This window comes from Mustelus asterias, chromosome 6 (genome assembly GCF_964213995.1).
Source record: "Mustelus asterias chromosome 6, sMusAst1.hap1.1, whole genome shotgun sequence".
Taxonomy (NCBI): Eukaryota; Metazoa; Chordata; class Chondrichthyes; order Carcharhiniformes; family Triakidae; genus Mustelus; species Mustelus asterias.
The window spans coordinates 90,975,020-91,119,198 of NC_135806.1; the positions used below are offsets into that span (position 1 = coordinate 90,975,020).

At 44.5% G+C, this 144,179-nt stretch overlaps 1 protein-coding gene across 1 annotated transcript; it reads left to right on the forward strand.

The window, feature by feature from the left end:
- Positions 1 to 19,562: 19,562 nt before the first annotated feature.
- On the forward strand, positions 19,563 to 87,697 carry st8sia4 (ST8 alpha-N-acetyl-neuraminide alpha-2,8-sialyltransferase 4). Its single transcript, XM_078214723.1, has 5 exons — positions 19,563 to 19,832; positions 21,299 to 21,430; positions 32,311 to 32,568; positions 53,579 to 53,872; positions 86,402 to 87,697. Exons 1-5 carry the CDS (start codon positions 19,726 to 19,728, stop codon positions 86,676 to 86,678), a joined length of 1,068 nt encoding a protein of 355 aa, XP_078070849.1. The 5' UTR covers positions 19,563 to 19,725; the 3' UTR covers positions 86,679 to 87,697.
- Positions 87,698 to 144,179: the final 56,482 nt, after the last annotated feature.

Consider the following 144,179-nt stretch of genomic DNA (forward strand, 5'->3'; position numbering starts at 1 on the left):
CCAGGTTGACACTGCCAAAGGGGAGGGCCAAGGGATGGAACCAAGGAGCCAGGCGATGATGGGGGTTGGAAAGATTGCCGGCAATAATAGATGAGGGGGGGGGGGGGCTCCTGATTTCTGTGGAGCCGACCTTGCTGATGTCTTTAGGCTCTGCCCCTCAAGAATGACAGCGCTAAACATGCCCCCAAACTATTATTTGACAAAATCTCAGAAGATCTGGAGAGAAATCACCCATCTGTTTCTCTGGGGAGAAACACGCCAGGTTTCCGTCAGAACCTGACACCGCCATTTTTTAGGAAAATTCTGCCCTTTGCTTATCTATCGAATCCTCCGTCCTGCCCGTGACGATCCTTGTGACTGGACAGGAAGCTTGATCTGTGTGAGGGAGGGAAAAATTAGATGTGGGGGAAGAATGAGATGTGGGAGTGACGGTGGGTGGGAATAAGTTCACTATGACAAAACAATTTAACAACCAAAATTACCACAAATTCACACCCACAATAACTTGTAACTTCTCTGTAAGATATTGATGAAACGGTATTTATCTTTCAGCACGTACACTTGTTGAAGTTGTTATTGCTATTGTTGTTGTCTTCACTCTGGTAGCTTTTGTTCTTTGAAAATGTTGAGTGTTTCAGAAAAATACTGTGGCCTGTTTCACTATGATTTTGACACATCCTGAGAGTTTTGACATATTATACTTCATTTTTCCTACATTTGACAGAGAAGGCTGTGTGTCACACTTGTAGAACTTGAAACAAAATTTGCAACAACTTTTAGGATTGTGATCAATTCTACAAGAGATATCAAATATTTTTCTGTATCATTTTTCAAGTAGAAAATTAATTGGCCATTGCGTTTTCTGTCTTTGTATTATTGTTTCTTTTAAGTGCAAGTCTAACCCATTGAAGAAGCATTTTGTACAGTCAGTTGAATGCTCATTGGTCCTCAAGCATTTAGTGGTATGAAAGTCTTTAACACATCTTTTTTGTCTTGTTGGGCTGGCTTTTGATGCTGCTCGCCTCTGATTTCAAAGAAAGCCTCCTTTAAAGATCAGTGATCTTTGTGGCAAAGCCGGAAAATGCTGGAAAACCTCAGCATCTGTGGAGAGAGAACAGAGCTAATGTTTTGAGTCTGGATGACCCTTTGTCAGATTGCAGCATCCGCAGTAATTTGCTTTTATCTTAATGATCTCTGTGGCCTGGTTATCCTCTCTCCTGAGACATTAGTTTAAACTTAGTATGTTGTTAAGGGGATCTCCAGACATGCAGCAGCAAAGATATCAGCAAACAGGTAAACAACTAATCACTTTGAAGTGGTCATAGACACCAAACCAGGAGGCTAAAAGCTCATTATACCCATCAGTTTTACCTTAAGTTTTCAGATAGTGAAATAAATAATTATAAGCGGAATTTTCCATTCCAGGACTAAGTCCCACGGCAGAGGCGGGAACCAGGAGAGTTCATGCCGTGGAGGCCAGTGGGAATTGGCACTGTATCATGTGATGTCAGCCTCATTAATTATGCAGTCGGGAATTTCCAGACATTTTTTGTGGTGGGGCAGGTTGGATGTCGCACGGCCCGCCAATATATCTGGATGCCATATTTAACAAATGCCTGGACATCACAATTACACACCATTGAAGAAGGAGATGGCCCACCAATCGCAGGGAGCTCCGGCCTCCAGATTCAGCGATGCCTCCCTGGAGGTTCTTCTGCAGTGGAGACTTGAAGGGTTATCCTCTACCCAAAGCATGGAAGGAGAAGGCCAAGACATCACACTAACCCAGAATGAGAGGAAGTCTCCAGGGAGGTCCACCGGAGGACTGCCCCACAATGCTATGACCTCATCCACTCTGCCAGAGTAAGCAAACCTTCAACTACGAAAGCTCACCTCCCTGAATGATAGAGGGGCCGTAGGCCTCAGCAGCAAGGACACCATCCATGTGGTTGATTCCTTAAAGAGCTACTTAACATGATAAGGAGATGTCTCAAAGCCCATCTACAGTCCACCTAGTCTAGGCCACATTGGGTCTCTGATCCTTCCACACACACAGTTCAGGTGCTGTCTGGGTGCGGGTCAGAGGGGAGAGGGTTAGACATTGAGGACATCAGCAAGCTCTGTTAATGGGATACCTTGTGTGCCTTATCCTTCCATCTGCATGGACTCACTTCAATGGACGGTGCTGCCCCAAAAAAATGCAGTGCATTAATCACATGACTCACAATCAAGTCGCTATTTGTAAGACTAGCAGATGAGAAAGATACCTGAAACCAATAGCTCTCAGCCCCGATCTTCTCCCTCTGCACAGGAAATGTGACAGCACAACAAGAGAGAGAACGAGGACAGGAGGGGGACAGACCCTGACTGAATTTGAGGAGGGGGCAGCCCAGCTGGCAGGGGAGGAACCTGATCTAGCCTGTGGAGATGGAGAGGATGGTGGGCGCCCTGATATTCCCCCGCTTCTTGCAGCTTGCCCAACTGGAAGACCCATCCCAAAGTCTCGTCATCAGACTTGGATAGTGCAGATGCCTCTTCCCCGGCAATCCTCTGAGTGCCGGTGAGCTTAGCTGACCCTGCCTCCTCCTGCTGTTGACCCATGTCTGACCTGCTTCCTCCTGCTGTTGACTCTGACCTGCCTCTTCCTGCTGCTGACCCATGTCTGACCTTGCTTCCTCCTGCTGTTGACTCATATCTGACCTGCCTCTTCCTGCTGCTGACCCGTGTCTGATCTGCCTCCTCCTGTTGCTGACCTGTGCCTGACCCTTCCTCCTCCTATTGCTGACCCGTGTCTGTGCAGTGATCAGCAGAATGTGAGAGCCAGCCTGAACTAGATCTAAGTGGGAGAGGAGCCAGTAAGGATCCATGCATATTGCATAGAAACCTAAGGGTCACCCGTACCTCGATGTTGGAGGCAGCTCATGTAGTTACTTGCTCACTCCTGTCTCTCACTTACAGGTGTTAGTATGAAGAACGGTGGGGAACACCGGAGGGAGGGATTTGACAGGGGTTGACGTCGAATTCAGTGAGAGTCTGTCCAGCAGTTCATGCAGCCAACAGGTAACCAAGGACATTGGGAAAGTGCAGCTGTTCAGGCATCACAGCAGTCACCAGCACCCTGCATCAATGCAGAGACACCCACCAAGGGTGCTGGATGGTCACATCATGGACACGGGTCAGCAGCAGGAGGAGGCAGGGTCAGCCAACTCACCGACTCTCTGTGGACTGCTGGGAATGAGGCATTTGCACCATCCAAGCTGGATGATGAGATTCTGGAATGCGTCTTCCCCAAGATGTTAGGGAAGCTGCAAGAAGCGGGGGAACATCAGGCAGATGTGTCGGAGACCCTCAACAGAGTGGCATATGAGGATTCCGATGACCTGTGCACACATCGAAGTCTCCATGCGGAGGCTGGTGGACTCCAGGGAGAACCTGGTCCAGCAGATTCTGCAGGAGATGCACGCAAACCTGAACTCTATCTCTGTAGCCATGGTGAGGTTTTGCTGTGGCTATACAAGAGGGCAACCTCGACCTCCCTCCAGGTACCTGTTCCCCTCATGGAGTCAGCCAGGGGCCCTTGGGCACCCAAAGGGAGGAGGGGAAGCAATGGCTCCCATTGCCCCCTTTAACTTTACCATCCCTTCCAATCACCAGTTCCCTGAATATGTCCTCCAGGACTCATGAATTAACACGTCAAACCCCTCCCTCTGACCTCTGTTCCCTTCACCCCGCCCCCCCGATGCCTGTTCACACAACCCCCCCCCCATTCATGCTCCAGCACAACCATCATCCCCCAGCATCTCTCTTTCCCCTGGCACCCCCAACCTCCCCTGCCCATCTCTAAGCCTCCACACCCACCCTACCTTTTCATTCTTTTCCTTCCCGTCTAATCCTGTTCCCAGCTCAGACTATCACCTCCGAACAAACCTCCTGCAGCTCTTCACCTGTTGCTTGAGGATTCATCTTTTGGAAGAAGCAACTATGTCGAGAAGATCCACATGGTTTGTGCTGCACCCACCCACTGCTGTCCATGGAGTTCCAGGGTCTGGTCACTGGAGTTTCCCCGGGCCTTCTTACAGGTAAGTGAGAAGGAAAATTGGAAAAGATGGAAAATTCCACTCTATGATTACATTGAAACATGAATTAAAATAGAGGAAAAGAAATTTTATTTTTTTCAGTGGATTTTTCACATCGTGGAAAATATTACATCCCACAAATGAGTTTCTCAGGACCAGTGAAGGTCTGTAGCATTAATTATGAGCTTGTACACTTATAAAAACCAAGTTACACTGTACTATAAGGTTCTGGCACATATATGGCTAGTGTGGGATTGAGTACAGTACCGCCCACACGGTGATGTTAGAGGCACAGGATCCACACCTCGGAATCAGTCGCATGTTGAGCAGGGCCCTGTGTACTAGCAGCATGGAGATAGCTCCTAGCTTGTACCCTTTCCTCTTTATTTGTAAATAGTTCTAAGAGTTACTGAAGATTACAGTTAACCTGTATGACCATGAAGACTTCTTCAGACCTACGAAACTATAACCAACACACTACAACATAGTGGCAGCTTGTGGAAAAACCAAAGACCTTGCAGAGATAAACTGAAAAGCTGGAAGACTAAGAAGAAATTCAGCAAAGCAGTCTGAGTTGAAAAGAAGTTTCAGGAATAGAGGCACAGAGGAAGAATCACAAGGACAAAGCTCCAAACAGAGGCTTGGAAACTGAAGGCAAAACTTTAAAATTCCTTACTGTAGCAGAAGACTACATTGAATCTCCTTTCAGCTTCCAGCCTCAGATCCTAGATTGTGGAGTCAGTGGTGCAAGTAGGGGTGAACTAAATCTTTTAAAGCTCTGGGCTACAGCATGATCCCTGAGTCTGAGAATGTGGCATCTTGATCTCACTTCAAAACAAAAAATTTAAATAATCCATGAGAATTGTGACTGCTATACTCAGCTGCGAGAAAGTGAAAGCCAGAATTTGACAAATTTGTGAATTGAAAGTAAAAGACTGAGCAAGAGAACTCTACAGGCAGCCTTTGTGGAAATGGATCTTTCAAGCTGAGCCTGATGGCCATCACAGGTGGGGTAAACCTTTTGTCTTCGGACAGATGGCAGCACCAACTTGAATTTCAGTGACTTAAAGCTGAACCTACACTTCATAAATTGAACAGTGGACCCAAATTCCACACATCAATTTGGACTAATCCAAGGCAAGGATCAATCACATAATTGGGGCTTTTGGAGGAATAGATTCCTAAATTACAACATTGCTTCAAGTTTAGATAAAAAGTCGGAAGCAGAGCTTCTGCTTTACTCGGTGGGCCCTTTGCGGATGACATTATTGCAAGACAGGAAATTTGTGAATCATCTGCTAAACTTGAAGAAGTACTAAAATCATTTGACATTTATTTTAATCCAAGAAGCAATAAAATACATGGAAGAGTTAAATGTAACAAGTGAGCCCAACAACCAGGAGAACCTGTTCATTAATCATTTGTACAGGATAGCGGTGGTTGCAAATATGGAGACTGGAAATCTGATGTAATCAGAGACAGAATGGTGGTAGGAGTTGCAGACAATGCATTTTTTAACCTCTTGCATCAAAGAATCTAACCTTAGAAAAGGCAATCCAGTAGCTGGACAGTCAGAACTCCATAAACAGCACAGAACCATTTTAAGGGGAGTAAATAAATCATGATGTGGAGGCCGACCCACTGTTCAGCTGATTAAGCAATAAAGCCACAGGGCACTCCAGGCCAGGGTAGCAATACTTGAACCAACCAGCAGAGCGACCATGCCAATGCTGTTGAGGAAAGTGCTCCTACAGGAGAAATCCATGTCCTGGAATTTCACCCATTGCATTCGATGCAACAGCATTGGACACTATGGCAAACTGCACAAGACAAAAACTCTGAAACACAGAGAAGGCCCAAAGATTATCCACAAGACCCAAACTGCAAGGCCAGAAGATGCACAGGGTGAGGACAAAGACCTTGGTTTCTCATTTTGGAATGCAGACATTTCAGTCAATGGCCACTTAACAAATTTTAAATTCAATGCAGGAGCCAGTGTACAAGTCCTATTGGAGAAAGAATCATGACTAAAAGATCTCTGTCTTCAAACAACAGACACACCACTCTGGGCCAGGAGGAATACAAGTTCAAGTCATAGGCATGATTCTGGAACCACTAATGTATGACGGAAAACAAATCTTCAAACTGATATACGTCATCTGTAATCAACTTTTCTCTCTCGTGAACAGAGATGCCTGTGTAGCCATGGTTCTCAACAAAGCAACATGAGATGTCAAGACAACTATTGCTGTTAATCATATAACACCACAATTTCCTGAGTCCTGAGACAAAAAAGGATATCCTGACAGGACTTCAGCTCTGAACTGTCTTCTCTTTTTGCGGAGTAGGTTTGTGCATTCTCGTTACAGGCGCTGGAAAACCATCAATGGTCAGACCAGCCAACCATCTCGGAGGTAACCACAATGCTGCCAGTGTAGGATGTGAAAGAGAGTGACAAGATGTCCGACGAGCCTCAGCCTCCAGCTCAGATGGCAGTACAGCCAGTCAACGTGGAAACTATTGAACATACTCTGTAATTCTCAGCCAGAATGTCAAAGCCACAAAAGATGCTGAAATGCCCCTCGCAACCATCCATTGCTGACAGCGAGAAGCAGAGGTGAGTGTACCACTTAACCTCATTCTAGTTACAGGAATGCTCATCCTCAGCGACAGGCAATATTGTAGAGACCCACACGATGACAGAAGATGTAAAAAAAAACCCAACTAGATGACAAGCAGAATATCCATCCACCCCACAAGAAACAAGTTAGAGTAAGAACCATTGACCAGTGCAACAGCTGGAATCACCAAACGTGGTTCAACATAAAAGGATGGAAGAAAAGGATTAAAATATACCTCGATACCGAAACAATCTCCAAATCGATAGCAAGAACCAGCAGCGACAGAGCCTACCATACCTCCGACAGCAGTGCAAATGCGAAATGGAAGGCTTGTAAGGCCTCCAGGCCACCTGAACCTTTGAATTCAAGGATTTGAAGGAAGAAGGTGAGGTGGTGATAATGGAGTAATTTCATATTTAAATTTTTAGTTTTAATGTTTCAATAAATCATTAGTAGACTTTTGTAATGTTTAATGAAAACATTCATTAACAAAAAGAATGTTATAAATACAAAACTTTGATACCATGTTAACATTGTAACTAAACAATTTCACTTTAGTAGCTGCACTGTGACATTTCATTTAATTGCCTCATCTTTTCAAATCTCTTGCAATAAATTATATTTTTCTCTTTAACACAATGACCAATAAAATATTTCATACATTAACATAATTGTTCTGTTGTCTCTGTAAACAAGCAGTTAAGAGAGAGAGGAATGTGAGGAGAGGTAAGGAGGGGTGGGGGTGGGGGAGGGAGGGGGAAGGGAGGGTTTGAACATAAAATTGTACATTTTACATGCAGCCTGACTCTTCTGCGCCTACTTCGAAACCTCAAAAGAACTTCAGTGATTTTTATGAAGCCAATCTAATAGTGTGATATACCAGCAGTTGTTAAACATGACTCCAGATTTTCAATCTGCACTGGATTGTACAATACCTATCAGAGAGGCAGTTCACATCAGCTTACAGGAAACTTGCATATGCCATCTTAAGGAATACACTTTCCTAAAGCATTTGAAATAGCCAAGTTGCATACTTCTTAAGAGGCTTTTAAGTATCATCATTGCACCAGGGAGACTCTTAAAATTGGGATAAACAACATTGCTTAAAATACATAGCAAAATCCAACTGGACTTTAGCTGAAACTTAATACAGACACTGCAAATCCATTTTGTTACATATGAACGTACTTTTTCGCGAGAATTAATGCCATGACGAAGTTGTAAAAGATTGTTTAAAAAATCTTTCTTCCACTTTCTGTGCATTACATATATTTTGAACATCTTTCAGCACATTTACGAAAATAATTAACCCACCCAAAGAATGTCTGCTGCCTCTACTCACTGCAGCTAGACCAGAAGAAAAATGTGCAAATAAATAAGTGTAAATACTCACCTATTATCGGGGCAAGTACGGGAAGTTAGGGAGAGACTGCAGCACAGCGCTACAATACCGACAGCTTTAGAAAAAAGAGCCAGAGGTTTAAACTTGGATGCATTCAGCGCACATGTCAATGTGTCGGGACTTCTGTATTGTCCCAACGCACATGTGTGGTGCACAATCCACATCAGTCAGGATTCAGGCCGCAAGTTACGGGTCGTGTTTTGGCCTCAACTGCTTTCTGTGGTTGCGAATTTCACAGGCTTACCACTCTCCAGGTGAAGAAATTTCTCTTCATCTCAATCCTAAAAGGTTTACCTAATCCTTAGACTATGACCCCTGGTTTTGAACTCCCCCACCATTGGGAACATCCTTCCTGCATCCACCCTATCTAGTCCTGTTAGAATGTTATAGGTTTCTCTAAAATCCCTCGTCATTCTTCTGAAGTCCAGCAAATTTAATCTTAACCGAATCAATCTCTCCTCATATGTCAGTCCTACCATCCCAGGAATCAGTCTGATAAACCTTTGCTGTACTCCCTCCATCACAAGAACATCCTTCCTCAAATAAGAAGACCAAAATTGCACACAATATTCTAGGTGTGGCCTCACCTAGGCCCTGTATAACTGGAGCAAGACATCTCTGCTCCTGTACTCGAATCCTCTCGCAATGAAGGCCAATATAACACTTGCCTTCTTTACTACCTGCTGCACCTGCATGCTTACCTTCAGCGACTGGTGTATGAGGATACCCAGGTTTCATTGCACATTACCCTCTCCCAAATTATAGCCATTCAGATAATAACCTGCCTTCCTATTTTTGCTATCGAAATGGATAACCTCACATTTATTCATATTATACAGCATCTGCCATGCATTTGTCCACTCATGTCCAAATCACACTGAAGCATCTCTGTATCCTCTTCACAGCTCACCCTCCCACCCAGCTTTGTGTCATCTACAGGTTTGGAGATATTGCATTTAGTTCCCTCATCTAAATCATTAATATATATTGTGAATAGCCAGGACCCTAGCACTGATCCCTGCGGTACCCTATTTGTCACTGCCTGCCATTCAGAAAAAGAATCAATTATTCATACTTTTGTTTCCTGTCTGCCAGTTTTCTATCCATCTCAATACACTACCCTCAATCCCATGTGCTTTAATTTCACATGCTAATCTCTGATGTGCGACTTTGTCAAAAGCCTTCTGAAAGTCCAAATAAACCACATTCACTGGCTCTCCCTCATCAACTCTACTAGTTACATCCCTGAAGAATTCCAGTAGATTTGTCAAGCATGATTTCCCTTTCATAAATCTATACTGAATCTGTCCAATCTTGCCACTGTTTTCCAAATGCTCTGCTATTAAATCTTTTATAATGGACTCTAACATTTTCCCCACTACCGACATCAGGCTGACTAGTCTATAATTCCTTGTTTTCTCTCTAACTCTTTTTTAAATAGTGGGGTTACATTAGCTACCCTCTAATCTGTAGGAACTGTTCCAAAGTCTATAGAATCTTGGAAGATGACCACCAATGCATCCACTATTTCTAGGGCCACTTCCTTGAGTACTCTGGGATGTAAATTGTCAGGCCCTGGGGATTTATCAGCCTTCAATCCCATCAATTTCCCCAACACCATTTCTCTACTGGTACTGATTTCCTTCAGTTCCTCTCTCTCACTAAACCATGTGTTGTCCAGCATTTCTGGTATGCTATTTGTGTCCTCCTTTGTGAAGACAGGACTAAAGTATATATTTGGTTGGTCAGCCATTTCTTTGTTCCCCCTTATAAATTCCCATGTTTCTGACTGTATGGGACCTACATTGGTCTTCACCAATCTTTTTCTCTTCACAAAGCTATAGAAACTTTTATAGTCAGTTTTTATGTTCTCCATAAGCTTACTCTCATACTCTATTTTCCCCTTCTTAGTCAATCCCTTGATCCTCATTTGCTGAATTCTAAACTGCACCCAGGTCCTCAGGTCTGTTTTCTGGCCATTTTGTCTGCCTCTTACCTGTAATTAATACAATCTCTAATTTCCCTTGTAAGCCCTGGTTTGGCCACCTTTCCCATTTTATTTTTGGGCCAGACAGGAATGAAAAATAGTTGCCGTTCACCTGTGCGCCATTTAAATATTTGCCATTACCTCTCCACAATTAGCCCTTTAAGTAATGTTCCCCAGTCCATCATAGCCAACATATGCGTCATCCCATCGTAGTTTCCTTTATTTAGATTCAGGACCGTAGTCTCAGAATCAACTACATCACTCTCCATCTTGAGGAAGAATTCTGCCATATTATGGTCACTCATACCCAACGGGTCTCACACAACTAGATTGCCAATTATCCCTTTCTTATCACACACTACCCAGTCTGGGATTGCCTGCTCTCTAGTTGGTTCCTCAATGTATTGGTCCAGAAAACCATCCCATATACACTTCAGGAATTCCTCCTCTACAGTATTGTTACTAATTTGATTTGCACGGTCTATATGCGGATGAAAGTCACCCATAATTAAAGATGCTCCTTTATCTCATGCGTCTCTGTTTTCCTGTTTAATATGATTCCCAACATCACCACTACAGCTTGAGGGTCTATACACAACTCCCACTGTCATTTTTTGCCCCTTGGTGTTTCTCAGCTCTATCTATGCAGATTCCACATCGTTAGAGCTAATATCCTTTTTCACTATGTGTTAATTTTTTATTTAACCTGCAATGCAACCCCACTGCCTTTTTCTTTTTGTCTGTCCTTCCTAAATACTGAATACCCTGGATATTCAGTTCCCATCCCTGGTCACCCTGCAGCCACGTCTCCGTAATCCTGTTTACATCTTTTTGCGCGATTAATTCGTTCATTTTATTGCGAATTCCCCACATGTAAGGCTTGTCTTTTTAACATTCCTTGTGCCGTCCTCATTGGTTTTTACTGTGGCCCTGTTTGATTCTGGCCTTGATTTCTCTGCTCATCATTTTTCTTATACCTCTTTCTGTCTTTTGTTCTTGTCCTTGATTTCCCCCTCCTCTGACCTTACATAGGTTCCCATCCCCTTGCCATTTTAGTTTAAACCCTCACCAACCACTCCGGCCAAGACTCCTCCAGGGGCATCAGTCCCAGTCTTGCCAGGTGTAACTCATCCAGTAGGCACTGGTCCCACCTCCCCCAGAACTGGTCCCAATGCCCCAGGAATCTGAATCCCTCCCTCTCACTCTATCGCCGGAACACTACCACCTCGCCCATCACAGAATCGGAGCGGGTGAGGGGCAGACAACGGAAATATCCGTTGACCTCGGGCGAGAATTTCCGGTCTCGCTCAAGCAAGGCCATAAAATCCCTCCCCACCTTTTCAGCCACGTATTCATCTGATATATCGTGCTATTTCTTCTCTGATAAGCATGTGGCACTGGTGTACTCCTGAAATCACTATCTTTGAGCTCTAACTTTTCAACTTACTTCCTTACTCCCTAAATTCTGCTTTTAGGGCCTCATCCCCTTTTTTTTAACCTATGTTAATGTGGGAGAGAATACAGTACCACCCACACAGTGATGTAAGAGGCACAAGACCCACACTTCTGGATCAGTTGACTGTTGGACTAGAGTCCTGTGTACCAGCAAGCATGGAGACAGCTCCTGGCTTGTAGCCTTTACTGTATATTTGTAAGTAGTTCTAAGAATTAATAAAGACTTACAATTGACCTATGTACGACTCGGAAGATTTCTTCAGACTCTGCAACCAACATCCTACAATACCTCATTCAACATGCTGCAAATTTTCCAAGGCATTTTACAGTAAAATTAATGGTTTCTAGGCTGGAAGTTCTCGTTAGTTTAGGTCATTAAATTTCCATTGCTTGCACTCTAGTGGTGGGAGCCTCAACAGTGCAGCTTGTGGAGAAGTGCAGAATTTCAGGATTTTTTCATGTGTGGACTGCAGAATTTGCTGTCAGTTCCAGTCAAGTAATGTTGGGAACACTGGCATCAACTCCACACAATCCATCCCATAATTTCTGTCCATTTCAAAACATTTCAAGTTAAAAGTAAACTTTCTGTCATTTTACTTGTAACCAATTCAGCATTTGAGCATTGAATTTAAGGTGACACTTCATTACAATATTGAGGACATTTTGCACTACCAGAAGTGCTATATTTCAGATGAGATATGAAAACAGTGTGAGCCAGTTCAACCTTGGTGGTAGGAAAGTTTGCAGAAACTAATGATCTGGAAAAGAAATTAACATTAATTTGGACAAGTGTGGACTGATTCCAGCACAGTTTTGTTAAGGGTAAAATCATGTTTAACCAACTTGGATTTTTGATGAGGTAACAGAGAAGGTTGAAACTGGTGTTGTTCTTCTTAGAGAAGAGAAGGTTGAGAGGCAATTTGATAGAGGGCTTCACAATCATGAGGTGTCTTGAGAATAGATAGAGATCAACTGATTTCCATTGGTGAAAGAGCCGAGAATCAAAGGAGTCAGTTTTAAGGCGATTGGCAAAAGAACGCAACATGAGGAAAATTGTTTTTACACAATGAGTGGTTCAGATCTGGAATGCATTGCCTGAGATGTGGTGGAGGCAGATTCAATCAGGGATTTCAAAAGGAATTGGTTAAGCATAGAATTGAATCATAGAATCATACAGTGCAGAAGGAGGCCATTCGGTCCATTGAGTCTACACTGACCACAATCCCACCCAAGCCCTATCCCCATAACCCCATGCATTTACCCTAGCTAGACCCCTTGACACTAAGGGCCAATTTAGCATGGCCAGTCCACCTAACCTGCACATCATTGGAGTGTGGGAGGAAACTGGAGCACCTGGAGGAAACCCATGCAGACACGGGGAGAATGTGCAAACTCCACACCGAATGTGACCCAAACTTGGTATCGAATCCGGGTCCCTGGCGCTGTGAGGCAGCAGTGCTAGCCATTGTGCCACCATACTGCCCCTAAGCACCTGAAGAGAAAAGATTTAGATGGCTATGAGTTAAGCGAGGGGGAATGGGACAAGCTTAACTGCTCTTGCAAAGAGCCAGCATAGCCCCAATAGGCTGAATAAGACAATAAGACCATAAGACATAGGAGCAGAATGAGACCATTTGGCCCATTGAGTTTGTTCAGTCATTCAGTGAGATAATGACTGATCTGATGTGAAAATTCACAACTCCACTTTCCCACCTTATTTCTCATAACCCTTGATTTCCATACTGATTCAAAATCTGTTTCACTCAGCTTTGAACATACTGAACGGCCCAGCCTCCAAAGCCCTCTGTGGTAAAGAATTCCACAGATTCACTACCCACTAAGAGAATAAATTCCTCATCTCTCTCTTAAATGGGCGACCCTTTACATGAGATTATGCCCTCTGGTCCTAGACCAGTGGTTCCCAAAGGGTGCGGCGCGCCACACTGGTGCGGCGAGAGAGGATGGCAAGTGTGGCGGGAAGATTCAAGGACAATCAAAGAAACATTTAAACATGGATTAGATATTTTTCCAAAGTGATTGTTTTATACTTTCTGGATGTCCCATGATCATATTATATAAAGTAGTTGTGTTCTATGTTATGAATCAAGCACTGCGAGGAGTTGTTTTTTTTTGTTTTTGAATGTATTTTTATCAATAAAAAATTCGGTGTGGCACGAGCAAATTTTTATTCCGAACGTGCGGCCCAGTGAAAAAAGTTTGGGAACCACTGTCCTAGACTCTCCCACAAGGAGAAACAACCTTTCAGCATCTACCTTGTCAAGACTTCTGAGAATTTTATATGTCTCAATAAGGTCACCTTTCATTCTTCTAAACTCCAGTGAGTATAGGCCCAGCCTGCTCAATCTTTCCTCAGAAGAAAATCCCTTTATACCCAGGATCAACCTTTTGAATTGTCTCTGGACTGCCTCCAATGCCAGTATATCTTTCCTTAGATAAGGGGACCAAAAATGTTCACAGGGAGGTGACTATTGTATGGCTCTATGATGTTCATAATATCTTGTTCTGGGCAAACTGATAGCTCGGTTTTTCTACATCAGTGGTTTCCCGCAGCACTCTGGTGTGCCATGAAGATCGCCCCAAATCTGCAACAAATAAAGATTCAAAATGACTAAACATTCATGTAATTAAACTAAATCTTGGGCCTCCCGCACATCTGCTGGCCAAGAACACATGCGTGGTTTAGATTTTTTATGTTGATCAGGCCCATGCACATGACTAATGGGACTTTGAGCTGAAGACAAAGGCCCCAGGCACCTACACAAAAAGCAAAAACTCAAAAAGGACGCAAAAACCCTGGGAGAAGCGAGAGATGATGTGGAGATGCCAGCGTTGGACTGGGGTAAACACAGTAAGAAGTCTCACAACACCAGGTTAAAGTCCAACAGGTTTATTTTGGTAGCAAAAGCCACCAGCGTTCGGAGCGCTGCCCCTTCATCAGGTGAGTGGGAGTTCTATTCATAAACTTGGCATATAAAGACACAAACTCAATTTACAAAATAATGATTGGAATGCGAGTCTTTACAGGTAATCAAGTCTTAAAGGTACAGACAATGTGGCTATCAGTCTCTGCTCAGCGACTCTGCGCTGTCGTGTGTCGTGAAGGCTGCCTTGGAGAACGCATCGACCTCTGATCTTCAGGTAAGCCTTCACGACACACGACAGTGCAGAGTCGCTGAGCAGAGACTGATAGCCAAGTTCTGCACACATGAGGACGGCGTCAACCGGGATCTTGGGTTCATGTCACACTATCTGTAACCCCCACCGCTTGCCTGGGCTTGCAAAATCTCACTAACTGTCCTGGCTGGAGACAATACACATCTCTTTAACCTGTGCTTAATGCTCTCTCCACTCACATTGTCTGTACCTTTAAGACTTGATTACCTGTAAAGACTCACATTCCAATCATTATTTTGTAAAAATTGAGTTTGTGTCTTTATATGCCCTGTTTGTGAACAGAACTCCCACTCACCTGACGAAGGGGTAGCGCTCCGAAAGCTAGTGGCTTTTGCTACCAAATAAACCTGTTGGACTTTAACCTGGTGTTGTGAGACTTCTTACTAAGAAGCGAGAGAGACAGACAGAGGTAAAAGGAAAATGCAAGAGGACAAGGGAGAGGTTAAAAATGAAGTTCCCACTGACGGAAGAAGACAGCGAAAATAGGAGTGTGCATCAAGATTTTTTATTATAGTATTAGAGGTTTGCTATGACATTTAAATGTTGGGAACCACCATTATACATAACAAAAAAAATGGTGCTCTAAAATACTGAATTGATTGTGAAACATTTTGAGATGTCCTGGGAAAGTCTAAGATGCCATATAAATGCGAGTTCTTCCTTTCTTAACATTTATCCAAAGTATGTGAGGACGATTTTAGCAGGCAAAGAAGATAATAGTTTAAAATGGAACTCCAACTGTTGTGACAAGTATATGCAACTAAATGAAGTTGAAAATACTAGAAATATTCAGCAGGTCAACAGCATCTTTGGAATGAGAAATGGAGTAATATTTCCTCAGAACGGAAGTAAGTGTGTACGTGCATACAAATTAAAAGCCGGAGTAGGCCACTTGGCCCCTCAAGCCTTCTCTGACATTCGATAAGATCATGGCTGATCCGACTGTAACTTCAACCCCACATTCCTGCCTATCTGTCTACCTTAAAAATATTCAAAGTTGGAGAAGTAACAGCTTTTATCAGCCACTGTCCCTAAAAGATGATAGACTATGATTGGAAATTGTTAAACCCAGCTTTAAGTCTGGATGGCTGTAAAGTGCCTGTTTGAAAGTGAGATGTTGCGCCTTGAGTTTACGTTGAGCTTTAGTGGAATAGTATAGGAGGCCGGGGACAAAAAGGTCAAAGTCAGAGTGGGGATGGGAATTAAAATGACAGGCAATAGGAAACTGAATGTCTCACATGTGAACTGGATGGATGCGTTCTGCAAAGCACTCACCAAACCTCTGTTTAGTCACATTGTGAGTAGGTAATCCAGTGTACTCAACTGAAAGCAGTTTGGAGAGGAAACACAGCTTGGGTGACTGTAGAGAGAAAATAGAGCCAACGTTTTGAGTCTGGATGACCCTTCGTCAGAACTCTGACGAAGGGGCATCGAAACATTGGCTCTTTTCTCTCTCTGCAGATGCTGTCAGACCTGCTGAGATTTTCCAGCATTTTCTGTTTTTGTTTCAGATTCCAGCATCCGCAGTATTTTGCTTTTATCTTGGGTGACTGTTTTGCTGAGTAATTCCAGCATTTTCTGTCTTCTTTCTCAGATCTTCAGCATCCACAGTATTTTGCTTTTGTCGATACAGCTAAACAATGACATAAGAACATAAGAACATAAGAAATAGGAGCAGGAGTAGGCCATCTAGCCCCTCGAGCCTGCCCCGCCATTCAATAAGATCATGGCTGATCTGACGTGGATCAGTACCACTTACCCGCCTGATCCCCATAACCCTTAATTCCCTTACCGATCAGGAATCCATCCATCCGCGCTTTAAACATATTCAGCGAGGTAGCCTCCACCACCTCAGTGGGCAGAGAATTCCAGAGATTCACCACCCTCTGGGAGAAGAAGTTCCTCCTCAACTCTGTCTTAAACCGACCCCCCTTTATTTTGAGGCTGTGTCCTCTAGTTTTAACTTCCTTACTGAGTGGAAAGAATCTCTCCGCCTCCACCCTATCCAGCCCCCGCATTATCTTATAAGTCTCCATAAGATCCCCCCTCATCCTTCTAAACTCCAACGAGTACAAACCCAATCTCCTCAGCCTCTTCTCATAATCCAAACCCCTCATCTCCGGTATCAACCTGGTGAACCTTCTCTGCACTCCCTCCAATGCCAATATATCCTTCCTCATATAAGGGGACCAATACTGCACACAGTATTCCAGCTGCGGCCTCACCAATGCCCTGTACAGGTGCATCAAGACATCCCTGCTTTTATATTCTATCCCCTTCGCAATATAGGCCAACATCCCATTTGCGTTCTTGATCACCTGTTGTACCTGCAGACTGGGCTTTTGCGTCTCATGCACAAGGACCCCCAGGTCCCTTTGCACGGTAGCATGTTTTAATTTGTTTCCATTGAGATAGTAATCCCATTTGTTATTATTTCCTCCAAAGTGTATAACCTCGCATTTCTCAACGTTATACTCCATTTGCCATATCCTCGCCCACTCACTCAGCCTGTCCAAATCTCTCTGCAGATCTTCTCCGTCCTCCACACGATTCACTTGACGTAGGCCCCCGAGTATTGAGGTTTCATGTCTGCTACCTAATAACAATTGAAGGGTAACACCAATGCAAATACACCCCTCAACTCAATTCAGAGGTTCTGCTGCCTTGAGAGTGTCATATCTACAACACCAGGTTGGATGTGATGGAATTACCCAGAAGTAATTTCAACATTCCTCAGGCTCATCCACAGACTTTGGAGAGAGCATAAAGTTTATCTTAAAACAAAGACCAAAACCAACCAGGCAGTAGTTCTCACATCACTTCCCTATAACAATAAGATATCACTACACTAAATGGGACCTAGTTAAATACCACTAACTTTGTTAGTTCAGAAACTCAAATAAACTTGGAATAACATGACAATTGATTGGAAAACAAACTCAACAAGGCAGGGCTAACTTCAAAACAGAAAATCAGCACATGGAAATCAGCCTAAGAAACATTTATGTGGAGGTTGCATTTGTTTGAGTAGCATAGTTACACACAAGTGCTATGCATAAAGAATTATAAGAAGTCTCACAACACCAGGTTAAAGGCCAACAGGTTTATTTGGAATCACAAGTTTTCGGAGCGCTGCTCCTTCACCAGGTGAGTGGAGTTGGTGAGGTGAGTTGGACTTTAACCTGGTGTCGTGAGACTTCTTAATGTGCCCACCCCAGTCCAATGCCAGCAATTCCACATCAAAGGATTGTAAGATTGACTCATACTTAACTTGCTACAGGCTGTTCTTCATTGTAAAGACCTACATAGCCCATGAGCCCTGTACCAATGCAAAATCAAAGTGTGGATGCACTGGATCGGTTTTCAAGTAATATTTTCAGATGTCATGCACAGGGTACACTTCCTCTTTCATATTTTAGTTTCAACTTATTTTAACCTACTGTATAAGGCGTGGGGGGCGAGGTAGCAGCTGGAGCAGGATAGAAGGTCAGTGATTTGTGAGAACTGGGAGAGATTGCATCAAAGATGTGTAGGTCATAAGAAAGTGTTAATGACGAGAAGGTGCTAGTAGTTGCAAAAAGATATCAGAATGTGTTAATGGGAGAATAAAGGTCAGTGCTCAGTAAAAGCAAAACTTAAGAACAAGTGACAGATAGAATGGTGGGGGAGGGGGCAGAAATGTTTTGATATAACATTTATTTTTATATGTGTTGGCACGGTGGCACAGCGGTTAGCACTGCTGCCTCACAGCGTCAGGGACCCGGGTTCGATTCCCGGCTTGGATCATTGTCTGTGTGCAGGTTGCACATTCACCCCGTGTCTGCGTGGGTTTCCTCCGGGAGGTCTTCCGGTTTCCTCCCACAGTCCAAAGATGTGCGGGTTAGGTTGATTGGCCATGCTAAATTGCCCCTTAGTGTCAGGCGGACTAGTTAGGGTAAATGCATGGGCTTATGGGGATAGGGCCTGGGTGGGGATTGTTGTCAGTGTTGACTCGATGGGCTGAATGGCCTCCTTCTGCACTGTAGGATTCTGTGATATCAAAACTTTTTTGGGCCTTTGCAAACAACCCAGACCCACCCCCGCCGGTCTATCTGTCACTTGTTCTTAAGTTTCACTTTCACTGAGCACTGACCTTTATTCTTCCATTAACACATTCTGATATCTTACGTTTATGCAACTACCAGCACCTTCTCCTGTCGTTAACACTTTCTGTCTCCTAACCTACACATCTTTGTTGCAAGCTCTTACAGCTCCCACCAATCACTGACATACTACCCTGCTCCAGCTGCTCCTATACAGAACGTAATCGATCACATTTCTACTTCGGTTTAACTCTGAAGAAGTCATACAGACACAAAACATTAACTCTATTTCTTTTTCCACAGATGCTGCCAGACCTGCTGAGCTCTTACAGTATTTACTGTATTTGTTTCAGATTCCAGTGTCCTGCTTTTATTTCAATCTACGGTCTCCAGACAAGGGGCATACCAGATCCAAGCTGACAAGAGCAGGTATTACACCTGATCTCACGCTTGATCCGAGCCAAAAGGGTCTCTGTTCTTCAAATGCCACCCCATCAGCTCGCCACCTTTCGCTTCTCTTTTTTTTCTCTTGTTTGCTAGACGCACGCTAAGATTTAAAGTCACTCTCTGCACAGGGCCAGCCTCCTGTCAATCATTCTCCTGGCTTGGAACAGCAGCTTTGCTTTGCTATTGGTGAACCCAAGGCCATTAGGAGAGCGGCCAAGCAGCCTCCGTGCAGTTATTGGTGGCAGGCGGTGTCAGTCACGGAGCTGTGTGTTGAGTTCTTCCCCGCTGAGTGGATTCACTGAGAGAGAGGAGGAGGAGGAGGAGCAGGGGCGTGTGGTGAAGTGTCTGTCTCCAAATCTCACAGACAGAAACCTTTGCGCTTTACTTATTTCCCAGACTGGGAGGGAAAGCGGACTCCGTCATTCCTATATATAACTAGACACACTGATATTAAAAAAAAATGCGTCTCCCTCGAAAATGTTGGACATTATGCACCATAAGTATCATAGTCATTTTTTTTAAAACAAAGGACATAACAAGATCGGAGCACCAGCAAACGCAAATGGGGTAATGTGCATTCATCTCGTCTTAAATGAAAAAGTGGTGAAAATATTTTAAAAGAGTTTGCCTGCAGATCAATAAATGCAATGTTAGTGTTTAATTTCATTTTGACGAAAGACAATTAGCATTTGTAATCCACAAGTGATATTTTTTGTTCCTACCTTTTAAAGCTACTATGAATGCTTTAGCGAGTTTTTTTTCCCCTTTTTAAATGTACGTTTACAAATTGAGTTAGTTTTGCTGCTTATGGTCTTTGTGGTTCCTCTTTACTGACGACGTGGCTGGCGAACGTTTTTTCTCTGTTGTTCGGAAAGAAAAGTGCTGGGTGGAATGGAAGGAAACCTTTGTGGAAGTGAATGAGTGAGGAAGACAAGTCTGAGCTTCAGGGAACAAAACCAGTCCCCCCACCACCCAGCCAGCCACTATCCGACACAACTGGTGTGGAACGGGGTTTTCAGACACGCTGGGGCGCCAGTAGTTGGCCCTGGGTGAAATGTGATAAACTCTGGATGTTGAGAATGAGCTGTGTTTGACATCCAAGAGCAAAGCTCCCCCACCCCACCACCTCCTCCTCCAAATCAGCCGCGTCTTTTGTGTTGTCTTTCATTGAGTTGCCATCTCTCTCTCTCTTTTTCTCCAGTAGGTGGGCTTGTGCCTGCACCTCAGATGTGGTTAACGCGCCAGTATTTGGTCTGCTACACACACTGAATGGTTGTGATTTGACTGATTGGGGTAGCCGTGAAGTCACATTCAGCCGAGCACTGCAAAAAGACCACAGTCTTTGCAACCCAGCATGTCTCTCTGAACAGACTTTGTGAGGTTGCAGAACTATTAAGCCATTCTCCTGTTCATATCGATTTTTTTGTTTCAACCTCACCGTTTCTTTTATGAAGCTGTCATTGCGAGTTCAATACATTGTACGCTCCCCATAACGGTGCAGTGGGTTGTTATTTCAGATTAGATTGCCATCGACTCTTTCAGTAATTCAGTGTGGGGAAAACAAAATGTTTTTTTTCTCTCTGTTGCGAAAGCTAAGCATGCGGTTTTTTTTTTGCGTGAGAGCGGAAAGTCAGTATTTGTCAGAAAGTCACATATAACCAAGTGTCCGCTGGATGGAGTGAGATGATTGCCAAGCTCTGTCTTATCTCTCTCATCCGCTGGATTATAGGGGGGAGCTGTGGTAAGGCAAGGCGAGCTCTCAACTCAGTCATCCTCGCTATAGCTCACAAGTTAACCTGTGGCCGGATCGCCTGCGCTTCGAGAAGTGTCTATCATGTCACAAAAAAAAGCTGTACGTGACTGGCGGTATGGGTGAAGCAATGGTGTGAAACATCAATGGTCAATTGCACTTGAGTAGTTTATATGAGATGCACATTTTGTGGTTGCCTCGCGTGTCAACTGGGGTTGATAAGCAGTTGAAAGCAACCTCTGCAGTAACTTGATTTTTTTTTTAAAAACCTTAACTGTTTCAGGGATGGAGAAGCCAGCCCAACCAGACTGATGGTCAATGCTTCCAGGAAAGTAAACAGGAAGAGTGTGCTTCCACGCTTCGAGCACACTGTCAAAGGTTGGAAAAACAATGCATCCCTAGTGTTCAAGATCAGGTATAAAGTTTCAATGGATACATTTGAGTCATCTGGTGTTGTACACATTGCAAAGCTGTGTTCACATTGTGTAACCAACATCCTATTGTATTTTAAGTTACCACTTTTAGGCTGCAAAGATTTCGAAAGTTATTTTCAGCAGAGAATCATAGAACCCCGACAGTGCAGAAGGCCATTCAGCCCATCGAGTCTGCACCGACCACAATCCCACCCAGGCCCCATTTCCGTAACCCCACACATTTACCCTGCTAAGCCTAACACTAGGGTCAATTTAGCATTGCCAATCAACCAGACCCGCACATCTTTGGACTGTGGGAGGAAACTGGAGCACCCGGAAGAAACCCACGCAGACACGGGAGAATGTGCAAACTTCACACAGACAGTGACCCGAGGCCGGAATTGAACCCGGGTCCCTGGCTCTGTGAGGTAGCAGTGCTAACCACTGTGCCACCGTGCCGGTGGATGAATAAAACGGGAGGGTTTTTTCAAAATGGAATAGGAAACATTAATATTTTCAGCAATTTTGCCTGGCCCTGCTGTATGTGGAGGCCACATTTTTACACCAAATCATTACCCAGCAAATGTGAGTAAAGGTATCAGCATGATTTTGGAACTCAGTAGATCTACACATTATTTTCTCATTTTTACAGCCAATTTTGCAGTCACAGGTCAGAGTAGATAAAACAAAAATAAGATTATTCAGATTTTTATTATATGTATTGTCATGTTTGCTGTTACAATACTAGTCAGAAGTCTCACAACACCAGGTTAAAGTCCAACAGGTTTATTTGGTAGCACAAGCCACTAGCTTTTGGAACGCTGCCCCTTCATCAGGTGAGTCGGAGTTTTGTTCACAGACAGGGCATATAAAGACACAAACTCAATTTACAAAATAATGGTTGGAATGCGAGTCTTTACAGGTAATCAAGTCTTATAGGTACAGACAATGTGAGTGGAGAGAGGGTTAAGCAGAGGTTAAAGAGATGTGTATTGTCTCCAGCCAGGACAGTTAGTGAGATTTTGCAAGCCCAGGCAAGCGGTGGGGGTTACAGATAGTGTGACATGAACCCAAGATCCCGGTTGAGGCCGTCCTCATGTGTGCGGAACCTGGCTATCAGTCTCTGCTCAGCGACTGCGTTGTCGTGTGTCGTGAAGGCCACCTTGGAGAACGCTTACCCAAAGATCAGAGGCCGAATGCCCGTGACCGCTGAAGTGTTCCCCAACAGGAAGAGAACACTCTTGCCTGCTGATTGTCGAGCGGTGTTCATTCATCCGTTGTCGTAGCGTCTACATGGTCTCCCCAATGTACCATGCCTCGGGACATCCTTTCCTGCAGCGTATCAGGTAGACAATGTTGGCCGAGTTGCAAGTGTATGTGCCGTGTACCTGGTTGATGGTGGTCTCACGTGAGATGATGGCATCTGTGTCGATGATCCGGCACGTCTCGCAGAGGTTGCTGTGGCAGGGTTGTGTGGTGTCGTGGTCACTGTTCTCCTGAAGACTGGGTAGTTTGCTGCGGACAATGGTCTGTTTGAGGTTGTGCAGTTGTTTGAAGGCAAAAAGTGGAGGTGTGGGGATGGCCTTGGCGAGATGTTCGTCTTCATCAATGACATGTTGAAGGCTCCGGAGAAGATGTCGTAGCTTCTCCGCTCCGGGGAAATAGTGGACGACGAAGGGTACTCTGTCCACCGTGTCCCATGTTTGTCTTCTGAGGAGGTTGGTGCGGTTTTTCGCTGTGGCACATCGGAACTGTCGATCGCTGAGTCGAGTGCCATATCCTGTTCTTATGAGGGCATCTTTCAGCGTCTGGAGGTGTCTGTTGTGATCCTCCTCATCTGAGCAGATCCTGTGTATATGGAGGGCTTGTCCGTAGGGGATGGCTTCTTTAACGTGTTTAGGGTGGAAGCTGGAGAAGTGGAGCATCGTGAGGTTACCCGTGGGCTTGCGGTACAGTGAAGTGCTGAGGTGACCGTCCTTGATGGAGATGCGTGTGTCCAAGAATGCAGAGTAGTCCATGGTGAGTCTGATGATGAGATGGAACTTGTTGATGTCATCATATAGTTGTTTCAGTGATTGTTCACCATGAGACATGGTACATTGGGGAGACCACGCAGCCGCTACGACAACGGATGACTGAACACCGCTCAACAATCACCAAGCAAGAGTGTTCTCTTCCTGTTGGGGAACACTTCAGCGGTCACAGGCATTCGGCCTCTGATCTTCGGGTAAGCGTTCTCCAAGGCAGCCTTCACGACACACGACAACGCAGAGTTGCTGAGCAGAGACTGATAGCCAAGTTCCGCACACATGAGGATGGCCTAAACCGGGATCTTGGGTTAATGCCACACTATCTGTAACCCCCACCACTTGCCTGGGCTTGCAAAATCTCACTAACTGTCCTGGCTGGAGACAATACACACCTCTTTAACCTGTGCTTAACCCTCTCTCCACTCACATTGTCTGTACCTTTAAGACTTGATTACCTGTAAAGACTCGCATTCCAACCATTATTTTGTAAATTGAGTTTTTGTCTTTATATGCCCTGCTTGTGAACAGAACTCCCACTCACCTGATGAAGGAGCAGCGCTCCGAAAACCCGTGGCTTGTGCTACCAAATAAACCTGTTGGACTTTAACCTGGTGTTGTGAGACTTCTTACTGTGTTTACCCCAGTCCAACGCCGGCATCTCCACATCACAATACTAGTCACCAGACTTCCTGTGCCCCAAGCCACCTGACATTAGCTGAACATTTTAAATTATCAGCAGTACTCATTTTATGATGTACATAATTTAGTAATATGAGCACTAATGATGGAAATGCTTAATGAACCAAGAGTATTCCTCTGACAATAGTTGGTATTAATAGAGGAAAGACCACAGGGCTGCAATCTCTTACATGCACTGTTGCTGTGAAGAAAGTGTAACAGAAAAAGAAACTAAATCTGAAATGCAGCAGCATCGCATGTGGTCTACTTTATTGTTAGTCAGCTAGCTTGGAAAACTATTCAGAGGGACAATTCAGGGGAAAATACAATAGAGGCGAAAGAAATCTTCAGGAATAAGTTTTATAGTTAAATCCTAATGTTAGTGATTATTCACAGTTACAGCCAGTTTGTATTCACCGAGAATCAAAGTGGACTGAGCTGGATAACAAGGTTTTCAAAAAGACAGAGGAAAAAGAAATATTTAATACACCCCTCAACTCAGTACAGAATAGAAACTATAATAACGGGGGGATCCCCAGACATATCTTGTCATCAAAGGGAGGCTTGCTTTACATATATATTCTATTTATGTAAATATATAGTGACAGACGAGGGAGTGCGTGCGAGAGAGAAGACAATGGATATCTCTCTGGATTGCAAGACAGTAGTTGTGTTAAGAGGCTCAGATTGACTGTGAATAAAGCTGGAGTTACCTGAATACTGAGAGTACGTCACTTATTTGACTGCAGTTAGATATAACTTACTGTTTAAGTGCGTAAAGGAGTGGACTTTATCTTTATAATTTTCTCATTGCATTTCTGTTGCTGTTTGAAGAAACCATGTGACACAACCAATCTGAAGGAATATCGAGCTTTGGCACATGGCCTGCAGGAGTATTGAATTTGTGACATAGAATTTGGAGCCATGTTGAATTTGGGACATGAGATATGCAGTAGTTGCAAATTATATTTTGACAGTGAATTGCCAGAAGTGGCTGCATTGTCTCGACCAGCAGCAAAATCCTAATCCTGGTTACATGTCCATAGGGAAATTGAGAAATAGCACATTAATCACCCATAGGTTTTTTGCAATCGCAGTAGTTGGGATTACAGTCCTCGTGTGTGTTTTTTTTAGTCTAGCATGTTTCATAGCTTTTAATAAGGTAAAACAGGCCCAATTTGGTATTTTACTTTTGTAAAATTTTGTTAGCATTTCTCTTTCTCAATTTTCATGTTTCCTCTCCTGAAGGCAGGGACAAATATGATTCCATTGGTTCTTTTCATAAGTAGCATTTGCAATGCCTGAGTCTAGATAGTGAAAATGGAATTCCTTGTAACAGCGAAGAGAGGTTTTGTGGTGCAGTATAGCATCCCTACCTCTGGGCCTGAATCTCGGTTTCTACTACAGGACACTAAGGTGATGGAATATGCATTCATCTTGTGGCCAAGGAAGTTGATTCTCAGTCTGTAAATCCTTCCAATGCGCCAGATGATGAGATGGGCAGTAAAAGTGGGAGAGTTTCCTTGTCAGCCACACTTCAGAAGGCAGTGGCAAACACTGCAGTGCTTTGCCGAGCATAACAATGGAACAATCCAATAGAAGTCCATGGTTGCCAATGACCTTGTAAGGCATTGTACCTGAAGGAGGAGGCACATGATGTGAATTTTTTATACGGGAATGGAGAGGGAGGGCCATCGCAAGACACACTGGAGAGTGGGATTTCTGATTGAAATTCCCTTTCCCAGACCTGAATTATTCAATTCTAACATTCCTGCTTCTTCCCTGTTTAAGTTCAGCTAATTTAGCACTTACTAGGAACATAATCTGTAGTTTTCCAGGTCTTCCTGGTTGGATACATCCTGAGCAGGGCTTTAACTCATAACCACTACCCATGATTCCTTTTGGAACGTGCAGATGTGTGTTTGTTAAGTAAAGAAAGGGTCAGGCTAGGCTGTAAACTTCTCTTGCTCTTCAGTTCAAGTTGCTGGCCTTCACCAGAATGGTGACACACTACAGGCTGCTGATGAACAAAACTGCCAGATGCAGCTCCCCCATAATGTAAAGATATAACACTTATATATACATTTTGGGTGGCATGGTGACACACTGGTTAGCACTGCTGCCTCACGGCGCCACGGGCCCGGGTTCAATTCCTGTCTTGGGTGACTGTCTGTGTGGAGTCTGCGCATTCTCCACGTGTCTGCGTGGGTTTCCTTTGGGTGCTCTGGTTTCCTCCCACAGTCTGAAAAGCATGCTGGTTAGGTGCATAGGCCATGCTAAGTTCTCTCTCAGTACCCGAACAGATGCTGGAACATGGCGACTAGGGGATTTTCACAGTAACTTCATTGAAGTGTTAATATAAGACTACTTGTGACACAAATAAAAAAATAAACTTTAAAAAAATAATAAAAGCTTCTAAATGTAATGGATTGGTTCAGAAAATATTACTTAAACAAGCACCTTTGGACAATTAAAGCAGTGCCCAGAATAATTGACTTTCTTTGTTAGAGCTGTTCATATTGGCCAAATGCACAAAATATTATAAACCTTTTCTACTTAAACTTACAAGACACTGAAGCTGGAAGTAAATTGATTAACAGAGTCAATCTTTACTTCTTTTCAGCTGAGCAGTTCTGCTAAAAGCAGAAGGTGACTTGGGTCTTTGAAAACGGAACAGCTGTTGCTTCATTTAAATTTCCTTCTTTTGACGAGACAATGGTGAAGGAGTTCCTGTTGCCGAGACTTCCAGCATTAGCAACCAGCTAGAACGTTTTATAAAGCTTTCAGTTGCAATTCAGAAATTATTGCATTTTGTATTAATACAGAATTAGAGGAAGTGGTCGCACTTGCAAACAGGAAAACCTGTAAATAGATGGCAGATACATTGTAAAGTGCTGTCACATACACCAACTATTTAAATCCCCAGGAGTTTGGGGAAGTTTTATTTCCCTTCCAGCTGTGGAATCAGGAATAACTGACTATTTTCAAGATAAATGGGAATCAGTTTTGTTTTTAAAAACTGTGACAAATATGTATAGAATAGACACAATATGCTACCCATTTTATCCTCAAATCTCCCACCTTACAGTCTTGAAGGCACTGAATTTCTGGCATCCACCAATAGCACTCCATGATCTTACGCTGTATATCAGTGTCACATACATATCCAGGTGAAAACTGTTAGCAGATATTTGTGTGTGGGCATTATTACAGTTAACACTGATCTTGTAGATCTTTCCTATCTGGTGGGGTTCAATGGATAGCAAATTGCTGTGGAAATCCAGGGTCCTTTTCCCTCTCTTGAACCAAGGGTTATCGGAACTAACCATAGCTATCCCCACCATTGCCCATGAGATAACTAGGATGACAGACCTATGAGCGAAACTGGGAGGGTGCAATTCATTATCTTAATATGTGGTGCATTGAATCATTGGAAGAATATGGACATTCTCAGTTTATTCACATAAGTCCTGTGATTAATTCCTTCAGAAAATCTTTCTCATAATAAGTGAAATAAAAAAGGCATTTCACTATTCCCCGTGGTGTATCCAGTTTAGTAAATAGTTCCAGCTTCTGATACAAGCATTGTTCAACTTATTGAACATAAAATTCAATGACAAAATGTGTATCATTTTGAAAATTGGCTATCGGATTTTTATGAGAAATTATTACGCCAACCTGTTTACGTTCTGTAGTCATGATGTGGAGATGCCGGCGTTGGACTGGGGTAAACACAGTAAGAAGTTTAACAACACCAGGTTAAAGTCCAACAGGTTTATTTGGTAGCAAAAGTGTGTGGCTTTTGCTACCAAATAAACCTGTTGGACTTTAACCCGGTGTTGTTAAACTTCTTACTACGTTCTGTAGGCCAGTTAATATAAGTGCAAACCAGCAGCCAAGAGAAACAGAACTGGGTTCTTGTTGTAGCCCTGATTCACAACTCATACCACTGAAGTTACTGTGAAAAATCCCCTAGTTGCCACACCCCGGCACATGTTTGAGTACACTGAGGGAGAATTTAGCATGACCAATGCACCTAACCAGCACGTCTTTCAGACTGTGGAAGGAAACCAGATTGTCCGGAGGAAACCCATGTAGACACGGCAAGGATGTGCACTGTGCTTACCCCAGTCCAACGCCGGCATCTCCACATCAAGACTCCACACAGACAGTGAACCAAGCCGGGAATCGAACTTGGGTCCCTGGCACTGTGAGGCAGCAGTGCTAACCACTGTGCCACCCCATTTAGAATTCCATCTGTGCTGAAGGTTATTTCTCTCCAGTGTTAATAATTCCCACTGAAATCTTCAAAATTAAGGAGAAAGTGGAGGCAGAAAATTTCAGAAGCAACAGTAAATATGGTTTATCAGAGTAAGGTGGCACAGTGATTAGCACCGCTGCCTCACAGTGCCAGGGACCCAAGTTCGATTCCCGGCTTGGTTCACTGTCTGTGTGGAGTCTGCACATCCTTCCCGTGACTACATGGGTTTCCTCCGGGTAATCAATTCCTGGATTGGGTTACTGTCTGTGTGGAGTCCGCACGTTCTGATCTCCCCGTGTTTGCGTGGGTTTCCTTCAGGTGTTCCAATTTCCTCCCACAATCTGAAAGACATGCTAGTTATGTGCATTGGCTATGCTAAATTTTCCCTCAGTGTACCCGAACAGACCCGGAATGTGGTGACTGGGGGATTTTCACAGTAACTTCATTGCGGTGTTAATGTAAGCCTACTTGCGACACTGATAAAAAAATACATAATAAATAAAAATATTCTTTCCCATTAAATGGGTAGCAGAGCAACTAATAGAATCTCGGTCTGCTAAGGATACCATTTCTCAGCATTAGCACTGCACTACTACTGATATTAAATTCTGAGAAAACACGATTAGAAAAGATTTGAACTTGCAGTGATTTTTCAAAATCACCTGCTGCTATGGCAGACTAATTCACCTGTGTATGGGATACACTACAGTAATGTGAAACAAAAAAGAGAAAATATTTTTAAAAGAAATAACGTGGCCTTCATAAGTCTAACACAAGAAGGATGCATTAGCTGATAGCGTGATTAGTCATTTCAACCAAGGGACTTAAGAGACAATTAAGGAAAAAGTGGAAATGTTGAACCATGTCCAGCAACAAGAATACATGGAACTTTAATATTGTAGAGATTTTCTGAAATTCCTAAGCAATTTGGGATTCAGGCTCAATCAAAACTAATTCTATGTGCTGAATTATTTGATTTGGATTTATGAATATAGAGTTCATAGAAACCCTACAGTGCAGAAGGAGGCCATTCGGCCCATCAAGTCTGCACCGACCACAATCCCACCCAGGCCCTATCCCTACATATTTTACCCGCTAATCCCTCTAACCTACACATCACAGGACTCTAAGGGGCAATTTTTTAACCTGGCCAATCAACCTAACCCGCACATCTTTGGACTGTGGGAGGAAACCGGAGCACCCGGAGGAAACCCACGCAGACACGAGGAGAATGTGCAAACTCCACACAGACAGTGACCCGAGCCGGGAATCGATGGTACATTATCATCTAAAGAATGTAACATCAGTAGGGTGCATTTTTGTTCTGTGAGGATATGGGTTCCTTCATTGTCTTTCTTGTCTCCTTTTGCTGGCCTAGGCTGGTAACTTGTTCTCAGGTGCTTTTGGAGAAGGGGACAAGAGCAACCTACAGAATGTCCTTTCCCTGAATATGTAAAATTCTTTCATGGGATCTGGGTGTCACTGGCTGGCATTTATTGCCTATCCCTAATTGCCCTTGAAATGAGCGACATGCTCGGCCACTTCAGAGGGTAGTTGAAAGTCAACCACATTGCTACGGGTTTGAAGTTATACATAGGCCAGACCAGGCAAGGATAGCAGATTTCTTTCCCTAAAGGACATTATTGCACCAGATGGGCTTTTATGACATTCAACAATGGTTTCATGGTCACCTTTAAACTTTTAATACCAGATATTTTATTGAATTCAAATTTCACCATCTGTCGTGGTGGGAATTGAACCTGGGTCCCAAGTGTATTCGTCTGGGTCTCTGGATTACTAGTCCAGTGACAATACTCCTGGTCACCATCTCCCCTAAAATATATTTTCATATCTATTTTCCACAATCCCTTTTTTAGGAGCATAGCTGAGATTGGATACACAGAAGATTGGGGAATTAACTCACTTCCCTGTCACAATTATTGCACATTATTTATTTATTTATTTATTTGAATTGCTAATGGGTTGAAAGACGAGCTAAGTGTGTTAGAAATTATTTCCAATATTGTTGTACACAGGATAGATATTGGACCTACTATGCCTGGCCAATGGCATCAGTGGGGAACAAGCCATTTTCATGGTGCAAACCAGATCAGGGGCTCACAAGGATGGTGGGGGAATCTGACCCACCTTCCCATCAAACTGGAAGTGCATGCTAAAAGAGGAGACGGAACACAGAAGTGTCGGTAGCAGACCAGGTCATTATGACATAACAGAAGCATTTAAGCTCCTTCTGACCTTAAAATTTATTGAGACAAATTGTTTATACAGTTTGCAGTTTGGCCTCCATCAATCTTTTTAAGAACATGTGCTGCACCCACCAAAAGCTACACCGTGAATAGGACCCAAATGAAGTAAGACATCTGCCTGTTCGGGCAACAGTGCTCGCCAACGATTTTGTGGCTCTCTATAATTACACTCTGAAAGCTCTGTTTATACAACTGTGTGTCAGAAATGTAGCAGATATCTGTGATATTAACGTTCTGAATGCAGTTTTAAGCTCCAATTTAATTGTTATTCAAAGTATTGTTCGTTTTAACAATGTGTGGCAGATATGACCAGTGATTTAATAATACCACTGACTGAGTTTTTACAAGTTCTATTTATGTACATAGCAAAGTGTTTTCGAAGGAACTTACTATGTTGACAATGTCATTTCAAAATAATACTAAAACATTTGCAAGTGCAAACCTGGGTGGCAAGAAAATCTTCAAATTCAGTAAATGGCTTGTTTAATCAAATATGTTTCATTTTAAAGAAGGAACCATAAACAATGAGTGCTTTTTCAATGATATTTTATACCTTCAGAAAGCATAGTAATAATGTACTCCTGATTTTAGATCTTTAAAGATCAGAAGACGTAGAACAGCTAATTTTCACTCTTTGAATTTCTGTAATGTTTTATCTTTACTGAGACAGAAATACATCCACAATTTTAGTTTAGACATTAAAGCATAAAGCATAGAAGGAAATTATTCAGTCCTTGTTCTTACTTAATTTGAACTTTCTTGGGGACCAAATTTACATGGTCCATGGCCAGAATTCTCTAGCTGTTCCCACCCCACAACCGCCGCTGCCGGGCGAGAACGGAGAATTTGGCACTCAGCCGAATCTCTGTTCACTACAGTGGGAATCCCAGCTCGGGGGTGGGGGTGGAGGGGGGTGGGGGGTGGGGGGTGGGGGGGGGGGAGGGGGCAAGGTTGGAGAATCTGGCCTCATTTGTCTGCTTTCTCCAAATATAATCCCAATTATTGATTCTGTAAAGCAGGCAAATGGCATCATTTATATCATTCATTTAAATAATAAATTTCTTGAATTTTGTATTCAATTAGTAATGACCGTTACCTGCAGTAAAGTATTCTACATTCCAATAGCATGTAGCAGGAACAATTTTTTTTCCGATTTTTACCTTTATGTATCCCAGCTTATTTTAAGATCATGACCCCTCGTCTTCAATTGACCTACCAGGGAAAATAATCTATCTCTGTTTACCTTGTCTGTTTCTTTTGTCATTTTGAAAACCTCTAATCAAATGCCACCCCCACATCTTCCCAGTTCAAATCACTGAAGCTCTGGTTGTCCTATCCACTCCTTATGACTCAGAATTCTCACCTTTGGCTGAATAAATCTGCATTGGATTTTCTCCATGGTTATTTGCTGTAGCAGTGAGGAGCTCAATACTGCACACGGTGTTTCAGGTGTGAACTGACCATGATTTTGTAGTGCCGTTATGACGCTTCTCATGTATTCTCATGAAGATGGTATTTCTGATGCTGTCATTCCCTAATATTCATAAAAATACACCCTAACTTGTAATCCTGTTATCTTAGTCGAGTGAAAGCATATTCTCCAAGTGATTTGTCCTTTTCACTGAGTTTCATTTCTTCTGATGCAGGAAGGATATTCTTCGATTTCTAGACGCCGAGAGAGATATATCAGTAGTGAAAAGCAGCTTGAAGCCAGGGGATATTATTCATTATGTGCTGGACAGGCGCCGGACCCTCAACATCTCTCACAATTTACACAGTCTTCTCCCGGAAGTGTCCCCTATGAAGAACAGGCGATTCAGTACTTGTGCAGTTGTTGGAAATTCTGGGATTCTCCTCGGTAGTGGATGTGGAAAGGAGATTGACAGTCACGAGTTTGTAATAAGGTAGGACCCATTCTCTCAGAGGAAGTTAACACCTTTGCAGTTAACAATTGTTTTCTAAAACACAGATCTTTGACCTTATGCTCGAGCATAATAGAAACATTGGGGCTGACTTGAATTCTTTGCGGGTGGTTGGGTTTTGAATGGGTTAAAATTGATTCATTGTATAAGAGAGACAAACCCTGTAAATAAAAAGTTATCCTGTAATGCAATGTTTTCAATTTTCCCTAGTTTGAATGGAATTATGTAGTGTTTCCTTCGAAAAATCTGAGCCAAAATCAAAACAAAATGATGTCAGATCAAGTGCTTCCTTCTGGGCTACAATTACTGGACTGTTTGGCAATGACACAGGCTATTGCAGGTTTCACAGACCAGGCCACATAATGGTATGAAACGAGTTCACACAGACTATCACCTCCATGTTAAGTTCCTGATTTTAACTGCACCATTATGGGGAGAGACAAGTCTTCAATCTGCTTGGACTTGCATGTTATAAAGTGGAACAGTAAATGTCTAGAAAATACAGTAATCCAGTTGAGAAAAAGAAATCAATGTTTTTAAAAATGTTTATAAAATATAAATGTTGCTTTATAAAATGGTTGATATACTTAGAGCATTGTGCTCCATGGGGCGGCACGGTGGCACAATGGTTAGCACTTCTGCCTCACAGCGCCAGGGACCCAGGTTCGATTCCGGCCTGGGGTGGCTGTGTGGAGTTTGCACACTCTCCCTTTGTTTGCATGGGTTCCTCCGGGGGTCTGGTTTCCTCCCACAGTCCAAAGATGTGCAGCTTAGCTGAATTGGCCATGGTAAATTGCCCCTTAGTGTCCAAAGATGTGTAGGTTGGGTGGATTAGCCATGGTAAATGCATGAGGTTAGGGGGATAGGAGCAGGGGGGTGGGCCTGGCTAAGATACTCTTTGTGGGGGTGGGGGGGAGGGAAAGGTCGGTGCAGATTTGATGGGCCGAATAGCCTTCTTATGAACTGTAGGGATTCTATGGTTTGATTATTACTTTTGAGTAAAGATAAGAACATTGGAACGTGTTCAGCAGGAACAGTAAGGATGATATCTGCTCTTAAGTCTTTGATATTTGAAGAGTAATAAAAGGGAAGCAAAACTGCTTTTGTTGCAAAAGGCTAAGTTGACGCTGTTGAAATTATTATGGGAATCTGCAGGGCCGGTGTAGAAAAATACACCATCTAATCCGGATAATACGAAACAGATGTGTTATTACATATACGTTTAAACAGGAATTAATTAGAACTAAAAGAGTAATTATTTCACACTTGGGGGCAAATTATAACACTTTGTTAATTATAGTGGAAAAATAATTTGAATAAAAAAGTGAAGTTATTCAAGTTGAAACTACTGGTGAAGTATTTAGCTATGCTGAGCTTTGCACCAACTATATGCAGCTCATCAATAATGCATTAAAAACATTAGGAAATGGTAAGTAACCAGCCTATACATTTTCCACTAAGGTGTTAGGTCATTAATGATGAATTTTTGCAGCATTTTGGAGTGAAATTTAATGCAGATCTATGTGGTTAATTTATTTATCAGTGTCACAAGTAGGCTTACATTATCACTGCAATGAAGTTACTGTGAAAATCCCCTAATTGTCACACTCCGGTGCCTGTTCGGGTACACTGAGGAAAAATTTAGCGTGGCCAAAGCAACTAACAAGCACGCCTTTCGGACTGTGGGAGGAAACCGGAGCACCCGGAGGAAACCCACGCAGGCATGGGGAGAACGTGCAGACTCCGCACAGACGGTAAACTAAGCCTGGAATTGAACCCAAGTCCCTGGCGTTGTGAAACAGCAGTGCTAACCACTGTGCTACCATGCCACCCAAGAGGGAGGGGGAGAGAAAACAGGGAACTACAGATCTGTAAGCCTTACATCAATAGTAGGGAAAATGCTAGAATTTGTTATAAAGGATGTGATAAGTCGACACTTAGATAATAATGATCTGATTGGGCATAGTCAATATGAATTTATGAATGGGGAATTATGTTTGAGGAAACTGTTGGAGGTTTTTGAGGATGTCTATAACAAAATTGATAAAGGGGAGTCGATGGACATAGTATATTTGGATATTCAGAGGGTTTTTGATAAAACCCCCCAGGAGGTTAGTTAGCAAAATTAAAGCACGTATAATGGGATCCAATTTAGCAGCATGGATTAAGGATTGGCTAACAAGGAGAAAAAGAGGATAGAAATAAAAAGGTCAATCTCACGTTTTGTGATTACTGGGATATCACAAGGATCAATTCTAGGGCCCCCTGTGGGCGGGGCCTAATCAGCCCAAGAGGCCGACAGCATAGTGCTAAGCAGGTCACTACGCCGATCTGTCAATAGGGAGATCGGTGCATGGATACTGCCCTCCCATCACTGGCCTTCCGATTACCGGCTTCCCCATTTGCTTCCATGGCCCCCCTCTCCTGATCACCGGCTCCCTGACATCTCCCCCCCCCTCCCCCGCATCGTCAGCCTCCTTGAACCACCTCCCCCACCCCCGAGCCAACCCCAATCGCCAGCCCCCCCAATGGCCAGCCCGATCCCGCTCCCCATGGCCAACCTCAATCACCCCCTTCCCATGGCCAGCCCGATCCCCCCTTCCCATAGCCAGTCCCGATTGCCCTCCTCCCTCCCAACCCAACCCATCCCTAATGTAGAGTGCGCAGCCGGTTCCCCCCACCACCACCATGGATCGGCCCCACCCCCACTAGGCCCTGCCCCTCTCAGGTGGTGTCAGTGGGCAGTGCCAAGTGTGATCACTCTGCATCTGACCTCACGGGCTGGTCTCAATGGCCTCTGACCCCACTAGTGAGGTGATCATGCCTGGTCCCTGTTGATGGGGGCTAACCTTAATCCCCACTAGTGGGAGCCTTTCCCAGTGGTGGGGGAGACACTAGCAAGCCCGGACAACACCATCCTGGGTTTGCTAATGATGTGGGAATTCAGATTTCCATATTGTAATCTGCCTTGCGCTGATTTCCAGTGTGAGGCTGATTACGTTGAATAAAAGGGCCTGGGAAAGTCACAATCGGCTGGAGGGCAGATCGCGACTCTTGCAACAGGCCCTCTGCTGACTCGAGCAGTGCAGCAGGCCAGGAAAATCACACCCAATATTTCCAAAATCAGCGATGACACAAAGCTAACTGGGAATGTTACCCAGGCCCACACCCCACGCCCTATCCCCGTAACCCCACACATTTACCATGGCTAATCTACTGAGGGGCAATTTAGCATGGCCAATCCACCTAACTTGCATATCTTTGGACTGTGGGAGGAAACAAGAGCACCCGGAGGAAACCCACGCAGATAGTCACCCAAGGCCGGAATCGAATCTGGATCCCTGGCACTGTGAAAGGCAGCAGTGTTAACCACTGTGCCAAACATGCATTGCAGTAAGCAATTAGGAAGGATTTATTGCAAGAGGATTTGAGTACAGGAGTCGCAAAGTCTTGTTTCAGTTGTATAGAAGCTTGGTAGCCCACAGTGCTGTGTGCGGTTTGGTCCCCTTACCTCAGAAAGGATATTATTGACATGGAGCATTCTTGCAGCGGAGATTCACCAGACTTGTTGCAGGATGGCGGGACTGTTCTCTGAAGAGAGATTAAGGAAACTGGGCCTGTGTTCTCTGGTGTTTCAATAAACGAGAGGTGATCTTAGAATCATAGAATCCCTACAGTGCAGAAAGAGGCCATTTGGCCCATCGGGTCTGCACCAACCACAATCCTACCCAAGCCCGATTCCCGTAATCCCACACATTTACCCTGCTAATCCCCTGACACTAGGGTCAATTTAGCATCAACCTAACCCACACATCCTTGAATTGTGAGAGGAAACAGGAGCACCTGGAGGAAACCCACACAGACACGGGGAGACCATGCAAACTCCACACAGACAGTGACCTGAGGCCGTTTCTTATTGAAACTTACAAAATACTTAAAGTGATAGACAGGGTAGATGCAGATAAGATGTTTCCCCCAGTTGAGGAGTCTAGAACCAGGGAACATAATTTCAAAATAAGGTGGAAACCATTTAGGACTGAGATGAAGAAACATTTTTTTACTCAGAGGGTTGTGAATCTTCCACAGCCCTTGGGGGCTGTGGAAGCTCAGTCATTGGGGCGAATTTCCAATTCCGCCCGCCACGGGAATCATAGCAGGCGAGGGGCGCACCATGGAAAGGTCCGTTGACCTCGGGCGGGATTTTCCAGCTTTGGGGCAAGCACGGCCAGAAAATCACACCCATAGGGTATGTTTAAAGTAGAGATTGACAGATTTTAAAATACCAATGTTGGTATGTGGGTATGTGGGAAAAAGACATTGAGGTAGATGCTCAACCATGATTGTATTGAATGGCAGAGTAGACTTGATGGGTTGAATGGCCTACTGCTGTTCCTATGAAATGATTCATTTTAATAGGATGAATGAACAGAGGCAAAATAAGGCAAGGGTGCAATTCTAAAGTGGGTGCAGGAGCAGATGGGAATGAACACAGATCACTGAAAGCGGCAGGGCAGATAGAGAATGGAGTTAATAAAGCATTTGGGATCCTGGGCTTTGGGAAGTGCGACATAGGGTACAAAGACAAGGGAGTTATAATCAACCTGTATAACATACTGCTTCAGTCTCAACTGGCATATTGGCCGGAATTCTCCAACCTCGCCCGCGGCTGGGATTACCCAGTCCTGCTGTTGTGAACGAAGATGTGACCTGAGTGCCAAATTCTCCATTCTCACTGGCAGCAGTAGTGGGGCGTGTGAAACTGGAGAATTCCGGCCATTGTATCCAGTTCTGGACACCCACTTCAGGAAGGACGTGGAGACATTTGAGACAGAGTGCAGAAATGATTTATGAGAATGGTTCCCAGGATCAGGAACTTAAATTAGGTGGATAGGTTGGAGAAGTTGGTGCTGTTCTCCTGGGAGAATGGAAGGTTGAAAGGAGATTTGATGGAGAGGGATAGGGCCGTACGGCAGGGCAAGGTTTACAATTGGGGGAGAGGTAATTATGATGCGATTAGGCAAGAATTAGGGGGCATAAGTTGGGAACAGAAACTGTCAGAGAAAGGAACTAATGAAAAATGGAACTTTTTCAAGGAACAAATACTGGATGTCCTTGATAGGTATGTCCCTGTCAGGCAGGGAGGAAATGGCCGAGTGAGGGAACCATGGTTCACGAAAGAGGTGGAATGTCTTGTGAAAAGGAAGAGGGAAGCTTATGTAGGGATGAGGAAACAAGGTTCAGATGGCTCGATTGAGGGTTACAAGTTAGCAAGGAATGAGCTGAAAAAGGGGCTTAGGAGAGCTAGGAGGGGACATGAGAAGTCCTTGGCGGGTCGGATCAAGGAAAACCCCAAGGCTTTTTACTCTTATGTGAGGAATAAAAGAATGACCAGGGTGAGGTTAGGGCCGGTCAAGGACAGTAGTGGGAACTTGTGTATGGAGTCAGTAGAGATAGGCGAGGTGATGAATGAATACTTTTCTTCAGTGTTCACCAAGGATAGGGGCCATGTTTTTGAGGAAGAGAAGGTGTTACAGGCTAATAGGCTGGAGGAAATAGATGTTTGGAGGGAGGATGTCCTGGCAGTTTTGAATAAACTGAAGGTCGATAAGTCCCCTGGGCCTGATGAAATGTATCCGAGGATTCTTTGGGAGGCAAGGGATGAGATTGCAGAGCCTTTGGCTTTGATCTTTGGGTCCTCGCTGTCCACAGGGATGGTGCCAGAGAACTGGAGAATGGCGAATGTTGTTCCTCTGTTTAAGAAAGGGAATAGAAATGACCCTGGTAATTATAGACCGGTTAGTCTTACTTCGGTGGTTGGTAAATTGATGGAAAAGGTCCTTCGAGATGGGATTTACGACCATTTAGAAAGATGCGGATTAATCCGGGATAGTCAGCACGGATTCGTGAAGGGCAAGTCGTGCCTCACAAATTTGATAGAATTTTTTGAGGAGGTAACTAAGTGTGTTGATGAAGGTAGGGCAGTTGATGTCATATACATGGATTTTAGTAAAGCGTTTGATAAGGTCCCCCATGGTCGGCTTATGATGAAAGTGAGGAGGTGTGGGATAGAGGGAAAGTTGGCCGATTGGATAGGTAACTGGCTGTCTGATCGAAGACAGAGGGTGGTGGTCGATGGAAAATTTTCGGATTGGAGGCAGGTTGCTAGTGGAGTGCCGCAGGGATCAGTGCTTGGTCCTCTGCTCTTTGTGATTTTTATTAATGAGTTAGAGGAGGGGGCTGAAGGGTGGATCAGTAAATTTGCTGATGACACCAAGATTGGTGGAGTAGTGGATGAGGTGGAGGGCTGTTGTAGGCTGCAAAGAGACATAGATAGGATGCAAAGCTGGGCTGAAAAATGGCAAATGGAGTTTAACCCTGATAAATGTGAGGTGATTCATTTTGGTAGGACTAATTTAAATGTGGATTACAGGGTCAAAGGTAGGGTTCTGAAGACTGTGGAGGAACAGAGAGATCTTGGGGTTCATATCCACAGATCTCTAAAGGTTGCCACTCAAGTGGATAGAGCTGTGAAGAAGGCCTATAATGTGTTAGCTTTTATTAACAGGGGGTTGGAGTTTAAGAGCCGTGGGGTTATGCTGCAACTTTACAGGACCTTGGTAAGACCACATTTGGAATATTGTGTGCAGTTCTGGTCACCTCACTATAAGAAGGATGTGGAAGCGCTGGAAAGAGTGCAGAGGAGATTTACCAGGATGCTGCCTGGTTTGGAGGGTAGGTCTTATGAGGAAAGGTTGAGGGAGCTCGGGCTGTTCTCTCTGGAGCGGAGGAGGCTGAGGGGAGACTTAATAGAGGTTTATAAAATGATGAAGGGGATAGATAGAGTGAACGTTCAAATACTATTTCCTCGGGTGGATGGAGCTATTACAAGGGGGCATAACTATAGGGTTCGTGGTGGGAGATACAGGAAGGATATCAGAGGTAGGTTCTTTACGCAGAGAGTGGTTGGGGTGTGGAATGGACTGCCTGCTGTGATAGTTGAGTCAGACACTTTAGGAACATTTAAGCGGTTATTGGATAGGCACATGGAGCACACCAGGATGATAGGGAGTGGGATAGCTTGATCTTGGTTTCAGATAAAGCTCGGCACAACATCGTGGGCCGAAGGGCCTGTCCTGTGCTGTACTGTTCTATGTTCTATGGAAGTGTTCAAAATCACGAGGAATCTAAACAGAATAAGTGGGAAAAAAAACTGTTCCCTTTGGAGGAATGGTTGAGAACCAGAGGACACCAATTTAAGGTGATTGGCAAAAGAAGCAACAGTGACATGAGGAAAATCATTTTTACACAGTGAGTGGCTAAGATCTGGAATGCACTGCCTGAGAGTCTGGTGGAGGCAGATCCAATCATGGCTTTCCAAAGAGAATTGGACAATTATCTGAATGAAATAATTTGCTGGAGTATGGGGCAAAGGCTGGCAAAGGCTGAGTTGCTCTTGCAGAGGACTGGCACAGATGGGTTGAATGACTTCCTGCTGTGCTGTACCCATTCTATGATTCTGTGATTTCACAACTGCATCGTCAAACTGCAAAGCGAGTATTGTACAAAAGCAAAATACTGTGAATGCTGGAAACCTGAAATAGAATAGAAAATGCTGGAAATACTCAGCAGGTCTGGCAGCATCCGTGCAGAGGAAACAGTTAATAATTCATGTCTGTGATCCTTCTTCAGAACTGGGAAAAAGCTAAAGTGTATTTATTAATTACAAGGCTTACATTGACATCTGAATGAAGTTACTGTGAAATTCCCCTAGTTGCCACATTCTGGCGCCTGTTCGGGTCAATGCACCCTAACCAGCACATCTTTCAGACTGTGGGAGGAAACGGCAGCACCCGGAGGAAACCCACACATACACAGAGAGAACGTGCAAACTCCACACAGACAGTGATCCAAGCCGGGAATCAAACCTGGGTCCCTGACGCTGTGAGGCAGCAGTGCTAACCACTATGCCACCATGCCACGGAAAAGCTAGAAATATGACAGGCTTTGAGCAAATGAAAGGCAGAAGAACAAAAGGAGTGTTTTACTTTGGCTCAAACATGATATTTGTGATCTTAATGATCGGGGAAACTTAGAAGTTTAACCACGGGCAGAAGCTAGGCAAAGCTCATAGATCCATTCAGTTAAATGCTAAAAAGGGAGGCTTTGGATACTGAATCAATGAAACTGTTGGACTTTTCTAATATTCTGATGCTTGCTCTGTTAAACAAAACTGTGGTGCATCCTCAGAGAAAGAGAGGAAAAGCAAAACAAATTTTTAAAAAACTTGATTGACTTAGTTAGCAAACCAAGTCAACATCGCCAGTAAAATTGATAATTGAAGCTCTGATTAAGTCCTGATTTGGGAGTTAATGTTGACCCAATATCATCTTTCATATTGTAAAATAATTGTCAGGATTCTCTGGCTTCCCCGTGACGTTTTACCAGGCAGTAGGAGGCGGTGTGCCGTTGGCTGGTGGCGGGATCTTCTGGACCCTCCGCTTTCAATGGGAATTCCCATTGATTCCACGCCACGCCGCCGGGAAACACAGAGCGGGAGTGCACCCTCACCGGGGATCTGAAGAGCCGGAATATCGCACCCATAACACATGCTCAATCTCCCAGCTGGACACAAAGCTGCTGTTGCATTTCAACTGAGAAACCACATTTTTTCTCAAATGTTTTTAATGTAAAGGCACAATCGGTGGTTTCTATGACAGACAGCTGAATCTCGGTTACATGAATGCAGAAAATATACAGCATGTAAATGTCGCTGCTACACCAGGTTCCTGTTACTTAGTTGTTGACAGTTTAAAAATGGCTCATTCTTTAACCTTCACATCATGTATCATACACATAATTGTTGGAAACTTAATCCAGGTGCAGTGAAGTTAAAAGCAAAAGCAGTTCGCTGGCAGGATGATAACAAATAATCATTTAAAAAAATAATCTGTCATGTTTCTTCCAAACTGAAACTATGCCAAGGGGGAAGTTTCACTCACCCACAATGGTTGAGTCGCTCATGAGCAAAGAGGAAACGTTACTTCCAGTTCCCACCCGTGAGGTTGGCAGCAGAGTGCTGAGCATTGCGCATGCATCGATCACTGTGCTGACAGATTGGCACATGCGCAGTGTCCCCCTATTGTCAATCTTCCGACCGCTGGCCTTCCCCCGATGGTAAGCCCTGATAGCCCTCACTCCCTCCCTCCCCCGCTGACCCTTTTGTAGAGTGGTTCCCCCCTCCACTAATCGACCCCCCAGTAGGCCCTGCCCTCTCTGGCCCCTCCCCACTGGCACTGCCCAATGCCTGGTGAGCAGTGCCAAGGTGCCCAGTGGGCATTGCCAGTTTTCCCCTGGGGCAGTGTCAAGGTGCCAGGCTGGCAATGCCCAGGGGGCACCTGTCCCCTTACCCCGACCGCCCAGCGGGGCCTCTTTTCACTTCAGAGGGTTTGGGCTGCCAGCTCCTCATTAGTGGGGAGATTTGTAAATGTCGCTGGATGGAACCACTCTTGGTGGGGGGAGTGGGTGCCCTTTGGCATGTGTAGCGGGCCTGGAGAATTCTGTCCCAGGCCCACTAATGATATGGAAATATCAATTTCCATTACATTTCCATATGATAATCAGCTCCATGTCACTGATGATGCCAAAAAACCTGCCTTGGGAGACATGCAGAGGCTGTGGTGCCCAGCTTGAATCCCGCAGACCAGCCGCTGTTGGTTTCTCCCTACTACAGCGGGCTGGGAGAATCACCCCCGTGGCAAGCACTTAGATTCCTCAAAGTTGCAAAAGACAACCATTGAAATCTTGCTCCTGTTCACACCACTGGGATCTTATGGTCCCACCAACAACATACCCCAGTGTGGATTTCCCGGTGGCAAGGGGTGCTTTCAATGGGAAACCCCGTTGACAATGGCAGGCCCATAAGATGCTGTCGCCAGCAAGCATGCACCACCTCCCACCACAGTGTAACATGCCGCGGACTGGGAGAAAAATCCTGCACAATGTTATTCTGTTTCTCCAAGAATGTTGTCGAAATTCTCTTTCAGATTGTTGAAGAAGAAGGAAATGAAGCTTAGTTGCTTCAGGTAACATATTCACAATGTAAGACTTAGCAATCAGCGGTTTCTGGCTTTTCCAATCATAAACCATAGTCACCTCAGTCAACATGACAGTCCGCAGACACTTCTGTGCCTGACATGAGTTTTTGAGGCTGGGGGAACCTCATGAGTGCCATCCCCCCAACCCCATGTGTTTCTTGAGTGTTGTTTCAGTTGCATCCATTCAGGCAAGCGGAGTATATTCAGTCACATTCCTGACTTGTGCCATGTAGGTATTGGAAAAGCTTTTGCACGTTAGAAAGTGAGTTGCTCTCCACGGAATTCTCAGCCTCTTGTATTTAGGTGATTGGTATAGTTGAGTTTATTGTCGTTGGTACTGATACCAAGGAATTTGTTAAGGGTAATTCTATAGTTATGGGCATGGGAGGGGTGTAATTTAAACAGCAGTCGTTTATCTTCTCACCACCCTGTCTATAAAAAGAAAGGTGTTTTGATTTGTTCTCATCTTTTTTTTGGTGCAATCCAATTTTCACAGCAGACTTGAGATGGGATGAACTCAAAAGGTTAGTTTATTTGTACGCACACAATGTGAAAGGAGAGTCACAATGTTGCCTCAACCAATAATGAGAGGGATAGAGAAAAGAAAGATTGACAGTGCAGAGACTACAGAGAAAATAAATATTGTTTCACATGGCTTCCAGGGTCCAGAGCCAAAGTCCAATGAGGTATTCCTATATGGAGGTCAACGGGCTGAAAAATATTCCTAGCTAACTAATTTTTCTGATGGTGTTGACTTCACATGATGAAATAGACACATAGCGATTAATCATTCCAGTGCGCAGTCGTTCAGAATTTCCAGCAGAAGCAGTGTAGATGGGGCCAGGTATTCAACCAGGGCAGAGCTCCTTTTCTCTGAGGCTTCCAGTTAGATGGTAAACAATAAACTGAACCTTTCGGTTCAGCAAGGCAATATTACTGGTTCCACAAGCCCATGTCACATGACACCCACCCACATGACACCCACATGACACTGTCTTTGACAGGATGTGTATCACTTGTCTAGGTCCCCAGGATTGCTAAATGTCTCATTAAGAATTGAAAGAAAGGTTGTGGGGCCCTTTGAATTAGTTGATGAGCAAACTCCTATTGGCCAACCTGGGTTTTGAAATACAGAAGGCCTTTATATGGCTGTCTTTGAATTTGCCCAGTACATGCCAGAGGAGGTCATTAGTGGCTCTTCTGAAATAACGAGCTATTTGATTTCTGAAACTTCAAAGTGGCTTGTTTTGTTCCAAGACAGACATCATTTCAGCCATTTTAAGGATCTTTGTTCAATTTTTAAAATTTTAGGTATGGCCATGAGGAAATCTCTTTATTTTTTTAAATATACAGAGTCTTAAGCCCCGCACACTATTGGATGTCAAGAGGTGATGATTACATTTTCCTTTGTTGGGGATGGTCATTGCTTGCCACTTGCACAGTGTGAATGCTTCTTGACACTTTACAGTTCAAATCTGAACAATGTCCAGATCTTGCTGCATGTGAGCACAGACTGCTTCATTATCTGAGGAAGTGCAAATGAAGCTGAATGCAGCAATCATCAGTGAACAGGTCCCCCTGCCTCCTACCACTGACCATATCATAGAGGAGAGAACATTGATGAAGCTAATTGGGCCTAGGATGTCGTCTTCAGCTTTTGCAGTTGTGCTGGGCGCCACCATCATTGCAGACAAGACGGTCATGGAGCCATCTCTTTTTGTTAGTTTCTGAATTGTCCACCAGTATTTGTGATTGGATGTGACAAAACTAGAAAGCTTCTATCTGATCCATTGGATGTGGCATCAATTAGCTCTGTCTAGAATATGCTGCTGCTGCTTAACAAATGCTTAACACTTATATTTTCTGTGTTGTGGCTTCATCAAGTTGGCACAATGTTTACAAAAAAGCCTTTTGCTGCTCCTGGTGTGGTCTCCTACATGCCTCATTGAACCAGTTTTGCTTACCTTGCTTGAGAATAGAAACATGGAAAAACTTACAGCACAAAAGGAGATCATTTGGCCCATCATGTGCATGTCAGATGAGGAAGAGATATTAAGCTTCATCCCAGCAATCAGCACTTGGCCCATAGCCCTGCAAGCACTTCAAATACATAGCCAACCACTTTTTAGATACAGTGAGTGCTTCTGCCTCCACCACCCCTTCAGGCAGTGAGTTCCCATCCCCCACATTCTGCGGGCTGAAAAAATTACTCCTCAACTCCCTTCTAATCTGTCTGCCAAAACCTTTAAATCTCTGCCCCTGACAGTTGTCCTCTCTGCCCTGGAAAAGGTTCTTCCTACACAATCTAGGTCCCTCAAAATTTTGTCACCTCAATTAAATTTCCCCTTACCTTCCTCCATTCCAAAGAAGACAATGTTAGTTCATCCAAACTTCCCTCATTGCTAAAGTTCTCCAGTCCAGGCAACATCCTTTTAAATCTCCTCTCTGTCTGGTGCAGTCCATTATTACATTCATAGAATGTGGGTGTCGCTGGCAGGGCCAGCATTTGTTGCATCCCTACTTGCCCTTGAACTTAGTGGCTTATTAAACCATTTCAGAGGGAAGTTAAGAGCCAAACACATTGCTGTGCATCTGGTGTCACATATAGGAAGAAGGACATTAGTGAACCAGATGGGTTTTTACTGCAACCTATAATAGTTTTATGGTCACAAACACTGAGACTAGCTTTTAATTCCAGAAAAATTAACTGAATTCAAATTCCACCTGTTGCTGTGGTGGGACTTGAACCCATGTCCCTAAAGCATTAGCCAGAGCCTTCAGATCACTAGTTCAGTGACATTCCTACTACTACTCTGCCATCTCTCCATCAAGCAATTGAAAATGCTGACTGTGCACAATACTCCAGCTGTGGTCTAAGTGGTGCTCTGTAGTTAAAGATAAAAATACTTTCATTTATATAGCGCCTTTCACAACACTGTATGTCCCAGAGAGCTTTGTGGTCGAGCCAAGTGTTTTGAAGTGTAGTAAGTTGTAATGTAGGAAGCATCTGGATGGATACATGAATCGGGAGGGAATAGAGGGATACGGACTGAGTAAGGGCAGAAGGTTTTTTGTTTTAGTTAGTCAGGGCATCATGATTGGCGCAGGCTTGGAGGGCCGAAGAGCCTGTTCCTGTGATGTACGTTTCTTTGTTCTTTGTTAACACAGAAGCAAATTTGTCCCCAGTAAGCGCTCACAAGAATCAGTGCAATAATGACCAGATAATTGTTTTTTTATGATGTTGATTGAGGGATAAATATTGGTCAGGACACCATGAAACTCCTTACCTGGAGCTATGAAATCCTTTAAAGAGACAGATGGGGCTTTGCTTTAATGTCTCATCCAAAGCTTGGCACCTTCAACAATGCAGCACTCCCTTAGTACTGCAGTGGAGTGTCAGCCTGGACTTTTGTGCTCAATGTTTTCCTGGAGTGGGGCTTAAACCCACGACCTTCTGATTCAAAGGCAAGAGTGCGGCAAACTGAGACACAGCTGACACTTAACTGACGAAAGAAGGAGGGTAATTCAGCAGGCATGATTTATTTCACTCATCAGAAGCCATTTAGTGAGTCTCCAAGAACAAGCAGAATCATGCATCATTCTTATCAAATAAAAGATGGAATTTGTAGTGATGCTATTCTCTTAAGACCTACGTGCCATGAATCAGCATGTAGTTGAAGTGACCTCCACGACTATGCTATGAATAAGGTACATCTCTGGGCTGCATGCCTTGTTATTATTCTTCATTCAGTAGCTGTAGCTAATTCTTTCCAAGCAGGAGAAAACAATATTTGATCATCACTGCTGGACAGGAGTATCCAGACCTGGCTTTGCCAATATGATGTGGATGGTGAGACGTTTGGCACAAGAAGGATTTTAACCTGGTGTTGTTAAACTTCTTACTTTGCCAGTATGGCCAAAGCATCCCCTGGTGGTGGCGCTGACCCAGTTGATTGTGACGCCTGATGAGTTGGTGCCAGATGTTGCAATGTTTTTCTATTCCAGTGAAAGAAATAGTGATTTGGGCAATGCCAAAAACATTGGCTCTTTTGGATCCAGCTGAAATATGCATGACCACTGGAATTTTTTGAGATATTTTGGCATTCAACTTTCTTTTTACAAAAACTTCACACAACACAGTTTTCCTTCTCTACAGGAACTGAAACTATCCTTGTCCAGGCAAATGACTGGTGAAAACACCCTTGTGTGGGCCACACAAAGTTTGAGCACAGCTTTTCTGCTCTTATATTCTTGGCCTCGACCAATAAAGCAAATTATCTTGTGTGCCTTCCTGACCACTTCATCTATCTGTCTCGTGTCCTTTGGGGTATGTAGGGTGCCGTTTGGCATGTGTAGGGTGCCGTTTGGCACGTGTAGGGTGCTCTTTGGAGTATGTAGGGTCTCTTTTGGGGTACGTAGGGTCTCCTTTGGGGTATGTAGGGTGCCCTTTGGGGTATGTAGGGTGTCCTTTGGGGTATGTAGGGTGTCCTTTGGGGTATGTAGGGTGCCCTTTGGGGTATGTAGGGTGTCCTTTGGGGTATGTAGGGTGTCCTTTGGAATATATAGGGTCTCCTTTGGGGTATGTAGGGTGCCCTTTGGGGTATGTAGTGTCTCCTTTGGGAATGTAGGTTCTCCTTTGGAAAAGTAGGCATGAGTATACATAAAAAGTGCATAAACCCATTCCTGTCAAGCTCATTAGAACTGTCAACAGACCTTTTAAAATCAACTGTCAAAACTGTCAGAAGCACCTGTCAAAACAATATAAAATAAAATTGTAACAAAAATATAGAAACAGAGACCTGGAGGTTTATGTGCACAAATCGTTGAAGGTGGCAGGGCGGGTTGATAAAGCGGTCAACAAGACTTGTGGGATCCTGAGCTTTATAAACAGAAGCACAGATTACAAAAGCAAAGAGGTTTATAAAGCACTGGTTCTGTCTCAAGTGAAGTATTGTGCCCAATTCTTGACATTTTATGAAGGATGTGAAGGCCTTCGTGAGGATGCAGAAAAGATTTACACAAATGGTTCCAGGGATAAAGGACTTCACTTATATGAATAGAATGTAGAAACTGGAAGAAGAGGTTTAGAGGGCATTTTGAAGAGGTGTGGAATATCTTGAGTGGGCTAGATACAGAGGAACAGTTCCCATTGGTAGAAGGGTCAAGAATCAGAGGACGTAGATTACATTCAAAACTTTTCAGCGTTTTGTGAGACGTTTGGCACAAGAAGGATTTTGAGACCCAAGGAGTTAAAGAAAGACAGCAGCCTCTTAAAAAGACAAAACCATTCAGATTAACTCCTTTCTCTCCTTAAAACAATTTCAACTAATCATGTTTGCTATTTAATCAAATATGAAAAAAAGTCAGTGAAACATACCAGTAATTTAAATGTTAGTATTTCCTCTTTAAGTTTGCTACAAATCCTTTGAGAAGTCCAAATTCAATTCCTGCCAAACTTCTTCAAGACTTCAAGACTATGTTTTGCAAAATAAACCGTAGAGCCTTTTTACAGCTGTTGAAATAAATTTTAATTTATACTTTCACCAAGTAACCTTATGTTTATAAGGAACATTCTGCTTTAACAATGACTCCCTGGTGTTTCAGAAATTAGAGTACTCTCAGCTAGGGTAGAGTACTGTGTAGAAGCGAACATGGATTTAGCTCATTGCTAGGCCTATGCCCTGCTCATATTATATAATTATGTGTTATCAATAAATACAAAGAACAAAGAACAATGCAGCACAGGAACAGGCCCTTCGGCCCTCCAAGCCCGCGCCACTCCCTGGTCCAAACTAGACCATTCTTTTGTATCCCTCCATTCCCACTCCGTTCATGTGGCTGTCTAGATAAGTCTTAAACGTTCCCAGTGTGTCCGCCTCCACCACCTTGCCCGGCAGCGCATTCCAGGCCCCCACCACCCTCTGTGTAAAATACATCCTTCTGATATCCGTGTTAAACCTCTCCCTACCCCCCCCCCCCGCACCTTGAACCTATGACCCCTCATGAACGTCACCACCGACCTGGGAAAAAGCTTCCCACCGTTCACCCTATCTATGCCTTTCATAATTTTATACACCTCTATTAGGTCACCCCTCATCTTCCGTCTTTCCAGTGAGAACAACCCCAGTTTACCCAATCTCTCCTCATAACTAAGCCCTTCCATACCAGGCAACATCCTGGTAAACCTCCTCTGCACTCTCTCTAAAGCCTCCACGTCCTTCTGGTAGTGTGGCGACCAGAACTGGACGCAGTATTCCAAATGCGGCCGAACCAACGTTCTATACAACTGCAACATCAAACCCCAACTTTTATACTCTGTGCCCCGTCCTATAAAGGCAAGCATGCCATATGTCTTATTCACTACCTTCTCCACCTGTGACGTCACTTTCAAGGATCCGTGGATTTGCACACCCAGGTCCCTCTGCATATCTACACCCTTTATGGTTCTGCCATTTATCGTATAGTTCCCCCCTACGTTAGTTCTACCAAAATTCATCACTTCGCATTTATCTGGATTGAACTCCATCTGCCATTTCTTTGCCCAAATTTCCAGCCTATCTATATCCTTCTGTAGCCTCTGACAATGTTCCTCACTATCTGCAAGTCCGGCCATTTTCGTGTCGTCCACAAACTTACTGATCACCCCAGTTACACCTTAAAAGTTCAACCACGGAAGACTCAGAGCCTCTTCATGAGACCCATTAACATGCAACATATGACAACGTGCACCATAGGCTAACTTCAACTTAATCTTTAGAAAGCCTATCAACAATCCACTCCTAATCTCCGCCACCCTCTTCTGCAGCTCCCAGGATATCTCTCCCTTCAGGTGTGCCAGTTTCTTAGTTAGAGTTTCTACTAGTCATTCCCTGTCATAGGCTGATGCCATTGAGGTGCCTGGCATCACTTGATAACTACCCCACCTGCATTTAACTACAGCTGATATAAATAACTAATTCATGGTGCATAGTACTATTTTGGAGATCATTTCTAGTTCTGGGTAGCTTAAGAATAAAGTTTAAGTGTAGAAAATGAGCTAAGTGTAACTACAGCAGCTTGACAAGTATTAAACTAGAAGGTTGGGGCCATGAGAAAGGATTAACAGCTAGAAAGGTAAGATTGTACAACTGCAATTTGGCTTCCTTGGTTGGAAATTGGAGACGAGGGTTGGAATTTTATGCCCCCACCCCACCACAGCGAGTTTTCTGGCGGCAGAGGCAGCTCGCCATAGGCCGCCAGCGGGTTCTTATGATCCCATCAAAGTCAATGGCCATTTTCCACTGCTCATTCTTTGTGCCACTGGGGAACTTCTGTTTCCAGCGGGACCGGGAGATCCTGCCAGTGAGAATGACCAGAAAATCCTGCCCAAGGTGTCTAAGCTGCTTGTAAAGAAATGCAGTCCAGAGCATTGTTATATTTGGAACTTGGAGCTAAAATTAATTAAAGTATTCAGTGCATCCTGGAAGACTTTGTCATTAGGGAAATTGGTGTAGCTTAGGAAGAATTTAGTTCTTCAATTCATCTGTGTGTTTTCAGTGGACTGAATGTTCTGCAGCAGCGGAAAAGGCCATACTGTAGATAGCAGACTCTAGGCTGTAAAAGTATTGCTGTCAGCTGGCTCTGTGTAGTTGGGCTCAGAAGAAGTGCAGAAGCTGTTTGATATAGTCCAGAAGCTATGAGATAGTTCCATGCAGTTACTGCTCAACGGAAATCCTGGGGAGCTGACTAACTGACAGTAGATAACTGGCTCCATGTTGGAAAGGGTTAGGGCTCAGAAGAAGCCCTGGGAGCCATTTGTAGCATGGTACCACTGGAGAGATTGGAGTGTGATGAATTCCATGAACACAGTCAATCAAGGTGAAGCTAGCCAGCTATTGAAGAGCTGAAATTGTCCCAATACGTATAGGCTGAAGTGCACACTCGGAAATCCAGGGGAATGGAATCTTGAATGCAACACCGAGAGGTGTACAGTTATTGAGGCAGTCCAGTTGGGGTGCCTTTTGGAGAGAATTCCAAGGTTAGATCCTTGAAAATGAAGATTGGAATCCTTTGTAAGAGATTCAGAGTTCCAATGAGATTGGCTGACTAAAGTGTTTACTGACGTGTACGCAGGCTGTTGAGAGATCATGCGATCTATCTTGGTGGTATTTTTTATTTATTATACAATGCGGTGTGTCCGACAACTCTTTATCTGTTGATTCACATGCACAATGGTTAGCACTGCAGCCTCACAGCACCAGGGACTCAGGTTCGATTCCCAGTTTGGGTCACTGTCTGTGTGGAGTTTGCACATTCTCCCCGTGTCTGCATGGGTTTCCTCTGGGTGCTCTGGTTTCTTCCCACAATCCAAAGATGTGCAGGTTAGGTGCATTGGCCATGCTAAATTGCCCCTTAGTGTACCTGAACAGGTGCTGGAGTGTGGCGACTAGGGGGTTTTCGCAGTAACTTTATTACAGTATGAATGTAAGCCTACTTGTGACTAATAAATAAATTAAATTATTAAAACCTCATGTTAACCCTGAATGTTAGAGTATAAGACAGATGTTTTAACTTGTTTTATCTTTTTGACCTTGTGTAGTAAGGTTTATTTTTGTTTGTTCAAAACCAGTGGAATTGTGTGGCTTTACTCACTTAGCAAGTTTCTTGAATCTCAAACCTTGTCGACTTTAAACATTATTGGTGTATAGCTGGATTGTACCAAAAACCTGGTTATCTGATAAAAGATAAATTGGGGGCTTGTTCAGGATTTGAATCCACAGACAAATACAAGTGCTGGTATGTGCTGAGGTTAAGGTTGATAAGTGAATTTTACTATACAGTTTAAAAAGTAGAACGGCTCTGTAGTTTGCTACAACTTTCCTAGAGAGGGAAGAGGGCAACCCAGTCACCTGCAGGGATTCACCGTGTGCAGATCCCAACTCGAAACTAGCTTCTACGGTACACAAGTGTCTGCACTGGTGGCTTTGAGTGTGAGGTCAAACAATGGTGCTTCTCACCCAGAGCTGTGGTATTGCTCATGTCCTTCCATATAAAACTGCAGTGGCTTGACTATCTGAAAGCACAAAAGCATAGGAGGAGGGTAGGGGTGAAGACAGGGCAGGTGGGAATGAAAATAGAAGGTCCCTGATTACTCTGTCTGCAGTTTCCATTTCATGGTACATTTCAGGATGAGGGTGAGGAGTGAGTGAAGGAAGTGCCTTAGGCAACAATATATCATCAGCTTGTATGGCCTCGATGATGCCACTGTCTCTATGGCTTTTCTTTATTCGTTCGTGGAGGCTGGGTATCGCTGGCTGGACCACCATTTGTTGCACATCCCTCATTGCCCTTGAATTGAGTGGCTTGCTAGGTCATTTCAGACGATACTTAAGAGTCAACCACATTGCTGTGGATCTGGAGTCACATGTAGGCCGGACTGGGTGGATGGCAGATTGCCTTCCTCTAAAGAACATTAGTGAAGCAGATGGATTTTTATGACAATCAATAATGGCTTCATGATCATCATTAGACTTTTAACTCCAGGTTTTTTTTATTGAATTCAAATTTCACCATTTGCTGTGGTGGGATTGGGACCCAGGTCTCTAGAGTATTACCCTGGGTCTCTGGATTACCAGTCTAGTGACAATACCACTATGCCACCGCCTCGCCTATTGATCCTGATATTTCATCTCCTCCAGTGCACTGAGGTACATAGTGCTTCTTTGGCGGTCCTGTGGGTCTTTAGTGCAAGAGGACAGAATGTCAATGATTGTACATCGGTGTGGTGAGATCATGTGCCTGCCATAGCTGTAAAGGTAGAAGTGTGTCTGTACCTGGCATGATTTGAAGGCGTGTGTGTGAGTGAGAGGTAGTGTAAGAATGTTGGAAGTGAATCTTGAGTGTCTGGTTGTGGGGTGTGCTGCTGGGTGAGTGATGGGGATATAGTTCATTGGGCAGGGTGACAGGAATGTGAAACCAAAAGAGAAAATGCTGGGAAATCTCAGCAGGTCTGGCAGTAAGAACCTGTAAGGAGCTTTGACAAAGGGTCATCTGGACTTGAAACATCAGCTCTTTTCTCTCCTTACAGATGCTGCCAGACCTGCTGAGATTTTCCAGCATTTTTTCTTTCAGTTTCGGATTCCAGCGTCCGCAGTAATTTGCTTTTATCTTGTGACAGGAACGTGGTTTCGGCAGTGTGAGATGTGATTTGCAGATGCAGATACATTTTGACGTTTTGACCACCTGAGTGAGGTATTGAAGCTTTCACTTGTCCTGCTGCTATGCCACAATCTGGGCATTATACCCCCTTGTCATGTGTTCCCATTCCCTATGGAAGCACAGCCTTCTTTGTGGCCTCCACCTCTATGACCTGTGCATCCTGGGCAGAGTCGCTAAAATAGGGAGCTGCTTCTCTGGCCTGATGTGACATCCTCCTCCTTCAATGCTCCAATGCCTGCAGCGCATTACCACAGCTTTCCATGTGTAGGGAATTCTGCAGTTTTAAAACAGAAAGACCGTTTGCAGACGTGGTTTCTTCAGAACACGACTCGATCCCTTGCCCTGTGCAGAGGCTGCCAGCAGTGCAATAGAGACCAGTGTGGAGCCACTTGTGGGCATGTTATAATCAGGGAAACGAGCTGGATATGAAGTCTGCCTGCTGTTCACCTCGATTCAATCCAGCAGTGGACAGACTGCAAATCATGACTCTTGAACCTATACGTCAGCACAAATGAATTTCTAGTTCATTGTGTTTTGTAGATTAATAATTTTGATACAAAATATAATAGAACTCATAAGAAAGAATATTGGTTGTTTCAGTCAGTTTTGATTATTTCCAGTTTTTAATTCATTCCTAAATATTAATAAATGTGTCGATTGTGAAGAAGATCTTAAGCTAAAAGTGATGTCCTTTGTTGTAGGTGTAATCTTGCGCCCCTTGTGGAATACGTGGACGATGTGGGACTCAAATCTGATTTTGTCACCATGAATCCATCGGTCGTGCAGAGAGCTTTCGGAAGTCTTCGAAGTGAGACAGACAGAGAAAAATTTGTTGACAGGCTGGCAGTGTTGAACGACAGTGTTCTGTGGATCCCCGCGTTCATGGTTAAAGGTGGAGAAAAACACGTTGAATATGTAAACGAGCTGATCCTGAAGAACAGATTGAACATTCAGACAGCCTATCCATCCTTACGACTCATACATGCCGTCCGAGGGTAAGAATCACATGGCTCAGACTAGATTGGTTATACACTTGGCTACCATGAAGCAGACAGCGTCTTGAATATACGCTGGTCAGGGATGTATGACATTGAACCAGAAACCTTAAATACTCAACTGCTATTATTAATTCATTTGAAGTCGAACGATTAGAATTTAAAAAAATGTCTAAAAGTCTCTCAGAACTACCCCAGTTTAATCCGAACAATTTGGTTTTTAAAAATGTTTGGATTAATAAGGACTGGGATCTTGCAAAATTTTACCACATGAGAGCTGATTGACTTGTACAATATAAATAATATATCACCTCCATTCAAACCAATCATCCTCTCCGTCTAGCGCTTGAATTGAAAAGGGTCAACCCGCAACATTCCCAGCACCAAATGAGATAAAGAATAGACGGCATTAAGGAGAATGTGATTGGAACCTGGCGTTATTTTGAATAATGCACTAAAACTAATCCATTCTCGGTGAAATAGTGTACAAAGGGCTTATGATTGATAACATAATTTAAATTTTCTGCAATTGAAATCTTCCCTGACCATAAACTCATTTATCAGCCATGTTCAGAGGCAGTGCAAGTTAAACGATTACTCGCCATACACCTTGTTGTAGAATGTTATTATAAGCATCGTCTTATTTAAGTGCATTTGCTGCTGCCTGTAATGGTTGTCCACATGCGCAGAGCGAAGTCATCAGTAGTGCGGGTTTTGCGGGTTTAGTCTTCCACGAGGGACATGTGTGCTAGCCACTGCCCCCACTTCTGAGTTCTTGTATTATATTTCGATCTTTCTTTGTATATAAGGCAGTTTGAATTTATTAACATGGCTGATGATCCTTTGTGGCTGAAGTTACCACATTTTTTGGTGTTGAAATAGACAGTACTGTAAAAAGGAATGGAGAAATAAACATAATGTGGCAATTTGACATTCAGCAAGGTACCACAAAGATATGCACAGTAAGCAGCTAGTTTGCGACATGAGCAGTGATCCAGTGCTCAAATCAGCAGCTTCTCATGAGTTTTACTGAAGAAACAAGTTAGCAGCACCGTGGTTATGAGCGGGACTGTCAGTGAGTTTATGGAAGGGAACGGAGACTGGACTTAATGAGAACTAGGAACATAAGAACTAGGAGCAGGAGTAGGCCATCTCGAGGGGCCTAAAATGTGGAACTTTCTCTTGGCAAAAGAAATTGCAGATGAGGCTAAAAAGTGCTCAATTCTCCTGTGTGTGTGTGTGTTTCTGTGTGTTTTGTATGCGGCTGTATGTTGTATGGGTGTGTTTGTGTGGGTGTGTGTGAACGTGTGTGTTTATATGTGGAGTTTGTGCGTTTATGTTGATGTGTGTGCTTGAATGTGGATGTGTGTGTGTCTGTGTGTTTGTGTGTGTTTATATGAAGCTGTGTGTGTCAGTGTGTGGATCTGTGTATTTGTGTGCGGATGTGTGTGTGTGTGTTTATATGCAGATATGTGCGTTAGTGTGTGTGTGTGTGTGTGTTTATATGTGGATGTTTGTGTTGGTGTGTGGATGTGTGTATTTGTATGCATGTGTGTGTGTGTATGGGGGGGGGGAACAAAGACCTACAAGCTAATAAGAAATTTAGCTGCGCCACGGAAACCGGCAGATGGTCCATTTGGGGATTTGGTTGCATTAGTCCGGAATCACCACAATCCTAAGCCCTCAGCAATTGTGCAATGTTTCAATCTCCATTGTCATTTGTGGAAGAAAGGACAGTCTGTAGCTGAATTTGTTGCTAAATTACGCCAGTTCTCAGAACATAGTGAGTTTGGGACAGTTTTGGAAGACATGCTTCAGGACAGAGGATAGCATCCTAAGGCGTTTGCTGGGAGAAGTCACACTTAATTTTAAGAAGATTCTCGAAATTTCTCGGGGCATGGAAATGGCGGCCGGCAATGCGAAAGGTATTCAGAAGACTGGTGGCATAACAGTGGATGCACTGCATCAAGAATAGAAAAAGGCTGAAAGTAAAAAGGTGAAGACAGTGTAGTGTTTTAGGTGTGGAGGGTCACACTGTGCGAATCATTGCAAGTTTATGGATGCTGTTTGTCACCATTGCAACAAGAAGGGTCATTTAGCTAAGAAGTGACAATTCAAAAAAGCCTCACTCAGCAGTGCGTCACCTGGAAAGTTCAGGCCAGGCAGAAGAGCACGCTTACGACATGTTTAATATGAGTGAGGGGCGTGCAGAGCCTATTTATGGAGGTCAATGGTAAACAAATCAAGATGGAGGTGGACACAGGAGCCTCTGCATCAGTAATTAGTGAGGAAAGGACTTCAAGAGGGCTTGGCGCTCTGAGCAAGCACCAGCCCTTACTCAGACAGGGATCAAACTTTGGACGTATGCCAGAGAGATCATACCATTGCTTGGAGCGTTGGAGGTGGACATTGCATACAACAACAAAGAAGCGAGAGCAGGCCTCCTGGTGGTGAAAGGGAAGGGGCCGAGTCTCCTAGGGCGTGACTGGCCCTGAAAAACTCTATTGAACTGGGGTGAGATTAAGCACACACAGGTGACAAAGGATGTCATCCAGAAACGCCCTGAGGTGTTCAAAGATGAACTGGTATATTGCTATTTTGTAGATCCTCAGGCTACTTGCTTTTTCAAGCCTAGGCTGATGCCCTACGTCAGGAAAGGCAAAGTGGAGGATGTGATGGAGCAACTGCAGAGGCTTGGAATCATTGAGCCCATTCAGTTCTCTCTTGGGCAACTCCAGTTGTTCCTGTTCTTAAAAGAGATGATCGAATGCATATAAGTGGAGATTACAAGAGTACTATTAATCAGGCTTCCAAGCTAGATGCTTACCTGTTGCCGAGGGTAGGAGATTTGTTTTCAATCCTTGTTGAAGGAAAAATGTTGTCAAAGCTTGACATGAATCATGCCTACCAGCAATACTTAGTAGACGGTGACTCAAAGCAGTATGTCACGATTAACACTCATAATGGGGTTGTTCAACTGCAATCATCTGGATTTTGAGCTGTCCTCCAGCCCGGCGATCTTTCAAAGGACAATGGACAATCTGTTACTGGGCTCTCCTCGTGGAGCAATTTATTTGGACAATTACTGGGAAAACTAAGGAGGAGCACTTCAGCAACATGGATCAAGTGTTCAGGAGGTTTTCAGAATCAGGACTGCATCTGAAGTGTAGCAAATGCATTTTCTTCGAACATTTTGTTTTGTTAAACATACAAATGAATAAATGTTTAATGCATAATTGGGCTTCATCACTCCATGGTTCTTGATAATTATTTTGTCCGTCTGCCAATTTTTTTTAAAAAAATTCTTTTTTAGAAAGTAATTTTTCTAACCTTTCGGTTCAAAGAGGAAGTATGTGAAGCAAAATTCCCCCAAAATCCTGAAATGATAAGGGAAGATACCCACATGCTTTTTCTCAGTGATGACTTGTTATTATCTTTAAGGCTTTAAAATCATTGAGTAGAAACAAGTTTCCTTCATTCAACCCACAGTTTTCATTCCACCGTGTGGAGAGTCATGACGTTTGACGAGGGGAATTTCTGTACAAAACTACCATTCCCAGACTATCTCTAAAACATAAACACTGTCTTATGTGACCATTGGGAATCCAGTAAATCGGCAAAATCTTCCTTTTACAATCTTTAGGGACGTTGAGGCAACTCAGTAGAATATAGTTCTCTCTTTAACTGCTTATGTGTAAGGATACATCAACGGTATTTATGAATGAACTGGGCGCTATAAAATGTTGACTGCTCAGAAGTAGGTTTAACGTCAGACCACTATAATAGCCCGAAGCACCAATATTTGTAATGTTTGACAAATTAGACAGGGCCAATGCTAAAGTTGAATTCTGCTATATGAGCTATGAATGGCGTAATGTGATCATTGTATGCATTTTCCGAATAACATAGCTGTGGCCATGATCAAAGTTGTTCAATGATTCTCCTGACAAAGGCAAACCTTGTTTAATCAAATTGATTGAGTTTTCTGGTGAGGTAACAGAGTGGGTTCTGGTAATGCAGTTAATGTGGTTATACACAGACTTCCAAAAGGCTTTGTGATAAAATACCACATCACAGGTTTGTCAACAAAGTTAAAGCTAGTGGGATAAAAAGGACAATGGCAGCATGGATAGAAAGTTGGAAATGTCAAAATTTGCAGATGGCACAAAACTTGGAAGTATTGTGAACTGTGAGGTGGATAGTGATGGACTTCACAAGGAAATAGACGGGCGGATTGGGGCAGATCTAATACAGAGAACTGTGAAGTGATACATTTTGGTAGGAAGAAAAAGGAGAGACAATATAATAAGGCACAATTCTAAAGAGGGCCTTGGAGATATGTACCCAGTCATTGAAGGTGACAGGGCAAGTTGACAAAGTGGTTTATGAGATATGCGGGATCCTGGAACTATTGAAAAGCTAAGCACAGGGAGCCTAGCCGCCTCTCAAATCACACCTTTCAGCACTCGATCCATAGGCTTGCAGGTTGCAGCACTCCAGGTGCAGATCCAGGTACCTTTTAACTGAGTTGAAAATTTCTGCCTCAACTATCAATCTAAGCAGCAAATTCCAGACACCCACCAGCCCCTGGGCGAAAAGGTTTTTGCTAATATCCCCTCTAATCCTCTACCAATCACCTTAAATCTATGTGGCCCCCGGTAATTGACCTCTCTGCCAAGGGAAACAGGTCTTCCCTGTCTGCTCTATCTAAGGCCCTCAGAATTTTGTACACCTCAGTCAAGTCACCCATCAGCCTCCTCTGTTCTAAGGAAAGCAAGTCTAGCCTACATCATTTTTCCTCATAGAAAAATACTGGGCTAAATAAAAAAAAAGGCATTGAGTACAAAAACAAGGAAATTATGTTGGGCCTTTATAGAGCACTGGTTTCACCTCAATACAAGTATTTTGTCCAATTCTGGGCACCACAATTTAAGAAGCTTGTGAAGTGAGAAAGACTGTGACAGACTGAAAAGAGACACACTGCCAAAGCTTTTTGTCTTGCACACATCAGGAAAAACTAAGAATGGCAAATTTCAAACAATCACAACAATTTATGCTACAAGAGAAAAGGCTGCTTTTTAACAATGTATTTGTTCATAGGATGTGAGCATTGCTGGTTACATTGCATTTATAGCCCAAACCTAATTGTCCTTGATGAGGTGATGGGCAACTTTTTTGAATTGCTGCAGTCCATATGTTGTAGGTATATCCACAAAACAGTTAGGGAGGGATTTCCAAGATTCTGATTTAGTTACAGTGAAGATGATATAGTTACAAGTCAGGACGGTATGTGGCTTGGAGGTGAACTTGAAGTTGGTGGTGTTCCCATGCATCTGATACAATTGTCCTTCGAGGTGGTAAAGGTTGCAGGTTTCAGTGTTGGTGTGGATAGAGCCTTGGTGAGTTGCAGCAGTGCATCTTGTAGATGGTACACTACTTCTGCTGTACATTGGTGGTGGAAGGAGCGAATGTTGGGGCGGCACGGTAGCACAGTGGTTAGCACTGCTGCTTCACAGCTCCAGGGTCCCGGGTTCGATTCCCGGCTCGGGTCACTGTCTGTGTGGAGTTTGCACATTCTCCTCGTGTCTGCGTGGGTTTCCTCCGGGTGCTCCGGTTTCCTCCCACAGTCCAAAGATGTGCGGGTTAGGTTGATTGGCCAGGTTAAAAATTGCCCCTTAGAGTCCTGGGATGCATAGGTTAGAGGGATTAGCGGGTAAATATGTGGGGGTAGGGCCTGGGTGGGATTGTGGTCGGTGCAGACTCGATGGGCCGAACGGCCTCCTTCTGCACTGTAGGGCTTCTATGATTCTATGATAATGGAGTGCCAATCAAGCAGCTGCTTTGTCCTGGATGGTGTCAGACTTCTTGAATGTTGTTGGAGCTACACACATACGGGAAAGTGAAGAGTATTCCATCACACTCGTGACTTGTGCCTTGCAGATGGTGGACAGGCTTTGGGGAGTCAGGAGGTGAGTTACTCGCTTCAGAATTCCCAATCTCTGACCCTTTTCTTGTAGCCACGGTATTTATTTGACTGGAGCGGTTCAGTTTCTGGTCAATGGCAACCCCTCAGAGTGTTGTTTGAGTGGGATTCAGTGATGGTAATGCCATTGAATGTCAAGGGGTGATGGTTAAATTCTCCCCTGTTGGAGATGGTCATTGCCTGGCTTGTGAGGCATGAATATTACTTTAACTTCTCAGCCCAAGACTGGATATTGTCCACATCTTGCTGCATGAGAACTGGACATAGACTGCTTCAGTTTCAGTAACAAATAGTGCTGAACACTGTGCAATCATCAGAAAACCCACCCACCCCCACTTCTGACCTTATGAGGGAAAGAAGGTCATTGATGGAAGTAGCTGAAGATGGTTGGATCTCGGACACTACACTGAGAAACTCCTCAGTTAGAAAGTTGATTCTGATTGGCCAGGAACGGGGAGCTAACTATTGACTCCACTTCCTACTGGGTAATTAAAAAAGGCGAATGGATCATTGCATATGAATGTATGTCACTTGTAACAAGCGTGTTTGAACCATTTTAAACACTTGACTGATTGTTCAGCGAATGCTGCTGAGATGATGGTGACACAACTGAATAGCCTGTCTGGACATTTCAGAGGACAATTCTGAGTGAACCAGAAAATGTTCAAAATACTTGGCAGATCTGTCAGCATCTGTGGAAAGAGAGAGTTATTAACTTCTGACCTCTCATTAGAAGTTCCATTAGGACTTCTGATGAAAGTCATCGACCTGAAATGTTAACTCTTTCCACAGATGCTGCCTGACCTGCAGAACATTTCCAGCATTTTCTCCTTTTGTTTCACATTTCCACCACAGTACTTGACCGAAGCAGTTCAGTTCCTGGTCGATGGTAACTCCTCAGAGTGTTGATTGTGTGGGATTTAGTGATGATAATGCTATTGAATGTGAAGGGGTGATGGTTAAATTCTCTCCTGTCCGCAGTATTTGCTTTTGTAGTTGTCAAGCACATTGATGTTAGACTTGAGTCACACAAAGGCCAGACCAGCTTAGAACAGCAGGTTTCCTTCACTCGAGAAAAGCAGTGAATCAGCTAGCCTCTGTGACAATCCAGCAGCTTCACGGTTCCTTTTTATCTTCAGATTTTCTTTGTGAGCGCAAATTCTCAAACTACTGTGGATGGATTTGAATGCTCACTTTCTCTGAATTATTAGCCCAGACCTCAGGATTACAAGTCTATTAACTTAGACATGATGCTACCAATATACGAGTAATATCTTCTTGTCAGTCAGGATATATTGCTTCAGTGGAGCTGTTACATTAGAACAAACCACTAATGTGTTTTGGCTTAAGACAAACCACAATAAGCATATCAAACCATACTCCAGGTTACAGTCTGCCCATGAGCAGCACCATGACAGGCCAACTAAAATGGAACACAGGGGAATGAAAGATATTGCTTGTAAGAATGTTCTTTAGGAGATAAAGTGGCACATTAATAATTTAATTCTTTGCCTTGATAGTTCCTAAACACACGTGGTTTTGAATTCTTTACAACAATGCACAACAAATATCAGATTACAGCCCAGCTTATTTTGCAAGTTTCATAGGAAGCCTGGAGCATATCAAGAAACTTAAAGAAGTCATGTTGGAAATACTTTTCCCCAATAGCATTTAATAGTGCAAAAGGATAAGGCAAAGAGGATTATCAAACCGTCGAATGTGTGTTCAAGAACATTCAAACTGAACACGAACATATTAAAAATTAAAATAATTATTTAGATGTCCATAGGATGTGGGTGTCACAGGCTAGGCCAGCATTTATTGCCCTTGGGAAGGAGCTGCCTTCCTCAACTGTTGCATTAATGTGTTGCAGGAACACCCACAGTGCTGTTTGTTAGTTTATTTATTAGTGTCACAAGTAGGCTGACTTTAACACTGCATGAAGTTACTGTGAAAATCACCTGGTCGCCACATTCCAGCACCTGTTAGGGAACACTGAGGGCGAATTTAGCATGGCCAATGCACCTGAACAGCACATCTTTCGGACTGTGGGAGGAAACTGGAGCACCCCGAAGAAACCCATGCAGACATGGGAAAAACGTGCAGATTCCACACAGTGACCCAAGCAATCAAATCCCTAGCGCTGTGAGGCAGCAGTGCTAACCACTGTGCCATCGAAGTTCCAGGATTTTGACCTAGCGACAGTGAAGGAACAGTGATATAATTATAAATCAGGATAGTGTGTGGCTTGGAGGGAATCCTGCAGGTGGTGGTATTCCCATGCATCTTTCTAGTTGGTAGAGGAAGGTGTTCTGTAAGGAGCCTTGGTAAGTTCCTACACTTCTGCCACTGTGCATCAGTGATAGAGTGAATGAATATTGGGTAGGGTGCCAATCAAGTGTGCAGCTTTGTCCTGGATAGTACTGAGTTTCTTAAGTGTTGTTGGAACGGCACTCAGCCAGGCAAGTGGAGAGTATTCCATCACATTCCTGACTTGTGTCTTGAAGATGGCAGAGAGGTCTTGGGGTGTGCGGGAGTGAATTCTCTGCAAAATACCACCACTTGGCCTGCTGTTGTAGCCACAGTATTTATATGGCTAGTCCAATTTGTTTTTTATATTCATTCATGGGACATGGGCATCACTGGCTGGCCAACATTTGTTGCCCATCCCTAGTTGCCCTTGTTCAGAGGGCAGTAGAGAGTCAGCCACATTGCTGTGGCTCTGGAGTCACATGTAAGGATGACAGATTTCCTTCCCTAAAGGACAGTAGTAAACCAGATGAATTTTTCCGACAATCGACAATGATTTCATGGTCATTAGTGGATTCTTAATTCCAGATTTATTTTTGTATTGAGTTCAAATTCCAGCATCTGCCGTGGCAGGATTCGAACCCAGGTCCCCAGAACATTAGCTGAGTTTCTGGATTAATAGTCTACGCACATTTAGAAAGGAATAAACTCATTAACGATAGTCAGCATGGTTTTGTGAGAGGGAGGTCATGCCTCACTAACCTGGTGGAGTTTTTTGAAGAAGTGACTAGAATGGTTGACGAGGGAAGGGCTGTGGATGTCGTCTATATGGACTTTAGTAAAGCATTAGACAAAGTCCCTCATGGTACGTTGGTGCAAAAGGTTGGATCTCATGGGATAAAGGGGGAGGTGGCCAGATGGGTGGAGAACTGGCTTGGTCACAGAAGACAGAGGGTAGTAGTGGAAGGGTCTTTTTCCGGCTGGATGCCTGTGACTAGTGGTGTTCCGCTGGGCTCTGTATTGGAACCTCTGCTGTTTGTGATTTATATAAACGATCTGGAAGAAGGTGTAACTGGGGTGATCAGTAAGTTTGCGGACGACATGAAAATGGCCGGACTTGCAGATAGTTAGGAACATTGTCAGAGGCTACAGAAGGATATAGATAGGCTGGAAATTTGGGCAAAGAAATGGCAGATGGAGTTCAATCCAGATAAATGCGAAGTGATGAATTTTGGTAGAACTAACGTAGGGGGGAGCTATACGATAAATGGCAGAACCATAAAGGGTGTAGATACGCAGAGGGACCTGGGTGTGCAAGTCCACAGATCCTTGAAGGTGACGTCACAGGTGGAGAAGGTAGTGAATAAGGCATATGGCATGCTTGCCTTTATAGGAAGGGGCATAGAGTATAAAAGTTGGGGTCTGATGTTGCAGTTGTATAGAACGTTGGTTCGGCCACATTTGGAATACTGCGCCCAGTTCTGGTCGCCACACTACCAGAAGGACGTGGAGGCTTTGGAGAGAGTGCAGAGGAGGTTTACCAGGATGTTGCCTGGTATGGAAGGGCTTAGTTATGAGGAGAGATTGAGTAAACTGGGGTTGTTCTCACTGGAAAGACGGAGGATGAGGGGTGACCTAATAGAGGTGCATAAAATTATGAAAGGCATAGATAGGGTGAACGGTGGGAAGCTTTTTCCCAGGTCGGTGGTGACGTTCATGAGGGTTATCATAGGTTCAAGGTGAGGGGCGGGGAGGTTTAACACGGATATCAGAAGGACGTATTTTACACAGAGGGTGGTGGGGGCCTGGAATGTGCTGCCGGGCAAGGTGGTGGAGGCGGACACACTGGGAACGTTTAAGACTTATCTAGATAGCCAATGAACAGAGTGGGAATGGAGGGATACAAAAGAATGGTCTAGTTTGGACCAGGGAGTGGCGCGGGCTTGGAGGGCCGAAGGGCCTGTTCCTGTGCTGTATTGTTCTTTGTTCTTTGTATAATACCACTAGGCCATCACCTCCCCAGTTTCTGGTCAATCGTATAACCCCCAGGATGTTGATAGTAGAGGATTCAGTGATGATAATGCCATTGAATGTCAAAAGAAGATGGTTAAATTCTCTCTTGTTGGAGATGGCTATTTGCCTGGTACATGTGTGGTGCAAATGTTACTTGCCACTTGTCAGTCCAACACTCAATGTTGTCCAGATCTTGCTGCGTTTGTTTCAGTATCTGAGAAGTCATGAATTGTACTGAACATTGTGCATCCCCATTTCTGACCTTCTGATGGATGGAAGGTAATTGAAGAAGCAGCTGAGGATGGCTGAGCCTGGTACCCTACCCTGCGGAATTCCTCGCAAGACTGAAATGATTGACCTCTGACAATCTCCAACCTCCACAACCATCATTTGTGCTCGGCATGACTCCAACTTCTAAAAAGTGTCAGTACTAATCTGCAAACAATACATTAATTGATCCCTGCTGGATTACAATGGCTTTCCAAGTGCTAGCCCCTAATTATCACTATTGATCTCATCAGTTGAAATGAATGCAATGGAATCCATTTGCTTATATGTTCACACTTCAGATGAACAAACAACAACTTCTATTTATATAATGTCATTAATGTAATTAACATCCTAAGGTGATTAACATGAGCATTATCATATTAAATTTGACATTGAAACATGTAACAAGATATTGGAATAAGTGACTAAATGGTCAAAGAGATAGGTTTTAAGGAATGTGTAAAAGGAGGAGTGAGAGACAGAGGTGTCAACTGTGTCAGATAAAGCTACTTCCTTAGTTGGTGGCCTGAATTTGCATCTGTTGTTACTGAAGGATTCTGCTCTCAGCTCCTCTTATGAGAATCAGATCAAGTGCTTTCTCTGTAAAGCATCTAAATGAAATAGCACTCCAGCATCATACTTGGCCATCACTTTCAGCATCAATGTTTTCTTGCAGCATCCTTTCACAATGTTTGTGACAGCAGCGACATCCTTTAGCTGGATCACAGATGCCATGTTTTTCCAAGGGAAACCCACCTGTCCACTTTCACCATCTCAGCACCCCTCTTTTAGGGATGTCTGGTGGAATTCCCCAGAATTTGGCTGGACAGCTGGTTCATGATGCAAAGCGACACTAACAGCGTGGGTTCAGCTCTATACTGGCTGAGCTTATCCATGGAGACCCCTCACCCTTGTCCCTCGCTTCAGGTGTGGTGACCCTCCGGTTAAATCAGCACCAGTCAACTCTTTCTCAAAGGGAGAGAGCAGTCTATGGTCCTCGGGGGATAATGGCAACTTTCATTTCACATCTCCATAAAGCATCTGGGTTGCACAATTCCCAATTCAAAAATTGTCAGTCAATTCAAGAGGGATAGAAGGCAGATTAAATAGGAGCATCAAGAAAGTGGTTATGAGGTCTGCAGATCTTTAGCAAGTCAGCCTATTCCCCTACACTTTTAATAGCATGAAACAGAAAGATGTTATTCTGAAATCCCACCAGGATTTGGAACAGAAGCAAAATATGGCCAGTCCAGCTGGAACTTTCACTCTGTCACATGTCAGTGCAATGGTGCTGCTGACACTTCAAGGTCAAATTCATGAAATGTGTTGAAGAGCACCAGGGGTAGATGAGGAAGAATCTTGTAGCCTGGAAACATAACATCCCTCCCTCTGCCTCTCTTAAAAAAAGAACGGAATCATCACTGATTATCAGCAAAATCTTTCTAGCTGAAGGACAAAGATATACCATCCAACTTGTTACACCTATTCTGAGCTTCTTTAAGCAGACCACAACAGTTAATCCTCCAGGTCTATCGGACCTCGTCTTACAGGGAAAAACAAGTTAATTTATTGAGAAAGTTGAAACTGATTTTTCATCAAATTTGACATCGACCACATGCAGAGAAAGTGGTCAAATGACCAAAAGTTTGATTGAAGGAGAAAAGAAAGTTAGAAACGTGAATAGATTTAGAGACCATTTCCACAGGGTTGCCAGCTGGTTCATAACACATGCAAGACATGGAACTTGATCGGCTGAACAGTGACCTGGCTTCCCTACAAGAGACCAGGCTGACCGACAGTGAATCACTGAAAGAAAAACATTACACGTTCATCTGGCAGGGGAAGAGTTCAGAGGAAAAGCCTGAGTGAGGTGTAGGCTCCGCTGTGAGGAACTCGCTGCTCTTGATGGTAGAATGGCTCAGAATGTGTTTTTTCCATCTGCTTCTCAACTCAAACAGGGACAGTTAATCTCATGACTTTTCCAATGTTGTGCTCCATTACAGAGGTGAAAGACCTGTTCAATGAGGAGATCGAACTCTGAGCTTCCTGTTGTTGCGGTGCTGCAGCAAATGATGCCTTTAGGAACATAGAGATAAGGAGTATGCTTTTCTGTCTTTTGAGCCTGCTCTGCCATTCAATTAGATCATGACTGATCCCTCTATATCCCTTGGTATGTTTACTTAACAAAAACACCTCGAGGGAAATATATAGTGAATATTATTGCAGTTTCATTTGCAGTTTCGTAGTTTTGGCATCAGTTCGCTGCCACATACTGTTTGGCCTAATACTATTTTTCATTATAGTGAGTCACGACATTGAAGAAACACCAGTGTTTGGGTTTCTTTACATTATCTTATTCACTGTTGGCTGGCAATGCTCGCTGGAAAGCTGACATACAAGGAATGCCTGAATCACTATACTACAAGGCAGTTTGTAATAACTGTTGTTTACTTAAACTTTGCTGGTAATTGAGATCCTCGACTTTTCACCGAATTCTGGAATTTAAGACTTGGCTGTGCTCCCAATTTGCGTTTTCATGATGAAGTATTGCAGCTTCATTTGAAACCTGTGCTCAACAAAAAAAGGACACCATTTTTAGAATAGCTGTAGTTGCTTGCTGTCACGTATCTACAAAAAGAAAGCAGAGCTAAGGAAAATGCAAAGGTTATTAATTACCACTTATTGGTATAAATAATTGAAGTCTTTGAGAGCAGCAGTGCACAGGACAGACATCAGAACATCATCGTTTTTGTAAAATTAGTTTTAATGTTCATTAGTGTAAATAGAGACCTTTTGTGTTGTGTTCATAGAATGGATAATATCACTGCATCTGAAGAATGCTGAATCTAGTGTGTTATTTAAAGTTGAAATGCGAGGACATAAATGTTGCTTATTAGTTGAAAGTTGAGCCGTAGAACGGTTAGTGTTCTTAGCACTTTATTAGCAATCTGGTATTAAATTTGAGTATCTATCTATAGACCTATCGATCCTATATATCAAATTCTGCTCTTTGGATTCTATACCTGACCAACATTGAAATTATTGCCACTCTGCTGGAGCATGCTGCTGGTCAGGATAAAGAAGAAGCCAAAGCAGAGGAGGGCAAAGGAACCAAGTCAAACTCCCTTCTGGGCCACTGCAGCCTACGCGTCAAATGTCATAGATTGTATTTCTGTGCAATTAATGAGGAAGTGGCGAGAATGACATCGACACTACAGGGACTATTTCAGCTTTGAAGAGAGGCTGGTTAGGCTGGGGTTGTTTTCCTTAGAGCAGAGAAGGCTGACGGGGCTTTTGATTGAGGTGTACAAAATTATGAGGGACAGATAGGTAGAAACATTTCCCCTTAATGGAGGGGTCAATAACCAAGGGGCAGAAATTCATGGTAAGGAGCAGGATATTCAGAGGAGATACGAGGAAAGCATTTTCACCCAGAGGGTGGTGGGAATCTGGAATTCACTGTCTGAAAGGGTGGTGAAGGAGGGAAATCTCACAACATTTAAGAAGCATTTAGAAAATCACTTGGAACACAATGGCATACATGGTTACAGACCAAGTGTTGAAAAATGGGAGTATAATAGGTGCTTGATGGCCAGTGCAGACACTATGGACCAAAGGGCCCCTTTATGTGCTGTAAAACTCTATGACTCTATGAGATGCAAATGGGCAGGTGCCTGGCAAAGATGGGTTCCCAGCTCAACTGTTCAAACAAGGAAAGTTCCATTTATAGCCAAAATATGATCTTCCCCATCTGTGCTGGCAAGTAGACTCCAGTCTACAGGAGATGCAAACATGGGCAAGGCAATCTGCTGGTTACCATCTATTGCGATGAGAATTCCTTCATATTGAACACCAATTGGAAGAACCATTGAAGGTAGCAAGGGTACCAAATATAATCTGGTTGGGGGACTTCAATGTCCATCACCAAGAGTGGCTCGGTGACACCACAACTGATGTGCTGGCCAAATCCTAAAAGACATAGCTGCTAAACTGGGACTGCAGCAGGTGGTGAGGGAAAATCCTACTTCACCTCATCCTCACCGATTATCTATCACAGATGCATCTGTCCATGAGAGTATTGGTAGGCCTAACACCCAAACAGTCCATGTGGAAACAAAGTCCCACCTTCACATTGAGGATACCCTTTATTGTGTTGTGTGACACTACCACCGATGGTAAATGGGATAGATTTTGAACAGATCCAGCAATTCAAAACTGGGCACTCATGAGGTGCTGTGGCCATCAGCAGCAGCAGAATTGTATTCAACCACAATCTGTAACCTCATGGCCTGGCATATCCCCCACTCCTCCAGTACCATCAAGCTGGGGGATTCACACAAGTTCAATGAAGAGTACAGGAAGCAGCACCAGGCATTTCTAAAAATGAGGTGTCAATCTGGTGAAGCTGCAACACAGGACAACTTGCATTTCAAACAGCGGAAGCTCTACGGATAATGAAGCCGTCCATGTCCATTTTCAGAGTTAAGTGATCCTATAACCAACAGGTCAGATGTAAGATTTGCAATTCTCCAAAATCAAGTCATGAATGGTGATGGACAATTAAGCAACTAACAGGAGGGAGAGGCTCCACAAATGTCCCCATCCTCAATGGAGAGCCCAGCACATCAGTGTAAATAGACAGAGCTGAAGCATTCGCAACCATTTTCAGCCAGAAGTGCCGGTTGGATGATTCATCTCGGCCTTCACCCGAGGTCGCAAGCATCACAGATGCCAGTCTTCAGTGAATTTGATCCAATCCATAAGATATCAAGAAACAGCTGTGAAGGCACTGGATACTGCAGAGGCTATGGGCCCTGGGCCCTGACAACACCCCAGTAATAATACTAAAGACCTGTGCTCCAAAACCAGCCGCAGCCCTAGCCAAACTGTTCCAGTACACTGGCATCAAAGTGGAAAACTGCCTAGGTATGTCCTACCCTCAAAGAGCAGAACAAATCAAAACCAGCCAAGTAGCGTCCCATCAGCTTATGCTTGATTGTCAGCAAAGTGATGGCAGTGGTCATCAACATTGCTATCAAGCGGCACTTACTTAGTTATAACCTGCTTGCCAGGGCCACTCATTTCCTGACCTAATTACAGTCTTGGTCCAAATATGGACAAAGAAGATGAACTCAGGGGGTGAGGTGAGAGCGAGTGCCCTTGATATCAAGGCAGAAGGAGCTCCAAGAAAACTGAAGTCAATAGGAATCGGGGGGGAAACTCACCACTGATTGGAGTCATACCTGGCAGAAAAGAAGGTGGTAGTGGTTGTTGGAGGTCAATCTTATCAGCCCCAGATCATCGCTTCTGCAGTTCCTCAGAGTGTGCTGAGCCTAACCATCTTCAGCTGCTTCATCAATGGTCATCACTCTGTCACAAGGTCAGAAGTGGGAATGTTCAAAATGATTGCACAGTGTTCAACACCAATCGTGATACAGATAATGAAGCAGTCCATGTCCATTTTCAGTAATACCTGGGCAATGTTCAGGCCTGGGCTGATGAGTAGCATTCGTGCCACATAAATGCCAGACAATGACCATCTCCTCTTGACATTCAATGGCATTGCCATTGCTGAATCCCCCACAATCAACATCCTGGCCATTACCATTGACCTGAAACTGAATTGGGCGAGATATTTAAATACGATGGCTACAAGAGCAGATCAGAGGCTTGCAATCCTGCAGTTAGTAAATCACCTCATGATTCCCTAAAACCTATCCATTATTCAGAAGGCACAAGCCAGGAGTGTGATGGAATACTTTCCACTTGCCTGATTGAGCGCAGCTCTAACAACACTCAAGAAGCTCAGCAGGACAAAGCAGCCCACTTGATTGCTACCACTTCAATAAACATTCACTCCCTCCACCACTGACAAACAGTATCAGCAGTGTGTACCATCTGTAAGATGCACTGCAGCAATTCACTAAGGCTCCTCAACAGCACCTTCCAAACATGCCACCCCTACCACTTAGAAGAACAAGGGTAGCAGATTCCTGGGAACACCACCACCTTCAAGTTCCCTCTAAGCCACTGACCATCCTGTCTTGAAAATATATCACAGTAAGAAGTCTCACAACACCAGGTTAAAGTCCAACAGGTTTTTTTGGTAGCAAATACCATGGTAGCAAATACCATGGTATTTGCTACCAAATCACCCCAGTCCAACACCGGCATCTCCACATCTTGAAAATATATCACCATTCCTTCACTGTCGTTTGGTCAAAATCCTGAAACTCCCTTCCTAGCTGTACTGTGGCTATAACTACAACTTATGGATAGTAGCAGTTCAAGAAGGTCACTTTGATAGGGTTGTACTATAGGCTCCCAAATAGTTGGCAGGAAATTGAGGAGCAAATATGTAAGGAGATTACAGATAGCTCCAAGAAAAATAGGGTGGTAATAGTCGGGGATTTTAACTTTCCCAACATTGACTAGGACAGCCATAGTATTAGAGGATTGGATGGAGAGAGATTTGTTGAGTGCATTCAGGAGGAATTTCTCATTCAGTATGTGGATGGTCTGACTAGAGAGGGAGCCAAAATTTGACCTCCTCTTGGGAAATAGGGAAGGGCAGGTGACAGAAGTGTTAATGAGGGATCACTTTGGGACCAGTGACCATAATTCCATTAGTTTTAAGATAGCTATGGAGAATGATAGGCCTGGCCCAAAAGTTAAAATTCTAAATTGGGGCAAGGCCAATTTTGATGGTATCAGGCAGAAACTTTCAACAGTTAATTGGGGGAGTCTGTGGGAAGGCAAAGGGACGTCTGGTAAGTGGGAGGCTTTCAAAAGTGTGTTAACTAGGGTTCAGGATAAGCACATTCATCTTCGAGTGAAGGGAAAGGCTGGTAGAAGTAGGGAACCCTGGGTGACTCGGGATACTGAGGCCCTGGTCAAGAAGAAGAAGGAGGCACATGACATGCATAGGCAGCTGGGATCAAGAGGATCCCTTGAAGAGTATAGAGAGTGTAGGAGTAGAGTTAAGAGAGAAATCAGGAGGGCAAAAAGGGGGCACGAGATTGTTTTGGCAGATGAGGCAAAGGAGAATCCAAAGAGCTTCTACAAATACATAAAGAGCAAAAGAGTAATTCGGGAGAAAGTAGGACCTCTTAAGGGTCAACAAGGTCATCGAAGTGCAGATCCACAAGAGATGGGTGAGATCCTAAATGAATCTTCCTCATCAGTATTCACTGTTGAGAAAAGCATGGATGTTAGGGAACTTGGGGAAATAAATAGTGATGTCTTGTGGATGTGCATATAACAGGGAAGGAGATGCTGGGAGTCTTAAAGTGCATCAAGGTAGATAAATCCCCGGGACCTGATGAAGTGTATCCCAGGACATTATGGGAGGCTAGGGAGGAATTTGCGGGTCCCTGAGCAGAGGTATTTGAATCATCGATAGTCACAGGTGAGGTGCCTGAAGATTGGAGGGTGGCAAATGTTGTGCCTTTGTTTAAGAAGGGCTGCAGGGAAAGGCCTGGGAACTACAGACCGGTGAGCCTCACATCTATAGTGGGTAAATTGTTAGAAGGTATTTTGAGAGACAGGATCTACAGGCATTTAGAGACACAAGGACTGATTAGGGACAGTCAGCATGGCTTTGTGAGTGGAAAATCATGTCTCACAAATTTGATTGAGTTTTTGGAAAGGGGTAACCAAAAAGGTAGATGAGGGCAATGCAGTTGGTGTTGTCTACAAGGACTTTAGCAAGGTCTTTGACAAGGTACCGCATGGTAGGTTGTTGCATAAGGTTAAATTTCATGGGATCCAGGTTGAGGTATCTAAATGGATACAAGAGAGTGCTTGTAGAGGGTTGTTTTTCAAACTGGAGGCCTGTGACCAGCGATGTGCCTCAGGGATCGGTGCTGGGTCCACTGTTATTTGTCATTTATATTCATGATTTGGATGAGAATTTAGGAGGCATGGTTAGTAAGTTTGCAGATGACACCAAGATTGATGCATAGTGGAAAGTGAAGAAGGTTATCTCGGATTGCAGCGGGATCTTGATCAATTGGGCCAGTGGGCTGATGAATGGCAGACGAATGGAGTTTAATTTAGATAAATGCAAGGTGATGTGTTTTGGTAGCTTGAACCAAGACAGGACTTACTCTTAATGGTAGGGCATTGGAGAGAGTTATAGAACAAAGAGATCTAGGGGTACAGGTTCATACTCCTTGAAAGTGGAGTCACAGGTGGACAGAGTGGTGAAGAAGGCATTCGGCATGCTTGGTTTCATTGGTCAGAATATTGAATACAGGAGTTGGGACTTCTTGTTGAAGTTGTACAAGACATTGATAAGGCCATACTTGGAACACTGTATACAGTTCTGGTCACCCTATGAGAGAAAGGATAGTATTAAACTATAATGAGTGCAGAAAAGATTTACTCTGATGCTGCTGGGACTTGATGGTTTGAGTTATAAGGAGTGGCTGGATAGACTGAGACTTTTTTCTCTGGAGCGAAGAAGGCTTAGGGGTGACCTTATAGAGGTCTATAAAATAATGAGGGGCACAGATTAGCTAGATAGTCAACATCTTTTCTGAAAGGTAAAATTAGAGGGCATAGGTTTAAGCTGAGAAGGGAGAGACACAAAATAATCCAGAGGGGCAGTTTTTTCACACAGAGAGTGATGAGTGTCTGGAGCGAGCGGCCAGAGGTAGTAGTAGAGGTGGGTACAATTTTGTCTTTTAAAAAGCGTTTAGACAGCTACATGAGTAAGATGGGTATAGAGGGATATGGGTCAAACGCGGGCAATTGGGACTAGCTTAGGGGTTAAAATAAAGGGACGGCATGGAGAAGTTGGGCCGAAGGGCCTGTTTCCATGCTGTAAACCTCTATGACTCTATGACTCTGAGGTAGCTCACCACCGCCTTCTCAAAGGCAGATAGGGCTGGACAATAAACCCTGGTCTAAGTGGTGATGCCTGCATCCTGTGAATGAGTGAAAAATGAAGATGTATGATACAAGAATCATCACACAATTCAAAAACAAATGAAAAAAGGGGACTGCAGCAACTACAGGGGCCATATCACTCCTTTACGTCACAGGGAAGGCCTTTACTGGGGTTATAAACTTTCAGACTCAGTGTATCCGGAAGCACAGAATGCTGTACCTGCTGAAAGATCTATTGTGGACATGATCTTCTCCACATACCAGCTACAAGGAAGTGTAGGAAACAGTGTTTACCTTCTTACCTTACTTTCATAAATCTCACTAAAGTGTTCAACACCATCGGCAGAGCAGGACTCCACAAGATTTGGGGGGAAATTGGCTCTCTACAAAACTCCTCAGTCTCATCCGTTCCCGCCATGACAAGATGCACTGCACTGTCCAGTTTGATTGCTCCAATTCTGACAGTTTTAAAGTGAAGAATATTGTGAAACAGGGCTGTGACCTAGTCCCCACTCTGTTTGGCATCTTCTCCTCCTCGAATGAGGCAGTCCTGTCAAACACAGAGCTCCCACATTTGTGAACACTCATCAGATTGAGGCAGCGTTATTGGCTCAGGCACACCTACATCATGGAAGATGATAACACACCCATAGGCTTTCTGTGTGGTGAAGTAGCCAGAGCCAGTTGACCAGTACAACGCCCAATGCTTCACTTCAGGGTGCTTGCAAGCATGACATGAAGGCCCTAAACATTGATTATCATTCCTGGGAGTCACTAGCTGACGACAGAAGGAAATGCCGAAACTTCCTGTGGACTGTCATACACCAGCATGATGGCCAGTGGCTACAGTGGCTTGACAGCAGACACCAGCACCAAAAACAACCCATAATGACACTTATGGTAACTTCATGTGTGGTCGCCCAAGGATTGGCCTCTTCAAACATCAGCAAAGGTGCGCCATAAGAAGACACTCCGTCTGAAATGGAATGTTAGCTGCATGTTCATCATATTTCATAGATGGAAGGATGCTTACACGACAGATAGCTAATACTGATTTTTTTTTTCAATTCCCACTCAAAGACCACTCTAAAAAGGTAAGACATTATAAATCTTCCAACCTGAGGCACAGTATCAGAGTGTTCTGCTATCTTGTGAGATCCTGCGACATGCACTCCATTTCAAGTCTGATAGCACAGCTATTACTGTAGAAAATACGGCAATTGAGAAAGATAAAACATTCACCAACCAATATGTACAGGCGGCAATTTAATGCTAAGGTTCAGCAGACAAATGATTAATTCTATCAGTTTCGTTATTTGAGTCCCTTGATCAGAGGTTTTGAATATCTCTTTACAGATATAAGAATTGCTACATAATGGGTATTTAATTCTTGTGTTTCTGGGATCCTTTACTTGTGCTGCCTTTTATATTGGTTTCATTCTCACAGTGCACTGTGTTCTGAGAATATAACTTGTTCTAGCACTAAATTTGCCAGTGACCGAAGCCAAAATTAATAGGGATATTGTCTGGGTCAAACGGCATCAATGAATTGAGTCAGACAAATTAACTCAGGATTTAAAATGAATAAGTTGATGCATACTTTTAACACTGAAAATGTGAATTCGCATGTTAATATAAAATGTGTTACTGTAAACCCTGGTGTCAAGTATTTATCAACTACCACTTGCTTTTATCTACTGAACCAGGCTCATTGTAGCATAAGTTACTCAAGTGGAAGAGATTTGCAAAATGACGGTCTGTCTGTTCTTCACATTATTGATGCTTATACCATCGGGCAGAATCAGAAAATAGTGGCAATGCCAGAATAATGGTGCAAGGAAAGGGTTTACAAATGAATACTGCCTGAACGTCACTTCTATAATGTTACCGTTCTTCTTGCTGAACTTCTCCAGCAGCTGGAAAAGCCTGTGTATACAGAAACCTGAAAATCGCTTTCATAGAATCATAGAATCCCTATAGTGCAGAAGGAGGCCATTTGGCCCATCGAGTCTGCACCGACCACAATCCCACCCAGGCCCCATGCATTTACCCTGGCTCGTCCCCCTGACACTAAGGTCAATTTAGCATGGCCAATCCACCTAACTCGCACATCTTTGGACTGTGGGAGGAAACCGGAGCACCCAGAGGAAACTCACGCAGTCAAGGGGAGAACTGTGCAAACTTCACACGGACAGTGACCTAAGCTGGGAATCGAACCCAGGTCCCTGGCGCTGTGAGGCAGCAGTGCTAACCATTGTGCCACCGTGCCACCCATTGTTGCCTTGTGTGGACTAAGACATGGTTGGAATAAAAAGGCAATCGCAAGGTTCATCCCTGTATGACACTGGTAGGGAATAAGTCCATTTGATAGGTAGCCTCTGGAAGCATGCATGTTCACAGGATCTTAGATAATTACTGATGAAGAAAACTGTTTGGTCCATATTAATTTATTAATCTAACACCCCTCCATGTAGCATTGAATTGTTTCTTAAGTAACTCACAAAGTTTTTACTTTCACAGAACTTTCTAGACGTTTCTACAACCATTGATTATAGAATCATTTACGGAACAGAAGAAGCCATTCATCATGTCCGTGCTGGCTCTGGCTGAGCAATCCCGCTGCCCTGCTTGGTCTCCTTAGCACCTGAGCAAATTTATTTCCTTCACATGCTCATCCAATTTACTTTTGAAATCAGCGATTATCTCTGCTTCCATCACCCTCATGGGAAGAGCGTTCCAGGTCATTACCACTCGCACTCCTCTTCCTAACACTCACCCCAATTCTTGCCCAACATCTTGAATTTGTGCCACCTGTTCCTTGTGCGATATGCTAACCGGAACAGTGTGTCCTTGTCTACCTTATCCACGCTTGTCATCATCATCTCTATCAGACCTCCTCTCAATCTCATTTGCTCCAAGCAGAGCAAGCTTCCCCAACCTAAACTTGTAGCTAAAATCATTCCTTGCATCTAGAAGAATTTCATGACCTTAGTCCAAAAATGACACTTCGGTCGTTTAAATCCATACCTCCTTATCCTACTCCTACATTTCAATCTTAAGTAATGCAGTATTCTAAGTCAGCTTTTTCTATACTCTTAGAAATCCTGTGTATCTTTTCAAAAATCACCTCTCAAATCCCCAGGTTTCTTTATCTTTCTTCCTCACTCAGACCCCTGACATTAGCGTACAATGGGAGTGAATGGTTCTTCAGCAGAGAAGCTGTTCAAAGAGAATGGGGAGTTGGGAGGTAAGTCCTTTCAGCAGGACGCTGTCTCTACCCAGGACCTTCAGGAAGCAATTTCCTACCTCACTCTAAGCAAGGAATAATTTGTGCAACATATCTGCTTCATTAAGGAGGTGCACTCTGAATTATTCCACCTGTTCTGGGCAGAATTGCAGCCTCAGAGCAGGACGGGGGCAGTTTTGTCAGTGGCTGTAAAGGTGACCCTAGGTTTGAGACTTCTTCACATGGCTCCTTTATGCCTGGAGTAGGCAATATCTCCAACATCTCAGTTTGTCCTTCACTGCTGCATAAGAGAGGGCATTGATGCTATCCAATGAGAGAGGCATACAGTACATTCTTCCATGGAGAAGCAGGCAGTGAATGTTTTTAAAGTTTATTTATTAGTGTCACAAATAGGTTTACATTCACACTGCAATGAAGTTGCTGTGAAAATCCCGTCGTCGTCGCACTCCAGCGCCTGCTCAGGAACACTGAGGGAGAAGTTAGCATGGCCAATGCACCTAACCAGCATGTCTTTCAGACTGTAGGAGAAAACCGGAGCACCCGGAGGAAACCCACGCAGACACAGGGAGAACATGCAGACTCTACACAGACAGTGACCCAAGCTGGGAATCGAACCCGGGTCCCTGACGCTATGAGGCAGCAATGGTAACCACTATGCCACCGTGCATGGCCAGGATAGTGGCATACCCCATGGTGCAGACTGCCATTAACTACACACACATTGCTTTACAGGCATCTAAATCCTAATTCAGAGATAAAACATCCTGCAAAGGGTTTCACTGCCTTAATATTCAGTTGATATGACCGTATGCAATATGTCTTGTAGGTCAATGATCAGTATCCTAAGAACTGTGATGATGCGTTTATTCTGCTTTACAATCTGAATTTGAGCCACTATGAATCTTAGGGTGGTTGCTGCGCAGTCAGAGGTATCCATTGACCGTGTGGTTTATGACTCCAGAGTGCAACCGCACATGTCAGCAGTAATCGTATAACAAGAGATATACTGTTACAAGAAATGTCATTGAGCAGGCCACTGGGCTGCCCATATAATAGTTCCAATGCTTGGAATACTGTAGAGGAACCCTAGATCCCCAGAGCCCATGGCGCAATTCATTGTGGACTGCTGCATCTGGGGCACCATTACGAGGGCAGAGATCTTGCTGCAGCTATAAGGCTAGCCTCTGGGAAGGAGGAAAAAGGGCGGAGGCAACAAACACATCACTTTCCAGCAGTGTTTGACTTATCTGATTGCGGTGCTAGTGAACACAACCAAATACTCGATTCAGCAAAGTTTCATACCTTCCCATCCCACTATTACTGACCCTCACAACATCCTCTTGGTTACTATTCTGAAATAAGAGCCACTAAACATTCTTTTTAAAAATTTATTAGTCACAAGTAGTCTTACATTAACACTACAATGAAATTCCTGTGAAAATCCCCTAGTCGCCACACTCCGGCGCCTGTTCGGGTACACTGAGGGAGAATTTAGCATGGCCAATGCACCTAACCAGCACTTCTTTCGGACTGTGGGAGGAAACTGGAGCACCCGGAGGAAACTCACGCAGACATGGGGAGAACTTCAGCCGCTGGAATAAGCGAGGTAGACTGCTGTCATCATGGCTGCAACGCCAGTGTTCAAAGCAGCTTGGGTCACACAGACTGTGACCCAAGCTGAGAATCAAGCCCAAGTCCCAGAACCCAGGTCCCAAACATCCCAAGCTAACTTTATTATTCAAACCATCCAATATTACATACAAAAGTCCAACTAATCACCCTTCGTGCCTGTGCCTTTGCCTGTTCTAGTGCTCCCACGTAGAACTAGAGCTACCCCAGTGGCTGCATTATAGCTTGTTGGACAGTTGGCCCAGATGGGCTACATCCTAGAGTTCTAAAGGAGATAGCTGAAGAAATAGTGGAGGCGTTAGTTATGATCTTTCAAAAGTCACTGGAGTCAGGGAAAGTCCCAGAGGATTGGAAAATCGCTGTTGTAACCCCACTGTTCAAGAAGGGAACAAGAAAAAAGATGGAAAATTATAGGCCAATTAGCCTAACCTCAGTTGTTGGCAAAATTCTAGAATCCATCGTTAAGGATGAGATTTCTAAATTCTTGGAAGTGCAGGGTCGGATTAAGACAAGTCAGCATGGATTTAGTAAGGGGAGGTCGTGCCTGACAAACCTGTTAGAGTTCTTTGAAGAGATAACAAATAGGTTAGACCAAGGAGAGCCAATGGATGTTATCTATCTTGACTTCCAAAAGGCCTTTGACAAGGTGCCTCACGGGAGACTGCTGAGTAAAATAAGGGCCCATGGTATTCGAGGCAAGGTACTAACATGGATTGACGATTGGCTGTCAGACAGAAGGCAGAGAGTTGGGATAAAAGGTTCTTTCTCAGAATGGCAACCGGTGACAAGTGGTGTCCCGCAGGGTTCAGTGTTGGGGCCACAGCTGTTCTCTTTATATATTAATGATCTAGATGACGGGACTGGGAGCATTCTGGCCAAGTTTGCCGATGATACAAAGATAGGTGGAGGGGCAGGTAGTATTGAGGAGGTGGGGAGGCTGCAGAAAGATTTAGACAGTTTAGGAGAGTGGTCCAAGAAGTGGCTGATGAAATTCAACGTGGGCAAGTGCGAGGTCGTACACTTTGGAAAAAAGAATAGAGGCATGGACTATTTTCTAAACGGTGACAAAATTCATAATGCTAAAGTGCAAAGGGACTTGGGAGTCCTAGTCCAGGATTCTCTAAAGGTAAACTTGCAGGTTGAGTCCGTAATTAAGAAAGCAAATGTAATGTTGTCATTTATCTCAAGAGGCTTGGAATACAAAAGCAGGGATGTACTTCTGAGGCTTTATAAAGCACTGGTTAGGCCCCATTTGGAGTACTGTGAGCAATTTTGGGCCCCACACCTCAGGAAGGACATACTGGCACTGGAGCGGGTCCAGCGGAGATTCACACGGATGATCCCAGGAATGGTAGGCCTGACATACGATGAACGTCTGAGGATCGTGGGATTATATTCATTGGAGTTTAGGAGGTTGAGGGGAGATCTGATAGAAACTTACAAGATAATGAACGGCTTAGATAGGATGGACGTAGGGAAGTTGTTTCCATTAACAGGGGAGACTAGGACGCGGGGGCACAGCCTTAGAATAAAAGGGAGTCACTTTAGAACAGAGATGAGGAGAAATTTCTTCAGCCAGAGAGTGGTGGGTCTGTGGAATTCATTGCCACAGAGGGCTGTGGAGGCCGAGACGTTGAGCGTCTTCAAGACAGAAATTGATAAATTCTTGATTTCTCGAGGAATTAAGGGCTATGGGGAGAGAGCGGGTAAATGGAGTTGAAATCAACCATGATTGAATGGTGGAGTGGACTCGATGGGCCGAATGGCCTTACTTCCGCTCCTATGTCTTATGGTCTTATGGTCTTAGTTGCTAACTCTCTGTGGGGGAGTTTGCAGAGGACCTTGCAGCATGACTCTGAGCAGCTCTGGGAGTCAAAAGCCAGGCTTTGGATTCTACTACCACAATATGAACAGCAGCAATCTAGGCTGCTTGGCTCTGTCTAACTGTAAAAGAACAGGCAGAGTGGTAGTTGAGGGAGGAAGGTTCGTGCTCTGTGGTGCCAATGCTGCTCTCCCCAGGGTGATACTTCAACAATCCTAGTATGTGTTAGAGAACAGATAGCTGCGTTGTTATGAGACGCTGCAAGCTGCTTTGAACACTGGCGTTGCAGCCATGATGACAGCAGTCTACCTCGCTTATTCCAGCGGCTGATGGACGTTATGTGCATTTTTCATGTGCTCTTCCTTTATATTGGGTTTCCAGAATTTGTTATTCTTCTTTCGGCTCACAAGCTGTAACATGTACGAGTAAAAATAACGCATGTGTAAGTAAAGAAATGTGTACAGTGATAAAAGAACAAGAAGTACAAAATATCGAGATGGATAGGAAAGAAAGTTTACATAAAGAACCTACGAAGGGATTTAAATAGGTTAAGTCAGTGGGCAAAACTTTGTCGGGAAGAATAAAAGCCATTTGCTGAAATGGTGCCAGGGACATGTTCACATTTTCAGCTCATGTCTCATCAATGCAAAATCTTCTGCTTATTCATTTGCAATGAAACCCAGACAAACTTCCCCTTCATCCATCAGAAAAAGTTTCCATTGCTTTTGAGAATGCGGGAGATCAAAGTGAGGTCATTTTAAAGTTCTTAAGAGTCTGCGGAATAGTCTTTACCAACAATAGATCACTTATTAAATTTTAAGTGCTTCAGGTTAATGCTAGCAGTAGTGGCAGAATGTTAGTGTAGACTAATAATTTCATTTTTTCTGTAATTGTGAATCAATATGAACTCAGGATTGTCAGAGGGACGCTATGAACAGATACAAAAATGATTACTTGCGGTGGCTCAGATTCATTTAGTGTGAAGTGGAGATTTGATCAACAGCAAGCTGGGCAGACTAAACATTGATTGTACAGTTCCACTGTCAGTAATGAAAGAAGCTTGGCAGAGTTAGAAGGAGATACATTTCCTTTCATGCTCTATTAAGGCCATTAAAATACAATATCAGCAAAGTGCTCATGGAATCATTGGACTGGTAGTTGTTGCACCAGTGAGACTCCTGGAGTCTTACTGACAGCTTGGTAGGCAGACAGTAAAGAGTAGTTTTGATCTATCCAATATTGGCTTTTACTTTTTCTTCCAAGAATCAATTTTAAATTGTCTTCAATACTGTTTAATTTGTCGCTAACTCAGCTTAACCACAAAAGTGAGCATTGCCAATAACAGCTCTTTCCTCAGAAGCAGTGAGTAATATTTCCCGGTTCTGAAGGGCTGGTAGCCACAAAAGTAGCGGGGAGTTGTACTGAGACATTCCCTCAATATTTCCCTGCTGCCAGGGAGTTTTCTCGGGGATGGGGCAGCGTGCCGATTGGCGGCACTGTCAGGCTGCCAACCTGTTTAATGTTGGCCCAACTGCAGCAGTCCAGGTTGGGCGTCATCAGAGTTAGAGGCTTCATCCTCCAAAGCTGGAAGCGCTGGCAGCAAAGGCTGCCGGAGGGAATTCCCCTCCGATTGGAGGGACCTACCTGCCTGCCCCCCACTAAAAGTTGTATTAGTTATCAATTCTCCAAGGGTGCCTCCATATGGAAATGCTCTCATGTTCTCCTCACTGCCTCAGCTGTGCGCAATTCTCCTGGTAGCTCTCTCGCACTGACAGACCTGTGAACAGATCAGTGGGCGGCACAGTGGCACAGTGGTTAGCACTGCTGCCTCACAGCACCAGAGACCCAGGTTCAATGCCCGGCTTGAGTCACTGTCAGTCCAGAGTCTGCACGTTATCCCTGAGTCTGCGTGAGCTTCCTCCGCGTGCTCCGGTTTCCTCCCACAGACGTGCTGGTTAGTTGCATTGGCCATGCTAAATTCTTCCTCAGTGTTCCCGAACAGGCGCCGGAGTGTGGCAACCAGGGGATTTTTTCACAGTAACCTCATTGCAGTGTTAATGTAAGCCTGCTTGTGACAGTAAGAAATAAACCTTTAAAAAAACCTCAGACTGGGCCAGCAACATCATGAGCTCCCCCATCATCCTGAATTAAATGGTGAGATTAGAAGCAGCCAAACAGGAGGCTGCCTCTTGGAAAATCACTCCCTGATCTGTCTCACTTGGTGACATTGGGGCCCTGCAAGAAAATCTTGCCCAGTATTCATGAAGAAGACTGGAAATCATTCACATGTAATGGAAAGAATACAACTGACTCTATAGAACTGAAATCCAAACTCAGTTAATGAAGATCTTGATGAAGATTTAGCTTTCTTGGCTGACTATGGCCCATCCCCCGACTACCCTGATGCGAAACCAATTATCCCCCCACCTCCCATCTACCTGCTGACATCCACAACTCCTCTCCCGATCTCCCAATGACACCCTCCTCCCCAACCAATTCTACTACCCCCCCCACCCCTCCCCCCCCCACTGACCACCACATCCCTTTAACTCATCCTGACCCCTCCACGGTCAACTTGAACCCCAATTTGTCGCTAACTCAGCTTAACCACAAAGGTGAGCATTGCCAATAACAGCTCTTTCCTCAGAAGCAGTGAGTAATATTTCCCGGTTCTGAAGGGCTGGTAGCCACAAAAGTAGCGGGGAGTTGTACTGAGACATTCCCTCAATATTCCCCTGCTGCCAGGGAATTTTCTCGGGGACGGGGCAGCGTGCTGATTGGCGGCACTGTCAGGCTGCCAACCTGTTTAATGTTGGCCCAACTGCAGCAGTCCAGGGTTGGGCGTCATCAGAGTTAGAGGCTTCATCCTCCAAAGCTGGAATCCAACTCATTCTACCACCCCAATTAGAATCTGACCCCCAACCCTCTCCCACTGGTCATCTGACCTTGACTGCCATTCTAAACACTTACCTTGGCTTTTCAAAGAAGCTAGGACTTTTAAACTTGCCTACTTTACAACAGCTAACGCAGTAAGAAAGGGGACATGGCTCCCTTTCATCTGACTCTGCTGCCCTAGACTGAGGCCTTGGGAACCCACTGCGCTGCACTTTCCTCATTGGCCTGAGTCGGAAGGTCAGGTGAGAAAGGTGCAACTCCCAAACAAGGTAGAGAAGAAGGAGCAGAGTGGCAAATCCAACTGTGATTGCTACGTCTTGGAAGCTCTAGCATTTGAGCTTGTGCGGCACGGTGGCACAGTGGTTAGCACTGCTGCCTCACAGCGCCAGGGACCTGGGTTCAATTCCCGGCTTGGCTCACTGTCTGTGTGGAGTTTGCACATTCTCTCCGTGTCTGCGTGGGTTTCCTCCGGGTGCTTGGGTTTCCTTCCACAGCCCAAAGATGTGCGGGTTAGGTGGATTGGCCATGCTAAATTGCCCCTTAGTGTTAGGGGGACTAGCTAGGGTAAATGCAAGGGGCTATGGGAATAGGGCCTAGGTGGGGATTGTGGTTGGTCAGACTCAATGGGCTGAATGGCCTACTTCTGCACTGTAGGATTCAATGATCTATGATTAAGGGAAAAGAACATAAAGCGAAATATAGCTGATGAAGGAGCAGCGCTCCGAAAGCTTGTGATTCCAAATAAACTTGTTGGGCTTTAACCTGGTGTTCTTCTGTGCCCATCCCAGTCCAACGCCAGCATTTCCACCTCACGAAATATACCTGAAATAGTAAAATTCTCAGTGGACTGAAGGAAGAAAAGAATTTAAGGATGACTGAACACGGATCTTTGAAAGGGAGATAACAGATGGAAACAAAAAGCAAATCAAATGCTGCCTTTTTAAAGAGAGACATTGATAAATTTGTGCAATGGTATCATGTGATTTGCGGCATGGATGGAAAACTGGTGATTGTAGATCGGTTGGCATGTCCAGTTTTTCTTTCCATTGACAAGTTTGTTTCTGCTCCAGTAGAGTATTAATGCAGTTTCAGGCATCCCGTTACAGAAGAGGTATTGAGACCCAGGAATAGGTGCAAAGTAGATTCATTTGAATGACTGGGTGAGAGGGTATGGTTATAATGAGAGATTTGAATAAATAGAAATTCACAGAAAAAGATAATGCTAGGGAGGCAACATGTCCCTGCCAGTGTCTTGCAAACAGTCCTTCTTTTGTTATTTGATGGGCGCCTTCATATTGATGTCTGCACGCAGCCAGGATGGTGCTCTCACTCTAGCAGATACTGGCAACCACTTGCTATTTACCATTCTGCTGTTCCCTTCTTTTGGGTTTTTTTGAGAACTAGTATAGATACTGCAGGAAAAGATATTCTTTTATATTGTTTGATTATTTCTTAACTTTTCAACGTTGTTTCAAACATTGAACAATTAGTGGGCATAGTTTTTTCTTTATTCATTGGTGGGACATGGGCATCACTGGCTGACCAGCACTTATTGCCCATCCATTGTCACCTAAGGGCAGTTGCTGTGGCTGTGGAGTCACATGTAGGCCAGATCGGTTAAGGACAGCAGATTTCTTTCTCTAAGGGAAACTTGTGAACCAGATGGGTTTTTCCGACAATTGACAATGGTCATCAGTAGATTTTTAATTCCAGATTTTTTTTATTGAATTCAAATTCCACCATCTGCTGTGGTGGGATTTGAACAGGTCACTCAGAACATTAGCTGAGTCTCTGGATTAATAGTCTAGCGATAATACCACTAGGCCATCGCCTTCCCATGAGTTCCATGACTCAAATGCATGTTGGCTTCTTTTTACCTTTTAGTATAACTGCTATGGCTTAAGTATTGGGGGCTGTTTGCAAGACTCTGCTTCTAGCACAGATCAGATAGTGTTAGAACAATATGAACCCAATTCTCTGACCCATGCTTGGTGCTAGCAAGGCCCTGTGCCTGTTACAGATGTCCACAAAATCCATTGTTTATTCTTTAGTTTCTCAGTGGTGTGTATTTTAATTGCATCTTTCCTCATTTCATTCCGAAAGCAATTTCTCTTCAATTACATTATCATCTAATGTATTTTTCCAATTAATCCTTTGTGATTTCTTATCCCAGCGTAAACATTTAATTTTCTGAAGTCTGGCTGTATAATTGTAATTGTCCTTAATTCTCTTCAGTAACTCTCATCCTGCATTATGATCATGTGTCTAAATGCTGAGGTTTAATGGTTTAATTACTTTCTTTCTAATTAGTAAATAATGGATTTGTTTGGTTCAAATTAAATAGTTCTTCTAATGCAATATTAATCTATGTAAATATATTGTAAATAAAGCAATTTATAGACATCAAGACTCTGTGATATAATAGACTGATGCAGTTTGTTGTAAAGTATCATTATTAGGTCTGAAGCACCATTGTTGGTGAGTGTTAACAGCCTGTGAATCTCAATAAATTAAAATGGTGGAAGCAGAAACTTACATTGCACCCCACCTATCTCAGGTTAAGAAAATGAATCATCTCTAAGGTCATTACAACAGTTAAATAAAATAGAAAACATCAACACTCCTTGAAATAATATGAATCATCAACTCTTTAACTGACTGATCTCTGCAGGGGGCTCGCTATTGCACTTAATTAAAAGTTAACAAACTTCATGTTTGTTAAAGCCATTCCAAAGCAGGCAAAGGCATTCCAAAGATTAAAACTGACTGTTCTTCATCTGATCTGCTAAATTTTGTTCACCTTTGTGTTCAATTTGACCAGCTTGTGAAGAGGTTAACCCTGTAACCTTGTAAATTTGTCTTTGCCGTGGCTTTCCCCAGAGAACTTTGAGTACAGAGTGACAGTAAGTAAACCTTGCCACATGGTCTGTGTGCAAATGATTTTAGGAAGTGTTGATGGATTTGGCAGACTGAATATTGAACACTGATGAGGACACACATTCTGTCCAGTATCAGCTAGCAATGCAGCCAAAGAAGAAATGTGAGTTTTAAATTGCTTCCATAGCCCACGGGGAGCAGGATTGCTCTTCTGGGCCCCACAAAAATGCCCTGGGCTGGGCCCACTCTCCAACTCCTTTCCCCTTCCAGGGGTTTTCTGCCGGTAGGTAGAACTGATGTCCCAACCAGCTGGTACTGCTGTGACCCAGAGCTATGGTGGAACATCCATTTAGCGTCTGAAGTTTGGTTGGAGGGTTCATTGAGGCTGGAAAAGGCAGCCTCCCAGACAATATGCAGGTTCAGCCTCCCAGAAAATAAGATCAAACCTAGAATGTGCCCTGTAAATGGAGTCAATTTCTGGTGGTATTTGATTGTGTCATTATCGTTTAGTGGTTACCATTGTTGGGTCGGTGGAATGCAGCATGTCACTGTTGTATGCTATTGCTCCTGTGTTGGGGGTCTTCTTGCATTTTTGAAATTGCAATACAAAGGAGGTTACTCTGAACTTATCACTTCATGTTTTTCTTACAGATACTGGCTGACGAACAAGATTTACATCAAGCGACCAAGCACAGGCTTGCTGATGTATACACTTTCAACTCGATTCTGTGATGAGATCCACCTTTACGGATACTGGCCTTTCCCAAAAGATGCAAAGGGGGCACCAGTTAAATACCACTACTATGACAACTTAAAGTACAGATATTTTTCTAATGCTGGACCACACCGAATGCCACTGGAGTTCAAAACATTAAAATCTTTACATGACAAAGGAGCTCTGAAACTAACAACAGGGAAATGTGTGTAACCCTAGATGTCAAGGCTGAAAAGCAGAGTTGGTGCGATATTTGCACACTGTAGATTTTATGTGAAAAGGTAACTCCTCGGTGATAATTACAACAATGCTGTGAAGTGCCCCATTGCCCAGTTACATTTACAGCCTCAGATTGTTGTGATGAAATAATATAATCTCACTGTTAGGAGCAAAGATGTGTTAACAATGATTGAATATTGATTGACAGAATGGTTCAGGTCTGTGAGCACTGTCATCACTAGTAGGGCTGTGCATTTATTGTTGCCTCAGAAGTCCTGAGGACTAATCAGACTTGGTGTTAACTAGAGGTCAGTATTTGTCTTGAGCAGCTGTCTCAGCAAGCAATCAATGCCAAAGTGCTTTCTGAGTGTTATACAACTGAGTCACAGTTTTAAGATACAATGTTATTGTCTGCATATGTGAATCAGCCAAGGGTATTATCAGCTATAAGAATCAAAAGGCCATGAGAGGACTGAAGGTCTGATAGCACCCCAGCTCGGTGTTGTTGGTAGTTTTATAGCTCAATGAATGTAAAGAAGTTGTCGTATGTGGTGTGCTGAATGTTAACTGTAAAAAGTTAAAGGTGCCCTCCCTGCTGGTACCAAAGATCTTTATATACTGATCCTGTTAGAAGTTGCTTGTAAAGACTGGTATTTCGGAAATTATAGGGTAAAGTGTTTTGTGCAATTGCTACATTTGTGGTTTCAGCAGGAGGAACCAGGAGAAAAAGAAGGAAGAGTGGACAGAATAAAAAGCACAAGTCTTATTTAAACAAAAGCACAGATTACCAGATCCTTAAAACATGGGGAATTCTACTCTAACATTTTTTTAAAAATCGAATTCGAAAAGTTCACTCTACCAAATGCTCTGAATCATGCTGTGAGTATTGGAAAAGTCCTACTTCTGACCTTGCAATTCCCTATTCACAGCACAACCATCATCTGCACCATTTCTCCTTTCTGTAAATATTATGTATATTCTGTGGTAACATTGTAAAATTTCTGCCTCCTTTTAAATTATTTGTTTCTGTAATTCTTTAAAACCCACCTTGGAGGATCCCAGGTCAACAGTGCGTGGTCCCAGTCCCTAATGTTGAAGTATGTTTCTTGATTGCACAATACCAAACGGAAGTGTGGTTGCTACAAAGCTGGGAATTAGCAGGAGTGAGCCAGGACCTTCCCAGACTTGGACCCCCCCCCCCCCCCCCCCGCAACATTTAGATTGTCTTCTGCGAATGCTGGAACAGAACCTCAGTATCCGCTTACTTGGAATGTCTTAGAGAGTATGTACAGTGGAAATTTCTAGAGACGGCTGCACATAGGTTTGCTGAGACTACTCATTTACATTCCCACTGGCGCAAGTGTTGGTGTGAAAATATTATAAAACAGCCACAAGCAACTGGCAATTTATGCGCAGCTTTTAAAAACAAATTTCAACAGACTGGGCAATGAGCAGAGGAGCCAGGAACAGTGCTTCGCTCTTTCTTTTCACTTTCATATAATTTCACTGCCTGTCTTAGCAATTTTTTTTACTTGAACAGAACTTGGACCACTCAAGCACCATTGTACTGAGACGGTAGAAGGGTGCGGAGGCAAATCAGAGACAAGGAATGTAGGGTTTTCCATCATTCAGGCCTCTTCAGCCATCCTGAGGGTTATTGCAGGCAAGGTGAACAGCCCGAGGTGACACTGAAAAATGGCACTGACGCTGTTAATCAATTATTTCATCTCCAGACCATGGAGCAGTGCCACCCAAATTCCACAACCTCAGCTAGTCGAGAAAGATAACCTTTCCTTTTCTTCTCACCATCGTAAAACAACACTTGCGCAATGAACCCCTCCACACTGCTGTCTTGTTAAGGGGCTCCAGCTTGTACTATGGCTATCCAGCTCCTCTCACAGCAATTGTATGTAAAACGTTGAAGCCCCTTCATCAACTTTAAGAGCCTACTATCCCCAAATGTTTAACTCCACCTTTCCCATACCACATGCTGCACAGTGTTCAATGTTATTGGAGCACTCTCTGCCACAGGGCACTGCGGTGGGGCTTCTCCAATTGTGCTACATTCACGGAGAAGACATGCAGTTCTTGCCTTGGGAAATGTTCAGCATGGCTGCGTCATACTGGCACTGGGTTACTGACTGAGCACTTTCACTGTCACCGTGCCATCACTCTGAAGCCACAGCTCCCATCACCTTCTCTGTTCTTAATCCAAAGGGAGTGGTGCTCACATATTCTTAGTTTCTATCCTCCTTTCCTGCAGATCCACCACAGCAATGGACACAGGAGGTAGATGAGGAAGGTAACGGGAAGAAGATGAGGAGCAATCAAAACTGCAGGGTATAGCAATTCCTCAGGACAGCAGCACACAGCAGATCTCCAGCTAATCCCTCATAGCATTACACCAATGGAACATCGGAGGTACTGTCCAGGCACAAACTGGCATGAGGGCCATCAGTCGCATAATACTAATGTACAGCGTGTGCAGCCAATCACTTCCAATGACCCTGACCCTTAATTAGTACCTAGAATAAATAGGAGAATAGATAAGAGACACATGTAGGCTTTCAAGGGTACAATGGTATTAAAAAAAAGGTTGATTGTAATAAAATTGAATGTGCACTTATACAGCATTTCATTGCTGATGTTGAGAGCCAAAAAGGTGCACTTATATTGCACTAGCATCTTCAATTTAAATGTTGATTGGTACAGCCATGCAGGAGCACAAAGAACTGATGTATCATTATGCAGTACAATGTGTGATGGTTTGAGGGAATGCTCCATTATTGGAAAGTGAGGGAGAGGCTGTGATGACAGTGGTAGACTTTGTCTCACAGATGTGGAGATGCCGGCGTTGGACTGGGGTAAGCACAGTCAGAAGTCTCACAGCACCGGGTTAAAGTCCAACAGGTTTATTTGGAATCAGGTGCTTTCAGAATGCTGCTCCTTCATCAAGTGATCCTTCCTTATTCCTTCACCTCCTTCACTCACCTGATGAAAGAACAGCGCTCCGAAAGCTCGTGATTCCAAATAAACCCTGTTGGACTTTAACCTGGTTTTGTGAAACTTCTTGTCTCACAGAAGAAGAGGATGCAGTAATGACATGCTGTCGTGTCTCCTGCGGTAAATGCCGGCAGAGTCCTTTGTCGCTTCATTCTCTGGCGTTGCTGGCTGCCAATGATAATTTGTACAAGAGTATACCTACGGGGAATGCTATATCTTGCTTCTGAAGAGTCCTGACTGGGTAATGGTTGGGAGGTATCTGAAAATCTGGTGGTACCAGAGTAAGAAGTAATTGCAAATGTCCATGGGCAAAACACGCTGCTGTAAAAAAATAATGTTCTGCCTGCAGAAATCTGTACTCGGTAAACTCCAGATAGTTTTGTGTCAGGAATTCCTTGCTTCTATCTTGATTAACTCGTCCTGGAAGTTTCTGGAAGAAATCAAAAATGAGTCAAAAAGAAACGGTTGGCTGTGACCTATACTATCAGAGTGATTGAATTTGGAACAGTTTCAATTTCATAGGTTTAAGCAGCATTCTCATTTTGATTCTTGCAGTCAGTTAATGACACATTGGGAATGATCTTACTTGAAAATGTTATGATGCGGCGTTGGACTGGGGTAAGCACAGTAAGAAGTCTCACAACACCAGGTTAAAGTCCAGCAGGTTTATTTGGTATCACGAGCTTTCGGACTCACCTGATGAAGGAGTAGCACTCCCGAAAGCTCGTGATTCCAAATAAACCTGTCAGACTTTAACGTGGTGTTTTGAGACTTCTTATTGAAAATGTTAAGGAAAGTACTTTGCTTAGTCCAGCTAAAAGGACAAACATGGCTTGTCCCAGAGATGTGTGCTGCCTTCCTCAAGACAAGTGAACAACTTGGGAATCATTTTGAGCTGTAAGAAAACAACGCATTGTTCGTGTCATGACACCCAACTGTGAGAAATCCTTCATCCTTGCAGGTTAATGTTCTGTTTTATTCATGTTTTATTCATGAGTCCTGGAAGTTTTATTATATTTCTTTTCAATTCTGTGATAAAGTAAATAAAGGTTTTATGAGGGTTTACTTTCAAACACCTCAAGTGTTCAGCATTTTTCTTTCAAACTTCCTCTCTCCCTTCTTGAGTTGTCAGGAATGATTTTCACTGGTGTGGATGGAAAATGAGTAGTTATGGCTTGGCCAGCCATACGTTCTGCTCCATTAGACTTTTTTAATAGGGCAGCAAATCCACAGCCTCCAAATTTCCACCCCTGAAAAAATTGATAGTTACATCTATTTGTTCCTTGTTGAAAATCACAATTCCATGTTTGGGACACTATCTCGTATCTTTCCCAAGTGGCTGTAATTTGTATGTGAGTTTTGGCATGGACAGGATATGAGGACTTTCAGATACAAACCTGGGTTTACCCTCACCGAAAGGGGAATTTCACAGTAACTTCATTGCAGTGTTAATGTAAGCCTGACTTGTGACTAATAAATAAACTTTTAAAAAAAATCATACCTGTACTTCCTGTACCAGTCATTGAATAGGAAACAAGTGCAAAGCCAGAGAAGAAAATACATTGCAAATGTCACTGTCCCTTTCCTGGTTACATTGGTTTGCTGTTCAGAGGAAATCATGTTTGCACTTTCATTGTGCTTTATCATGTTAAAGCATCTCTCAAAGTGCGCCCCAATCACAACAAACTGTTTTGAAATGCAGCTATGAAGCTGTTCTAAAGCAGCAAAAACCCACAGATAGCAAGGAGATGAGTTTCCAATTAATTTGTTTTTTGATAGTTAGCTGAGGTTGGAAAGTTGGCTAAAACACATAGAGAAGCCCATGTTCTCTGAATTGTGCAAAGGAATCTTTAAATGACACTCACAACAGTGATAGAATATTTTATTTTGTTTACAACACATGGAGAATTGTAGATTTTCCTCTCCTATCCTGATTAAGACAATTTGAGAAAACAAAAGCTACTTGAGCTAAGTAGTCAGTTTCGGGCAAGAAACATCAATATCAGTCTTTATTAAGAAAATGTTCATGATTTTAGTGTATGCAATCTTTTGTTACATTTCAAGGAAAGCGTTGATTTTTTTGGGAAGATTACAAACCGAAGCTGTTATTGTTTTCAGTGTTAAGGCGTGGTAAAATGTTCTCACTGCTGCCTTCAAAGTAACAAAGACTCAAAGGACATTACATTTTAATAACGAGAAAACAATTCCTACAATATGAATATTCTAAATACAATTTAAATACAGTTTCCCTAGGTGATAGAGAAACGATTAAACATGAAGGTTCTTAAATATAATTGCCTGTTTGTTTTGTATAGCCTCCATTTTAGGAGTAGTGTTTAGTTGTATGTATTTTCTTCTTGGCTAAATGTATAGTTCCAACGGCACCAACAGCCTTCTTCTCCATGGCTTCAGGTGTAAGCTGGAGTTGTTGGGAGAAGGGCTAATTCATAGAATCCTACAGTGCTGAAGGAGGCCATTCGGCCCATCGAGATATTTGAATCATCGATAGTCACGGGTGAGGTGCCTGAAGATTGGAGAGTGGCAAATATTGTGCCATTGTTTAAAAAGGGCTGCAGGGAAAAGCCTGGAAACTACAGACCAGTGAGCCTCACATCTGTGGTGGGTAAATTGTTGGAAGGTATTTTGAGAGACAGGATCTACAGGCATTTAGAGATGCAAGGACTGATTAGGGACAGTTAGCATGGCTTTGTGAGTGGAAAATCATGTCTCACAAATTTGATTGTGTTTTTCAAAGGGGTAACCAAGAAGGTAGTTGAGGGCAGTGCAGTTGATGTGGTCTACATGGACTTTAGCAAGGCCTTTGACAAGGTACCGCATGGTAGGTTGTTGCATAAGATTAAATCTCACGGAATCCAGGGTGAGGTATCTAAATGGATACAAAATTGGCTTCTTGACAGGAGCCAGAGGGTGGTTGTAGAGAGTTGTTTTTAAAACTGGAGGCCTGTGGTCAGCAGTGTGCCTCAGGGATCAGTGCTGGGCCCACTGTTATTTGTCATTTATATTAATGATTTGGATGAGAATATAGGGGGCATGGTTAGTAAGTTTGCAGATGACACCAAGATTGGTGGCATGGTGGACAGTGAGGAAGGTTATCTCCAATTGCAGCAGGACCTTGATCAATTGGGCTAGTGGGCTGACATAGAACATAGAACAGTACAGCACAGAACAGGCCCTTCGGCCCACGATGTTGTGCCGACCTTCATCTGAAACCAAGATCAAGCTATCCCACTCCCTACCATCCTGGTGTGCTCCATGTGCCTATCCAATAACCGCTTAAATGTTCCTAAAGTGTCTGACTCCACTATCACTGCAGGCAGTCCATTCCACACCCCAACCACTCTCTGCGTGAAGAACCTACCTCTGATATCCTTCCTATATCTCCCACCATGAACCCTATAGTTATGCCCCCTCGTAATAGCTCCATCCACCCGAGGAAATAGTCTTTGAACGTTCACTCGATCTATCCCCTTCATCATTTTATAAACCTCTATTAAGTCTCCCCTCAATCTCCTCCGCTCCAGAGAGAACAGCCCCAGCTCCCTCAACCTTTCCTCATAAGACCGACACTCCAAACCAGGCAGCATCCTGGTAAATCTCCTCTGCACTCTTTCCAGCGCTTCCACATCCTTCTTATAGTGAGGTGACCAGAACTGCACGCAATATTCCAAATGCGGTCTCACCAAGGTCCTGTACAGTTGCAGCATAACCCCACGGCTCTTAAACTCCAACCCCCTGTTAATAAAAGCTAACACACTATATGCCTTCTTCACAGCTCTATCCACTTGAGTGGCAACCTTTAGAGATCTGTGGATATGGACCCCAAGATCTCTCTGTTCCTCCACAGTCTTCAGAACCCTACCTTTGACCCTGTAATCCACATTTAAATTAGTCCTACCAAAATGAATCACCTCACATTTATCAGGGTTAAACTCCATTTGCCATTTTTCAGCCCAGCTTTGCATCCTATCTATGTCTCTTTGCAGCCTACAACAGCCCTCCACCTCATCCACTACTCCACCAATCTTGGTGTCATCAGCAAATTTACTGATCCACCCTTCAGCCCCCTCCTCTAAGTCATTAATAAAAATCACAAAGAGCAGAGGACCAAGCACCGATCCCTGCGGCACTCCGCTAGCAACCTGCCTCCAGTCCGAAAATTTTCCATCCACCACCACCCTCTGTCTTCGATCAGACAGCCAGTTACCTATCCAATCGGCCAACTTTCCCTCTATCCCACACCTCCTTTCATCATAAGCCGACCATGGGGGACATTATCAAACGCCTTACTAAAATCCATGTATATGACATCAACCGCCCTACCTTCATCAACACACCTAGTTACCTCCTCAAAAAATTCTATCAAATTTGTGAGGCACGATTTGCCCTTCACAAATCCGTGCTGACTATCCCGGATTAATCCGCATCTTTCTAAATGGTCGTAAATCCCATCCCTAAGGACCTTTTCCATCAATTTACCAACCACCGAAGTCAGACTAACCGGTCTATAATTACCAGGGTCATTTCTATTCCCTTTCTTAAACAGAGGAACAACATTTGCCACTCTCCAGTCCTCTGGCACCATCCCCGTGGACAGCGAGGACCCAAAGATCAAAGCCAAAGGCTCTGCAATCTCATCCCTCGCCTCCCAAAGAATCCTAGGATACATTTCATCAGGCCCAGGGGACTTATCGACCTTCAGTTTATTCAAAACTGCCAATACATCCTCCCTCCGAACATCTATTTCCTCCAGCCTATTAGCCTGTAACACCTTCTCTTCCTGAAAAACATGGCCCCTCTCCTTGGTGAACACTGAAGAAAAGTATTCATTCATCACCTCGCCTATCTCTACTGATTCCATACACAAGTTCCCACCACTGTCCTTGACCGGCCCTAACCTCACCCTGGTCATTCTTTTATTCCTCACATAAGAGTAAAAAGCCTTGGGGTTTTCCTTGATCCGACCCGCCAAGGACTTCTCATGTCCCCTCCTAGCTCTCCTCAGCCCCTTTTTCAGCTCGTTCCTTGCTAACTTGTAACCCTCAGTCGAGCCATCTGAACCTTGTTTCCTCATCCCTACATAAGCTTCCCTCTTCCTTTTCACAAGACATTCCACCTCTTTTGTGAACCACGGTTCCCTCACTCGGCCATTTCCTCCCTGCCTGACAGGGACATACCTATCAAGGACACCCAGTATTTGTTCCCTGAAAAAGTTCCACTTTTCATCAGTGCCTTTCCCTGACAGTTTCTGTTCCCATCTTATGCCCCCTAATTCTTGCCTAATCGCATCATAATTACCTCTCCCCCAATTGTAAGCCTTGCCCTGCCGTCCGGCCCTATCCCTCTCCATTGCAATAACAAAAGACACCGAATTGTGGTCACTATCTCCAAAGTTCTCTCCCACAACCAAATCTAACACTTGGCCCGGTTCATTTCCCAGTACCAAATCCAATGTGGCCTCACCCCTTGTCGGCCTATCCACATATTGTGTCAGGAAACCCTCCTGCACACACTGCACAAAAAGTGCCCCATCCAAACTATTTGACCTACAAAGGTTCCAATCAATATTTGGAAAGTTAAAGTCCCCCATGACAACTACCCTGTGACCCCCACACGTATCCATAATCTGCTTAGCAATTTCTTCCTCCACATCTCTATTACTATTTGGGGGCCTATAGTAAACTCCTAGCAACGTGACCGCTCCTTTCCTGTTTCGAACTGCAGCCCATATTACCTCAGTGTGCATATCCCCCTCAAAGTGCTTTTCCGCAGCCGTTAAACTATCCTTGATTAACAATGCTACTCCTCCACCTCTTTTACCAGCTTCCCTACACTTACTGAAACATCTATACCCCGGAACATCCAACAACCATTCCTGTCCTTGTTCTACCCACGTCTCCGTAATGGCCACAACATCGTAGTCCCAAGTAGCAATCCACACCCCAAGTTCATCCACCTTGTTCCGGATGCTCCTTGCATTGAAGTAGACACACTTCAACCCATCTTCCTGTCTACCGGTACCCACCCTTGACCTTGATACCTTCCCCAATACCTCACCACCCTCAACACTGACTTCTGGACTACAACTCCTTTTCCCACTCCCCTGACAAATTAGTTTAAATCCCCCTGAAGAGCCGTAGCAAATTTCCCTCCCAGGATATTGGTGCCCCTCTGGTTCAGGTGCACCCCGTCCTGTTTGTAGAGGTCCCACCTTCCCCAGAACGTGTTCCAATTATCCAAGTATCTGAAACCCTCCCTCCTGCACCATCCCTGCAACCACATGTTTAAGTGCACTCTCTCCCTGTTCCTCAACTCGCTATCACGTGGCACCGGTAGCGTACCAGAGATGACCACATGTTTTGTCTTTGCTCTCAGCTTCCAGCCGAGCTCCCGAAATTCCTGTTTTAAATCCCCGTCCCTTCTCTTACCTATGTCGTTGGTACCAATGTGTACCACGACTTGTGACTGTTTCCCCTTCCCCATCTGACGAATGGCAGATGGAGTTTAATTTAGACAAATGTGAGGTAATGCATTTTGGTAGATTGAACCAGGGGCAGGACTTACTCAGTTAATGGTAGGGCGTTGGGGAGAGTTACAGAACAAAGAGATCGAGGGGTACATGTTCATAGCTCCTTGAAAGTGGAGTCACAGGTGGACAGAGTGGTGAAGAAGGCATTCGGCATGCTTGGTTTCATCGGTCAGAACACTGAATACAGGAGTTGGGACGTCTTGTTGAAGTTGTACAAGACATTGGTAAGGCCACACATGGAATACTGTGTGCAATTCTGGTCACCCTATTATAGAAAGGATATTATTAAACCAGAAAGAGTGCAGCAAAGATTTACTAGGATGCTACCGAGACTTGATGGATTGAGTTATAAGGAGAGGCTGAATAGACTGGGACTTTTTTCTCTGGAGTGTAGAAGGCTGAGGGGTGACCTTATTGAGGTCTATAAAATAATGAGGGACATAGACAAGGTAGATAGTCAATATCTTTTCCCAAAGGTAGGGGAGTCTAAAACTAGAGGGCATAGGTTTCAGCTGAGAGGGGAGAGATACAAAAGTGTCCAGAGGGGCAATTCTTTCACACAGAGGGTGGTGAGTGTCTGGAACAAGCTGCCAGAGGTAGTAGTAGAGGCGGGTACAATTTTATCTTTTAAAAAGCATTTAGATAGTTACATGGGTACGCTGGGTATAGAGGGATATAGGCCAAATGCGGGCAATTGGGATTAGTTTTTAAAAAAAGGGTGGCATGGACAAGTTGGGCCGAAGGGCCTGTTTCCATGCTGTAAACCTCTATGACTCTATGAGTCTGCACCGACCACAATCCCACCCAGCCCCTATCCAAGTAGCCCCATGTATTTACCCTGCTAGTCCCCTGGCACTAAGGAACAATTTACTATGGCCAATCAACCTAACCCGCACATATTTGGAATGTGGGAGGAAACCCACGCAGACACGAGGAGAATGTGCAAACTCCACACAGCCACCCAAGTCGAGAATTGAACTCGGGTCCCTGGTGCTGTGAGGCAGCAGGATGGTCTACACCTGAACCAGAGGGGTACCAATATCCTGGGGGGGAAATTTGCTAATGCTCTTCGGGAGGGTTTAAACTAATTCAGCAGGGGGATGGATACCTGAATTGTAGATCCAGTGTACAGGAGGTTGAGAGTAGTGAGGTCATGGTTAAGGTTTCAGCGTCGCAGGAGTGTACTGACAGGCAGGAATGTGGTTTGAAGTGTGTATACTTCAATGGCAGGAGCATCCGGAATAAGGTGGGTGAACTTGCAGCATGGGTTGGTACCTGGGACTTCGATGTTGTGGCCATCTCGGAGACATGGATAGAGCAGGGACAGGAATGGTTGTTGCAGGTTCCGGGGTTTAGATGTTTCACTAAGAGCAGGGAAGGTGGAAAAAGAGGTGGAGGTGTGGCATTGTTAGTCAAGGACAGTATTACGGTGGCAGAAAGGACGTTTGATGAGGACTCGTCTACTGAGGTCGTATGGGCTGAGGTTAGAAGCAGGAAAGGAGAAGTCACCCTGTTGGGAGTTTTCTATAGGCCTCCGAAAAGTTCCAGAGATGTAGAGGAAAGGATTGCAAAGATGATTCTGGATAGGAGCGAAAGTAACAGGGTAGTTGTTCTGGGGGACTTTAACTTTATAAATATTGACTGGAAAAGCTATAGTTCGAGTACTTTAGATGGGTCAGTTTTTGTCCAATGTGTGGAGGAGGGTTTCCTGACACAGTATGTAGATAGGCCAACAAGAGGCGAGGCCACATTGGATTTGGTACTGGGTAATGAACCAGACCAGGTGTTAGATTTGGAGGTAGGGGAGCACTTTGGTGATAGTGACCACGATTCGGTTACGTTTACTTTAGCGATGGAAAAGGATAGGTATATACCGCAGGGCAAGAGTTATAGCTGGGGGAAAGGAAATTATGATGCGATTAGGAGAGATTTAGGATGCATAGGTTGGGGAAGGAAACTGCAGGGGATGGACACAATTGAAATGTGGAGCTTGTTCAAGGAACAGCGACTGGGTGTCCTTGATAAGTATGTACCTGCCAGGCAGGGAGGAAATGGTTGAGTGAGGGAACCGTGGTTTACTAAAGAAGTTGAATCTCTTGTGAAGAGGAAGAAGGAGACTTATGTAAAGATGAGACATGAAGGCTCAGTTAGGGCGCTTGAGAGTTACAAGTTAGCCAGGAAGGACCTAAAGAGAGAGTTAAGAAGAGCCAGGAGGGGACATGAGAAATCTTTGGCAGGTAGGATCAAGGAAAACCCTAAAGCTTTCTATAGGTATGTCAGGAATAAAAGAATGACTAGGGTAAGATTAGGGCCAGTCAAGGACAGTAATGGGAAGTTGTGCGTGGAGCCTGAAGAGATAGGAGAGGCGCTAAATGAATATTTTTCATCAGTATTCACGCAGGAAAAAGACAATGTTGTCGAGGAGAATACTGAGATACAGGCTATTGGACTAGACGGGATTGAGGTTAATAAGGAGGAGGTGTTAGCAATTCTGGAAAGTGTGAAAATACATAAGTCCCCTGGGCCGGATGGGATTTGTCCTAGGATTCTCTGGGAGGCTAGGGAGGAGATTGCAGAGCCTTTGGCTTTGATTTTTAGGTCGGCATTGTCGACGGATAGTGCCAGAAACCTGGAGGATAGCAAATGTTGTACCCTTGTTCAAGAAGGGGAATAGAGACAACCCTGGTAATTATAGACCAGTGAGCCTTACTTCTGTTGTGGGCAAAGTTTTGGAAAGGATTATAAGAGATAGGATTTATAATCATCCAGAAAGGAATAATTTGATTAGGGATAGTCAACATGGTTTTGTGAAGGGTAGGTCGTGCCTCACAAACCTTATTGAGTTCTTTGAGAAGGTGACCAAAGAGGTGGATGAGGGTAAAGCAGTTGATGTGGTGTATATGGATTTCAATAAAGCATTTGATAAGGTTCCCCACGGTAAGCAATTGCAGAAGATACGGAGGCATGGAATTGAGGGTGATTTAGCAGTTTGGATCAGAAATTGGCTAGCTGTAAGAAGACAGAGGGTGGTGGTTGATGGGAAATGTTCATCCTGGAGTTCAGTTATTAGTGGTGTACCGCAAGGATCTGTTTTGGGGCCACTGCTGTTTGTCATTTTTATAAATGACCTGGATGAGGGTGTAGAAGGATGGGTTAGTAAATTTGCGGATGACACTAAAGTCGGTGGAGTTGTGGACAGTGCAGAAGGTTGTTGCAGGTTACAGAGGGACATAGATAAGCTGCAGTGCTGGGCTGAGAGGTGGCAAATGGAGCTCAATGCGGAAAAGTGTTAGGTGATTCACTTTGGAAGGAGTAACAGGATTATAGAGTACTGGGCTAATGGTAAGATACTTGGTAGTGTGGATGAACAGAGAGATCTCGGTGTCCATGTGCATAGATCCCTGAAAGTTGGCACCCAGGTTGATAGGGTTGTTAAGAAGGCGTACGGAGTGTTAGCTTTTATTGGTAGAGGGATAGAGTTTCGGAGCCAGGAGGTCATGTTGCAGCTGTACAAAGCTCTGGTACGGCCGCACTTGGAGTATTGCATACAGTTCTGGTCACCGCATTATAGGAAGGATGTGGATGCATTGGGAAGGGTGCAGAGGAGATTTACTAGGATATTGCCAGATATGGTGGGAAGGTCTTATGAGGAAAGGCTGAGGGACTTGAGGTTGTTTTCGTTAGAGAGAAGAAGGCTAAGAGGTGACTTAATAGAGGCATACAAGATGATCAGAGGATTAGATAGGGTGGATAGTGAGAGCCTTTTTCCTCAGATGGTGATAGCTAGCACGAGGGGACATAGCTTTAAATTGAGGGGTGATAGATATAGGACAGATGTCAGAGGTAGGTTCTTCACTCAGAGTGGTAAGGGCGTGGAATGCCCTGCCTGCAGCAGTAGTGGACTCGCCAACATTAAGGGCATTTAAATGGTCATTGGATGAACATATATATGGATGATATTGGAATAGTGTAGGTCAGATGGGCTTTAGCTTGGTTTCACTGGTCGGCGCAACATCGAGGGCCGGAGGCCCTGTACTGCCCTGTAATGTTCTATGTTCTAACCACCGTGCCGCCCAATTCCTCCACAATTCCACCTGAAGTTGCTTACATTTCAATGCCACAACCAGGACCTCTCTTCCCAAATCAACGCATGAAAATAGCAACATAGTCATGAAGCCAAACCCCAGGGAATTTTCCTTCTATCTTATTGTTACTTTCCAGATGGTGATAGCCCTCAGGATGTAGAAATAAGGAGCACAGATTTCCCCACATAAGGAGAAAAATAGCTCCAACATTTTCAAATCCCAGTAAAAATCAGTAACATTAGCACCAATAATACAAGCCCAGTTCAGATAGGTTTACTGTTTTTTCCTTCTGCTAGCAGAGGGAGAGTGTCTTGTGGCTTCCTCCCCCTCCAAATCATGCCAAGTCCTTCTGTGCTTCCATTGCAAAGATTTTTGGGATGCATCTGCTTCTTTGAGGTCCTTCTCCATCTTTTCTAGATTTTATGACCTGTTAATGAGGGATTCTTTCTTGACGGTGGGAAACCTCCCGAGGAGCCTATCAAGCATAGTGGATGAATGTTAATCTAGGAAAATGGGGCATGCAAAATTGCTCTTGCACCAATTGCCCCATGATGTTGCGATAATCTTCCACTGATACTGCAAAGCTGGATGGAAGGCACCAACAAGATTGCAACCTGCCAAATTACAACCTTTATGCATCTACCCTTCACGCAGGGATCTGTTTTTGTGTTTTGAGGGCTGCAGTCACAGATGAGCAATTAAGTTAATTCAGACTGATACGTGTTACTTAGTTTGAGATGTCTATCTCTGGCTGAGATGCAAAAATAAGATCCAAGCTGAGTAGATGTTTTTGCCGCATTCACAGCAATTCAGATCTGTTCTAAGATAAGGCTGCACATACAGGTACACCAGAGCCTACACAGTAAAAATGTGTTACGCCACACGGACTGCCTTCACATCTCTTGAAAGTTCAAAGCCCATGGTATTGAGCCCGCCCAGGTCACAGTCATAGTGACTACAACGCTATCAGCCACACAGGAGTGGGAGTGCTTTTACACTTCAGCAAGTGGTATGAAGCACTCAGCACAATACAGTGAACTTTCGTTTTTTTTCCATGGCTTTGTATCATCATGATAAACGCCTTCATTTTATTGAGAAGTAGGATTTATGCTAATTTCATATTTGTATAAGAACATGGATGTTAATGTTGTGCATGTACTATAGGCCAGCTGGCCCAGGTCACACACTGAGATATAGATACTAGTACTGCGAGTTAAGACAACTTTTCAGCAAGTAAGGGGAATTAATTGCAAGTGACCAAAGGTGGGGAATAAAACAAAAACTGCTGATACAACCCGAAATGTTAACTCAGCTGTTGCCTCACAGATACTGACTGGCCTGCTGAATGTTTCCAAGCATTCTAAATTTTTGTTTCGTATTTCAGAATCTGCAGTGTTTGACCACTGTTGAGGGATAGGGGTGGGGCACAAAAATTTGGAAAAGCCTGTTTTTGGGTTAAGATGCCATAATATGTGATTGAGGCAGGCAGCATGGAAACATTGTGCTGTCTCCTCCTGTAAATGATTTCAGTGTGCAGTCCAGCGTATAGTGTGCTGCTGAGTGACTGCTTGTTCAGGAAGAAGCCCAGCAGCTTGGGTGCTGAGCACAGCCACTCTGCAATTTATAAAGCCAGCATGCCCCTTGCTGCCTGTGCTGCATTGAAAACTATAGAAAATAGAGCAACAGGCAAAAGGGAGGGTTCCCAGGTTTTCTGATGCAGCACTGGAGTCATCGTAAGTGTGCCAAAGATGCCTCAGTTAGGAGCGCTCTTTCTTGTCTCTGAGTCATGTGTTCATTATTGGAAGTGCTACATTGTTGACGAACTGTTAAAAAGTTCCTGATTACATTCTTGATGGATATTAAAAGATTCCATGGCACCATTTTGAAGAAGAGCAGGGAAGTTATCCCAGTGGCCAATATTGATCAGCATCACAGAAAAACACATTACCTGATCATTATTGCATTGCAGTTTTTGAGATTGCTGAGTGCATCTTGGTTGCTGCATTTTTTATATTACAACAGTGACTGCGCTTCATTACAATACCTCATTGGCTGTAAACACATTGGGACATCTTCTAGTCATGTTTTTCCCCATTAAATACAGAGGTGGAAAGAAGGAGGAACATGATGGGGGAATCTGAACACCCACACACATTGGGGCTCAGGTAGCAGGTCAATAACCCATCTGTAATTGAAGTGGATTTTACCTTGGCCATTTAACTCAATTACAGCATTAGCATCCTGCTTGTGGACTTCCCAACCACCGACAGGGTAGATGTATTAATGTTCCACATCTGTCAAAGCAAGGAACTCGAGGGACCCCAACAGGACTGAATGGCACAGTGAAACCTGAAGCTTCAGCCACCACAGGAATGGAGAGGAAATCTGGGACTCTCACTCTTACATGGAGGTCCTGCAGCAGGGTTTGAGGGGCTGAATTGCAGTGATCTACTCCAAGGACTTTGGGAATGGTCCAGCCTCTCCAATCAAGCAGGCAGGGGTGGAAGTCACTGAGGAAGTGTGCTCCAGGAATGTGGCCCCTCCAAACTCCATACAATGCCCAAGGGGAAGGCAGGAAAGCTGAGTCTAACACTTGTAAGTTATATATCCTACACTCTGACTTTCCCAGCATTCTCATGGAGTCATACAGCATAGAAACAGGCTCTTCAAACCACCATGTCTATGCCGCCCATCAAATAACAATCTATACTAATCCCATTTGCCTATTTTGCCTTGGCAATTTAAATGCTCATCCAGATGCTTCTTAAATGTTGCAGGTGTATCTGCCAACAGCACCCTCTCAGGCAGCGTATTCCATTTTTCCACCATCCTGTGGGGGGATCTCTTAATTCTCTTACTCCTCACCTTGAACCTATGCCCTCTGGTTTTAGACATCTCTGCCATGGGGAAAAGTGCACAGCAGTCCTTAGCCCAACACAACTTGAAGTTCCATTCATTCCTCTCTCTCCAGGTACCTCTCACATCACCATCTGAAAACAGTGAGACTCAACCTCATCTTTGCATCGTTTCACATCCATGTCTCACAGTTGCTATTCACAAATGCTTTCCTTCCCTCCTCTCTGAATAATCCATTCCTCATAATCACAACTCTCTGTTTTTCCTCCTTGCAGGAGGAGAGAGTGCAGAACTCTAGAGAAAGGTAAAGTACATGGATTGGGGGAGAGAAGGGATGTGCCTTCCAGCAATAGACACCATAATGACGGCTGGCAATGTCTGCCTATCTGGTCTACAATGAAGGAGGCTGCAGATGTCAGCAGCGGCCTGTTGTGAAATGTGAGCCCTCCCCGAGGCATTGGCGCTTATACGTGTTGAGAAAGCTGATCGTGTTGGGGGTCTCCATTCCTTAGAGCTGGATCTCATCTTCTATACCCTCTGTCCTGTGGCGCAGCATCTGCCTGATGAGAAGACAGCTGGTGCTGCTGCTGGCGTTGTTCTTCCTGCTCCTGGTGCAGTTAGTGTTGCTGATCCTCATGTTCCTCAACAGAGGTCCAAGGTAGAGCTGCATGAGCTGTTCCCATACCATGGTGAAGGCTGGCAACAGGGAATTCCAATGATGAGTGAGGTCCAAGACAGGTGAACTGACTTCCAAAACGTTGACACTCACCTGTCAGGGATTGAAAGCACTCTCTGAAAAGGAGCACTGTGCGCAGCAGCCACTCACCTGGCCATGGCTGCAGCTCTTCAGTTTCATTGTTTGCAGGCTTCCCAGCCTCTCAGTCTCATTGACCAAACACTCCCTGTTGACCCTTGCCAGTTCCATACACCTCAGGAAACTCCTGTGCTCACTATTAAAGCCAGATTGCTGGGCCAAACCCTGAGTTAAGTGGAGATTTAAATATTCTAATTACTTACCTAACAGCTCCACAGGGATTTTCTGCTTGTCTGCAAAGCTGCCCAGGTTAAACTCAGAAGTGGCTGTGATCCTGTTGGATTCCTGTCACATTTTGGGGCTTTAACCCCTTCTACCTGCACTCAAACACACACCTCACTCTTTGGCAGTTAAAACTCTGCGCAATGTTTCTGTTCCCGGGGGCCAGGAGGTTCTCAAGGCACCCTGGGAAGGGAATGGTGACAGGTGACCAGAGAAGTCAGTTTGCAGAGTCTGGCCTTGAGGACATGGCACAGCAGTAGCAGAAAAAGGACAATACCTTCACATGGGATGTCAAGGTCAGTAAATGCATCTATACCTAACATTTCCTACTCAACACAGTACCACTCCCATCACTCAGTGCACCACATCCTCATTCTCTCATCAGTCAAAAATCGATCAATCAGGCTTCATGCCTAACATTCTGTTTCTTCATCTCATCCTTATACATCTACCAATGCTGCTTGCCTCAAACCCCCTCTTACTGCTTCTACAGACTTCCAATTATTCAACAATGGCAGGCACGTAGCAACACTCTCACTGACATTCTTTCCTCTCTCTTGCAGGACAAGGTGGTACAAAACTGTAGCAAGCAGCAAAGGAAAGGCAGGGGACAATGAGGCCATTGCATCTCCTGCGGCGAGACCATTTAGAATGTTGGTTTGTCACTTTATGCCTCTCCTCAAATCCGAGCTCACCCACATCCTGGCAGTTGACATGAAGTTCAGCTTTCCACCCCATTCCCTTCACTCACGCCAATCGGACTCTCTTCTGTATTTTTGTTTTCAGACACTTCAGAGCTCCTGGTCAGTCACTGACACCTTATGAAAGTGCACTAATGGATGACTAGTTTCCTCCATTTTGGAAACAAAGAAGATTCATTTGCTGCTCATTTTAGTTGCAGTTATGGATTACGTGATTTGTGTGAAAAACCACTTCCTGAGCATGTCCTTTTTTCAACTTGCATTTCTGTATTCTGATCTTACAATCACGATTCACCTTGAACAAGAAAGCAGAATTAACCTGTTCCATTCCACTTCATAAAGGCCTCCCTTTAGAATCATAGGAAGCACAGAAGGAGGCCATTTGGTTCAGGCTAGCTCTCTGCAAGAGCAGCTCAGTTACTCTCTGTCCCCCACCTTTAATCCAAAATCATTCAAACTTTTTCTCTTCAGATAATGATCTAATGCCCTCTTGAAAGCCACTGTTGAATCTGCCTTCACCACACTCTCAGGTCGTGCATTCCAGATGCTAACCACTCAATGTGTAAAATATTTGCCCTTGTGTAACCTGTCGTTCCTTTGCCAGTCATGTTGAAGTGGCCTCTAGTTCCTGACCCACCAGTGTGAACAGTTTCTCTCTATCTACTCTACCCAGCCGCTGCATTACTGTGAATACCCCAATCAAATCTCTTCTCCAAGGAGAACAACACCAGCTTCTCCAGCCTTTCCACTTAACTGATGTGCCTTATACCTGGAGCCATTCTTGTGACTCTTTATTGCACCCACTTTAATGCATTCACATCCTTTCTATCGTGCGATGCCCAGAACTGAACCCAGTAATCCAGTTGAAACTGAACCAATGTTTTCGAAAGGTTTATTGTAACTTCCCTGTGTTTGCACTCTATGCTTCTAAAGTTCAAGTTTATTTATTAGCGTCACAAATACATTACATTAACACTGCAAAGAAGTTACTGTGAAAATCCCCTAGTTGCCACACTCCAGCCCCTGTTTAGGTACACTGAGGGAGAATTCAGCATGCCAATGCACCTCACCAGCATGTCTTTCAGGAGGACACGATGAGAACGTGCAGGCTTCGCACAGACAGTGACCCAAGCCGGGAATTGAACCAGGGTCCCTAGCGCTGTGAGGCAGCGGTGCTAACCACGGTGCCACCATGCCATCCCATAAAGCCCAGAATGAAATATTCATAATCAACCATGCTCTCAACTTGACCTGCATCCTTCAATGAATTGTGTACATGTACCTCGATCAACCTTCTCTGTTGTCTCATCAAGAAAATCAAGCAAGTTAAACATGATTTTTCCTTAATAAATCCATGTCAGCTTGCCTTAATTAATCTACATTCATCCAAGTGACTGGTAAATTTGTCCTGGATTATGTTTTTTATCAGTGTTTCCACCACTGACTGACCTGTAGTTGCTGGGCTTATCCTTATACACTTTTATGAACAGAAGTGTAACATTTGCAATTCTCCATCCCTTTAACTAATGAAAATCAGAAGGTTGTGGCCAGTGTCTCTACAATTTCCAATGTGTACTGTTTCAAATGTATCTGATCTGGTCCTGGTGACCTATCAATTGGTTAAATACACCCAGCCTTTTTAATTCCTCCACTTTATCAATTTTAGAATTATAGAAACCCTACAGTGCAGAAGGAGGCCATCTGGCCCATCGAGTCTGCACCGACCACAATCCCACCCAGGCCCTACCCCAATATCCCTGCATATTTACCCGCTAATCCCTCTAATTTACGCATCTCAGAACACTAACGGGCAATTTTAGCATGGCCAATCAACCTAACTCGCACATCTTTGGACTGTGGGAGGAAACCGGAGCACCCGGAGGAAACCCACGCAGACACGAGGAGAATGTGCAAACTCCACACAGACAGTGACCCAAGCCGGGAATCGAACCCAGGTCCCAGGAGCTGTGAAGCAGCAGTACTAACTACTGTGCTACTGTGCCGCCCATAATTTTACATCCAATGTCTTGGGAGAGGTGGTGGCGCAGTGATATTTTCACTGGGCGAGAAGTCCAGAGATCCAGGCTAATACTCTAAGGATCTTGGTCTGAATCCCACCACAGCAGACGGTGAAATTTGAATTCAATGAAACAAAACTGGAATTCATAGACTTCCTACAATGCAGAAGGGGACCATTTGACCTATCAAATCTGCACTGACTGTCAGAAAGAGAATCTGCCTCCTTACCTGGCCTAGTCTACATGTTACTCCAGACCTCCAGCAATGTGGTTGACTTTTAACTGCCCTTTGAAATGGCCAAACAAGCCACTCAGTTCAAGGGCAATCAGGGATGGGCAATAAATGTTCAGCCAGCAATGCCCACATCCCATGAATGAATCAAAAAATGGCTCCCTCTTTCACTATGACTTTTCCAGCATTGTCTTTCTTGGAAAAGTAAATGCAGAGCCATGCTGTCTGCCTCAACATGTAAATCTGTTTTCTCGTCCCTACTAAACGCTAGTCCTCCTCTTACCAGCCTTTTGCTATTTATGTCCCTATAAGAGACTTTTGGACTTCCTTTTTGTTAGTTGTCAGTGCCAGTCCCTTCTCATGTTCTATATTTCCTTCTCTTATTTATTCATTTTCATTCTGAACTTTGATATTCAACCTGGTTCTCACTTGTTTATCAATCTAACATTCGCATTTTGCCTTCATCTCTTTCTACACCTTTTGTTTTGTCTTACTTACCCCCACGTGGAAATGTACCTCGACTGTGTCAGACCAATCTCTTTAAAGGCAGCCCCCATTGATCCATTACAGTTTTGCCTGTTAATCTTTCATTCCAATTTACCTTGGCCAGATCCACTCACTTCATTTAATTTGACCCTCCCTCAATGAATTACTTTTTAATATTCTAGATTGCTTCTTGTGCTTTTCCATGGCTAATCTAAACCGCAAGGTATTATGATCACTCTCTTCTCAATGTTTCCTCACTGACACTTGATTTACTTGACACACCTGGACTCAGCTGTTCCCTCTAACTGAAACTACAAGAATTGGGGAACACAATTTTGGACAAGAGATGCAGAGGGGATGTGAGGAAGAACATTTTTTTATGTGGCAAGTAGTGGTGACCTGGAACTCTCTGCCTACGAGGGTGGTGGAAGCAGAGACAATGAATAATTTCAAAAATAAATTGGATGGACACTTAAGGGAAATAAACTTGCAGAGTTACAGAGGTAGATTGAGGAATGGGACTGACTGGTTCGTGCTACAGAGAGCTGGTTGGAACTCGATGGGCTGAATGGTCTCCTTCTGAGCCATAATGACTTTATGATCTCATTTGCTAGAAGTAGATCCAGGCATGTCTCCTTCCTGGATGGACCAGAAACATGCTGCTCTAGATAATTCTTGTGATCGCCCTTCAGAAACTCTTCCCTCTCTCTGCCCTTTGCACTATTACTATTCCAGTCTATACTTGGACAATTAAAGTCAGTATGAAAGTTTCCCTATCCTTCAAAGATGTCACTTCAATTCAACCAAACCTTTACAATATTCCACGTCACTGCGTCCCATCATGCACCTTCACTTTTTCAACTCTGGTCTGCTACTCCCATCCCATCCTGCAGGTGGCACTGCCTTCAACTATTACACTCCTATACTGGGAATCTGATTCAGAAAATCATTGGACCACGTTTCCACAGTTATGGTGGGATTGCAGCCGCCAGTGCCTCCAACCCTTACTCTGTGGTGGAAACTTGTTTACATCTCCACAATAGGCACCAATGGCCCAGGGTACACAACGCCCACCATACATCATTTTCACACTGCCAGAAACTCTGGTGCCTGGCTATTTATTTATTACATGGTGGTGGGGTCAGTGGTGGTGGTGGTGGGAGGAGGGGGTGGGTAGGGGGGGCCTGGAGAATTAATTTGTACAATTCTTTGGTCCTCCTTACTAAGAGGATTGATATGAATGTATATAACTTCTGTCTTTGGGGATCAAGACCTATTCGCTGACCTGGATCCCCATGGGATCTATGCATTCTTCTGGAGGCCAGGATACCCTTTCTTCCCAGTACATCTATTCTATTCTGGGTCTTACCAAGGTCAAGGAAGTGGGAATTTCCCAAAATAGGATACCACATCCAGGATCACGAAGAGAAATCATGGGCCCTGGCGCTTCTTCTTTTTCCAGTCCCATATTGCCCCCCCCACCCCCTCCCCCACTTCCCCTACCCTCCTCCCCTCTTCCCCTCAATCATGCATTATACTTTCTCCCTTTTAAGACTCATCGATCATTTCACCAATCATAGAAAGGTCCGAGGTAAAATGTTAACATCATTTTTGGCATCTGGTTACAAATATCGTCTGATTTATATGCAGCATGGGTCATTATTATTAACAGCAGTCAAAATATAATGCAGTGTTAGTTTGTGTGCATCCTATAAGTGATCCCACCGCAACTATTAAACAAATAATAGCGTACGGATTTTATTTTAACTGCATTGTGCAATCTTGTTAATTTAACAGGAAGATAACCTATTAGTTATTTGTAACAGTGTGCTAACATAGAAACATAGAAAAACTACAGCACAAAACAGGCCCTTCGGCCCCACAAGTTGTGCCGAACATATCCCTACCTTTTAGGCCTACCTATAACCCTCCATCCTATTAAGTCCCATATACTCATCCGGGAGTCTCTTAAAAGACCCTATTGAGTTTGCCTCCACCACCACTGACAGCAGCCGATTCCACTCGCCCACCACCCTCTGTGTGAAAAACTTCCCCCTAACATTTCCCATGTACCTACCCCCCAGCATCTTAAACCTGTGACCTCTCGTAGCAGCCATTTCCACCCTGGGAAAAAGCTTCTGAGAGTCCACCCGATCTATGCCTCTCAACATCTTATATACCTCTATTAGGTCTCCTCTCATCCTACGTCTCTCCAAGGAGAAAAGACCAAGCTCCCTCAGCCTATCCTCATAAGGCATGCCACTCAATCCAGGCAACATCCTTGTAAATCACCTCTGCACCCTTTCAATCTTTTCCACATCCTTCCTGTAATGAGGCGACCAGAACTGAGCACAGTACTCCAAGTGGGGTCTGCCGATGGTCTTATATAGCTGCATCATTATCCCCGGACTCCTAAACTCAATCCCTCGATTGATAAAGGCCAGCACACCATACGCCTTCTTAACCACCTTCTCCACCTGCGGGACCGATTTTAGAGTCCTATGGACCCGGACCCCAAGGTCCTTCTGATCCTCTACAGTACTAAGAGTCTTTCCCTTAATATTGTACTCCTTCATCCCATTTGACCTGCCAAAATGGACCACTACGCATTTAACTGGGTTGAAGTCCATCTGCCACTTCTCCGCCCAGTCTTGCATCCTATCTATGTCCCTCTGTAACTTCTGACATCCCTCCAGTCTATCCATAACCCCACGGACCTTCGTGTCGTCGGCAAACTTACCAACCCATCCCTCCACTTCCTCATCCAGGTCATTTATGAAAATGACAAACAGCAAGGGTCCCAGAACAGATCCCTGGGGCACACCACTGGTGACCGACCTCCATTTAGAAAAAGACCCATCTATACCCACTCTGCCTCCTTTGGGCAAGCCAGTTCTGGATCCACAGGGCAGCAGCACCTTGGATCCCATGCCCTCTCACTTTTTCTAGAAGCCTTGCATGGGGGACCTTATCGAACGCCTTGCTAAAATCCATGTAAACCATATAAATCCATACAACCATAACTGATTTTGGTGATTTCCTCCGCCCTCATTAATCTGTTCTTCTCATTGCACCACATGTACCTGTGAGAGTAAATGCATACTAGGGGACAAAATTCAATAGTTGCAACCCAGGTAACTGAACAAGATCGTTTCCATTCTGGAAAATAATTAAAAGATTTTCTACTGCAGAGTGTGTGATGTTATTCAATATAGTTATTATATAGAAAGGGTGTAATTGGATTCTATTTTATCAGTAACCTCAAAGGATAGAAAGATCAAATTACTCCTGAGCAGCAAAATAGAATGATTGAATAACACAGGACTTCACTGTCAGTGAGAAGCGTTGGAGTCCTCAGATGTCTGTGCGCAACATAACGTTAGGAGACCAGATGACAAAAACTGTACAGTTCACAATTGTATTTGTGTTTTCTTGATCCGCAAGTCTGAAAACTCTGCTGATTGCTGCTTCTCACTACCATATATTTTCAACATTGACTACAACACAACTTTCTAATGATATTAAATTCCTCAAAAAGCTGACAAAAAAACATTAAGATAGAGTGGGATAATAGCTAAGTAGACAAAAGAATAAGATTGAAGTCAATGGAAAAGACTCTTGAAAATCATTTGCAGGACAAAAACAGTGTACTGATTTACTATGAGCCAATTACGCACCCTAACTTTACAATTTCACTCCACAAAGCCTGCTCATAGTTAGCAACAAAATAATCACAGCTCTAGCCCTGAATAATTTGAGGATGTTGATGTTGTGGGTCGAATCAAAAAGAAAAAAGAGGCATACATGAGGTCCAGGCAGCTAAAAACAGATGAAGCACTAGGGGAATGCAGAGAAAGTAGAAAAGAACTCAAACAGGGACTTAGAAGGGCAAAAAGGGGTCACGAAATGTCCTTGGCAGACAGGATTAAGGAGAATCCTAAGGCATTTTATACATACTTTAAAAAAAATACTTTTCCAATTCAATCAAATCAAATCCAATTCAGAGTCTCAACAAGTTGAGACATTTCAGATCCAGGCTGACAAGACAGGGCAAGCGACCAAACCACCCTGTCCTGGGCCTGATCTACATGAGCCAAGCTGATTGGAGAAGGGGGAAGTTCCTCCTCCAAGACTTGAGCTCATTTCCATCTTAGCCAAAAGGCCGAGATGCCGCTTTTAAAAATTGCTTCATATGAAACATATGAAGCTTCAGTGTAACCTAATGACCTCAACCAAGTGCAGCCGGTCCATACTACACTTGATCTTCGCCAAAAGGCCGCATACGTTAGGAACAAGAGGGTTGTTAGGGAAAGAATCAGACCTATCAGGGACAAAGGAGGGGAATTATGTTTAGAACCAAAGGAAGTAGGTGAGATCCTAAACGAATACTTTGCATCAGTATTCACAAAGGAGAGGGACATGTTGACTGGTAGTGTCTTAGAGAGATGTGTTGACCGGTTAGAAAAAATCTCAATTACAAGGGAGGAAGTGTTAGGTTTTTTAGGAAACATTAAGACAGACAAATCCCCAGGGCCGGATGGCATCTATCCTAGACACCTCTGGGAGGCGAGAGATGCAATTGCTGGGCCTCTAACAGAAATCTTTGTCTCATCACTGGACGCAGGTGAGGTCCCAGAGGATTGGAGGACTGCAAATGTGGTCCCGTTATTTAAGAAGGGTAGCAAGGATAACCCGGGTAATTATAGGTTGGTGAGCTTGACGTCCGTCGTAGGGAAGTTGTTGGAGAAGATTCTTAGAGATAGGATATATGCGCATTTAGAACTGAGTAATCTCATTAGCGATAGACAGCATGGTTTTGTACGAGGGAGGTCCTGCCTCACAAATTTGGTTGAGTTTTTTGAGGAGGTGACAAAAACAATTGATGAGGGAAGGGCCGTGGATGTTGTCTATATGGATTTTAGTAAAGCGTTTGACAAGGTCCCTCATGGCAGGCTGGTGCAAAAGGTTAAATCTCACGGGATAAAAGGTGAGCTAGCTAGATGGGTGGATAACTGGCTGAGCCATAGAAAGAGTAAGAAGTTTAACAACACCAGGTTAACGTCCAACAGGTTTATTTGGTAGCAAAAGCCACAAGCTTTCGGAGCCTCAAGCCTCTTCTTCAGGTGAGTGGGAATTCTCTTCACAAACAGGGCATATAAAGACACAAACTCAATTTACAGAATAATGGAATGCGAATACTTACAGCTAATCAAGTCGTTAAGATACAAACAATGTGAGTGGAGAGAGCATTAAGACAGGTTAAAGAGATGTGTATTGTCTCCAGACAGGACAGCCAGTGAGACTCTGCAGGTCCAGGCAAGCTGTGGGGATTACAGATAGTGTGACATGAACCCAATATCCCGGTTGAGGCCGTCCTCATGTGTGCGGAACTTGGCTATCAGTTTCTGCTCCGCGACTCTGCGCCGTTGTGTGTCGTGAAGGCCGCCTTGGAGAACGCTTACCCGAATATCAGAGGCCGAATGCCCGTGACCGCTAAAGTGCTCCCCAACAGTCTTGCCTGGTGATTGTCGAGCGGTGTTCATTCATCCGTTGTTGCAGCGTCTGCATGGTTTCCCCAATGTACCATGCCTCGGAACATCCTTTCCTGCAGCGTTCTCCAAGGCGGCAGTGGAGGGGTCTTTTTCCGGTTGGAGGTCTGTGACTAGTGGTGTTCCGCAGGGCTCTGTACTGGGACCTCTGCTGTTTGCGATATATATAAATGATTTGGAGGAAGATGTAGCTGGTGTGATCAGTAAGTTTGCGGACGACACGAAGATTGCTGGAGTTGCGGATAGTGATGAAAATTGTCAGAGAATACAGCAGGATATAGATAGGCTGGAACATTGGGCGGAGAAATGGCAGATGGAATTTAATCCAGATAAATGTGAAGTGATGCATTTCGGTAGATCTCATGTAAGGGGGAGCTACACAATAAATGGCAGAACCATCAGGAGTATAGATACACAGAGGGACCTGGGTGTACAAGTCCACAGATCCTTAAAGGTGGCAGCACAGGTGGAGAGGGTGGTGAAGAAGGCATATGGCATAAGAACATAAGAACATAAGAAATAGGAGCAGGAGTAGGCCATCTAGCCCCTCGAGCCTGCCCTGCCATTCAATAAGATAATGGCTGATCTGAAGTGAATCAGTTCCACTTACCCGCCTGCTCCCCATAACCCTTAATTCCCTTACCGATCAGAAATCCATCTATCCGTGACTTAAACATATTCAACGAGGTAGCCTCCACCACTTCAGTGGGCAGAGAATTCCAGAGATTCACCACCTTCTGAGAGAAGAAGTTCCTCCTCAACTCTGTCCTAAACTGACCCCCCTTTATTTTGAGGCTGTGCCCTCTAGTTCTGGTTTCCTATCTAAGTGGAAAGAATCTCTCCACTTCTACCTTTTCCAGCCCCTTCATTATCTTATATGCCTCTATAAGATCACCCCTCAGCCTTCAAAACTCCAACGAGTACAAACCTAATCTGCTCAATCTCTCCTTATAATCTACATCCCTCATCTCCAGTATCAACCTGGTGAACCTTCTCTGCATTCCCTCCAAGGCCAATATATCCTTTCGCAAGTAAGGGGACCAAAGCTGCACACAGTATTCCAGCTGCAACCTCACCAATGCCTTGTACAGATGCAGCAAGACTTCTCTGCTTTTATATTCTATCCCCCTTGCGATAAATGCCAACATATGGCGGCACGGTAGCGCAGTGGTTAGCACTGCTGCTTCACAGCTCCAGGGTCCCGGGTTCGATTCCCGGCTCGGGTCACTGTCTGTGTGGAGTTTGCACATTCTCCTTGTGTCTGTGTGGGTTTTCTCCGGGTGCTCCGGTTTCCTCCCACAGTCCAAAAATGTGCGGGTTAGGTTGATTGGCCAGGTTAAACATTGCCCCTTAGAATCCTGAGATGTGTAGGTTAGAGGGATTAGCGGGTAAATATGTGGGGGTAGGGCCTGGGTGGGATTGTGGTCGGTGCAGACTCGATGGGCCGAATGGTCTCCTTCTGTACTGTAGGGTTTCTATGATTTCTATGATCTCAATTGCCTTCTTGATCACCTGTTGTACTTGCAGACTGAGTTTTTGCGACTCATGCACAAGGACCCCCAGGTCCCTTTGCACAGTAGCATGTTGTAATTTTTTTCCATTTAAATAATAATCCAATTTGCTATTATTTCTTCCAAAGTGAATAACCTCGCATTTGCCAACGTTACACTCCATCTGCCAGATCCTCGCCCATTCACTCAGCCTATTCAAATCTCTCTGCAGACCTTCCGCTTCCTCCACGCAATTCACTTTCCCTCTTATCTTCGTGTCGTCAGCAAACTTTGTTACCCTACACTCAATCCCCTCCTCCAGATCATCTATGTAAATAGTAAACAGTTGAGGCCCCAGTACCGATCCCTGCGGCACGCCACTAGTCACCATCTGCCAACCAGAAAAGCACCCATTTATTCCAGCTCTCTGCTTCCTGTTGGATAGCCAATCCCCAATCCACGCTAACTCCCTACCCCCAACTCCGTGTGCCCCAATCTTCTGCAGCAACCTTTTGTGACGCACCTTATCGAATGCCTTTTGGAAATCCAAAAACACCACATCTACCGGTTCCCCTCCATCAACCGCACTAGTCACATCTTCATAAAAATCCAGTAAGTTCATCAAACACGACTTTCCTCTCATGAATCCATGCTGCGTCTGCTTGATCGAACCATTCTTATCCAGATGGCCTGCTATTTCTTCTTTAATGATGGATTCCAGCATTTTCCCAACTACAGACGTTAAGCTAACCGGCCTGTAGTTACCCGCCTTTTGTCTACTTCCTTTTTTAAACAGCGGCATAACAGTAGCTGTTTTCCAATCAGCTGGCACTACCCCAGAGTCCAGTGAATTTTGATAAATAACCACTAATGCATCCGCTACTACCTCCGACATTTCTTTCAGTACCCTGGGATGCATTCCATCTAGGCCCAGGGACTTGTCCACCTTCAGTCCCGTTAGTCTACCAAGCACTGCCTCTCTAGTAACAATAATTGTATTGAGTACCTCTCCCCCTACCAACACTCGATCGTTAATATTCGGTAAACTATTTGTGTCTTCCACCGTGAAGCCCGACACAAAAAACCTTTTTAAAGTCTAGGCCATTTCCTTGTTTTCCACTATTAAATCCCCCCCTCTCGCCCTCCAAGGGTCCAACATTCACTCTAGCCACTCTATTCCTTTTTATATATTTGTAAAAACTTTTACTATTATTTTTTATGTTTAGAGCTAGTTTAGTTTCATAATCTATCTTTCCTTTCTTTATCGCTTTCTTAGTCATTCTTTGTTGTTTTTTAAAGCTTTCCCAATCTTCTAAGTCTCCACTATTTTTGGCCACTCTGTACGCATCGGTTTTTAATTTAATACTCTCCTTTATTTCCTTCGTTATCCACGGCTGGCTATCCTTTTTCTTACAGTCCTTCTTTATCACCGGAATATATTTTTGCTGCGTGGGTTTCCACCAGGTGAACAAAGAACAAAGAACAATACAGCACAGGAACAGGCCCTTCGGCCCTCCAAGCCTGCGCTTGGATAAGTTATCTAGATAAGTCTTAAACTTATTGGACGGGGCATAGAATATAAAAGTTGGCATATGATGTTGCAGCTGTATAGAACGATGGTTAGGCCACATTTGGAATACTGCGCCCAGTTCTGGTCGCCACACTACCAGAAGGACATGGAGGCTTTGGAGAGAGTACAGAGAAGGTTTGCCGGGATGTTGCCTGGTATGGAGGGTCTTAGCTAGGAGGAGAGATTGGATAAAATGGGGTTGTTCTCCCTGGAAAGATGGAGGATGAGGGGCAACCTAATAGAGGTGTATAAAGTTATGAAGGGCATAGATAAGGTGAACAGTGAGAAGCTTTTTCCCAGGTTGGAGGTGACGAACACAAGGGGTCACAGGTTCAAGGTGAGGGGGGCAAGGTTCAACACAGATGTCAGGGGGACGTATTTTACACAGGGGGCCTGGAATGCACTGCCAAGCAAGATGATTGAGGCGGACACACTGGGATCATTTAAGACTTATCTAGATAACCACATGAACAGACTGGGAATAGAGTGATACAAAAGAATGGTCTAGTGGGCACATGAGCGGCGCAGGCTTGGAAGGCCGAAGGGCCTGTTCCTGTGCTGTATTGTTCTTTGTTCTTTGTTCACCCGGTGGAAACCCACGCAGACACCGGGATAACGTGCAGACTCCACAGAGACAGTGACCCAAGCCAGGAATCAAGCCCGGGTCCCTGGCACTGTGAGGCAGCAGTTCTAACCAATGTGCCACTCCAGAAGACCCTGTTTGGTATTGACAAGATGGATGTGGAAAGGATGTTTCCTCTTATGGTGAGTACCGAACTGGATGGCACTGTTCTAAAATTAGGGGCCGGTCTTCGAGGACAGAGATGACGAGAAACTTTCTCTCAAAGGATGGTGCAACTTTGGAGCTCTCTGCCTCAGAAGGTGATGGAAGCGGCGCCATTGAATATGTTAAAGGTGGAGGTAGATAGATCCTTGTTTGTCAATAGAATCAAAGGTTATTAGGGTAGATGGGAATGTGGGATTCGAAACTCAACCAGACCAGCCATGATCTTGTTGAATGGCAAAGCAGACTCGAGAGCCGACTGGCCTGCTTCTGCTCCTATTTTGTATGTTTGTATGACCCGGGCCTCCCCAGCCCCCAGACCCTGGTCTTTGGCAATGCCTGCACCTACCTCTCCTGGCCTCTGACCTCATCCCCCTCCCACCCCCTCCGTCCACCCTACCCACTCTTCCTATTTTGTATCACTGGCTTTGCCCAAAGTGGATAGAGGCTCTGTTTCTTACAAAACCCTTAGCAACTCATTTAGGGCAGCTCAGTATGTCTAAGTCCCAGGCTACTTCCAGGAAATTGCGTCAGACTCCTATCAGAGATATGGCAGGGGTCCACTGGATTATATGAGTAATTTTTGCCTCTCTCTTCATAAACATCTTTATCACATTAACTGCCTGAAACCTTCAAAAACCTCCAGAAAAGCGATCTTTCTGAAAGTGCCTTCAGTCACCAACTCTAACATTATTCCAACTTCTATTCCCTTTAAAATAGCTTGGGATCTTTGGTATTTTAAAGTGCTTTATAGATATGAGCTGTCAACCTTGTGATCCAAGAATTACTCAGCTAGTAGTTTGTTTAACTATTTTTTTCCAATGCTTAGATAATGTAGTATAAGGGTGTCAGACGTGGAAGTGTTAATTTGTTTTATTCATTCGTGGGACATGGGTGTCGCTGGCTGGCCAGCATTTATTGCCCATCCCTGGTTGCCCTTGAGAAGGTGGTGGTGAGCTGCCTTCTTGAATCGCTGCAGTCCATGTGCTGTGGGTTGACCCACAATGCTGTTAGGGAGGGAATTCCAGGATTTTGACTCAGTGAATGCGAAAGAACAGCGATATATTTCCAAGTCAGGACGGTGAGTGGCTCGGAGGGGAACTTGCAGGTGGTGGTGTTCCCATGTATCTGCTGCCCTTGTCCTTCTATATGGAAGTGGTCGTGTGTTTGGAAGGTGCCGTCTAAGCATCTTTGGTGAATTGCAGGTTTTCCTCAGGCTGCTCAGACTGGGGAAATTGACCCCCCCCACCTCCAACCCCCTCCCCACCCCCCCACCCCCACCCCCCTCCCCACCCCGCCCCCACAGTTGGAGCCTTCGCCAGCGGAGCAGTGTGAGAAATGCTGCAGGATCCCAGGAAGGTCATTTTAATGCATTAGCATGTCATTAGCGAGCAATCTCTCCGGGACTTTGCCCCTTTCACTGAATTCCATTATGAATTGTGACAGCAAAAGCTCTGTCATCCACACAAAGAATCCTCGGAATGGCCTGTAGATTCTGAGATGGAGACAAACGCAGACGCTAAACCCACAGCCCACCCATTGCCCCTCCACCATTGTCTCTGTCAAGACAAAGGAGGGTCACAGATAGCCTCGAGGGCAGAACTGCAAGACAAATTTGTTAGAAGAGACTTTCAGTAATATTGAATGATATTATAGCTTTAGTTATGTTGCATCTGTAAACTTTAAATCTCTCCATGGCTTTTGTCCTTCAATTTCTTTGTAACCACCCCCCAGCTCCATAATCTCCCCACCCCTCGCTAATTTTTATATGCCCATTCTCGTGCATCCTCCCCCTTCTATTTCACTATTGGTGAATTTGCCTTCAGCTGCTTGCATTCAATTCTGCTTTTTCAAACCCCTCAGCCTAACCAAAACCATTTTTAGCCATTTGTCCCTTCGATCCAGATGAAAATACTGGTTAGAACCCTACAGTGCAGAAGGAGGCCATTCGGCCCATCGAATCTGCACCGACCACAAGCCCACCCAGGCCCTATCCCATAACTCCACACATTTACCCTAGCTAGTCCACCTGACACTAAGGGGCAATTGTGCATGGCCAATCCACCTAACTCACACATCTTTGGACTGTGGGAGTAAACCGGGGCACCCGGAGGAAACCCACACAGACACGGGGAGAATGTGCAAATTCCACACAGACTGTGACCCAAGCCGGGAATCGAACCCAGGTCCCTGGAGCTGTGAGGCAGCAGTGCTAACCACTGTGCCACCAGTTATTGTTCTACCAAGCAAATTTTGATAATTGGCTCGAGACTCAGACTCATTCATGAACAGGAAATGTCTTTGATTTTTATGACCTTCAATAACAATAAGTAAGAAAACACCAGGTAAAAATAGTTGATCTTTGGAACACTACCAGATATTCTTACTTTTCACATCCAGCATGGATTTTCATATTAGAGGTGGGTAGTAGAAGGTTCAGAAATTTCCCAACTCGGGGTGCCTGCCTTAAGGGGATGGGGGGTGGGCGTGTGTCCACCATCTTCGGAAACAGTTCAGAGGCAGCCACAGGGGCTGAAGAGTGTCAAGGTGGGCTGTTAAAAGGCCCACCCTTGTCCTCTGAGATTTCATCCTAGCTGTTTTGTTCACTATTAGGCCCTTTAGCCTATCACCACTCACATTCGCTCATTCCCATTCACTCCACATTCCTCATCTCTGTCAACTCATGCCAACGTGTGTCACCCAGCCACCCTTCATGGTCCCTCGTACCCTTCATTCCAACTCCGAGCACTTCCATGTTCATTCATCCAGTGTGTACATGGTACAGAACCAATGAATCACTATGGCATCTGTGAAAACAAATACCATTCCGAACTTTATTTGAAAGCAAATGCTGTTACTCCAACCATATAAAATGTTATTCAACTACAACTTTAAAGCATTGAGAGCAGAAACTCCAAGAACTTATTTTTTTAAATATGTAAATAAACGTTGAACCATTGACAACAAAGACCAAAGGAAAAGTGGTGTCAATGAGCAATGTTTTCCCTTGTGTACTACCATTTCAACAAGCTGTTGGAAGTCTGGGCTCTCAACCAAGCATGCATAATGAGTGATGGAGAAACTGGCCAGACTCAATGAAAATTGTCAGGGCTGGGAGATGACTACCCTCACAATGGAGCCAGCAGGTCAGCACTGTAGGGAGCAGCCTCACTGTCCATACGCTTCTCCCACACTGGTGAAAACATGGAGTGCAGGAATAGGAGTTGGATTTCATGAATCGGGTCCCAATCAGGTCCATTGAATCTCTCTGAGTCTGGGAAAGTCCAGCCCAATCTATCCGTTCCACATGTTTGCAGTCTTGATAGCCCGGGTCTAGCAGCTCAAGTTGCTAATGGAAAACAACTGCTTGTCGTAAGAGTCCTTTGTTTTGTTAGGATCCATTTCGACCTCCCAGAATTCCTAACATTAACTCATAAACTTTTCCCTGAAGTTAGACATACGGTTTAAGTCAATACATTTTGGGTTAGTTTCTTTACCCTAGTCACATTTTCTTGCCTCCCAGCCTTCAGCTCAAGGGCAGCGCTGGCAGCCATCTTTGCAATTAGCAAAACCCACCCTCAATCTCCTGTCTGCACTTAGTTCCAGGAAAACACAATGAAAGGGGAATAACTTACAAAAGAAATGAAGGACGGGATTCTCCAATCTCATTCATCCTGCCCCACTGCCAGCGAGAATGGAAAATTTGGCATTCAGCCAACTCTCCATTCATTGCAGTGACTCTGGAGAATCCCAGCCACGGGCGAGGTCGCAGGTTTCCGGTAAAAGTTGTATGCATTCCAGATTCAAGATGTTTTTGAATTGTAAATCAAATGACATCTGAATGTTTTTTTCTGGCGAAATGCATAAATCAATCAGTAGAGATTGATATTTGGTGAAATTACAGAGAAAATATTGCAAGGATCATTGCTTTGTGCTTAACGCCAGACTTTCAAAGTATTCTGTTTTCACAATATGCCCACGTTTGTTATTCCAGCTATCAGTCTGATAAAATGTTTAAAGAGCTGTCTGTGAATTTGAATGACAATAACATTGGAGCGCCAGTCAACTCAAGTAATGTGATGGCCAAGTTCCATGCAAAGATGATTTCGCAGAACTTGTTTTATCATTCTGAAAGCACAGACGTGCAAACTACAATTGTACATAGATTGCATTGTATTAAAGGCCCACTGAAATCGGGATCCTGTCAACACATGAATTCAACATGGCCAGAAAGCCAGCTTTATCATGCTTATTTACTGCGTTTGCAGTGAAGATTGGCAATGCTGAACTAGTTGCAATGTGGATAATTCAAGTGACCAGCCATCACCTATAGCTGAACAGCTCTGAAGGAATGTGCAAACCTTATATCAGGAAAATGTACCTATTATCCATTGTTACTGCAGAAATGATTGAAAGGCTCCCCATTCCAATGTAGAAATAACACCAAATGATTGGTTTGGCAGGTTTCCCTTAGCAAGACAACTAGAAATAGCACGGAATATTCTCAGCTGGTAAAATAGTAATGAATGCAGTCCAATACATGTGTCTCGTGCAGTATTTGCATTCAACCACTGTTATCAAGTTTTGAGCAATTGCAACTGTGCAGAAGGTTTGTGAAACATTTTATCAGATTGATATCTGAAATAACTAACATGAACCAATTGTGAAAATATGAAAGACTGGCATTAGGATACACAATGCAATGATCCTTGCAGCATTTTCTCCATAATCTCACCTAGTATCTGTCTTTACTGATCTATGTTTGTATTTCACCAAAAAAATGACAAAATCCTTCAGCTATGCAGAAATGTATCTGCCAACATATCATTAAACAGTTATTTGGATTTGATGGTATCAGGTCACCTTCACCCCCTTTTCCTCCATACGATTTCTGTTCAAGAATATTTTGAAACTAAAATAATTTGGGGGATTGCAATGAGGATGATGAAGTTCAATATCCTCCCACATACTTCCTGTCGATTGCAAATCCATTAACATTGCCAAAAATACAAGGCAAAGACCGCTGCACTGCTTGAGTAGCGCAGTGGGCCGGGAAACATCAACGGAGGCCATTTCACGGGCTTCCCGCTTGGCGGCCGAGCCTCTGCACGGTAATCAGCGTGGAGCTCGTTATCACGTGGAAATCTCTATTTCCATATGATTAGCGGGAGGGACTGAAATCTCCGCACTCACTAGCATCTGCCACACCCGCCAGGAGCGGTTCCGTCCAGCAGAGTTTACTCTGCTCCCCACTAACAGGGAAAAGGTGGCTGGACCACACTGGAGGGAAGAGAGACCATTGAGGCCCCCCGGGGGGTCAGGTGTAAAGGGGGGTGCCACTTAGGCAGTGCCAACCTGGCACCTTGGCACTGGCCAAGGGGCAAACTGCCACTGCCCAAGGGGCATTTTGGCACTGCCCACTGGGCCCCAGGCAGTGCCAAGGGGTGAGGCCAGAGGGGCAGTGCCTATTGGGGTTGTGGCCTACTTTGGGCGATTGGTCAGAGGGGGGACCTGCTGTCACTCTGGGATCGGTGGGGGAGTGAGGGTGATTGGGGCTGGACAGCCGGGTGGGAGGTGGGGGTGGCGGGGTGGGGGTGGGGGGGTGTTCGGGGGGGTGGTCGTAGCTGCCGCGGCGGGAGGATGATCGGGCTGGCAGGCTGGGGGGGCATCATCAGGGCTGGCCATCGGGTTGGGATTGTCCAGGGGTGGGTGCTGGGGGGAGGCTGGGACTGTTGGGGGTTGGTTGGGGAGATAGGGGCTGCCTGGAGTGGCGGGGGCGGGGGGGGGGCATTGGGGTTGGCCCAGGTAGGTCCGGGAGGCCAGGGATCAGGAGTTCAGGGCGTTTGGGAGTTCGGAAAGCCAACAATGGGGGGTTGTGGGACTGGCCAGTGATCAGGAGGCCAACAATGGGGAATGACTGCACATGTGCCGATCTCTGCTCTGACAGATCCGTGTATGTGCAGTGGCCCGCTCAGTGCTTTGCTGCTGGCTTCTCAGGATGGAGTATGTTCTGTCCCCAGATTTCCAGCCTGAATCCTGCCAGGGCACTCTGTGATGCACAGAGTGTTGGAGATTCATCCTGGAAATCACACTAAAAAAAAGCGTGATTTAATCCTATTTTCTCGCATGTTGGGAACTTAGAATTGTTTTGGTGGAATCTGGCCAAGATATTTGAGCTGACATGTTTAGTTCTAAGTGCCAAGATTCTATTGCTGGTAGCCATGTATTCATCAAACACTTCGTAAATTGGGAGATTATGGGCAGAATTTTCCCAAAAATGACTAAGGACCCAATTCTCCCCTTTTGAGGCTAAGTGCTCACGCCAATGGGAAAGGAAGCATGTTTGACCCACCCGAAAGATGCAGATATGCCGATTTTGACTCAGCTGACATATTGAAGAAAGTCCACTCCTACACGTTGCTGAACCTGGCGAGCTTGGAGGCTGTGGAGAAATTGAAATCCTTTGCATTCCAGGAGGGGGAAGACAAAGAGAACCCTGAGGTACTGCTAAGAAATTTGAACAAACCTGCGCACCTGTAAAAAATATGATGATGGATAGACATACTTTCCACACTGCTAGAAATCCCAGTGAATCAATACAGTGGTATGTCTCAACACTGGAAATTCTAGCAAAAAACTGCAAATTCAGTGCTCTCACTGAGGAACCTGTAAGAGTCCATAAAGCGTGTGGAATACATAATGAAAGTGTGCACAAGCATCTTCTCCACAAAAAGAACTTAACATTGGCATCTGCCACTAATATTTGCATGTTGAATGAACAGTGCAAGAGGAGAACTGAAGAATTAAGAGAAGCTGAAGTCATTTCAGTATAATCACACTCTGCTCAAACTGTAAAGTAAGAGTTTTAACAACACCAGGTTAAAGTCCAACAGGTTTATTTGGTAGCAAATACCATTAGCTTTCGGAGCGCTGCTCCTTCGTCAGATGGAGTGGAAATGTGCTCTCAAACAGGGCACAGAGACACAAAATCAAGTTACAGAATACTGATTAGAATGCAAATCCCTACAGCCAACCAGATCACTGTAAAGGTCAGCACCTACAAAGAAGAAGCGCACGCTTTGCATTCACCAAGCTCTGTAATAAGTGTGGTAAATGGAATCACTTTGCCAAGTGTTGCAGATCAAAGCCATACCGACCAGCTACTTTCACAAGACATGCTGCAGCCAGCTATGTCTCCAAAGCTCAGCATTAAACAGGGTGAATGAGCTGGAGATAAATCAAAAGCGTCAGCCCCTGGAAGCAATCTATTGTGAATGGATTGACTTCATTGACCCTTTGGCTGAAAAGGGTGAAATATCCACAACACTCAAGACTGGTTTGATTTGATTTGATTTATTATTGTCACATGTATTAGTATACAGTTAAAAGCATTGTTTCTTGTGCGCTATACAGACAAAGCAAAGAGAAGGATAGGAAAGGGTGCAGAATGTGGTGTTACAGTCATAGCTAGGGTGTAGAGAAAGATCAACTTAGTATGAAGTAGGTCCATTCAAAAGTCTGCTGGCAACAGGGAAGAAGCTGTTCTTGAGTCAGTTGGTACGTGACCTTGTACTTTTGTATCTTTTTCCTGACAGAAGAAGGTGGAAGAGAGTATGCCCAGGGTGCGTGAAGTCCTTGATTATGCTAGCTGCTTTTCTGAGGCAGCGGGAACTGTAGGCAGAGTCAATGGATGGGAGGCTGGTTTGAGTGATGGACTGGGCTTCGTCATAACCTTTAGTTTCTTGCGATCTTGGGCAGAGCAGGAGCCATACCAAGCTGTGATACAACCAGGGAGAATGCTTTCTATGGTTCATCTGTAACAGTTGGTGAGAGTCCTAGCTGACATGCCAAATTTCCTTAGCCTTCTGAGAAAGTAGAGGCATTGGTGTGCTATCTTAACTATAGTGTCGGTATGGAGGGACCAGGGGAAGTTGTTGGTGGTTTGGACACCTAGAACCTTGAAGCTCTTGACCATTTCCACTTCATCCCCATTGATGTAGACAGGGGCATGTCTTCCATTATGCTTCCTGAAGTTGATGACTATCTCTCCTTTATTTTACTGACATTGAGGGAGAGGGTGTTGTTGTTGCATCAGTTCACCAGATTCTCTCTTCCCTGTACTCTGTCTCATCACTGTTTGAGATCTAACCCACTACGGTGGTGTCATCAGCAAACTTGAAAATTGAGTTGGAGAGAATTTGGCCACACAGTCAAAGGTGTATAAGGAGTATAGTGAGGGACTGAGGACAAAGCCTTGTGGGGCACCGGTGTTGAGGATGATTGTGGAGGAAGTGTTGTTGCTTATCCTTACTGATCGCAGTCTGTGGGCTAGGAAGTCGAGGAGCCAGTCGCTAGGCCACAGAGTTTGGAGATGAGTTTTGTACGAATAATGGTGTTGAAGGCTGAGCTGTTGTCAATAAATAGGAGTCTGACACAAGTGTCTTTGTTATCCAGGTGTTCCAGGGACGAGTGTAGGGCCAGGGAGATGGCACCTGCTGTGGACGGCACGGTAGCACAGTGGTTAGCACTGCTGCTTCACAGCTCCAGGGTCCCGGGTTCGATTCCCGGCTTGGGTCACTGTCTGTGTGGAGTTTGCACATTCTCCTCGTGTCTGCGTGGGTTTCCTCCGGGTGCTCCGGTTTCCTCCCACAGTCCAAAGATGTGCGGGTTAGGTTGATTGGCCAGGTTAAAAATTGCCCCTTAGAGTCCTGGGATGCGTAGGTTAGAGGGATTAGCGGGTAAAATATGTGGGGTGGGATTGTGGTCGGTGCAGACTCGATGGGCCGAATGGCCTCCTTCTGCACTGTAGGGTTTCTATGATTTCTATGATTTCTATGACCTGTTGCGGCGATAAGCAAACTGTAGTGGATCCGGGTAGTCTGGGAGGCTGGAATTGATTTATGCCATTAATAACCTTTTGAAGCACTTCATGAAGATGGATGTCAGAGCCACCGGGCGATAGTCATTAAGGCTCGCTGCCTGGCTTTTCTTTGGTACAGGGATGATAGTCGGTCTTCATGAAGCAGATAGGTGTAAAGAGAGTTGCTCACAAAAATGCTAACTGAAAGTCAAAACTGATGCTTGGGAAAAATGTAATGTTTTGTTGAGACTGCTGTTGAAGAAAATGAACCCTGTGCTAAACTCAATTCCACCAACCAAGTGAATCTTGTTGTATGTGGTGAATGAACCATATATGCAGAAGGCAGAGTTAATATGCCTCCTTTCTTAAATAAGGGAACAACGTTGGCTATTCTCCAGGCCTTTGGAGCCTCACCAAAGGATGTGAAGATATCTGTTAAGACCCCAGCTATTTCTTTCCTTGCCTTCCTCAGTAACTTGGGATCGTTCCCATCCGGCCCCAGGGACTTGCTAACCTGCACGTCTTTTGGACTGTGGAAGGAAACCAGAGCACCCAAAGGAAACCCACGCAGACACGGAGAGAACGTGCAAATTCCGCACAGGTAGTGACCAAAGCAGGGAATCGAACCCAGGTCGCTGGCACTGTGAGGCAGCAGTGCTAATCACTGTGCCACCATGCTACCACACTTTGTCCTGCATGGCATTCCTCAATGGCTAATGATGGACAATGCCAGGCAGATTGTGTGCAGGGAGTTACAGGACATTGCACATATATGGGTCTTTGAACATGTTACAAGCAGTCCCATTTATTCACAGCCGAATGACTTGGCAGATCATGCAGTATGTTCAACAAAGAAACTCCTCGAAAAATGCTTCTGTGACAAATCAGACTTTTATGCTGCATTCCTTAGTCTGCGCAACTTGGCAAAGAAAGGCCTGTCTTCACCAGCACAGAAAATGTTCTCCAGATATGCCAGGAGCATGATCCACGTTACCAAACCCTGCTGTAGCCTAAAGTGAAAACAAATGTGAAGGAATCCCTTGTGAAATGAAAGCAAAGAGGGAAGAGTCACTCTGACTGGAACACCCACAAACTCTGGAATCTGGAGCTGGGCCAGACAGTCAGAATGTTAACTACACAGGGTTGTGACAAACTGGCTGCTTTCATTTACAGGATGTGAGCATCACAGACTAGGCCAGCATTTATTGCCATCCCTTATTTCCCTTCAGAAGGTGGCGGTGAGCTGCTTTCTCGAACCGCTGCAGTCCTGAGGTATAGGTACACCTGCAGTGCTGTTAGGGAGGGATATCCAGGATTTTGACCCAGCGACAGTGAAGGAACAGTGATATATTTCTAGGCCAGAATAGAGACTAATTTGGTGGGGTCCCTCTTGGCAATGGGGTCCATAGGTATCTGTTGCTCTTGTCCTTCCAGATGATAGTGGTTGCGGATTTGGAAGGTGCTGCCTAAGGAACCTTGGTGAGTTCCTGCAATGCAACTTATAGATTGTACACACTGCTGCCACTATTTGTCAGTAGTGGAAAGATTTAATGCTTGTGGAAGGGGTAGCAATCAAGCTTGCTCTGTCCTGGATGGCGTCGACCTTCTTGAGTGTTGTTAGAGCTGCACTCATTCAGGCAAGTGGAGAGTATTCCATCACATTCTTGACTTGTGCTTTGTAGATGGTGAACAAGCTTTGGGGAGTCAGGAAGTGAGTTACTCACTGCAGGATTCCTATCCTTTGACCTGCTCTTGTAGCCATTAATATGTATTTATATGGCTAGCCCACTTCAACTTCTGGTCAATGGTAATCTCCAGGATGTTGATAGTGGGGGATTGAGTGATGGTAATTCCATTGAATTTAAGGGGCAATGCTTCCATCCTCTTGTTGGAGATGGTCATTGCCTGGCAATTGTGGCGAGCGAATGTTATTTGCCATTTGTCAGTTCCAGTCTAGATGTTGTCCAAGTCTTGTTGTATTTGGACATGGGCTGCTTCAATAATTGAAGAGTTGCAAATGATACTGAACATTGAGCAATCGTCAGCATACATCCACACTTCTAACCTCATCAAGGAAGGTCATTGAAAAAGCATCTGAAGATGGTTGGGCCTAGGACACAACCCAGAGCAACCCCTTCAGTGATGGAGCTGAGCTGACTGACCTCCAACCACCATAAGCATCTTCCTTAATGCTAGGTATGAGTCCAACCAGTGGAGGATTTTCCAGTTTCCCCTGTTCCAGTTTTGCTAGGGCTCCTTTGATGCCATACGCGGTCAATTGCTGCCTTGATACCAAGGTCAGTCACTCTCACCTCACCCCTGGCATTCAGCTCTTCTGTTCATGTTTGAACCAAGACTGTAATGAGGTCAGGAGTTGAGTGGCCCGAATGGAACCCAAACACAGCCATGCTCCCCAACCCAACAGCCACATGGTTGCCTCAGATGGCACCCCATATGTCAGAATCTGGCATCATCTGCTTCAGTTCCTTGTAAGAGTTTTAACAACACCAGGTTAAAGTCCAACAGGTTTATTTGGTAGCAAATGCCATTAGCTTTCGGAGCGCTGCTCCTTCGTCAGATGGAGTGGATATCTGCTCTCAAACAGGGCATACAGAGACACAAAATCAAGTTACAGAATATTGATTAGAATGCGAATCTCTACAGCCAACCAGGTCTTAAAGATACAGACAATTTGAGTGGAGGGAGCATTAAGCTCAGGTTAAAGAGATGTGTATTGTCTCCAGACAGGACAGCCAGTGAGATTCTTCAACTCCAGGAGGCAAGCTGTGGGGGTTACTGATAGTGTGACATAAATCCAAGATGCCGGTTTAGGCCGTCCTCAAGTGTGCGGAACTTGGCTATCAGTTTCTGCTCAGCGACCCGGCGCTGTCGTGTGTCGCGAAGGCCACCTTGGAGAACGCTTACCTGAAGATCAGAGGCTGAATGCCCGTGACTGCTGAAGTGCTCCCCCACAGGAAGCGAACAGTCTTGCCTGGTGATTGTCGTGCGGTGTTCATTCATCTGTTGTTGTAGCGACTGCATTGTTTCCCTAATGTACCATGCCTTGGGACATCCTTTCCTGCAGCGTATCAGGTAGACAACGTTGGCCGAGTTGCAAGAGTAGGTACCGTGTACCTGGTGGATGGTGTTCTCACGTGAGATGATGGCATCCGTGCTGATGATCCGGCACGTCTTGTAGAGGTTGCTGTGGCAGGGTTGTGTGGTGTTGTGGTCACTGTTCTCCTGAAGGCTCGGTAGTTTGCTGTGGACAATGGTCTGTTTGAGGTTGTGCGGTTGTTTGAAGGCAAGAAGTGGGGGAGTGGGGATGGCCTTGGCGAGATGTACGTCTTCATCAATGACATGTTGAAGGCTCCGGAGGAGATGCCGTAGCTTCTCTGCTCCGGGGAAGTACTGGACGACGAAGGGTACTCTGTCCACCGTGTCCCGTGTTTGTCTTCTGAGGAGGTCGGTGCGGTTTTCCGCTGTGGCGTGTCGGAACTGTCGATCGATGAGTCGAGTGCCATATCCTGTTCTTATGAAGGCATCTTTCAGCGTCTGGAGGAGTCTGTTGCTTGTACCAGCCCCATAACTGTCACAGAGGCTGAAACAGAGGACCCGATTTTACCATCAAGTTGCACCTGTTTTCGGGCACAAAAACTTGTTAAAGTTGGGCGTGAGGCGAGTAGCACATTCCACACCCTCCTCCACGCCCGTTCACCCTCTACCAATGGCTGAAAATGGCTGCCGTCGGGGCCGCGCCTGAAACGGGCGTGACATCAATTTAAATGCATTTGCATACATTTAACTTGACTTAATGGGCTGCATGCCCAAACTTACCGGCACTTCCATCTTTACCACTGCTTTCACCGTAAAGATCTGGCACGAAATAGACATGGTCCGCAAAGGTCCGATTCGGGCACTCCAGCTTCTGAGAAGTAGGTTCCGAGGTGCCGACAGCTCTCTGAGTCAGATGTTGGTGGGTGGGGGGTGGGGGGGGGTGGGGAGGGAGGCGGGTCAGATGGCTCTCTGGTGGGGGGGTGGGGTGAGCGGGGGGGCAGGCGAGGTCTGCTTCCACTTTGCGCGTGATCAGTAGGGAGGAAGGGGATCCACTGCCACTCTACATGTGATCGGTGGGGGAAAGGGGGGCAGGGGGCCACGATCGGTCTGGGTAGTGGAGGGGCGGGGTGACAAGGGGGTCTGTAATGTTGTGGGGATGGGGCAATATCTGTGGGGGCCAGGGGGAGGCATTGTCTGGCCTGGGAGCAATGTGGCAGAGGAGCGTTTTTCTATTTTTTTAAACTGTGCATGCGCAGTTAAAGGCTCCGATCAGAGCTGCAGCGTTTCGGGCACAAAAACCCGAGACCGGATATATTGGTATTGGCGTTTGCCACTGTCGAAATTACTGATGCAAATTGCTGCGAGATGCTCAATTCAGCGTTTCATATCGACCATCTTCATCTCTTAGACATCTAACGGATCAGAATATTGTAGAATGCTGACGATAATTGTCCTCTACTTGAAAAAATCTTACCATGGTAAGGTATTGCGGTGCGTTATATTGCAGCACTGCAGAGCATTACTGTTGTGAGGTTGACAATGAATGGGTGAAAACAAGGAAAAAGACCAAAAAGCAGAAGGCAGTAGCTGCTTAAATCTTTGGAGCAGTCCCAGATGTCAACTTCCCCCCCCCCCCGCACCTTCCAGACCGAGAATCTGGAGTGCTGTCTTCTTGGAAACACAGTAAGAAGTTTAACAACACCAGGTTAAAGTCCAACAGGTTTATTTAGTAGCAAAAGCCACACAAGCTTTCGAAGCTCTAAGCCCCTTCTTCAGGTGAGTGGGAATTCTGTTCACAAACAGAGTTTATAAAGACACAGACTCAATTTACATGAATAATGGTTGGAATGCGAATACTTACAACTAATCAAGTCTTTAAGAAACAAAACAATGGGAGTGGAGAGAGCATCAAGACAGGCTAAAAAGATGTGTATTGTCTTGGAAACAGTCAAGATAGGCCGATGTGCAAGAATCCTATGGTTCACATTGCCACATCTTGCTTCTAGATTTAAAAAAAACATTTTGAAATAAGGAGTATTAAAGATACTTAATTATCAACTTGGCAGTCACTTGCAGAGAGTCAAAAAACAGCAAGTTTGTGCTGAATTTGCGCTTGGTGTTTGCGGTTTGCAACATTGCAAGCACATTTCCTCGCCTATTAAAACATGGATATGACTATATATTTCAAAAATGAGTGAAGGGTTGCCAGTGTTACTATGCATGATATGTTTGTGATATTCTAGGAGCTTACACTGAACTGCTGGTGGTACATATCGCAAAGCAATATAATAGAAGAAAAAAAGGAGGAAAGACTTGCATTTATATAGTGCCTTTCGCAAACACTAAATGTCACAATGAAGTTCTTTATTTAAAGTGCAGTTACTGTTATAGTGTAGGGAACACAGCAGCCCATCTGTGCACAGCATGCTCCCATAAATAGTAATGTGATAATGGCCAGAAATCTGGGGGGTAATCCTCCCAGCCTGCTGCATTGCTCGAGTAGTGCAATGGGCTGGGAAACATCAGCGGAGGTCGTTTCGCAGGATTCCCGCTGAGCGCCACAGCCTCCGCGACTAAGATTTCCAGTGCCATCAGCTCCGCGCCGGAGATTAGTGCAGAAGTGATTAAAATATGGAAATCTCATCAATCCGCTTCTTAGCGAGTCTCCAGACTCGCTGGCATCTCCCCCACCCCCCAATAGGAGTGGTTCACTCCAATGGGATTTACTCCTGTCCCCCATTAACGGGGAACAGGTGGCCCGATCCTGCTGGGGAGAGAGGCCATTGATGCCCTGCTGGGATGTCAGACGCACCTAGCACCTGGCACTGCCTACGGGGCACCTTGGCACTGCCCATTGGGCAATGAGCAGTGCCAAGGGGGCAGGGCCAGAGGGGGTGGGGCCCAATGGGGGTGGCTCTATTTTTGGGTGACGATCCGTGGGGATGGAGGAGACCCGCTGCTACCTTGCATTGGGATGACTGGAAGAGGGAGGGAAGAGGACGATTGAGACTGGCCATCTGGGTGGTGGGATTTGGGGTTTCGAGGCTGCTGAGGGGATCAGGAGATTGAGACTGCCCGGTGGGGATGGATCGGAAGATTGGGGCTGGCCGGGGTGGGGAGGGGTGATATCGGACCTTGCCCTGGAAGGTCCGGAAGGCCAGCGATCGTGGGTGGGGAGTCAGTAAGCCAGCGACGGGGGGTTGTGGGGCTGGCCAGTGATTGAGCTGGCCCGCGATTTGGGAGCTGGCAATGCGGTGCCAATGCACATGCGCCAATCTCTGTGCTGATAGATCAGCGCATGAACAGTGGCCCACTGAGTGCTATGCTGCCAGCCTCTCGGGCAGGAATAGGCCCCAGAGTGAATCCCACTAGGGCAGTCTGTAATGCACAGAGTGTTGGAGATTCAATCTGGAAATCACACTGAAAAAAACAGTGGGATTTACTTCCATTTTCCCGCACATAGGGGACTTAGAATTTTTTTGGGAGAATCCCGGCCCTGATTCTGAGATGTTGATCGAGGGATAAATATTGGTTAGAGGACTGGGGATAACTCCCCTACTCTTCTCCGAAATAGTGCAGTGGGGTAAATAGACTAAAAAAATGGAGTTAACATTTAAAGAAACAATTCAAAATGTTCAACAAAAATACATTCCATTGAAGAACAAGGGTTCAAAAAGAAGGACCCATCTGTAGCTCACTGAAGAAGTTAAGGATAGTATTAGATTAAAAGAAGAGGCTCACTGTGTTACAAAAAACACTAGCAAGTCTGAGGATTGGGAGTGTTTTAGAAACCAGCTAAAGGCCATCAAAAGTTGATAAAAAAAGATAAAAATGGATTAGAGTAATATAAAAAAGATTGTCAGAGATTTTGTAAGTATATAAAAAGGAAGAATGTAACTAAAGTAAAAATTGATCTACTCAAAGCAGAGACAGGAGAAATTATCATGGGGAGTGAGGAAATGGCAGGGACATTGAACAAATATTTTGTGTCTGTCTTCACAGTATAAGACACAAGTTCCATAGCAGATATAGATGATAACCCAGGAGCTAATAGTGAGGAAATTAATATCAGCAGAGATAAAGTATTAGAGAAACCTAAGGGGTTAAATTCTAAAAACGTCCGAGCGATCTAAAAGAGGTGATGTGAAACTTGTAAGTACAGATGACCTCCTCTTGGGAAATAGGGAAGGGCAGGTGATAGAAGTGTTAGTGAGGGATCACTTTGGGACCAGTGACCATAATTCCATTAGTTTTAAGATGGCTATGGAGAATGATAGGCCTGGCCCAAAAGTTAAAATTCTAAATTGGAGCAAGGCCAATTTTGATGGTATCAGGCAGAAACTTTCAACAGTTAATTGGGGGAGTCTGTGGGAAGGCAAAGGGACGTCTGGTAAGTGGGAGGCTTTCAAAAGTGTGTTAACCAGGGTTCAGGGTAAGCACATTCCTCTTAGAGTGAAGGGCAAGGCTGGTAGAAGTGGGGAACCCTGGATGACTCGGGATACTGAGGCCCTGGTCAAGAAGAAGAAGGAGGCACACAACATTCATAGGCAGCTGGGATCAAGTAGATCCCTTGAAGAGTATAGAGAGTGTAGGAGTAGAGTTAAGAGAGAAATCAGGAGGGCAAAAAGAGGGCATGAGATTGTTTTGGCAGATAAGGCAAAGGAGAATCCAAAGAACTTCTACAAATACATAAAGGGCAAAAGAGTATCAAGGGAGAGAGTAGGGCCTCTTAAGGATCAACAAGGTCATCTATGTGCGGATCCACAAGACATGGGTGAGATCCTAAATGAATATTTCTCATCAGTATTTACTGTTGAGAAAAGCATGGATGTTAGGGAACTTGGGAAAATAAATAGTGATGTCTTGAGGAGTGTACATATTACAGAGAAAGAGGTGCTGGAAGTCTTAAAGCGCATCAAGGTAGATAAATCCCCAGGACCTGATGAAGTGTATCCCAGAACATTATGGGAGGCTAGGGAGGAAATTGCGGGTCCCCGAGCAGAGATATTTGAATCATCCATAGTCACAGGTGAGGTGCCTGAAGATTGGAGGGTGGCAAATGTTGTGCCTTTGTTTAAAAAGGGCTGCAGGGAAAAGCCTGGGAACTACAGGCCAGTGAGCCTCACATCTGATGTGGGTAAGTTGTTGGAAGGTATTTTGAGAGATAGGATTTATAGGCATTTAGAGACACAAGGACTGATTAGGGACTGTCAACATGGCTTTGGAGTGGAAAATCATGTCTCACAAATTTGATTGAGTTTTTTGAAGGGTAACCAAGAAGGTAGATGAGCGCAGTGCAGTTGATGTTGTCTACATGGACTTTAGCAAGACCTTTGACAGGGTACCACATGGTAGGTTGTTGGATAAGGTTAAATCCCACGGGATCCAGGGTGAGGTATCTAAATGGATACAAAATTGGCTTCTTGACAGAAGCCAGAGGGTGGTTGTGGAGGGTTGTTTTTCAAACTGGAGGCCTGTGACCAGCGGTGTGCCTCAGGGATCAGTGCTGGGTCCACTGTTATTTGTCATTTATATGAATGATTTGGATGAGAATTTAGGAGGCATGGTTAGTAAGTTTGAAGATGACACCCAGATTGGTGGCGTAGTGGATAGTGAAGAAAGTTATTTCCGATTGCAGTGGGATCTTGATCAATTGGGCCAGTGGGCTGACGAATGGCAGATGGAGTTTAATTTAGATAAATGCGAGGTAATGCATTTTGGTGGATTGAACCAGGGCAGGAATTACTCAGTTAATGGTAGGGCGTTGGGGAGAGTTACAGAACAAAGAGATCGAGGGGTACATGTTCATAGCTCCTTGAAAGTGGAGTCACAGGTGGACAGAGTGGTGAAGAAGGCATTCGGCATGCCATTGGTCAGAACATTGAATACAGGAGTTGGGATGTCTTGTTGAAGTTGTACAAGACATTGATAAGGCCACATTTGGAGTGTGGTATTCAGTTCTAGTCACCCTATTATAGAAAGGATATTATTAAACTAGAAAGAGTGCAGAAAAGATTTATTAGGATGCTACCAGGACTTGAGTTATAAGGCGAGGCTGGATAGACTGGGACTTTTTTCTCTGGAGCATAGAAGGCTGAGGGGTGATCTTATAGAGGTCTATAAAATAATGAGGGACATAGACAAGATAGATAGTCAATATCTTTTCCCAAAGGTAGGGGAGTCTAAAACTAGAGGGCATAGGTTTAAGCTGAGAGGGGAGAGATCCAAGTGTCCAGAGGGGCAATTTTATCACACAGAGGGTGGTGAGTGTCTGGAACAAGCTGCCAGAGGTAGTAGTAGAGGCGGGTACAATTTTGTCTTTTAAAAAGCATTTAGACAGCTACATGGGTAAGATGGGTATAGAGGGATATGGGCCAAATGCGGGCAATTGGGATTAGTTTAGGGGTTTAAAAAAAAGGGTAGCATGGACAAGTTGGGCCGAAGAGCTTGTTTCCATGCTGTAAACCTCTATGACTCTATGACTCTATGACCCTATGTAAGTCTTGCGTGTCCTTGTACAAGGAACATAGAGAGTTAGCATATGGGTGCAGCAAGCAATTACGAAAGAAAATGATATGTTCGCCTATATCACAATGGGAATGGAGTACAAGATTAAAATAGTCTTGCTACAATTGTATAGGGTTTTGGTGAGACCAGATCTGGAATTTTGTGTACAGTTTTGGTCTCCACATTTAAGAAAGGATGTATTTACATTGGAGGTGGTACAGCAAAAGTTCACTGAACTGATCCCTGGGATGAGAGTATTGTCCCATGAGGAGAGGCTGAGTAAACTGGGCTTATATTCTCTGGAGGTTAGAAGAATGAGAAGCAATCTCATTGCAACATACAAAATTCTGGAGGGGCTTGAGTGGGTAGATTGTTTCTATTGGCTGGGGAGTGTAAAACACAGAGCCCAGTCTCAGGATAAGGGACCAATCATTTAGGACTGAGATGAGGAGAAAGTACTTCACTCAAAGGCTTGTGAATCTTTGGAATTCTCTCCTGCAGCGGGTTGTGGATGCTCCATTGTTGAGATAGACCGATTTTTGGTTTCAGGGAATGAAAGGATAGGGGGAGCTGGCCTGAAACTGGAGTTGAAGCCCAAGATCAGCCAGCATTGTATTGAATGGCTGAGCAAGCTTGATGAGCCATCTGGTCTACTCCTGCTCCTATTACATTCATTCTGAAGCCAGATAAGGCCTCAGTTTAACATGTTAACAAAAGCCCACATCAATTTAAGGTTGAGCACTCCCTCAATACTGCAATGGGATATGAGCCATCATTTTTGTGCTTAAATCCTAGACTGGGATTTGAACCCGCAACATTGTGATTCAGAGGCAAAGAATGCTACCAGCTGAGCCACAGCAGGATAAACATTGAATGAGCGCCCATACTTTGGTAACCATTCAAAGATCAGCAAATTTCTTCCTCATCTGCTTTCGTGATTGTGAGATATGAGACCTTATTCCCCCTTTCGGCAACCTCTTTTTAGACTGCTTGATGGTTCTGTTCATTGGAAGGTTCCCATCACATTGAAAACAGTACTCTCTTCTGTGGAGGACCTCCTGTTTTGTAGCATTGAAAACTGCATTTCAACCATCAAATCCTCTTTTACTCTCTAGTTATTTCCACCCTGGTAGCAGAAAAGTATCATCAACAGCCTCTGAACAACTGCTGACTTTGGATATCCTACCCCTTGGCCGTCATGCGCATCATAAGATATGCACTCAGTGTGATTCTAAATTATGGTAAATAGAGACCTTGCAAACAGCCAGAAGGCACTCACTGAGGAATTTACAGTGTGCAGGTAGGCAGTCAGACCTGTGACAACTCAGGCTAGCCTCCTACATAGACACTTGGCTCCTTGCATCACCTGAACCTGAAGGAAGATGCTTGTGATTAAAGTTCACACTTTTATTTCAAGTATTATTAATCTATTCACTGCCCTTAATGCATAAGGGAAGTGATGGAGTTCAAACAAGCCATCTTCCATTTTAATGAGTTATTTCAAAATGGTATTGCATAAACTATACAAAACTTCCTATTTTCACAAGTCTACGGGCAGAATTGTACTGGCACGTCCGCCCGAGGTCTGTACAATCCTGCCCGAGGCCAATAGAGAATGCCGTTCTCCGAGCCTCGCTCGCCCCCGGAATCGGGGTGGGTGTCCCGGTAAAATTCTGGTCTACGTGCACCTAAAATAGAACACTTGAATAGTATTGGGGAGTTTCCAAAGTTGCCAATCATTTGGGGATCAAATTTTTCAAAAGCAGAAAGATAGAAACTAGATTGGGAGAAAGAATACTTCTATTGCAGTGTGTTACTAAGAAGGTTGAGAAAATAAGCCAGGTCAGTCATTAGAACAGACATATTAACCACATATGGCTGTTTTGATTTTGGTTGTGCTTTATTTTTCCATGTGTTGCAAAAAAATATTTTAGTTATTTTAATCTGCACAAAGCCACATGTCTGATGTGCATTATTCATTCATAAGGTCATTCTCCACAGTGTATGTGATATTAGCACCATGCCAAGTGGGATGGATTAGGGACAGATGTTGCAGACCATAAGTAAAGTCCATGGGGCATGCTGAACCATCAGCAGAAGTAGCATCTACATTACCACAATCTGTAACCCAATCATTCAGCCAATTTCTGCCTCTGTGCTACCATCAGGAAAGGAAATGCATCAAGATTTCATGCCAACTGTAAAGGGCATTATTAGGCATACCGTAAAATGAGGTGTAAACCTGTAAAGCTGTATCTATGCTCCTTCAGCAGCGGATTTGAGGATGACGAGGTGTGGAGGGAGGTGCGTTCATAAAATCCAGCATGTATGAAATTTTATGGGTGATGGTGGATGTATCAGATTATGGTGAAGGTGGAGACATTGTTCATAGCCATGTAACGGCCTCATGCTGGCCCTGTCATTATTTTACCCATGACGGGGAGAGGCTCATGTCATGTGGAAGTTCCAACAGCTTTAGCTGCATGTTCAGGTAGTGGGCAAGGGCAAGGAGGCAGTAATGCGGGGGTGTGGGTAACCTCCTTTGTGGGCCCATTGGAGGCACGGCCTCCAACATCACATTTCCTCCCTAACTCGTCCCCCTGTCTTCTCAAACCTGACCTCCCATCTCCAAACTCCTCCTCCGCTTGCACCTTCAATGATCTCCACTGCAGCCTGCCTGTAGTCCCAGAGGTGACCACGGCTCATGCATGGTGTGTTGCTGGGACAACAAAACTGGCTATCCGATTGGCCAGCAGTACTTTGAGGCATAAACCATAGACTCCAGCCTATTAATGGTCAATTGTTTATTAAATGACAGTGGGCAGCTGCTCTTCCCTGGGGGACTTCCCACTTTTTAGCCAGAAGGTGCTGGTACCAGGATGCCACATAAAATCCAGCCCAATGAAGCTACTAGGCAGGACTACCTTCATGTTAAACATCAAAAATAGCTTTGTGGAGAGATCCTGGGTGAAAATCCACTGAAGACATGGCTGCTCACACTAGGGCAGAATTCCAACATCCAGGCAGAGGGAAGATATAACAGCTGCCTTGGAACTACAAGGATGACCATCAAGCAGGCAATGAGCCTTCTGAAATTACGATTCACATGGTGTCCAGTCTGGGCTAGACCTCCAGTTCAGCCCTTAAAGGGTCTTCCATATCATGGTGCTGTGGGTGTTCTGCATAATCTAACGTGGCAGAGAGGACTTGACTAGGTGACAGAAATAATGAACGCACTATCTCCTCCTCTGAGGAAGGTGAGGGGAAATTGCTGAGCGATCCGGAGGGCAAATGCTATGCACATGGGGGGACAATGGATATGACATTGACGTATGCATGGAAAAGACGCAACTCCCTTATCCGCAAACAATCCACGGATATGAGAAGGTGCCTTACCATGGAAGTCTTGGTAAGTTGTGATGCAACTCTATCCCTTTGTCAGGGGCTCTCTGATGAGAGCATTCTAAATTCTTCATTCATCATAGTCCTAACTCTAGCCCCACATCCACTAATCACCATTTCATAGGCACCACCTCACAATCTTAACACCTGAAGTTATGGGCCATTGAGGTGGAGATAGACGCAAAAAAATAGATGTATGAATTTCAACAAATGTTAAGGTGCAATAAACAATCGCACAGTGGTACACAGGAAAAACAAGTCACCCATTGAGATCCCTTGTGAAACTGGGTTCTTGGCATGACAGCTGCTCTGTCATTCTGCCCCAGCAGCTAGGGCTGATGTGGGGGCATGCTGCTGCCTTACTGCTCCAGATGTCCCAAGCAGAGAACCACTGGGTTGCAAAGCGCTAGCGGGGCCCGCACCACCTGCATCTGTGCAGGAGCAACCTCTGTCATCAGGGCTGACTGCTGTGTGTGTCACTGTTAAACAGAGCAAGGGGTTGCCATCACCACTAGGTGAACCTGGCTTTCAGACATCTGCTCCTTGATCCTTTCATGGTCCACCTGTATTTCCTGTATTATCAAGAATGGAATGACACCTGGAAATGGGTCCAAGCATCTCAGAGCCACGTTGCCAACACAGCATTCAACATTTCTCCAGGATGAGAGGAGTGCTCACCTCTTTTATCCACTTGGTGACCTGCTGCCTGTGGCTGTCCATGAGGATCACCACTATCTCAATGGCGAAGACCATGGCCTCATATGCCAGGGACATGGCATCACTCATGGCATCGATGGAGCCCTCTATCATCCCCACATGGAGGTGAACAGCTTCTGGGAATTCTGTCAGATCTTCACATATCTCACATTGCTGCTCTCGTAACAGCTCCATTGTTGATGATCTCTGAGAGTCAGTGTCTACCTGAAACTGAGCATTGCTGGGCTTGTCCTCAATTCTCTGATCAGAACTGGGTGTTGTTGTCATTGCTTCCCTTACCCGGTGCCATGCACACCAGCTGATGCCACCCATTCTATCTAAGCATCAATGTCAACTGATGTCAGAGCAGCCATGCTGATGAAGAATGCACTGGCTGGTGCCCCCTCAGTTGGTGACTCCTCCTGAGAAGTCCCAGGTGGCTCTGATGCCCTCAGTGGTGCTTCAACCATGACTGGTGCTGTGGGAGAGACAAGAGTAGTGTTAACAATGTCCACCCACATCCTCTTGTCTGTCCATGACCTAGGGCCACAGGAGCACCACTACAAATATCCAGTTCTGTCTTTGTTACCTCCAAACTTGACTATTCCAATGCTCTCCTGGCTGACTTCCCGTATTCCATCCTCCATAAACCTGAGGCCATCTAAATCCCGACTGCCCGATCCCAACTCAAAACCCATTCCCATTTCATCATCACCCTGTGCTTGCGCACCTACACTGGCTCCCAATAAAACAGTGCTATGAATTTAAAATTCCTATCTGTGTGATCTCCTCTGACCCCACAACCCTTGGAGCTACCCGGGCACTCCTTGAATTCTGGCATCTGAGCAGCCTTGATTTTAATCACTTTGCTATTGGTGGCTGTGCCTTCAGCTGCCAAGGCTCTGGAATTCGCTGCCAGCCTTCTGCACCCCTCTACTTCGCTGTCCTCTACCTACTTCTTTTACCAAACTTTGGTAATCTAATCTGAAATCTTTTACGTGATTCAATGCCCTATTATTTTATAATGCTCTCGTGATATTACTTAGGAAGATTCATTATGTTAAGAATGTTATATAAGTGTAAATAGTTCTTAATATCAAAGTCAATGGAAACGATTATCGGATAAGATATTCTAACAGGCTGCCAAGCTTCCAATGCTGAAGTTGAATTTTACCCACATTAAGAAAAGCTTTCAAGAAGATTGCGTGCCTTTTAAATCCTCAACTACTTTTCAAATTGCATTGTAGTGAATGCCAATATCTTCAAACAGTTTGCATTAAATGGGTGGCACAGTGGTTAGCACTGCTGTCTCACAGCGCCAAGGACACGGGTTCGATTCCTGGGTTGGGTCACTGTCTGTGCGGAGTCTGCACGATCTTCCCATGTCTGTGTGGGTTTCCGCCGGGTGCTCCGGTTTCCTCCCACAGTCTGAAAGATGTGCTGGTTAGGTGCATTGACCCGAACAGGCGGCGGAGTGAGGCGACTAGGGGATTTTCACAGTAACTTCATTGCAGTGTTAATGTAAGCCTCACTTGTGACTAATAAATAAACTTAATTACAATAGCTCCATGTACAACATGTAGCAAAAAAAAACAAGTGGCTTCACTATGGGAAAGGTACCCTGATTTTCAGGAATTAAAAATAAAGATATGCAAGTTGGCAGTATTGTTTGTCTAAGTCGTATGAGTTAAGTAGTTGATTCACTAAATTAGCAGTTTAATTGGAGCTTTAGCTAGTGTGCATGAATGCTCAACACAACAAAATTTAATTCAAAAAGGGGATTGGCAGTACCTCCTGACCTCACATAAGGGTGAAATTGGACTTGGCAGCTGCCCGTTTTACACCCACCTAATTTTTGACTTCAGAATATACTGGTAGAGAGACATGTTTGCAGTTATTATCTCTGCCAGGAATGAAGATCTAAGATGCTGGAGTTTATACTCATAAATTTATTAAAGAAATTGACACTCACAGACAAAACACACAGTGATGCAAGATTGTTTATTGATTCTATATTGATGCACTTCTGGCAGGTATACAAACATGTTCTTTTCCTAATACAGAGACTACTTTTAATTTGAGCTGGAAAACCCACTGGAGTTGGCCCTGAGCTTGTATCTTCTATATTCAGTAACAGCTCGCAAATAGAAATCGTAGCCATTGCATCAAGCAACTCAGGTCCATCCTTCTGTGTTTTACCTACTGTGGATTCAAATGAAATTGCACAACTCGGTCCAAGCTTCAGAAAGATTAAAGTACACTTTTGTTACGATTCTTGGCGGGGCCCCAAGATGTTTTAAAGTTTGTTTGTTCGTGTAACAAGTAGGTTTACATTAACACTGCAATGAAGTTACTGTGAAAATCCGCTAGTCGCCACACTCCGGCACCTGTTCGGGTACACTGAGGGAGAATTTAGCATGACCAATGCACCTAACCAGCACGTCTTTCGGACTGTGGGAGGAAACCGGAGCATCCGGAGGAAACCCACGCAGACATGGGAAGAACATGCAAACTCCACACAGTGACCCAAGCCAGGAATCAAACTTGGGTCCCTGGTGCTATGCGGCAGCAGTGATAACCACTGTGCCACCATGCCACCCTTATGCCACCATGCCACTCTGTGCTACCATGCCACCCTAGATGTAGGGAGAGATCTGGATAGGGATCAATAGTGTTTTGTTTAAAGTAGTTAAAGGTTGAGATTCAAGACACCTGCTTTTGGAACAAAACCTCAAGATTCCACAGGCTTTGAAAAAACAAAAATGAACTTTACTATACAAGTTCAGAAAGATAAAACAATTTATAATACCTGTCTTATACTCTAGCCTTCAGGGTAAGTATATGAATTAAAAGACAAATGGTGGCCGGACGCACCAAACTACAGAGTAAATGACAAAGACAACGGCTAGAATTATACCACCCCACCCTGGAAATCAGAGCAGGCGAGGGGTGGACAATGGGAAGGTCTGTTGGCCTCGGGTGGGATTTTACAGTTTCGGGACAAGCAAGGCCATAAAGTTCCACCTCACCAAGGCAGAGGGGACGATCGTACCAAAACAATTCTAAGTGCCGAACAAGCATGAAAACAGGAGAATTGCACCCAGATGCAATCATACGGCACTTAAAAAATAAGCCCAAGTGTGATTCTCACCAGTAGGGGGAAGTGGGTGGAGCCTATTCATACTGAGAAGCTGGCTGCTGAGCTCTCGAGGCGCAATAATATGTACATAGTGCACTGGGAGATCTGTCACTCTCTCACCTCACTCCTTTCGCCGTCCCGTCACGAGCACGATTTTTCGCTTCTTGCCTGATCTTACCAGTTTGCCATGCCGATCACTGGCGTGCCAAGCCGGTAAGATCGCCCCCAGAGTCTATGGAATTCTCAGGATAGCACCCAGATGTCAGTCCCTCTGTGAATCAACCAGTCCTACTAAAACCTTGGGTGGAATCTTACCAAAAATTGCCAAGAGTCGCCGGCATCAAACCCTCCACCACCAACCTCCCCACTCCCCCCTTGCCCCCGCTCCCCCCCTCCCCCCCCCACCCCTCCACCACAAAGAGTCATAGCCGGTATCGGACATCTTTCTCTTCGCCCCGAAACAGCCAATGCCTGCATCCCCACTGCTCCCACATCCGCTCCTCCCCAGAACCACAAATAAATGAGTCCCCCCCTCATGAGGTTCCCACTAAGGTCTGCCCTGGCACTGCCCTCTGGTACATGTTGGCTCTGCCAGTTTGGCACTGCTAGTTTGACAAAGGTATGTTGTCAACCTGGCACTGGCAACGTGTGCCAGGGAGCAGTGCCAGGGAGCAGTGCCAGGCCACTGCCGGGCCATGTCCCTCTACCCTGGGGGCTATACTCACCTTTACATCCTGGCGAGGGGGGTGTGGGAGTACGGAGGGTGGTAGAATCCCCAAGACAGGTTCACGTCTTCGTCTGTTTTGAAAATACGGGCGGGGGGGCGATATATGATGAGGAGGGGAGCCTTTAATTATATTGAAATATATGTAAATGTATTGTAATCAGGTACATTCCCATTATGGCTGTGCCAGGCAAAACACTACTGCTCCAAAGGGGTACCTTTGCCCCAACAGCCCTCTTTAATTGAAATCTGCTCCCCACAGTTCTTTCTTTAACTTAACTTCATTGGAACCTCTTCCTGTCCCTGTTTAAGTCGGGCAGCATGGTTGGTGCAGGCTTGGAGGGCCGAAGGGCCTGTTCCTGTGCAGTAATTTTCTTTGTTCTTTGTTCTTTATGACATTTTTTGGCTGGCTCTCTGAAGTCAACTGTCTGACAACTGCTGTTCACTGACCCTTGAACTGTTCTGTTGACCTATCCCAGAGGGTCCCACTCTTGGAACCAATGTAACAATCATTGGAACATCCTGTCCCATTAAACATTGCATTCTCCACCACAGACCCACTAATTCAACGTACAGGGACGTAGCAAATTGAGTTCATAACAACTTTGCAAACTTGCAAACATAAAGGTTCTGGCCAAATCAGGAGGAAGCTTAATCCTTACACTCCTGTGTCCCACGTTGCACAAATGGAAGTAAGATAGTGGGAGTTAATTCTCAAAAGGCAACTGAAATGAACAACTGATATTGCTAAAA

What these genes read in the sequence shown, in the direction of transcription:
- st8sia4 (XM_078214723.1), top strand. Translation starts at nt 19,726, where the DNA reads ATGCGTCTCCCTCGAAAATGTTGGACATTATGCACCATAAGTATCATA. An exon ending in CACCAGCAAACGCAAATGGG is followed by an intron (nt 19,833 to 21,298) that starts GTAATGTGCATT and finishes TAACTGTTTCAG; the next exon opens with GGATGGAGAAGCCAGCCCAA. An exon ending in CTCATACATGCCGTCCGAGG is followed by an intron (nt 53,873 to 86,401) that starts GTAAGAATCACA and finishes TTTTTCTTACAG; the next exon opens with ATACTGGCTGACGAACAAGA.